Source organism: Telopea speciosissima, chromosome 11, assembly GCF_018873765.1.
Source record: "Telopea speciosissima isolate NSW1024214 ecotype Mountain lineage chromosome 11, Tspe_v1, whole genome shotgun sequence".
Classification (NCBI taxonomy): domain Eukaryota; kingdom Viridiplantae; phylum Streptophyta; class Magnoliopsida; order Proteales; family Proteaceae; genus Telopea; species Telopea speciosissima.
In genome coordinates, this window is record NC_057926.1 from 33,999,395 (window position 1) to 34,143,573 (window position 144,179).

The 144,179-nt window shown below is 40.1% G+C and overlaps 2 protein-coding genes across 2 annotated transcripts; both read left to right on the forward strand.

Annotated features, from left to right (window-relative positions):
- Window positions 1-7,738: 7,738 nt before the first annotated feature.
- Window positions 7,739-116,737, forward strand: LOC122646039 (tubulin-folding cofactor D). The gene is made up of 17 exons (XM_043839493.1): window positions 7,739-8,008; window positions 10,126-10,673; window positions 24,053-24,155; window positions 26,737-26,913; window positions 41,773-41,964; window positions 48,153-48,269; window positions 48,440-48,544; window positions 64,859-65,029; window positions 65,163-65,378; window positions 66,480-66,678; window positions 67,038-67,243; window positions 67,337-67,561; window positions 67,654-68,217; window positions 68,298-68,564; window positions 91,874-91,918; window positions 98,210-98,395; window positions 116,351-116,737. Exons 1-17 carry the CDS (start codon window positions 7,805-7,807, stop codon window positions 116,636-116,638), a joined length of 3,813 nt encoding a protein of 1,270 aa, XP_043695428.1. The 5' UTR covers window positions 7,739-7,804; the 3' UTR covers window positions 116,639-116,737.
- A 15,156-nt stretch (window positions 116,738-131,893) lies between these two features.
- LOC122646710 (RING-H2 finger protein ATL52-like) lies at window positions 131,894-133,391 on the forward strand. The gene has a single exon (XM_043840310.1). It carries the CDS (start codon window positions 131,988-131,990, stop codon window positions 133,113-133,115), a length of 1,128 nt encoding a protein of 375 aa, XP_043696245.1. The 5' UTR covers window positions 131,894-131,987; the 3' UTR covers window positions 133,116-133,391.
- Window positions 133,392-144,179: the final 10,788 nt, after the last annotated feature.

The window sequence follows — 144,179 nt, forward strand, 5'->3', positions numbered from 1 at the left end:
ATTGATATGGACGTATTGGTATTTTCAAAGACCCATACGGTCTCCGACTCCAACACCTATAACCTTGCATAGGACTAATAAAGACCAATTTAGTTGATGCCACCAATCTCCCCAATTATCCCTCATGGATTAGCAAATAACAAATTCGAGTTCAGTCATGAATTAGGACTAGGACTGATTTGATCTTGAGTCTTGAGTTTTAAATATGGGTGGAGGTTTGGACTTTTCAATGGGGGGGGGGGGAGAGAGGAGAGAGGAGACACAGTGCTGGGTGTACCCAGCCTTTACCCTTAAATTATTGATAGATAATACATTAATTTTAATTTTACCAAAACACACTCATGATGCTTGTTCTTCCTTCAAACTTTAAATGCGGCATCGGCATACCCAACATCGCAAGGTTCCAATTTCCAAAGTTGATGAATGGTACTCGGCATAGAGAGGGGGTGAATCTGTGCTTATTAAAATTGTCGCAAACTCCAATTATCACAACCAACACAATCGTATGGTCACCAACCAATCACTACAAAGTAGCTTCGTCTACCTATGAACCACACCCACTCTGCAAGGAAGCACTTCAAAATAATATATCAAACCACAACACAAGCCTATACTTGGTTCGACATAATGGCCTACATCTACGGAGCAATACCCCTTCATGGGTTTCGTGCTTTGCTCAGCACTCCACTATTAAAAACCTTATTACACAGGATCAACAGGTTCCATATGACATAGGAACCACAAGAAACAATCCCAAACACCTAACTATATCAGCACAGTAGACTTTAAAACCTAAAAATGAGTTTAGGGTTGTCAATCCAAATTCCCAACACTCAAAATATATGAATCTCACTCCCCAACAAGACTCAATGATAAGAATGGAAACTTGAATGAAAAAACTACCTCAAGAATGAAGTAGAACTATAACCACCATCAATGCATGCCTTCTAGACATCAATAGCAGCATGTGGCATGTCCTGGAAGCCTCTGACACGGATCCCAATGCATCAATCTACTCAAAACGTCTTCTTCCCTGAGAAAATTCAAAAATCACAGAAGCATCAAACCCTAAATCTGACTCCACCACTGCGTAGAGGACGTCAAAATAAGTGGGTTAGCGTCACAACACGAATACCAAAATTCGACTCTTAAATAGCCCAAAGTTTGAGACGAAGATTGAGTCAATCTGGGCCATTAGATCATATTGCATGGACGGTCCAGATTAAAAGGAGATTCTATCTTCCATCTTCCGCTTTACACGGGAGTGGAGCACATATAAACCAATGGATCCTCATCTTTAATATGAGATTAAAACAGAACCATCAGATTAGATTCTTGATCCACCAATGAGAAATCATCACTTAAGTGTACCAGTTATGCATGTGCTTAATTGTGAAAGACTGGTTTGATATCTTTCATCATAGCCATCGATCAAATCTCAGATCAATCAATCAGAGCTGAAATGATAACATGCAACGCTCATACACCATATGATACTCCATCAGCCAATCATAACATATGATTTGAAACCCAATTTAAGAACTAATCTCAACCATTCACCTTGTAGGTTTTTTGGGAAAACGAAAGCTCATCAATGGCTTGTACATATGTCAAAAAAATTAAAACTTTATGCTTCGACTCCTTGCCACATGGACTTCACATTCATACGGTTGAAATTCTTATGTGATGCTCCAAGAAATTCACTAAAATTCTATAGAGTATGCATTCCAGAGAACAAAGTTAAAAATCCTTTAAAAAAAAATACTAAGTGTGGTAACCCCTATCACTTGTTCGACAAAAGGCCCACGAAGGTTGGTGTTGCTGGGCTGGCTGGGCTGGTGCTATGTAGCTACCTGGGTAACATGGCTGCCATGGTTGGTGCCATGGCTCCTATCATGAGCATTCAGCCTTGCTGACCTAATGGGCTGCCTAGGTGGCCATGCCACCTCACACCCCTGACACGTGGTACCCCAGGTGGGGTCCACACTCTCTCCTCTTTCTCTCTCTTCAAAAGTAACTTAGGCTTGCTGTCCAGCTTCATTGACAGTGATCTTGAAGCACTCTTCTAGCCTTTACACACATCAACCTGTAGCTCGAATGACTGTGTAGTTTGTTTACCCTTCTAGAGAAAAACATTGTAAACCTCTTGGCTCAAAGCACTTGCTTTTTCTCTCTTATATGCATACTTTTCAAGAGTCTCAAAAGGGCTTTGCAGTTGCTGCTTCTGAATTTCAGCTTTACTTTCAATTGAACATGTCTTTTTTACAAATAATCACTGTTTGGCTCAAGTAACATTTGGAACACATCACAAACATGAATTTGAACATGCGTAGCCACTTGAAAGATTTGTGGGTCTCACGAATCATCAAACCAACCTCTAAACAAAAAAAAAAAACACTGTTTTGACATGAATTTTGAAAATTCTTGAACTTGAAACTTGAGGAGGCAATATAGCTCAAGTTTGACCTTGAATTTGCTTGGAACATATCCAATAAACTGAAATAAGAGCCATCAAGAACTCAAACCACCAGAAATCTCTCTATATTAAAATTCATCTCTCATACCAAGTCATTACCTCTTTAACCCTGTACATGCTTTCCATGAACTGTACACAAAACCTCCAGATCTCTAAGAGCAAAGTTGTTAGACTTCAAATACAATATTTTTGATATTATGAGCATGTTCAAACAACTAAACAAGGTGGCCTATACTCACACACTCATGCAATGGGGAAATATATTATGCAAACATGAAAAATAAGCATAAAAGAAACTACAATGCTATTGTGTGCTACCAAGACATACCTCAAGGAGTCATGTCATCCTAAGCAGGATTGTCAAGAGTTAGAAACCCCTTGGAGACCTATGGGCATTGTCCATGTGCATCACCTGGCTTGCAAGAAGAGTCAGACACCCAATGTTTTTGCCTTTTTAATTTACAGCTTTATTTGTTCTTTCCCTTTTATTTTATTAGTAATGCTTATATGAGAAAATGTTGAATGCTCACGCATGCCATGGAATTTTGCTGCCCCTTTCATTTTCTAGGTCATGCTTTCTGTCTTCTCATTAGAAGCTCACATGCCATTGGATTTTACTGCCTTTTCATTTTCTAGATAATGCTTTTTGTCTTCTCATCGAAAGCTCACACGTCATGGGGACTTACTTTATTTATTAGCTTTGAGGCTCACATGGTGTTCTTTATTACCAACTTGCAGACAAGCTTACCACATTCCTTACACCATTGTTGTCCACCAAGTTGCCAACAATGACAACAATGCCATTAAATCAACAAAAGTATTTGAATTTTGAATTGCTGTTACACCAGCTCAGCATGGCTTTAACCGCCAAACTAAACCACTAGCAAGAAGGTGGTTATTCGTTCTGGTTTGGCTCTCAATGGTTTAAATTTTGACTAATCTTTTAAATTCCTCTTAATTGGGTTAAAGGATGGTCTTACTTCTCATAGTTTGGTAAAACTACTACAAAAGAAATGATTTCCTTAAGTACATGTATTTGTTGGTACTTATGGATAGCACATAATGATGCAGTTTTGGGAAGAGGTTCTTGGACACCTGAAGATGTGTTATAGGTATCAAATTCTGCTTTCAATGAGTATACAATTGTATTAACATCTAAAATAGGAAATCAAGGAAAACTTAATAATGAAGAGCTTGTTGCCTTTACTATATTTCAAGGGGCACCTTGCACTAATATTGATGGAGTCACTTCTCTAGTTTTATGGATTCCGCCTCCCCTAGACCACATCAAATTTAACTGTGATGCTAGTATAGTACCCGGATCAAACAATGGGGGTATCGGCTATACTGGTCTCAATTCCCAAGGGCATGCATGGTAGCTGTCTCTAGCCCTTCACAGTTTCTGGATCTAGCAGTAGGTGAAGTGGTTTGTATATATCCAAGTAGCTATGTTAGAGGCCATCTCAGAAGACTATGGATGTGCTATTTTTAAAAATGATAACAAGGGTGTTATCTCTCTTTTGCAAGATGGTACTGCAGCAGTGCCTTTGTGCTTGAAGCCTATCCTTGACGACATCATACATTGGTCTTCTTATTTTGTATCTTGTGCTTTTAGCTTTGTTCCAAGGGAGAGTAACAACATTGCTGACTCTCAGGCCAAGAGGGCTCTGTCTATATCATGTAGGATAGTTTGGCCCAACTCCAATCCATGGATATAGGAGATTTGTCTTTCTCCCTTGTGTGTAATCTACGCATTATACGAATAAATTTCCCCATCCCATCAATGTAGGGGGCTTGGGGGTGTTTACACCCAAAAAAAAAAGCCATTGTTGGAAAATCAGGTTTTGATTCGGCCGAGTCACCCGAGTCAAGTCAAAAAAGGACAAAACCTGGTCAAAAGTTATGTAGACTCGGCTAGTATAAAAAAGGGTTTTTTTTCACATACCCCCCTGAGGTTTGATGTAATTATGGAAAAATTCCTCAGTTTTCAAAAATGCTACATGCCCCTCTTGAGGTTTTTAACAGTTAACGTATTCCCCCATTCCGTTAGTCTAGGTCTAACAGTGTTAAAATCAAGGGGTGAACTAACAAAAATGCCCCTACAAGAAAAAAAAACAGCAACTCATCTTCCCCAAATCGATTTGGGGAAGATGAGTTGTAGGTATCCTTGTAGGGAACAATGAGTGTGTTAACTCCCTTCAGACGATGAGAGAATGGTTGGATAGTTCGAGAATAATTAGAGAATTCCGATTTTGAAGGAGAAGTTTCAGAATTCAATCAAACAGAAACTAAATTCAATCCACTAGTCAGATCTTCCCCAAATTTGGATCGAATTCTCCCCCAGGGTATCTTTAATGATCCCTGTTGAAGACTGTTGAGATTGGCTCCCCTATCTCGACAATCTTCAACAATCCCCAATAATTATCCTAATCTAATGGCTAGATTAGAAGTAATCAGGAATTATTTTTTTTGGAATCAAGAATTTGCAGGTATGAACGATGATTAAGTAGCACACAAATAACAGATTAGACAGCCACCAAATCTGGTTGAGTATAGGTCCAGGGTAGGGCTTTGATTCCCCAAAGTTCAGGTGGAATCGGGTTAATGGATTAGGTTTAATAACAAATCACTAGGTGCTGAAAATAGATTATAAAACAGAGCAGCCGCTGGTTGGATAAATCAGAAATCAAAACTTTGATTTGATCTTACCTGTTGATTGGAATCTGATATGGAATGAAAGAATAGTTTGACACTCTTGAAATCTGAGATCAAATACACCCAACAACTATAGCTATTGACCCTAAAACACTAGCTAAACGTGGCTCTTGGACTTGGAAGAGTATAGTGTTAGTCCTTCCAGACCTAAAGAAATTGTATGCTCTCGGATTGGTAATGGAAAGGAGACCCACTGTTGGTTTGATCCTTAGATACCATTAGAACCTGGTTATACTTTTCCCTCAATCAGCTTTTTTAATTCAAACTTTGTGAATGTCAAAGATTTGATCTCTGATGGTAATTGGAATCGGCATGCTCTTTCTTCTTGTTTTCCTAATCATGTTATTAACAATATTTTGAGGCTCAATATTTCAGAATCTAATTATCTTTGGAGATGTTCTCTTTCCAATTCAGGGGTGTTTTCCATTCAACAAGCGGCCAAGTTCATTTCTTCATCTAATCCACCCAACCCCATGATTACCAAATGTTGGTGTTTTTTTTGGAAAATTAAGATTCACCCAAGATTTAAAATGTCTTTTTGGTGTGTCTTACATGCAGGACTTCTTGTTAAAGCTAATATCTCGAAATGGATGTCCGTTGAATCTACTTGTGTTCTCTGTGGGTCTTGTGATGAATCGATTTGGTATCTATTCCTGTCATGTGATTGGACTAAGCGCATCTGGGCATCTGGTCCTCTAGGATTGAGAACCGAGCATCTATCCAGCCCTTCAATGACACATTTGTGTGCCTCTCTCCTTTGCTCAAAAAGCTTTGATAAACAATCTTTGATCTGGTTTTCCTCAGTGTTTATTAACACTTGTTATTTCATCTGGTCTGTAAGGAACAAAGTTGTTAAGGGTTTGGCCAAGGTTGATCCCATGCTGGTTTTGAAAGATGTATTTTAGTGGATTTCTGATCTGCAACTTCAACCCCCCTCTTATCCTATACATGCATCCTCACCATGCACACATTCTTTCCATGAATTGAATCGTGTTTCGACCCCTGGCTTACAATTCCCTGGCTTAATTTGCGCATGCACTTATGACCCTGAACTAAGATTATCCGATTGGGCTTTCTCCATTTTGCTAGATGGCCAGAAAGTTCTAACATCTATAGGTCGTCTACCAACTAATGATGAGAAGGAGGCAGAACTTCACAGGCTGCTGCAAAGGATGGAGAGATGCTGTGAAGGCGAATGTTAACATCAAAGAAGTGTGGTGCTACAATAGGGATCTCTGGTCTCTTTTTTATCCAAGTGACAAAATGTGCTTACCTTGGAATTTACTTAAAAACTATTTCACTCTAGTTGATGAAACTACAAATTTCTCTAGTGTTAGTTTCAAATGGTGTAGTAACAACACCTTCCACGATACGATCTTGGATTTAGCTAGAACTAGGATCTCTAGTAATTGCACTACTCCATACCACAGTGATGTGCATATTTCTCTTTAATATAAGGTTTTATTCTCATTAAAAAAAAAAAAAAAACCTATAGCTATTATTGATCAAAATTCAAACTTAGAATATGATTGGCAGCAGAATGAAGAAAAAAGAAGAAAAGAGAAGCAGAACCGTACATTTTATTTATAATAACTGAAACAAAAATCCTAGAATTACAACTAAAAACCAAAATCCATTTGGTTTTTTGCAGAATTTTCACTAATTTGGTTTTGACTCAATTTGTATTCGTTTTGGTTCCTATTTCAAGCGTTTAGGAATATTTTTTTAGATCTTCAACAACAATGGTGAAGATCAATGGTCTTCCCTACAATGGTGTTTCCTTCTTTGATACCTGCAACTCATCTTCCCCAAATCGATTTGGGGAAGATGAGTTGCAGGCTTTTTATTATTATTTTTCTTGTAAGGGCATTTTTATTAGTTCACTCTTTGATTTTAACATTGTTAGACCTTAAGTTAACGGAATAGGGGAATATGATAACTGGTAAGAACCTTGGGAGGATACATACCATTACATGCAGCATTTTTCAAAATTGAAGGATTTTTCCATAATTACGTCAAAAACCTTAGGACCCTGAAAAACAATAACTGGACTCGGTCCGAGTTTTTTAGAGTAACAAGAGACTCGGTGTTTCTTTCCGACCCACATTGAACTAACCGATCGGGTTGAACCTCGTTGTTTGTCTTTCACCGTCATCGTCTCAAAATGTGGTGATTTGTTCTTCGTGGGTTCTGTTCTTTTGAAGGTTTCGGCGTCTTTCTTACAATTTTTCTTTCTAGTTTCAATTAATAGATATCCATCACCCCTCTGCTTTCGAACATCTAGGTTTGGAGGATTTTGAACAGTTCCACTCCTTATATGAGTTTCAGCCATCATTATCTGCAACTTTTCGAATTTATTCTCTGCCTTCTCTTTCTGCAAATTCAAATCAATCTTGAAAGAGTCGTTTAATTCAGTTTTCATAATCCAAGTCAAATCTGTGGTGAATAAAGTTAGTTTTAGTTTATCTAAAACTCCCTGCCAAGCTAGAAGTTCCGCCTCCTTCTGGTTGCAGAGTGATATATTTTACTAATCAAGTTAGCATTTTCACAAAAAAGGCAGGTGGGTGGAGCAAAACCATTAGGCGAGAAAGATTCACTCGTGAGATCTACCAAATGTTGGCTCAAGAACAAGAGACCCCAAAAAATGATGTTTCAGAGGTGATACCAAATGAGGAAGACGATGAGCACGACTCTAAGGAGTGTGTGCTTCAAAGGTATTTTCTCCAAGAATGGGAACGACTTAAGTCTCTCCTTGATGACATTGTCATCAGTGGCTGCGTCTCCGATCCCTCCGCTGTCAACAGGATCCGTTCCATTGTAATCTCTCTCTCTCTCTCTCTCTCTCTCTCTCTCTCTCTCTCTCTCTATTCTCTTCTCTTGTCTTCTATTGGTTTTAGATCATAAACTCATAGGATTACCAGAAATAAAGTTATTGATAATTCATTGGGTGGGAGAGAGAGAATGCTGTAGAATGTTTATTTATATAAAGTTTATATATATCTTCTCCCTCCCCTACTTTTCAAACATGAAACTTTATAATGGGGCTTCAAAGTGAATGTTGTCAAATTCAGTTTCCACAGCCACTAACACTTTGTCTCGAATTCAGGTTGAAGGTTATGCGATTCTCTCTAGTCTATACTCTTTACAGTTGAGGATGGCTATGTTTTTTAATTTAGTGCATAAATAAGTTCTAGCTCTGTTTGTTACCATATATATGCAAGTAGAATAAATAGATCCAGAAACTATTCCAGTTATAAAAAGCCTTGAGAGATGGATGCTTTTGAAATTAAGATGGTTCTGTTTAAAAAATAAGGTCTTCGAAGGAAGAAGAGGGAAAGGAACAATAGAAACTATTGGAACTTCGCTCTTGGGTCTGTTACTTGGAGCAGTTGGATGGAATTGAAAGAGGGGACTGTGGGTTGTCCTGCAGAATCTGCCAGTATGGAGTAGGAAAGAAATAGAAATGGTATAGTTATATCATTAAACAAGGTAACATTTGTTAGGGGAAAGGAATCCCAGGCCATTTTGATCAAATTTAGGAGCCAAAATATCAGAATATCCCAACTCTATGGGAGAAGAAAAAGTGATTGTCTTAATAAATCAAGGGTTGGGGCTTGAGGAAGAGATGAGAAAGCCTTGCTAGATTTCCACAAGGCTCTCTATATGTCTGATAGGTTCAATAGGCCAGACTTGGCATTGCTTGGTCTTTGAAATAAGTCCTAGTCCAGCAAGGAGCTTGGAGAGGGAATTTGAGACATAATAATTTGGAAGCAGTGAAAGACTATTGAGGGAGAAAATCACTGGGACCAGATGATTTCAATATTTCCTCTTAAAAGGAATCAGGGTGTGTTGAAGAGAGATCCAATGAAAGTCTTAGGCAGCTTTGTTATACAGGCTGATGGATTGTTCCTCACATAATACTTTCTTATCTCTTTTAAGAAAGAAGGAAGAGGCTGATGAAATTATTGACCTTAGGTCTTTTAGTGTAATTCTTGTGGCTGAAGTCTTAGCTAACAGGCTACAGGAGGTTTATAGGAGTGTATTGGGCCTTATCAGGGAGATTCATCTCAGGAGGCAGTTCTTGGATGGCTTTTAATTTCTTATAAATGAATGTGATATGGTTTAAGGGAAAGAGGGGAAGCTTTTATTTGTAAATCAGATTTAGAGTGGGCATTTGATCACATAGAATGGAGTGTTCTTGAGGAGGCAATGCAAGGGGGTGGGTATTGGTCAGAGGTAGAGAAAATTGGTGAATGCTAATGTTTATCTTCTATTTCTTTATCCATTTTATTAAATGGGGTACCTGGTTAAACATTTCACAGTAGGAGAGGTATATATTGCTTATTTTGAGAGAGAAAGAGAGAGAGAGGTTGTCCTGCAAAGCAATGAAGCCCTATGCCCCCCTATCTATTCATTCAGCACCAAAGGCAATTAATGTTCAGTTAAGAAGCCAAGGCTTTTGCTCCTATGGTGTTCTCCCTTCTTCTTTTGATAAAATTCTTTTACTTATTAGGAAAGTGTAAGTGGGTTTGTGGCTTCTAACTTTCTTACTGTAATGGCTCAGGTTGGACTGTAATTTTCTCTTTGCTTGACGAATCTGTAAATGGGGGAGAAAAAGAAGATACATTTTTCCTTGTTGGACTTCTCCATGGAAGAGGACAGCAAGCGAATAACAATATTTTACTAGTTTATAGTTGCATTTGCTGGAATTTTTTTTGTACCAAGTTTTTTAGTTTATTAGATTACTGCTTTTAGTTAAAAAGTGAAAACAGCTTGGCACTTTTTTTGAAATAACCTTATTTGATATTGTTGGCATGTACTAGTACCATTGCTTGCTGACAAATTACTGATGTCTTGTTCACTTCTATTGTTATTTTCTTTTATAGTACATAGTTCTTATCCTGAAATTATTCCTTCTTGTCTTTATTATGCAGCTGGAGAAGTACCAAGAACAGGGTCAATTGCTAGAGCCTTACTTGGAGAGCATTATTTTGCCACTTATGTCCATTGTCCGCTTAAAAACAATTGAGTTGGGGGTGATCTCTGATGACATTCTTGACATAATTAAGCCTTTGTGCATTATTATTTATTCTCTTGTTACGGTTTGTGGATACAAGGCTGTTATCAAGTTCTTTCCACATCAGGTCTCTGATTTAGAACTTGCTGTCTCTCTTTTAGAGAAGTGCCACCACAAAACAACAGCAACATCATTGCGGCAAGAAAGTACGGGAGAGATGGAGGCAAAATGTGTCATACTTCTGTGGCTTTCTATCCTTGTTTTGGTGCCTTTTGATATCTCCAGTGTGGATACTAGTATGGCAAACAGTAACTTTGTTGGTGGGACAGAGCTGTCTCCTTTGGTATTAAGAATATTAGAGTTCTCTAAGGATTACCTTTCAAATGCTGGTCCTATGCGTTCCATAGCTGGGCTGTTGCTCTCGAAGCTCTTGACACGTCCAGACATGCCAAAGGCCTTTACTAGGTTTCCCTTTCTATGCATCCATACATACTCAGTGATTAAATCATGTTACATGCTTGTATGAAGTTCTCATCATACATTCGTATCTATGTTTCATTTTATTCTTCTCTTGTTTGCGTTTTCAATGCTTGGGGATATGAAATCTGTAATACCTCTGGATAATGATCAGAGACTTTATTTGATAGCATTCTATCTGTGTTTTTTCAAATTTTATCATTGGGAGAGATTAGGTGAATAACATCAGAACAAGGCACCAAATTGTGAAAAAATTGGCATGTTAGAGAATAGAGACTCCTGTCCTATTGATGCATCAGGGACTAGGTCTTAGTTTATCCTCTCAAGAGCTAGCTGTTTAACTGGAGCTGTATCTTCAATTTTAGTTGAGCCTTCTAAGTTGTAGCTTGGATTTACATCAGTCTTTTGGGGAATATGAGTTGTGTAACAAGAACACTTATTTGAGAATCAGAACCGAGAAAGAGGAGAAGAAGAGGTGAGGAGAAGAAGAAGATGGTGAAGAGAAGAGAACTGTCAAATATGACAGTTTCCCTCACCTTGTAACTATTTATACTCAATTGTTACATTAAAGGGGGGAACTCCTAATCATACTAGGACTAACTACTAATCAGATTAGGGCTCCAAATTACAATAGGAAAATAGAAAAAGAATTTAGCACTAAACTAGAAAACTAGAACTAGAGACTCCAACTAGGACTATGAAAATATAACTTAACACAAAATAGGAGAGACTCCTAAGGACCAAGGAGGAGGGGAATCTCAAGTTGGAAACAGATTACAAAGCGGTTCATGTCTGTCCAACCAAGGTAGAGCAACTGGACCAGTACCTGTACTTGCGTTGTGCCTGTGATCCTAACTGGGGCTGGATAGTTCCTATCTAGCCTTACATCACCCCAAGATCATGGAAAGTCCCAAGCCGCTTCGAGCTGAAAATGTCCGAAGAGACTGCAGTCCAAAGCACATGTCTCCCCTACCTTGGGGCCTTCTACTGATAAGGGGCTAGCCATCCCACACAGTTGAGAACAGAAGGGAGGAAGAAGCTGAAGGGGGCCAATCACCATGAGAGATGATGTCTGCTACCCTAGAATGCTTAGACAGCCTGAACTATTTATGGCTATGACACTAACAGAGTGAAGGAGAACATCCACAGGGTGCCAATGATCAAGATGGATTGAGGTGGAGGAACCATCATCAATTTGAGTGGAGATGGCCCCAAGGATAGTAGGTCGAAGCTTCAAAATCTTACGGCAGACCCAAGAAGCATCAGACATGGCGAGAGGAGTCTAAATGGAATCAGAAGGGAAGGCCCGAGTAGATCCAATCAACCCAAATATTTTCTTCTTAGTCACAAGCTTCTAGATCAACTTGATAATACCAACAGAGTTGACTTCTTTGATTCTTCTCAATCCAAGACCTCCATCCTCCTAAGGGAGGCAAATGATGGCCCAACTAATAGGATGAAGAAACTTGGAGCTATCCGATCCTTTCCAAAGGAAGGCTGCCGTTAGAGACTCCATCTCTTTGATGGTAGTTTGAGGCAATCCAAAAATACTGGACCAATAGATGTAGGATGACTTAAGGACTGATCTAATCAACACCACACAGCCAGCATAGGAGAGAAGCTTGCCTTTCCAAAGCTGGAGTTTCTTCCTAATGTGATTAAGCATAGGAGTGCAATGATGAGCAGACAGTCTAGCCGGAATCAAAGGCAAACCCAAGTACTTGACCGGAAGTTGACCAATCAGTAGGTTTAAAAGAAGAGATTCTGACCGATTTAGTGTGGCCCATAGGGTCATTGCCCTGAGGCTATTGCTGGTGGTTGCATCCTTGCTTTGAGAGGACTCTTAGAAGATATTTGTGGGCCCATAGCTAGATTACGTGGAGGAGAATATGAGCTGATGTTGAAATCTTTCAAGATCCTTATCTACGTATTGTTTTCGTTACTTTCTATTTCTTTGTAATGACACTAGCTAGTTCGGAGTTTCTATTTTCTTTACTTTCTATTTCATGTTGGGAGAAGATCTTTTGTTATTTCGCAGCCTATGGCTTGCGCATGACAGTTTCCATTTGGTAATATTGTTGCTTTATGATAAATAAAGAGAATGGAGAACATTCCCACATTTTTTAAAGTTGAAAATGGTCTTCTGAATGGAGCAGCAACTTGTGGTGAATCAAGGTGCAACCCTAGGTGGTTATTCCTAGGTTGGGTGGTGGTGAAGCCTCCGTAGGTCGGTGGTCAAAACCAGGTCAACCCTTGTCTTCTTTTTCTTCTATTTCATTCCTCTTTGTTCAGCGAATCTCTTCTTTTATTGCTTATTCAGCTAACTGTACTGCCCTTCAACATCCTCATCAGTCCTGATATTTTTCCAGTCCAGTTAGTGCATGCGAGTAGGTTATTTATACAGCAACATATTTCGATTTTCAGTCTTTAATTCCAAAAATTCTAACCATCCGGTTGATGTGAGATTTGATATGCTGATCCTTCCCTCCTCTAGTTTCTTCAATTCTAATCTGATGTTCATTGGATTGTTCGATTGGAAGATATATCAGTTTCTCTTGGTTACTATTTTATGTTATTGTTTGTTTCTCTTAATCCCCCCATTGGATTAATCTGCAATTTTGAGCATTTATTCAGCATAATAGGACCTTCATTTGATTGGGATTCCAGTCTCACCCATTGGTTTAAATTAGAGTTGTCTGTCATTCTATATTCTGTCCACTTATCCTGTTTGTTGGTACACTGTGATTCTGTCCTTGTGAGTTTGTGTTCTAATATTTCTATCTTCATTACCCTAGAACACATCAAGATGTTTCTTTGAGGTTGACAGCTTCCACTGCGGGCTGGGGTGTGGTAGAACTGTAGAAGAGCTTTTGACTATTGATTACCGCAACTCCATGACCATGTACTGAAACAATATCAAACACTGGAAACCAGTGTTAGCAATGCAAGAGAAGAAAAAAGAAGTGTCCAACCATGAGCCCTATGATGTTTTATGTATCATAATAACTTCAGCTAATGACAAGGATACCCCTGACTACTAAACAGTACATAACAGATTCTTAAGCCCAGAATTATATATCCAAAATGCCCCCCTGCGGTAGGACTAACATGATAACAATACTCTTAACACTCCCCTCAAGCTGGAGCATATATGTCACCCATGCCCAGCTTGGAACAACCTTTTAAAGCAAGACTAATTAGAGGCTTGGTAAACAAATCACCCAACTGATTTGCAGAAAACGAACGAAGTATTAATCAACTTCCTCATTACTACATCCCTCACAACGTGACAATCAACTACAATATGTTGGTCCTTTAATGAAACAATGGGATGCTGGCAATATAGATAGCAGCTGGATTATCACATGACATCTTCATAGGTTTAGTAATCTGTAACCCCAACTCTTGAAGCAATGATTTCAACCACAGTAGTTCGGCTGCTGTATGAGCCATGACACTTTAGTACTGGACTTGGCCATAGTTGTTTGTTTCTTGCTTCTCCATGTGACAAGATTGCCACCAATGGACGTGTAGTACCTGTTGTAGACCTTCTATCACCATTTGCGCTAGCACAGTCTGTATCAGAGTATCCAACCAAATCAATATGCTGATGAGGTCGGTAAATGAGCCCCTTTCCTGGAGCATACTTAAGATACTTTAATATTCGACATGCTGCCTCCTAGTGAGTGTTCTTATGCGACTCCATAACATAGTTGTCTTGGTGTCGCCATATCGACGCCATGGCTTCATATCGCTGGAGAAGTGGGCATATTGACCATTGATATGGATGATGTAAGAATATCGACCGATATGGCCTCCATGTCGTCGCCATGGCGCCGCCATGGACGCCATACCACGACATATGGCCATATTGGGCGACATGGTTGTTTCAAATTATAAAACTTAATTTTTTAACAAAAATTTTTTAACCATATTTTATTTTAATGCTTTTTCCTTAACATAAAAAAAATTAAAAAAACATCAAATAGAAAACACTAATATACTATTGACTAATACACAATCACATATTCACATCAGCAATTTCTTTTTTTATTTAGATGGGTTGTTTATTAGTTTTATTCACTCAATATAAATTACGTTCTTGTAATTGTTTTTTTGTTTTGTTACTTTTGTAGTCACTTTCATATGAATCACATCTCAACTCTCATGGTTTTTCAACTTTATTATCAGCAAGACTATTGCTACCAATTATTTGATAATCTATGATTTCATATACACTAATGGATATTACACTTTCATGAATTAAACCACAGTAGAGTAGTAGTACACTTCCATGATAATTTTTGATGTTATTGGGTATATATTATAGCATACTAAATGACATTAAAAATTGAAAAAATAAAAAATAAAACATGGTCGATATGATTGCCATGGCAACGCCATGGCGGGCGACATATCGATATATCGACATGACACCCCTCCACCGACTTGGATTGTCGTGACGATGTGACAACTATGCTCCATAAGCTGACTAATAACTCCAACAACAAAAGATATATCGAGTTTTAGTAACAATACCTTCAGCTCTTTGAATCTCTCTCAAGTCTGCGCATTAACCTCTTGAAATTGCAAATCTTTCTTTCCGGGTTCTTTGAGCATGTCTAAGCCACTCTTCTCAGTTTGACTGGGTTTTCCTCGGGTCCTTTCCCATGAAATACCTTGGCCTTCCCCTTAGTCCTGCCAGGCTGACTGGTCATCATTGCACCCCTATGCTAGATCTTATCCGTAAGAGGCTCCAGCTTTGGAAGGGCAAACTCCTTTCCTATGCGGGTAGGATTGTTTTGATCAAATCTGTTCTTCTATCCTCTTACATCTACTGGTGTGGTATCTATGGCCTTCCAAAATCCACAATCAAAGCTATGGAATCTCTCTTTTGTGCTTTCTTATGGAAAGGCCAAGAGTCCTCCAAATTCCTCCACCCGATTAGCTAGGCAGCACTGTCGCCCCAAATTTGAAGGAGGCCTCGGCATTTGTCGAATTCGCGATTATAATATTGCAAGCCTCCTCAAGCTAAACTAGAAAATCTCTTCTAAGCAGGACTCAATTTGGGTTAATCTCCTCCTACCTCGTAAAATAGGCTTCCATCTGGACTGTCCCTTAGCCTACGGACCCTTCCTGGGTCTGGCGCCAAATCCTTCTCCTCCGCCCCTTAGCCCTTAGTGCCACTTCCTCTGTGGTCGTAGATGGTTCCTCTACCTCCCTCTGGCTTGATCCTTTGCATCCCGTTGGAGTCCTTTACAACATCTTAGGTGCCCGAGGGGTCTACTCTATTGGCATCCCCAAATTTTGCCCCTCATCAATAATCTCCTATGGTTCTTGGTCCCCCCTATCCCTTCCCCCCCGGTCTCACTCAGGTCTGGGCCTCTCTCCCCCCCTCTCCCCATCCCCCTTATTCGGACAAAGTAATCTGGCTCCCCTCCCATAATGGTATTTTTACTCCCGCTCAGCTTGGGATTTTGTTAGACCCCATAGCCCGTCTATCCCTTGGCGTAATCTTGTTTGGTTCAAAGGCCACATCTCTAGATACTCATTCAATGTTTGGAGAACCCTAAACCTTTGCCTCCCCACCCAATCTTTCCTTATTCTTCGCCACGTCTCTGTCTCCCCCTCCTGTATCCTTTACTGGAATGGTATTGAGGACGTCGGTCACATTTTCTTTTCTTGCCCCCTAGCCTCCTCTATTTGAAAAAAAGCTTTGCAGTCCATTTGGCCCCGAAGCAGACGTCCCCTTCCCTTTGCCCGGGAGTGGCTTTGGCTTGATATTTCCTTTTCTGGTAGCTCTATTTGTGATACTGTTGGCAAGCTTGTATTCGGGGCTTTTATCTCTCATATATGGATGGAGCGGAATCTTCGTAGGTAGACTTCCAACTCCCGGGCCATTGACCTTATTTGGAAAGCCATCTTTTTCGATCTTAGCTCTAGAATTCATATGCTTCCCCATGGATCTCTTTTAGATTCTCCAAGGAACAATCACATTGTTGTTACCTGGGGTTTAGATTCTTCTCTCTGCTAGGCGCTCTTGGCTTGTGGCTTGTGGTTTGTATAGCTCCCCCCTCTCTTTCTCCCTGTGTATTTCCCCCCCCCCTTTTTTTTTTTCCTCCCCTCCCTTCGGGGTTTTGGTAATGAATTATTTATTCATGAGGAAAAAAAAATGGTATATGAGTTTTCCTAATCTCCTGTATTGGTGTTTGTCTTTAAATTCCTCACCATTGTTTGTCCAAAACTTCTGTATGGATCCATAGATGTATTAACTGGTTTAGAAGAAAGCATACCAATCTCAGACAAAAAGGTCTACACATATTTTCTCTATGATGGACTAATCCCTTTTTTACTTCGAAGCACTTCAATTCCAAGAAAATACCTGAGGGCACCCAAGCTTTCATCTGAAAATGCTGCTATAGATAAGTTCATCTCTATAATACCAGATAGATCATCCCTAGATATGATAATATCATCGACATACACAACCAATACAATTACCCTAGGATCACAATGATGAACAAACATAGAATGATTAGAATAACATAGTGAGAACCTGAACTGAGTAACAATCAAACTAACTTATCTAACTAGGCTCTAGGGGACTGTTTTGGGCCATACACCACCTTGTATAACGTACAAACTCTTTGAGCATTCTCTCCTTAAGAAACATACCCTGGAGGTTGCTCTATATTCATCTCCTCATGTAAATGACCATATAAGAAAGTATTTTTGATATCCAATTGATATATTGTTCAATCATAATTCATCGCTAAAGAAATGAGCACACGAACTGAATTGAGCCGAGCAACAAGAGAAGTCTCAAAGTAATCCACACCATAGGTCTGAGTATAACCCTTCGTAACCAAACAGGCTTTCAGCCATTCAAAAGAGCCGTTCGTATCATAGTTGTCAAGGCGGCAAGGCGACCCAAGGTGGTGGAGGGGTGTCTAAACGCTTAGGTGGCAAGGCGGGCAGCCTAGACGACTAAGGCGCCCAAGTGTTATTTTTTATTTTCCCTCTTTTCTAACATTATTTATTATGCTACAACATGTACCTTATATCATCAAAAACTAGCATTAAGCCACATCAAGTCATAAAAATCAACAGTAAGTCACATCAAGTCATCAAAAATCAATATTAAGCCACAACAAGTCATAAAAAATCAACATATAAATAGTAGACAGTTGAAGTGAAGAAGCAACCTATTGGAAGTTTGAAACAATCATAACATACATTTGGTTTATATGTTCTTGGAATTGGTCATTTTCAGGTATACCTAGTCTCACATTTGATTTATACTGTTCTTAGAAAATATGAACTTATCAATAAGTAATTAACGTACTCTCGATTTAGAGAAATGTTCTTGTTCTCTAAGAAATTTGATTGATCAAATGATTTTATTTTTACATGAGACTTTTTGTATTAGGTAGAGCATAAAGCCACCTTTCCAACAAATCCAAGATTGCTTAAATCTGATTTATATCGAAGGAGCTATGTTCCGGTCAAACCTTATTTGGTTTGCTCAAATGCTGTCAAAATCGCTCTGAATGAAAATATTTGTTTATATATCAAAACAAATGAATATTTTAGCGCACTTTTGGTTTTTAGCAATGTTTTACCATATTAAGATTTATAGAATTTTTAGATTTTAGAAAAACCCCAGCATTAGAAAGTTGAAAATTTCACCTACCGCCAAAACCCCAGTTTTTGTTCTTGAATTGGGGGTTGACTTTTTATCCTTTAAGAATTTTATTTTTTAACTATATTTATTAGATTCAAATAGGGGGTATTTGCTCATGTATGAATAATATCTTAAGTAAATGAAATAACAAATATAAAATCATTTACTTGAATGATATTTGATATTTGGCATATATAAGTAACTGAACATGGTTTGACATCAATTAAACCAGTTCAAGGTGCTCTACAATAAGGCGGCAGCTGCCTAGGCACCTAGAAAACCGCCTGGAAGCCTAGGCCGCTCCTTGACAACTATGTTTACTAACAGATAAAAGACTTAAAGGTAATTTAGGAACATGAATTGGAGAGAAGGTCATGGAGGATGTTGGAGAAATAGTTCCATGATCAACTACCTGAGTAGAGGATCCATCGGTAAGGATAACATTAGAAGAGGTTTGTACTTGATTCATTGAAGAAAACAAACTCGACTTACCAGTCATATGTCACGAAGCACCCGAATCAATTAGCCATTAGGTAGAGGATGGATAAAAAGCAGAGTTACCTTTATAGGCTAAAGTGGCTGTAGAGGTGGAGGTAGAGGCAACTCCAAGTTGTTGGATGCGTTTGATTAGCATGTTGTAATCATCACGAAACACAATAGATGAAGAACCAGATGTAGAACTCTGTCTCACATCACCAATGGATTTCTCAGCAGAAGAGTCGGTCATGGCTGTATTGGCTAGTTTATTCGCCCATTCAGGTTTTCCATGTTTGGCCCAACAGATATCCACAGTATGATTTGGTTTGCCACAATAAGTGCATTGGTGGGAAGATTGGTCAAATGTGTTGATAGCTATACCTCGTCCACCAGTACCTCGGCCGTGGCCTCTGACTTGGCCACGACCACATCCTCGATCACGATTGGCAACAAAGGCTGAGTTGTCCTTAGGAGTAGTATCAATTTTGGATGGATTAGCTGACGATTATACGAGAATATACCTCATTGAGAGAAGGAACTTTCTCCCCTGTGAGCAGTTGACCCTTCACAGATTGATAGTTAGGATGTAGTCCAGCTAGGAATTTTGCAACATGGAACTCAGCTCTGTGCATAGTTTTCAAGGCGTCGCCTAGGCGTCCAGGCGGATTTGTAGGGGCTTAGGCGACTGTGGCCTTATTGTAGGGTTCCTTGCACTGGTATCGGACCAGGTTCTGGCACATATTTATTCCAAATATCATTTAAGTAAATGTTTTTATATTTGTATTTCATTTCCTTTTGATATTATTCATAAATAAGCAAATACCCCCCATTTGAATCCAATAAAAATAGTTAAAAAATAAAATTCCAAAAGGATAAAAAGTCAACACCCCAGTTCAAGGACAAAAATTGGATTTTTGATGAAATTTTCAACTTTCTAATGCTGAGTTTTTTCTCAATTCTAAAAATTCCATAAATCTTAATATGGTAAAACATTGCTAGAAACCCAAAATGCAGTAAAATATTCATTTGTTTTGGTATTTTAAATAAATATTTTCATCCAAAGCGATTTTGACAGCATTTGCGCATACCAAATAAGGTTTGACCGGAACACAACTCCTTCAATATAAATCATATTTAAGCAATCTTGGATTTGTTGGAAAGCTGGTTTTGTGTTCTACCTAATACAAAAAGTCTTATGTAAAAATAAAATCATTCGATCAGTCAAACTTCTTAGAGAATAAGAACATTTCTCTAAATCGAGAGCAGTTTAATTAATTATTGATAAGGTCATATTTTCTAAGAACAGAAGAAACCAAATTGTTTTAATTGTTTAAAACTTCCAATAGTTTGCTTCTTCAGTTATGTTGTTTTCTAGTTCTATGTTAATTTTTTGATGACTTTATGTGGCTTAATATTGATTTTTGATTACTTGGATGTGACTTAATGTTGATTTTTGATGACTTGATGTTGCTTAATATTGATTTTTGATGACTTGATGTGGCTTAATGTTGATTTTTGATGATATAAGGTACATACTGTAGCATACTAAATAATGTTAAAAAAGAGGGGAAATAAAAAATAACACTTGAGTGCCTTGACCGCCTAGGCAACCTTGTCGCCTAAGCGATTAGACATCCCTCCACCGCCTTAGGTCGCCTTGCCGCCTTGACAACTATGGCTCTTTGTTGTTTCAACTGATCCAGATTGGTAGTGAGTGGCTGATGTATCTGGAGTTCTTTAACCATTCCTTTATAACTGACAAAGTGTTCACTTAAAGATTTATCTCCCTGTTGGAAATTGAAAAGCTTCTCATAGAGATCATACATGTGGGAGATATTTCTTTCTTGAGAGAAACTTTTATGCAATCATTCCAGACATCCTTAGCAAGAGTATGAAACATCACATTGGATGCAATAGCAGGTTCAACACTGTTCCATAACCATATCTTGATAATAGAATGCTCACACATCCACTCATCATGGGCTTTGACTATGGAAGTGTCCTTAGGACCAGCAATAGGAGGATCATCTGTAATGTATTTCAGTTTTCCCTTGGCATGAATGTAAGCTTTCACTACGTGGGCCCATAAAAGATAATTCGAAACTCCAGAGAGTTTTATAGTAGTGATCTGAACTTGGACGTTGTCCGTTGGTGGTTTAGGATCAGGCATAAGGACTGATCAATTAGAAGTAGTAGCAGCAGTAATATATCAATCGGCTCTTGAATAGAACCAGATTAGGGTTCGAAAACAACCCAAAATCAGTAGTCGCACAATCGGCCGCAATCAAATTAGGGTTTAAACAACCCAAAACCAGTAGTAGTACAATCAGCAGTAGCAATATTAGGGTTTAAGAACCCAAATCAGTTGTGGTAATGTTAGGGTTTAAGAACCCAAATCAGCAGCAGTAACACAATCGACAGTGGGGAAGATTAGGGTTTAAGAGCCCAAACCTCAACAAGTATCAATTTTAGGGTTTACCAAACTCAAAAGTCAGCAAACTAGGTAGCCTAGTGCTGTTCTGGAAGAGAGGAAACAGATTCCAAAAGCTCTCTCCAGGATATTGAATTGATTGAAGAATGGAGAAATAAAACCCTAACTAGGGTACTGTAGAAATAATAACAGAAATACCTTGAATCGATAAGATCTTCAGTCTTCAATAATGATCCACTGATTGGATCATGAATAAGGATAACAATAGTCTTCAAGAAAGAATCGCAGCTTTAAATTGATGAACTCCAATCGATCTTGTACTTTAGATAAGTAGTAGAACCCTAGTTTTCTACTGAAAACTTCATCTAGGGTTTAATTTGTAGCAATATGCAGCATAGGGTGCTGCACCCCTTTTAAAAAAAACTTGAAAAGACAACAGCAGATCCGGGTGTTGGGTTGACACCAAATCAAGGTCGAAGAACCTTACAAAGAGGGCCAACAGTGCCGTAAATTCTTAAGAGAACCTGATGGTCAGATTCAAATTAAAAACAAATCAAATCTGTCAAAAAATCTCCAAAAGCAGAGTATCGCCTATGGTGATTTCCTACAGTATACTTCAGCAACAGAAAAGATTGAATCAGCTTCAAATTGGAATTGAAGAAGCTTACCAGTGGGGCCAATAATGCCCTAAAAACTCAGATAAAAGTGACAGCCAGATTAAGAATATCAAGAAATCTTGTTTCAGCCAACAAAACCCATAAACAGGCTACCGCCAGAATAGAAAACCGGTTAACTTGATGTGTTTTGATTTTTGTAGATAACTTCATGAAATCTCTTTTGCAGGAAATCTCCTTCATGTAGATAGCAAATACGAAGGAAACCGTAGTTTTTCATTAATATTTACTAGGTCTTCATAATAAAAATTGCAGTAATGGGGCCTCCCTTCTCCCTCCCCCCTACCTCGTAAGAGGTGCTTTCCTTGTATTCTTTCATTGTTTCCCCCTCGGGGGTTTCTCCTTTGGTAATGAATAGCTATTCACCCAAAAAAAAAATTGCAGTAATAGCTGGCTGCACACCACAAGAGAAAACCCCAAATAGAGTCTCTCAGAGCAAAGAAAGAGAAGATGGCAAACACTGATTAAACCTGCTCTGATACCAGGGAACAATATCAAACACAGGAAACAGTGTTAGCAATGTAGGAGAAGAAGAGAGCTCTGCAATCTTGAGGAGAAAACCAACTCATGGTTTAGACAATGTGTTCAATCGTTAGCCCTATGATGTATTTACATCATAATAGCTTCAGCTAATGTCTAAGTATATCCCTGACTACTAAACAGGACATAACACACTCTTAAACCCAGAATTATATACCCAAATACTCCCTGTGGTAGGACTAACATAATAACAATACTCTTAACATGTACCTATATTGGTTTGATGCTGATGGATTTGGCATGTTCTTGCAAAAAATCTTCTGATCAACCTGTCTATGGTTCCGTAACAACTGGACATACATCCTGTGGGTGGGACAGGGATATTGTGCAAGGTTATGCTAACCAGCGTTTTCTGAGATTTTTATTCCTTTTTTGTATCTTCTTTTAATTAGCTTGGCTATAATCTTGGGGAGTGGTTCTCCTTTTTATATGTGAAACTTTATACTGGTTAATATCAGTGCCAAAAAGATCTCAAATGGTCTCTGGATCTCAAATTTTTGCTTCTAGTTTTATGGATGCTCCTGTAATTGGACAGACAGGTGGCAAGGTCCTGTAGTGGGTGAGGTTGACAATGATTCCATGGGAGTGCAGAGGCCCAGTATTGACCTATCTTGAATACAATTTTCACTTAATGCTTATGCCTGTGTGAAGGCTCTAAGAAGGTGTGTAATTTTGGAAAACAGCTTGAGTTTATTGCTCATTCGTAGCAGATAAAGTTGTACAATCCATATGATTGCAGTTATTTTTTTTTTTTGTTTCCATAGGATCTCATATGTTAATACTTTATTATTTTTTTCTTTGGCTGCTGATACCATTCACCATGGTTAGCGAACTTTGTAATTCATGAATTGCCACGTGTCAGGCAATTGATAAGATATTGGGTGGTCATTGTTAATTTTATTACCCATATATTGCTCAAATTTCAACCCAAATGACCATGCTATATGGGTCAAAAGCGTATCCAAAGTTATGCAAATTACATATACCACCAACCTCTATTATTGAATAAGGTTGTTGGGCATGATGAAAAATGGATGTGCGCTAGCTTGCTTTCTATAGTTTTCGTTGCTTCAGAGTTTTCTCTTGAGCACTCTGGCAAAGCGGAAGGGCGAACACTGATCCTCCCTAGAATGGCTCCGACATAGAACAAAGGGACGAATGAGCTTCTCACAGATGATAATCTAATCAGATGATTGAAGAATTATAAGAAAAAACCCACAACAAATGGATAATCAGAATCATTACTTCATTCAGTTTTTTTTTTTAAATAATATTTTCTATAATTTTGAACCATGTTTCAAGTCCTATTTATTACATACTCATATAAAGATGAAACTTGTTGGGTGAGATGGTGACGGGTCTTTATAACATGGACCCACCTAGATCCCCCATTTCCTGCCACATGGCAACTGGTGACTTTACACAGCTCGCCAACCTACTTGAATGTTAACTTAGCTCTTTTCTTTTCAGGTGTTTCATTTTCTGATGCTTGAAATTGTTACTTGTTCATATTTCCTCTCAAACTTACATGTTTCTTTCTGTGGGCTTTTTATTTCCCCAGCTTTATTGAATGGGCACACGGAATTTTATCGTCCGTCACAGATGATACCGTTGACCATTTCCGATTACTTGGTGTTGTTGGAGCATTGGCAGCCATTTTCAAGGTGATATTTGATTATATTCCTATATTATGATTGCGGGAGTGTGCATTGCAGGTCCTTATGAATACATGAATACTGATGCTAGCTTTTTGAGTTTGGGGTTCTATGATTCATCATGCAAACCTGAATTACGAGTTCTCACTTTAGAATAAGATGTTGTAAGACATGATTGAATTATAAGACAAGATCACTGAAACTCATGAGCTCCTCTGAACTGAAGAAGGACCTCACCTTACATCTCTTTTTTTATGCATAAGCTGCCATTATTTAAAACCATAGTTCAAAAACTTGTATTTTGGTCAGACCGAAATGGCCAAAATTAGCGAAATTTCAACCAAAGCAGTGCATTTTTTCTGAGTTTTGCTTGGCCATTTCGGGGGCAAACAGCTGAAATGACTGAAGTTTTCAAACAAAATGACCAAAATGATCGAAATTTCGATGAAACGGAGCATTTTTGTGACCGGAGTTAGCTAAATTTCGAGAAATTAGTCAGATTCCGATCGAAATTAGCGAACTTGGCCAAATTTCAGCCGAAATTATGCTGCTTCTGGGTTTCTCCTCCTGTTTTGTCTTGGGCATGTCGAAACTAGTGAAATTTCTCCTAGATTTTGGCGAAATTTTGAACTATGTTTAAAACTGGATATAGACCTAACCCTGGTGATGGGAAATTGAAGTCTCAAAAGGCAAGAAGAAGAATAAGAATTAAATCTATAAACCTACTATAATGTATTGCAGGCCATATTTTTAGCTTTTTATGCTTGTGGGGCCAAGTTGGTGTAGTTTTTGGGATTGATGTTTGTATCATTAGGTACAGTTTGTTGAGTAGTATGTGTGCCTATTTTACTTTCTTTTTTCTTTTTAACATATGTTAGGTAAATTAGAAGCTATGTTCAGTAGAAACTCAAAAGTGGTTTTGTATAGTATTATAATTAATTATAAGAGGGTTTATAGGCCTTTGGCTTAACTGTTTTCTGGGGCTACTATCTTATGGGTCTTCTAGTGGGCAATAAAATTTACACCTTATGATGACATAAAATCCCCTACTTACTGCTAATCAGGGGCAATAACGTAACTAAATGAAAACCAAATTGGACCACAAGCTTGCAGTACACGTTTACTCGACTTGATCCCTGACCTTCTACCCTTGCATTGATTTGTCCCCTTCTAGTTTCCTTTATCAAAAAATGACCCAAACTAGGCCAATCAAACTTATTGACACTTCAATTTTTTGACCTGCTGCCTCCCATGCTCTGTTTTGTGTGAAAACAGAGGACAAATTTGATTTACATTTCTGGTTTTAGTGAGTACTTGCTTTTTATATTTTGGGTTAAGACCTGCTATTTTTTACCCGGCAACAACTATATATAGGCCTGTGCCCCAAGCAGTAATTTATCAATGGAAGTAGTGGTATTTCTGTCAAGCTTTATACTATTGCTATATGGATTCTTCATACTATCGCTTTGTGGATTCGATGCTCCCTTTGAAGGTGGATTCCTAGGTGTTATCTCTTCTTCTACTTATTCTCTTCACTTTCTATTTGCTTTTCATTGTTACAACAGTCTACTCCAACCACGAAGCCATCCCGTTTTCACCATTGAATCTCCATCAAACTACCGCCAAATTTCTACCATGGCCTGACCTGCCCCATCAGCCCTAACCTTCACCATTTCACCCACCATCCAAACCCCAACCATTTTCAGGTTCTTCATGATGTACCCCTTTTTAGCAATTAGAATAATCATCAGCTTCACAAAATACAAGGTTATAAGTCATAACCTTAATCTGTCCTAATTGGCTGCCGCTGTCCTACTATCCCACTAACATCCAACCTTAATGTTCGATTTATTTTTTACACTTGTTCTGATAGATTACTTTTTACACCTTTCTGTATCTTACACTTCCATAGCCAATGTGATATGCATGTCCCTGATAAGGAGCTTGACAGAGAGGAGCGTGACTTATATTATGAGTTGTCCATTAAGGCATATTTCCAGGTTTATGAGTGCTTTTTCTGTGCAAGAAGGCTTTTTTGCTTAGTGCCTTCCTTGAGGAATGCTTTTAGGCACCTGCCCTACATATCTCCGAGAGCATTGTTATGAAGTTGGCCTTGAATTAACTTCTAGAGGCCTCTGAGTAATCTTGCAGGACAACTTTCTGGTTGGGTCATTTGGCTGAACCTAGCCTTTTAAAGAGGAAGTAAAAAATTGTATCCCTTTGGTCAATCCATCTCTTCAGCCTTGTGTAAAAGACTTCTACTTTAGGAATCAGAAGCTGTTGACTGTTGAGTCTAGACAACATACACAACCCTCTTTATGATTACTAACTTGTCTTTATTATCTTTAAGATTTTAAATTTTAATCAAACTGTCCTTTGTTAGCACACTTTAGCTATGAGCCAAAATGACCAGTTCCCAGAACTATGGTATACCTCGGCTGTTCCTATATGCCATGTAAATCATGTAAATAGCTATTTTTCTCTTCTCCTTTATTACTTATGGAATTTGGAGACTGTTAATTATTACTCACACCTCTAGCACCTTTTTAATTGTCTTATTTATCTTTTGCTTGAACTTTTTCTATTGCAGGCTGGTGGTCGAAAATTTTTGCTTGATCTGGTTCCTATGGTTTGGAATGACACCTCGATCTTGATTAAATCCAATGCTGCAACTCGAAGTCCTTTACTTCGCAAGTTTCTGGTGAAATTAACTCAGCGGATTGGTCTTACTTGCCTCCCTCATCGTTCTCCATCATGGCGCTATGTGGTCAGTTAATTCTTCATTATTTGGCTAAATTTAAAGACATGGCTAGATGTCTTGTTTCTTGTATGTTTCTTATAGTATCATCATTGGTGTAGGACAGGTTTGGGAAACCTAGAAAATTATCCTATCTGAAAGGTAGGAAGGGTGGGAAGGGTGTCTAATTTATATATCTCAGTAGGATTTCTTTTGATTAGGGGTATGGATGTAAATATGTCTAAGACACAAAGATATAAATGCAATAACTGTAAAAATATGGATGAAAATGGAAATTTAAAATCATGAGGGCATAATTATTTATAATTGAAGGTTTAACATCAGTATGTTCAAGAAAGAAGGCAAAAATAAGGGTCCGATCTTCTTGATTGCTGTAAATAATAAGGAGAAAAGAGAGAAGAGAAGAGAAAGGAGATGGCTGTAACCTTGGGAGTCACAACCTTATGTTGAGACTCCCACTTCATTCAATATATAATAAGACATAACTCTATTAAGGGCATAAAAGGAAATACATCATAAATAATAAAATTACTGTTCATGAATACTGTTCACATGAACAATTGAACATTACCCATGAATACGGTTCATGACACTGTTCACGTGAACAGTGCTGCGAACCCCTTAATTGATAACTTCTAACACTCCCTCTCAAGCTTAAGTATAGATGTTAATCTTCAGCTTGTTACAAATATAATCAATTCTACCATTCCTAAGAGACTTAGTAAAAACATTTGCTAGTTGTTCTCTTGTGCGAACATGACTTGTAGAGATAATTCCTTGCTGTGGCTTTTCTCGAACAAAGTGGCAATCGACCTCAATATGTTTTGTTCTCTTGTGGAAAACTGGATTTGATGCAAATATGCAATATGCATACTTGAATAGAAGCCTGGTTATCACAATAGGAGGCCATGGTAGTGGAGGAGGTAGATAAAATGGGTGGGCCCCTAACTTTTCGAAGGTGGCGTTGGTACACAATAAGAGGCCGTGGTAGTGGAGGAGGTGGCGGTGGTGGTGGAGAAACCTGTGAAACTGGAGAAACAGAAGACTGAACAATATATAAAGGAAGATCACCATCCAACTCCGAAACAACAAAAGAAGAATCAGTACAAGGGGTGGACTCAAAGAAGGAAACATCAACTATGACAAAATATTTCTGCAACTCAAACGAATAACAACGATAACCCTTTTGGGTATAAGAATAACCAACAAAGCGGCATTTAAGAGCTTTGGGATCCAACTTGGAAACACCCGGACGATGATCACGAATAAAACAAACACTACCATAGACACGTGGTGGTAAAGAAAATAAAGGTTCAGAAGGAAATAACAAAGAATAAGGAATACCACCGCGTAAGACAAAAGAAGGCATGCGGTTAATTAGATAACACAGTCAAAACAACATCAACCCAATAAGGTTTGGTCACCTTGATCTCAAACAAAATAGACCGTGTGACCTCCATTAAATGTCTATTCTTTCTTTCAGCCACACCACCATTCTGTTGTGGAGTGTCAACATAGGAAGACTGGTAAATAATGCCATGCTGAACCATAAAAGCAGTAAAGGGAGTAGAAAAGTACTCAGTAGCATTTATCACTACGAAGAATGTGTAAAGGAGTATGAAATTGAGTTTGAACCTCATTCACAAATGCACAAAAAATAGAGAACAATTTTGAATAATTTTTCATTTAATAAATCCAGGTAACTCTGAAATAGTCATCAACAAAGGTACCAAAATAACGAAAACCTAACTTAGAAACTACTGGACAAGGACCCCATACATTTGAATGAACTAAAGAAAAAGGTTGGTTAGACCGTTTGCTGACTCTAGGGGGATAACTTACACGATGAAGTTTCCCAAACTAACATGACTCACAATTTAAACTGGAAATAGACCGAAAATGAGAATAAAATCTTTAAACTATCTAATGAAGGATGACCCAAACGGCAATAAACTTGGTGAGGGGGCACCACACTCGAACACGCCATAGATGAAGTGCCTTAAAGTAGATACAACCCCCCAGATTCTCGACTTCTACCAATCGTCTTCTTCGTCGTAAAATCCTAAAAGACACAAGAATCATAGAAAGGTTATGGAACAATTATAAGTTTTAGTAAACTTATTAATGGACAAAAGATTAAAAGGGAACTCAGGTAGATAAAAAACAGAAGACGGGGATAAAGAAGGGGTGACATGAACAGAGCCTGTGCTAGTACTTTAGCCAAAGACCATCAATAAAGTAACATTAGAGGATGACATATGGAAATAAGAGAATATACCTGAGACCCTAGTCATATGATCTGATGCACCTGAATCGATGATCTAGGGGTGAGAAGAAGTCGAAAGACATGCAGTGGCATTACCTTTTTGAACAAATGTAGCAGTCGAAGGATGGGAGGACTGAGAAATCTGAAACTGGATAAAACGTGCATAATCTTCATCAGACATCTTCACTGTCTTACCCTCATACTGTGCAGATGATAAAGCGGAGGAATCAGTAGTGGCAGTAGAATTGGCAAACTGTTGCTGAGATGGTTTGCCATGAAGTTTCCAACAAAAGCGTTGGATATGTTTTGGGCGACCACAATGATGACAAGTGTTAGCAGAACCGTGAGTTAGAAAGAGAGAATTAGAGAATAGAATGTGTTAGATTCATTGATAGGTAAGCCCCTCTATTTATAATAGAAGGGAAAGTTACAAAGGGGCTGAAATAGACATAATTACCCCTAACTAGTTGACTCTATAAGAGCAGCAACTTAATCCTAATATCATAAGAATAAATCTACCCCAAAAGGACCAGAATACCCCCACGGTCTAGATTACATATTCCAACACTCCCCCTCAAGCTGGATTATACATATAAGTAAAGAAGGAGGATCCAGCTTGGTTATGGAAATGATCAACCCAACTGTAGGTCCTCATTTAGGCACTGTAAATCCTCAAATAGGCAGGCAACAACCAAATATCTTCAATAGTTTAATATTTCAATCTCCCCCTTACGGCAAACTCAACCTAATAACAAAGGATACCCAATGGCAATGGTGGAAACATCGATCTTCTATGTTTTGCACCAAGTGTTCCTGCAAGTTCTGCTTCTGCAATGTCAGCAGATGTACTGTACATAATCTCTCCCTCACGTGTAGTAGTACACGTGGACATAACAGAGATGATGTAAGAGGTAGTGCAACTGTATAATCTTCCAGAATTTCCAAAGATGCTCTGGGAGCGGAAAAAGAAGAAATGGCAAAGTAGAGTTAACCATATACTTCCAAGGTGGTGATTGGGAAGTGCCAAAAGTATGGTATGGGAGATGGGTATTGTAAGTAGCAGTGAGATAAAGAATCATGGAGAATAACCAATGCAGCATATAAATTGTCAACCATCTTCAAACGATCAAACAAACTCCTGAGATGGAAACTCCTGCAGGGTTGAAACACCTAACTCCAATATTCAGATCTGATTTAAAGTAAAAAACAGATCGGATTTGAAGCAAGGAAAGGCTCCAACGGCTTGATCAATCTTCAAACAAGGAAGAACAAGTGTGCAAAACTCCAATTTATAAACTCCAATATGCTAATTAGAGCTGATGAAGATATCTGGGCAGAATTGATGTAATAAGCTTCAATAAAAAACTTGGATCAGATCTGAATTAGTGAACAATGCTAGGATCAAGCTCCCAAAGTCAGCTGGATATGAACCAGTAGAAAAGCTTCACACAACTGAATAGGTTCGTAGTTGCAACCAATAACCAGGGAACACACTGTGTAATCCCAAATAAACTGATCTCCAGGGTAGTAGATTTGACTCTTCAACAATGTGAAAGAAATTCGATCTCCAATAGTAAGATACTCAGTCTCAAGAACAGGGCAGCAGTAGTCCTCATAAAGGCAGTAGTAACATGTCAACCAGTCATGCTACAGAAGCCAATCAATAGAACCAGCAAGGTATGTAGTAAAGCTCAATAGAACCAGCAAGTATAAGATAATAACTCAGCAGATCCAATAGTAAGTGATGCAGCCAGTCACATAGGAACTGGAAAAAATAGGTTGATAGTGGGTGAAATCCAGCCATAAGAGTGAAACCTGATTTTTTTTCAAAATAACTCCATGAATGATGCTGAAACATGGGTCAAATACTCCTCTGATATGTATAAGACTCTCCTCAAAAAATTAGCTTGATAGGACAGCCCAAACCCTAAAATCGATTTTAGTTAGGGTTTTGGAAAACCCTGAAATTGAGATCGATATAGGGAAAGGGGGGGCTGTAATTGCTAATGTAGACTTGCAATGGAGGCTGATTAGTACTGCTTGAATGGGACCTCCAATGCGAACAACCAATCTCTAGTTGGAATGAGACTTGATCTTCAAGAGGGAGAGACACCAAAAAATTGCAAAAAATTAGGGCAGCAACTATTGCAGTAAATAGACCTTCTTCAAGCCATGAATTGATGAAGTAGAGTGTCTCTTTTAATGTTAGAACCACCTCCAAAGCACTACAGCAGCAGCAAACATCCCTATCCCAAAAATCGATTTGTATCAGGGTTTTGGAAAACCTTGAGAAGTAGAGATCGATTGGGGTAGGGGTCTTCAAAAAAGCTTGGAAAGGTGCAATATTGAGGTCGATTGGTCCTTGTAATAGAAGTAATCAGTCCTCCAAAAATCAGCAAAAGCTAAAACCTGTAACCTTAAAATCGATTGGAGTCAGGGTTTTGTCAGGGTTTTTAGCAGGTAACCAAATTAGAAGGTTAAGGAAGCTTTGTTGTAAACACTAATCCAGCCAGCAGAAAGGGTCCAAACTCAGGTCGAGTAGGGCTTGTATAGGGAGTAACCCTTGCAAGAAATCCCAACCTGATCTGATGGTGTGATTGTGAAAACCAGGGGTTGATCCAAAATTAGAAGGTGGAGAACCAAAAATAGAAGGTTATTGGTTTGGCCAGATCTAGCCATTGGAAAGGAGTGAAAGTGGGGTTGATGGATGCTGGTTAAGGTTGCAGATGAAGCTCCAACAATGAAAAATTAGCCTTCAATAGTGGTAGAGATTTGATCTTCAAAAAAATCTGGAAAACTCCAATATCACAGAGATGGTTCCAGCAACCATTGATCTGAAAAAAAGGTAATGAAAATAGGTAGGATGGAGGGGGAAGGGCAGCAACTAAATCATTGGTTTAGGTTTACCTCATTAGTGCTGCCCTCTTACAAGGATGAGAGACAAAAAACAGAAGGAGAAGCCGAGAAAGGGAGAAAGGAGGGAGAAGTCGATTGAAGAAGAAAAGGGTTTTTTTTTCCTTTCCTTCTAACCTAGATCAGAATTGGCTCTGATACCATGTTAGCAGAACCGTGAGTTAGAAAGAGAGAATTATAGAATAGAATGTGTTAGATTCATTGATACAAAGGGACTGAAATAGACATAATTACCCCTAACTAGTTGACTCTATAAGAGCAGCAACTTAATCCTAATATCATAAGAATAAATCTACCCCAAAAGGACCAGAATACCCCCACGGTCTGGATTACATATTCCAACAAGTCTTCACCGAACATGAAGAATTAGAAGTAGCCTGTGTACCAGAAGTAGGAGCTTTACCATAACCAGCCCCACCACCACGACCACCACTACCTAATGCAAAAGTTGACCTCGAACCAGTGAGAAACCAGTGAGAGATCGATTGCAGCCAGGATCAACACGACAAGGATCTATTAATGGTGTGCAACAGCAGCAAACCTTAAAGATGATTGGGAATTGAATTTGGTCTTCAAAGGGTATCTTCACAGTAGGTTATTGCAGTCACAGAAACAGCACAGCAGTATATATTGAACAGGGAAGGGAGAAGAAGAGAAGATAGAAGAAGATGGGGGTAGGGGGATGGGCTATCTCACCCCTGGGTCTCTCACACACAGCTATCCCAGCTGTTGAACAGGGGTTTTACCCCCATAATTGAGTGCAAGAATGCGTCAAAACTTCATTCATTAATTCTGTCTCAATCAATTACAATAGCTGCCTTTATATGGACTGAGGCTAGGCAACAAAAATAGAAAGTATAACTTAGCAACTTGTTGGAAAATAGAAACTAATGAAAATAGTAACTAATGAAAATTCAATCTGAATGAAATTAGAAACAACTAAAGGCTTTATAACTCAGCCTTCTAAACATGCAAAGATAACCAAATTAGAAACTACCTAATATAAATCGAAAATCGAAACTAAACTATGGCAGCATTAGGATAGAATCTTCCAGCGCTTGATAGGCCCACAAGTTCGTCTAAAAATCAATCCCAAACAAGACAAATATTGGTTGTTTTTTTTTTTTTAATCTTCATATTTTGATCTACATCACTACCACCATTACCTGTCCCACTATTGGGCCCACTATTAGGTGTAAAAGATGCCAAAGCTGAATTGTCAACAAGGGTGGAATCACGATAATTTTCACAAGATACTCGTAGAACTCATGAAAAAGTGTCTGAAGGCGTGGCTACCTTATCACCATCGAGAATCTGTGAACGAACCGAATCAAAATCCTTCCCAAGACCACCCAAAAAATCCCAAGACTGCAAGCTGCTCTCGCTGATTTTGCATCTGTTGCACATCAGAAGTGATAGGAAGTTGAGAATTCAGCTCCTCGTACATCCTCATGAAGTCAGCAAAATACTGGGTCAAAGGACGACCCTTTCGATCAGCCCTATAAAACTCATGAGACAACTCTTAGATACGAGAAAGGTTGTTCTGTCTTGAATACAGAACATTCAAGTATTCCCATAGCTCCTTAACAGTATCAATATAGGTCACCAAGTCAATAATCTGATTCTCCATGGAATTCAGCATCTGGCCCAAAATACATGCATCAACTGTGTCCCATGACGCATCATTAGTAGGCTTAGTCTTTGTGTGATCCTGTTGATCACGACCAATCAATACCAACCTAACAATTTTCTTCCATTTTTGAAAGCTGGAAATCCCTTAAAGTTTCTTCTCTGTGATTCTATGAGAGGATAAGGATATAACCTCAGTCACTACACTCTTTGCTTCAGCCATTGATGCAAAGAAATCAGCAAGCAATCAAGCACAAGAACCAAAGAACCTTGCAAAAAATTGATCTCAAAGAACCTTGCTCCAGAAAAATTGATCCAAAACCCTGACAAGTAGGATCGATCGGTTTGAAGTTTATCAAAAAAAAAAGAAAAAAAAGGTAGGATCTATCCACAAAGAGACTGATCCAACACACTGATCATTCTCAAAAAGTAGCCCTTCAACAAAGATCAATTGATCTCTCCAAACCCTGACAAAATCGATCCACAAAAACCTTGGCAAAAAATCGATTTCTTCAAAACCCTGACAAAATCGATTTCTTTAAAACCCTGACAAATTGATTCTTCAAAAGACTTGAACTTCTGATTTCAATCTTCACTCCATAGATCAGCAACCACCATTGATGCGACCTAGTTCTTAAGGCTGGTGATGAACTAGTCTCTAAGAGTAACCAAACAGCAGCATAGGTTGCTGCGCCCCTTCAAAAGAAATCGAGAGAAACCTCAAAGCAGAATTTGTGATGATTGTAATAGTCCCTAAGGTTCAATCTCTGATACCATGTAAATAATAAGATGAAGGAGAAAAGAGAGAAGAAGAGAAGAGAAAGGAGATGACTGTAACCTTGGGAGTTACAACCTTTTGTTGGGACTCCCACTTCATTCAATTTATATATTAAGACATAACCCTATAAAAGGCATAAAAGGAAATACATCATAAATTATAAAATTAGTGTTCACGTGAACAGTACCCATGAATACTGTTCACTACACTTTCATGTGAACAGTGCTGTGAACCCCTTAATCGATAACTTCTAACAGTTGCTAATGTTGCAAAGTTCATAGATAAAACTCCAATTTGAGACAAGCGGGAAACAGAGGTTATCTCCAATTTCATCTTCTTCATCTTCCTCTTCCCTCTTTTCCTTCTGGTCTCAGGGACCAAGCACCTCGATATTCAAGCCAATTTGCTTCGACAACTATGGTAGTTAGATCCAAATATATGCTGATTGGCAAACACTTATCTAGGAGACTTGACTGATTTGTTTGCTTGTGTTCTGCTTATTGGCTTATTTTTGGGTTTCTTTTTCTGTGTCTTCTTTGATCCTTTTTTAACATATTTCATTATCTTAAAGAAAATTTTTTCTATCAATAAAGAAAAAATGAAAAAAATAGATAGTACTCTCAACACTTTCTTTCAGCTTCTCATGAACACCAAGGGATAGGGGTAACATGACTGTTAAACCTGGTCTCTTCCTCTCATTTGACCTTCGATTCCCTAGTGGCCTTACCACTTCTCTTGAGAGGGCTACATTGTTGAATTGTCACGTGCAGAGGCACCCATTGGAGTGCAAAAGAAAAGCAAATCCAGGTCATGTTACTCCTGTACTCTTAGTTGTTTATGGGCCTTATGGCTCATCTCCTTTCTTCTGTCCTTTTCTGGCATACCAGTGTGAGGTGTTACTACTTAGTAGCAAGCCAGAGGTCTGAGTTGTTCCTCAATTCTGATTGATGCATGGCTGTGAGGTTTGTTTGTGGTCCTTGTTTGTAGGGGCTTCTTTGATCTCTAATTTTCATTCCTGTCTCTCATTTGAAACAACAATAGGAGGTAACTGAAGTTGGTGATTAGTTGGATCTTTTTGTGGGGATTGATGAGCATTGGCGTTGGATTGTATGGGCCAGAATACTGTGGGGGTGTTCTGGACTTTTTCCCTTTCATTATTTATGTTTTATGTTCTATGCTGTTATGTACTGCCTATGTCAGCTATGTTAGGGGCAGTTTTGTCCTCGTAATCTCTACTTCATTATTATAAATAATGGCTTGGGGTCAGTCTTGATCATTCAAGCATTATTCCTAAATCTGTTTTGTTAACATGGCATCAGAGCCAAAATCTCTCTGATACCCTCCCATCGTTTTTTCCTTCCCTTCTCCTTCTCTCGATTTTTTTTCTCCCCTTTCTCTTTGGTTCCCATCCCTCTCCAAGGGCAGCACTGAAGAGGTGATCATATGATCTAGTTGCTGCCCTCCTCCCCACCTCTTTTTCCTTTTTTTCCATGTCATAAATTCTGCTCGATAGCTGCTGGTCCTCTCTCTGCGTTTTTGGAGTTTTCCAGAATTTTTTGAAGATCAGGCCAATACCACTGTTGAAGGCTGATTTTCCTCTGTTGGAGCTTCATCTGCAAACTTGACCAGCTTCTATCCAGCCTCTACCAGTTCTTTGAAGACCCCTACTCCCAATCGATCTCCTTTTTCAAGGTTTTCCAAAACCCTAACATCTATCGATTTTTGGGATTAGGGCTGCTTGTTGCTGCTATATTTTTTGGAGGAGTTTCTACCACCAAGGGCATCATCTACCAGTTCCTGGCCAGCCTACATCCAGCTCTAATGAAGTTTTTTTTGGATCCAACTCTCCACATCGATCTCAACTTTCAGGGTTTTTTTTCAAAACCCTAACAACATTGATCTTTGGGATAGGGTTCTCCATTGCTGCTGATATTTTTGGAGGTGTTTTCCCCATCCAGGAGGACCACTCGACCTTGCTTTCAGCCCTTAGCTTGGAGTATTTGTTGGGTTTATCTTCCCAACAGCCCCTCTCTGCGATTTAGGTTTCTCTGCTGCAACTATGGGTGACTCTGTTACTTCCACTGCTACTTCTGATTATGATGGCCTTGGCAAATCAGAATACCATAGTTTTCCTCCTAATCCCATCAAACTGGATGGCGCAAACTACCTACTGTGGTCTCGGTCTGCCTCCTTTGCCATTGCTGGCCGTGGCCTTACTGGCCAAATTGATGGCACTAGTACTATGCCGATTGCACCTGGTCCTCCTCAAACTCGATGGCTTGCCAACAATGGGGTTCTCATGTCATACTTGATTGGTTCTATGGCTTCTGACCTTGCACATGGGTTTCTTCTCCTTGATACAACTTCTTAGATTTGGTCAGCTTGCAAGGAAAGATATGGGCAGCTTGGCAATGACGCTCAGGTTTATGAACTCAGAAAGAAGGTCCTTTATACTACTTAGGGAGACTTGTCGGTCTCTAAATACTATGCTACTCTCGCAGCCTCTGGCAACAGTTGGACCACTTTTTTGATTACCACCCTACTACAGTTGCTGACATTGCTGCCTATAAAAAACATGTGGACAAGATCAGGGTCTATGACTTCTTAGCCGGGTTGAATGCTGAGTATGACCAGATTCTTGTTCAAGTGTTGGGCCATTCACCTTTTCCCTGACTTGAACAGTCCTATGCCTTGCTCTCCGCTGAAGAAAACCAACAGCCTGCTATGATACACCCTCCTATTATTGACAAATCAGCCCTACAGAGTACAGACTGCTACCCTAGCTCCAACTGCACCTGTTGGAAATCTCTCTCTTAGTAGTTCTACTACAGGCACTGTTATTTGTAAGCATTGTTACAAACCTTACCACACCAAGGACAAATGTTGGAAACTTTATGGGAAACCAGCTGACTTCGAAGCTAAACAGGCTGCCAAGAAGAAACCAAAAAACAAAGCAAACTACTCTGAAATTGTTACTACAGCCCCAACTACAAACATTGGTTTGTCCCAGGATGATCTACAAGCATTCCTACTTGTGCTAAGGACTTCCGCTGCTGCTGCCTCTACTACATCCGTTGCTACTGCCAATTCCTCTGCTTCTTCAGGTTCAAACTTTGCCCGGTCAGGTATTCTATTTGGTAGTCATTGTGCTTCTGTAGCTTCCCATCCTTGGATCATAGATTCTGGAGCTGCAGATCACATGACTGGTTCCTCTAGCCTATTCCATAGATATTCTCCCGCTTCTGGGAAAGACAAGGTTAAAGTGGCTGATGGTTCCCTTTCTTCCATATCTGGAAAAGGAATCATCAACTGCACTTCCTTCCTGCCTTTGTCTTCTGTTTTGCATATTCCTAATTTTACTACTAATCTTCTTTCCATTAGTAGTATTACTCGTGATGTTAATTGCAAAGTAACTTTTTTTCCTTCCCATTATGTTTTTCAGGATCTGACATCTGGGAAGACGATTGGATTGGGTAAAGTGCAAGGTAGATTGTACCTTCTTGATGATGGCCGTCTCTCTCCACCACCATTACCTTCTCCATTACACCAGAACTCCTTGGTCTCTTTTGAACTTTACCAATGACACTCTAGATTAGGTCACCCCCCATTAGGAATTCTAGCACATTTATTTCTTGCTTTAGTCACCAAATGTAGTAAGGATGACTTTTTTTTTGAGGCTTGTGTTCTGGCCAAACAGACACGTTCTACTTATTCTTTATCAAATAAAAGGAGTTCTTCTTGTTTTCATTTGGTACATTCTGATGTTTGGGTGCCTAATCGTAAATCCTCTCTTTTTGGTCGTCGTTGGTTTGTTTCCTTTATTGATTGTCATTCTCGACACACATGGGTTTGTCTTATACATACAAGAAATCAAATTTTTCATGTTTTCAGCACTTTCATAAAATGATCCAAACTCAGTTCCAGGGTACTCACAAAATTTTGAGAAGCAACAATGGAACCGAGTACAAGGCATCCCAATTTCAAAAATATTTTGCTGATAATGGAATTCTTCACCAGACTAGTTGATACCCCGGCCCAAAATGGTGTGGCTGAAAGGAAGAACCGGCACTTATTGGAAGTGGCTAGAGCATTGATGTTTGCTCGACATGTTCATCCCAATATTGGGGTGATGCTGTCCTAACTGCGGATTATCTTATTAATTGATTACCTTCCCGGGTAATTGATTCTCGTAGTCCTGCTGATATTTTACTTGGGAATTCTTCCTTTGTGATTCCACTCAAAGTGTTTGGTTGTGTCTGTTATGCTAGAGATACAAGACCTCATGGCAAACTTGAACCCCATGGGTTATGCTGTATTTTTTTGGGTTATTCCGCAACCCAAAAAGGCTATAAGTGTTATCATCCTCCTCCCCGTTGTACACTTGTACTATGGTCAGTATGGATGTTATTTTTCATGAAACCCTTTCATATTATTCTTCACCACCTCTTCAGGGGGAGAGTTCTAGTGAAGATGTAGTTCCTTCTCTTAAGGTTCCCCTTCTTTTACCTACTATGCCTGCTGTCCAGCCCCCTATGGCTACTGTCCAGCCTCCTACGGCTGCTGTCCAGCCTTCTATGGCTACTACTCAGCCTTTTATGGCTGTTGCCCAGCCCCCAATGACTACTGCCCCTTCACCAGAAGGGAATCCTTTACAGGGGGAGACCATGGAAACAAATGATGGTGATGTTCCTATTTAGGGGGAGTTGACTCCAGTACAGAAAACCATTAGTAAATTTCAAAAGAGAATTGACGACTCCAACGTTATCACCTATAAAAATAGATGTTCCAGCAAAGGGCAGCTTCAATCCACTGAGAGCACCAATACCTATCTAGTTGCCGACTCAGGATCCAGACTCTTATTCTTCCGGTATGCCTTCTTCCTCCGACGTACCTATTTCTTATTGCAATGGTACTAGGACTTGCACTCTGCATCCCATATCTCGTTTCATTTCTTATAGTTCTCTTTCTCCTTCTTTTCGTTTATTTATATCTTCTCTTTCTTCTGTTTCCATTCCTAAAAATTGGCAAAAAGCATCTACAGATGCAAAGTGGAAGGCAGCAATGTTGGAAGAAATGAGAGCATTAAGAAAAAAATAATACGTGGGATCTTGTGGCTCTTCCTCCAGGGAAAAAACCAGTGGGATGTAAATGGGTGTTTGTGGTCAAACAGAAGGCAGATGGAACAGTGGATCGATACAAGGCACATTTGATTGCAAAGGGCTTTACTCAGACCTATGGAGTTGACTACCAGGAGACCTTCGCACCAGTATCAAAACTCAATACTGTAAGAGTATTGTTATCTTGTGCGTGAATCTTGGATGGGATCTTCAGCAGTTGGATGTGGAGAATGCCTTCCTCCATAGAGAACTAGAGGAAGTGGTATATATAGATATTCCACCAGGCTTCTCTGATGGTACTACCACAGGCAAGGTTTGTAAATTGAAGAGGGCTCTCTATGGGTTGAAGCAGTCACTTAGAGCTTGGTTCGGTAGATTTCACATGGCTATGTTTTTGTGGGATACAAACAAAGCAATGCTGATCATACTTTGTTCATCAAACGAGTTGGTGATAAGGTAACTATCCTCATAGTCTATGTTGATGATATTACAGTGACCAGCAATGATGGTAATGAGATCAACAAATTGAAGCTCTTCCTTGGTCGTGAGTTTGAAATAAAGGATCTGGGAACTCTAAAATATTTTCTAAGGATAGAGGTTGCTCGATCTTCAAAGGGCATCTTTCTTTCTCAAAGAAAATATATCTTAGATCTATTGTCTGAGATTGGAATGTTAGGGTGTCATCCTTCAGATACTCCCGTTGAAGCTACTTCTAGACTTAGGAAGAAAGAAGGTGAACCTGTTGCAAAGGTCGTTATTAGCGATTAGTAGGCAAGTTGATCTACCTCTCCCATACACGACCAGACATAGCCATTGCCGTGAGTTTGGTAAGCCAGTTTATGCATGATCTTTATTCCTCTCACATGGATGCAGTTCTTCGCATCTTGCGATACTTGAAGTTTGCTCTAGGAAAAGAGATACTTTTATCTCCTAGTGGTCATCTAAGAGTTAAAGCTTATACTGATGCTGATTAGGCTTGCTCTACTGATAGAAAATCCATTTCTGGCTATTGTTCATTGGTGGGTGGCAACCTTGTCACATGGCATAGCAAGAAGCAGAATGTTGTGGCAAGGTCTAGTGCTGAAGCTGAATTCCGTGCCATGGCACAAGGAATCTGTGAACTTTTGTGGCTTAGAGGATTGTTGCAGGATATTGGTGTTGCTGCCACCTTCCGATGATGCTACATTGCGATAATAAAGCATCCATTAGCATCCTTCATAATCTTGTCTAGCATGATCGTACTAAGCATGTGGAGGTCGACCGACATTTCATCAAGGAGAAGCTCGAAGCCGGACTCATCTGTGTTCCATTTGTGAATTCTGCTGATCAGTTAGCCGATGTGTTCAAGAAAAGGAATTAAGTGGCAAAGTGTTTCACCCTATTTTAGTCAAGTTGAGCATGCATGACATATATGCACCAATTTGAGGGGGAGTGTTGGATTGTATTGGCTAGAATACCGTGGGGGTATTCTGGACTTTTTCCCTTTCATTATTTATGTTTTATGTTCTATTATGTTATGTACTGCCTATGTCGGCTATGTTAGGGGCAGTTTTGTCCTTGTAATCTCTACTTCATTATTATAAATAAAGGCTTGGGGTTAGTCTTGATCATTCAAGCATTATTCCTAAATCTCTTTTGTTAACAATATGTTTCACATTTAAGAGGTTAGGTATTCTATATATCACGACTATCAACTACTCAAGGACTTCACAAATTTTCTTTTGGAGTTGCTTCAGCTATCATTAATATTTGTCTGTAACTGTTGGAAGTTTTTCTACTGCTGATTAAAACTTAAAATATAAATTATGTTGATTCTTTCTCTGCTTGATTTCCTAATTCTATCTTAATTATATTATGCTATGGGTGTCTAGACTTTGTCTCTATTTATCATTGATGATCATATGTATGGGCAGTCTATGCTAATTATATTGAGAAATGTTTTTTCAGGCTTCCCCTTTGTGTATCTTCAATGGTCTGTTGTTTGTATTAGTTTGCCTGGGGCTTCTTTTTTCATCTTTTTCTTTGAGTTAGAAAGTATGCATATAATGAATTCAGCTAGATGTTGGTATAGAGATGTTCAGACTTCAGAGTTGAGAATACTAAACCAGTATAGCTTCTGATGGCATTCTCTTGTTGAGTTGTTGAACCATTTACTTTTCATGCAGGGGAAAAGCAGTTCATTGGGAGAGAATATTTCAGAAATTGTTACTGACAAACATGATCGATGCAGCCATGATCCGAATGTGAACTCCTGGAATTCAGAACAAAATGCAAGGTGCACACAAGAAGACAATATGGATGTTCCAGAAATTGTAGAGGAGATTATTGAGCTGCTATTGTCAGGATTGAGAGATTCAGTATGTAGAACAGATTCAACTCCATAGTTTCTGTGTTTGTACAATCAGATAAAATTAAAAATGTGGTTGAAACTTTGGATTCTTCCAATATTTAGGGACTGTGAGATACTTGCTTATGTACTAGAGTGAATAATTAACTGGTAGTAGGTAACACTTGTAGTTTAACTTCCTGGGCTTCTAAGATTGTTCTGGGTCTTTGGAGATTAGTGAAAATCTTACACTGTGAATTTGACTTGTCTGTACTTGGTCCATTCAAATACATTGCAAGTTCGTGACCCATGGGTAATGGAAGGCGTTATTCATGGATCTTTTGTACTTGGGACATGTGTGAATATTTTTTGCCTTCACTTTGTTTTAATCATGGATCTTGTTCTGGATTTTTGGAGATTAGTGAACATCTTAAACTGATATTTTTTTCCTTCAGTTTGTTGTGTGATTACTGTGACAAAATAAACAAGATAAAACTGCAAGAGAAATCAAGAAGAAGAAGAGAGAGAAGCGAATCGATGGAAGAAGAAGAGATGGAGGAGAAGACTATTGGATGAGAGAAAAAGAGTGTGTAAACTTTCCCACCGGTAGCCACTTTATTTATAATCACTTATGTACTGCTTAGTCTATGTATATCTTCTCACAACTTAAAATAGTAACATATAAAGACAAAATGCCCCTATGGTAGACAATAACTAATAAACAACCACACTTAATAAGCACTAATAGCCAGCAATTTTACCCCAGTAGTCTTAACACTCCTCTTCAAGTTGGAGCATCTCTCTCTCTATATATATATCCAGCTTGAAAAACCAGAACATAAATAACCAGCAGGACCAGATTGAAATAAATATATCAGAGATAGAGGAGAAAGCAGAATCTTGTGGTTGCAGTTCCAGATTGATCATAAACAGATCAGCCACTATCATCAGCACCAGAGAGAAATCTTGTTAAGAAGAAATCCAGATAACATTATAAGTGGAAGAAAATATCAGCCGCATGCCAGGAAATTACAGACAGTAACAACAGTAAAAGCCCATAAAATTGCAGAAGTCGAAGATGAATCAATCATTGCTGTTGGCCACAAATCTGAAATCTCGAAGATCTTCAGACAAACAATCGGGATTAATCTTCAACAGGAAGATCTCGAGGCAGGAAAAATTCTTTAGTGAGAAGAAATCCACAATAACAATCTTGGATAAGAAGACAAGCAACTATCTCCAACAAGGAGATGAGCAATAATCTTCATGAGAAAGACACAAATAATCTTCACTAGTAAGAGAAAAAATCTTCATGAAGAAGGCACAAATAATCTCCAACGGGAGACACAGAAGAAGACAGGCAAAATAAATAATCTTCACAAGATGGCAGGTAGATAATGCAATAGGGAGAAATCTCCATTCCATCATAACAATATTCCATTGAATAAATAATCTTCACAAGAAGACAGCCAAATAATGCAATAGGGAGAAAACTCTATTCCATCATAACAATATTCCATTGAATAAATAATCTTCAGTTCTTCACAAGAAGACAGGCAAATAATGCAATAGGGAGAAATCTCCATTCCATCATAACAGTACTCCATTTCCCCCTCACGTGTAGCACTACACGTCGACGAATAATGCAGGGGAGTACTCAAAGGGAATTTGTTTAGTCCCAATATCACCAACATAAATCTGTTAGGTCAGAACAGAATGTAACCAGGAGCAGGAACAGCAATATGGTTTTTGAGTGATGGGAGTTAGATAAATCTGAGCAAATAAAATAAAACCAATAAAATCAACTGCAACATTCATATCTAGAAAGTCAATGGACTAGCAACGAAAGGAAGAGAAATTTTCTTGCTCAGAAATAGAATAAGAAGCAATTTTTATTCTGTTGAAAATCAATTTTACGGCATATGACCTCCCCCTCTCTGCCCTGCGGTAATGATTCCTCTGGCATTATGACCTTCACCACAACGATCATCAAGAACGACCAATATCGATGAACAACAATTCTCTCCAATCCGCAAAGAGAATAGGGTGTTGAGGCTGCTAAAACGGTTAAAGACATACGCTGGTTAACACACACACACACACACTATATATATATATATATACTGTGTGTGTGTGTGTCACAGTAAACTGATAATAAGAAAAATTAAAGATCGATTGCAGCCAGGATCAAAATAAGGAAGAACAAATTGAATTACTGAAACTTTTATTGCTTTTTATTTTATTTTTTTTTTTCTGTTTGCATATGAAACAAGAACATAAAAAGGATAAGAAGAAGAAGAAAAGGGTATAGGATCAGCTCTCTCAGCCTATCATCTTCTCACCCAAGGCCTCTCACCCACGGTCTCTCACCCACGGTCTTTCACCATTGCTGCGTCTCACAGCTTCAACCGTAACTCTTTTCTCTTCAGTCTCTGTTGCTGCGTCTCACAGCTTCAACCGTAACTCTTTTCTCTTCAGTCTCTGTCCTTCTCTGCTCAGCCTTATACTCTTATTTATAATAACCCAATTACAAAGCAACCTAGTCCCAATCTAATTAAGAAACTAAAGAGTCGTAAAAAAGGATAAGGAACACATCAATCACACAACACTCTGGATGCACCTGTCCACTTCATCCATCCTATTTTAATTCTATGTTAAACATCATCCTCTGTATCACCTTCTTTTTTTATGACTTAGCCCAGATACCTAAAATAATCACTTCGCGGAATCTCCTTCTCATCAATTTTCACTACCTCATTATCCGTCCTAGTATAACCAAAGTTACGCGCCATATACTCCATCTTCATTCTACTTGTCTTAATACCTTTTGATTCCAACGTTGATCTCCATAACTCCACCAAAACAATATCATCAGCAAAATGCATACACCAAGGAACCTCATCTTTAATGTCTCTGATTAAATCATCCATGATAAGCACAAAAAAATAAGTGGTTAAAGCTGATCCTTGATGTAGCCTGATTGTAATTGGGAATTCACAACGTTGACCCCCCACAGTTCTTATACATGTCACCATACCATCATACATATCTTTAATTATGTCCACAGATTTACTTGGAACACTTCTCTTCTCTAGTACTTGTCAGATTAACTCTCTAGGGACTTCGTCATAAGTTTTTTCTATGTCAATAAAGAACATATGGAGATCCTTCTTGCAATTTCTAAATCTTTCCACGACTCTCCTAAGTAAGTAAATAGCTTTTGTCGTGGATCTTCCTGGCATAAAACCAAATTGGTTTTCCGTAATAGTAGTTTCTTGTCCTAGATGGGTTTCAATAACCCTCTTCCATACTTTCATAGATGACTCGTTAGTTTTATGCCTCTATAGTTATTGCAATTTGCAACTCTGTATATCACCTCTATTTTTGTAAATTGGAACCATAGTGCTTCTTCATTCATCTGGCATTTTGCTTGTGTTCATAATCTTATTAAACAGCTTGCTTAGCCAAGATAAACCACAAATTCCTAAGCTCTTCCACACTTCTATTGGTACCTCAACTAGGCCTTGTGCCTTGCCTATTTTCATCCTCCTTAAATCTTCTTTTACTTCAAACACCCTAATTTTTCGTATATATCTACGCCATGTGGTGTCTTGATGGGTAATGCAATCTTCTGAAATACTATTACTCGAACTGTCTTCATTTAGTAGTCTTTCCATATCTTCTCAATGTCCTCATCCCTTATTAGTACTTTACCATCTTTACTTTTAATACATCTAACATGGTCGAGATCTCTATTGTTCCTTTCCCCTTCCTTTGTACTCAAATTGTTATAAAGATCTTCATGTTTTTTCTCCCTTGTTTTTCCCACGATCTTCTTAGCTTCATTTCTAGTAAATTTATCTTTGTAGATTCTCTACATCCTTAGTCCTTTGCCATATCATAAAACTAGCTTTCTTGGTCTTAATGGCTGATTGAATCTTATCATTACACCACTGAGTCTCTATAGAGGAATGACGTTTTCCTTTCGATTTGCCTAGGACATCTTTAGCAATCTTCTTAATACAAGTACTCACCTCATTCCACATCATGTTAGTGTCTCCTTCAAAGTCCCACTTTCCTTGTTTGACCACTTCATCAGTAAATGATTTCAAAGTATCTCCTTTTTGGCTGCACCACCTTATCCTAGAGAAAATAAGCATCCATGGGTTTTTTTTTGCCTTAAAGGTCTGGTTTGGGTGCCAAATAAAGTTGAGACAGTGTTTAAGCATTTGTGTTTGGGTCATGGTTTGGATTCCTACTTGAGTTGCATTAGTTGAGTCAGTCTTTAAGCATCTGTTACATTTTTCTTAATGCAAGTTTGGAATTTTGGATGCTGGGTGTTGCTTTGGGTTTCTCTGTATATTCTGCAGCCTACCATTTCAAATAAAATGTTGAGTGGCCCCATTAATGCATTTTCTCATGTAGCATTTTCAAAGAATTTGGAAAATTGGGTTGCTTTCATCAAGAATGTGGGGATTTGTTTATCAATTAATGCTGTCGAGGTGGTGATTTGAGATTGGGAAGCTTCTTGTGGTGAAGTTCAGCAGGGAGGTTTGCTGATTTAGAACTGGATATAGGTATTATTGAGGATTTGGTGTTAGCCAAATGGAGTGCCACTTCCTCTTTTTGAAAGGTTATTCTGGTAAGATTCTGTTGTCTAAACTCTAAAGGTCTTCAGTTGCAACTGCCAATTATTCTATGTCGAAAAAGAAGGGGATTTTGGAGGTTGCTGGGGATTGAAGACCTTTTACCTTCCATTATTGAGAGAACTCTGAGCACTTATTACAGTGGTCGGGATAGAGGTTGCTACTTTGTCGGGTTGCCTCTTATCATCTGCAGGAGGGTGTGGTTTTGCTAAGAAGCCTTTGGCTTTATGTTAGCGGGGTGGAATATGTTTTCTCTTCTTGGGTTAGTGCTTCAGAAAATAAAACATGAAATAAGGAAAAAGTTTGGGCTAATAATGCTTTTTTTTTGGGGGGGGGGGGGGGGTTGTTAGATCATTGTGTTAATTTTTCCAAAAGGGCAGAGATAGGGGGCAGATTGGGGCAAAAGAGATCTATCCAGTTGGTTGTTTCTGGGTTGTGGGGGAGGTTAGACCTTTGAAAAAATTGGAGAGGAGTAAGATAATAAACAAAACTTCTGGTTGTTACGTTGATCTATATCTATGTTGGCCTCTTTTCTTCTCTACTAATTTTTTTGGGGGAGGTGGGGGGTGTGTCATATGGTGTGTTGGTTTCTTAGATTTTGCTAGGAGCTACTGTGTCTCTGGGAGTTTTTGGATGTCGATACCTTCACATTCTTTGCTTTGTTTCCTCTCCTTTCTTACTAATCTTCTTTTCTGTTGTATATCTAGAAATAAAAAGGGGTTACTCTCAATTCTCAAATTGATACTGTGAAGGCTAGAAATCGTAGTGTGAAACTTGGGGTCTTTGGTTCCTTTTTTTTCTCTTGTTTTTGTTTTTTATATTATTCTGCTAGCATTCTCTCATAAGAAGCTAATCATAAGACCACTGGTCAGAAGTTTGTAAGAGTTCCGGTACCTAATTCCGTACTTCCCACTAAATTCCGATCTCCCACACCCAAAAACTGAAAGCTATACACTCCATATATCTGCCACTTCATTTTCCAAAAGCTCATGAATGATGAAACATCATTAAGCCTCTTTCCTATCAACTGGCTGGAGACTCGTGCAATAGAAAATTCTAGTGTATTAAGCAGTAGTATAATTCAAAATCTATTTTTTTAAACCCCAGTTTTATTAACTCGTATTCTAAATTTCAGACATTTCAGCTCTAATTTTGACCTGACACCTAGCCTGAACTAAAGTCAGCAAGCCCAGTTATCAGTCCTCATTAGACCTAAACCTATACTCAATTAGTATATTTTCCCTCAATGATCCTACATTACTACTAGGGGTGATCATTGCATAAATATTTGTGTTCAGGGTCTTTATTGCTTGTTGTCTATCATGTTACTGTACTGTCTCGGCGGTGGGTTTATTCTGTTGATTGTCATGATAGAGTACTATGAGGTTTTCTCTTTGGATTTGAGCTTTTCCTTTTTTTGTTCGTTTTCTCTCTCTTCTCACTTACAAATAAAAAAATGTGGTTGTATTAGTGCTCAACCGTAAGTCAATGAAAACTTCCAGCCTGATGGATTCCTTCCCTTGATTCTTGCTGTTATTTCCCGATTCAAAGACATCATGATTGTTCGGTGCAGGATACTGTTGTCCGCTGGTCTGCAGCAAAAGGTTTAGGTCGTGTAACTGCATGTTTGACATCTGAACTTGCGGATGAAGTCCTATCATCAGTATTGGAGCTTTTCTCTCCAGTTGAGGTTTGATAGCTCCTTCGCGACTACTGTTTATTGTCATATGATGTATTTTGCAATTACTTGATCTAGAGAAATTAAAAATCTGGGAAGTTGGGAACAACCTCTTTTGTTATCTCTATTAAATGTGGCCACAATAATGGTCTTTCATTGATATAGCATATGATTTTTAACAGGGAGATGGTTCATGGCATGGAGGTTGCTTAGCATTAGCTGAATTGGCTCGCAGAGGTTTGCTATTACCTAGTAGTCTTCCTGGAGTTGTTCCATTTATTATAAAGGTAAGTCAGGTGTTTTGCTCTCTAAACTTCAGGTTAATTACAAATTTTTGAAGAATGGCCAAAGCTGAACTTCCTTGTCTTTTATGCAAACATTGACATGATGAGATTTGAGTTAAGCACCATATGTTTAATTTCTCTTGCTAAACTTGTTAGCTTTTATTACCAAAAAGAAAAAGGGTGTACCCAGTGCACTAGGCTCCCGCCACTGCGGGGTCTGAGGAGGGTCATAATTTATGCAGCCTAACCCCTGCTTTTGCGGAGAGGCTGTTTTCAGATTCAAACCCGTGACCACTTGGTCACAATGGAGCAACCTTACCATTGCACCAAGGCCTGCCCTCTAGCTTTTATTACCAAAATAATTACTTTTTTTTCTATTTGCTTTCACTATTTGTAGGATGTGTGTGTTTACCCTCCTTTTGACAACTTCAATATTCATGTTATGTGTAGTTTATGAACTTTTACCAAATGCCGCTTTACTGCTACCTATGCTTATAGATGCTCATGTATAGCTACAATTAGTTGTGTTGCAGTTGTAAGTTTGACAGCCATGAAATTGGAAGACTGTTTGATTGACCCAAAAATGGAACGCAGTGGTAAGCATTAAGACCTGAGTTGGTGCTGATGGCTGGCCAAGGCTAGACACAGCTATTATACTCAATGACACCAGAAGCGAAAGCTCCTTTATTGATCCTTATGGCAGGAAAAAAGACCTTTAAGGAGCTCCTACTGCCTCTTTTGGTTTCCAATCCAACATACTCATATGTCATTCTTCTAGGATCAGATCATGTATATTCTTTTCCCATGTAATGAAATCCATAGTTATCAAGGCGGGAAGGCGATCATGGCGTGGGAGAGGATCTAAAATCAAGGTGACACCAAGGTGGTAAGGTGCCCGCCTAGGCGCCCAAGGCAACCAAGGCAAGCAAGGAGCTTGGACACCGCCATGGCGACGCCTTGATAACTATGATGAAATCTCTTATGAATGAAGAGTTCCTTTTTTGGCTTTCGATTCCAATTCAAGTTTCCCTCTGCCTTTCTCTGTTCCTCCTTTCCTGTGCCTCTATCTCTCCAAAAATGTGATCTAAGTCAGTGATATATGATCTCTGTGTGCATGTGTGTGTGTGTGTGTGTGTGTGTGTGTTTGTTGATGTATACATTTATGCTGCCCTTCCCGAACGGTTCGAGCTTTTAGGTGAAACGGTAGCGAACATGGTATCACAGCAGGGAAGTCATGTGTTCGACCCCTGGGAAGTGCATCAGAAGATTTTTTTTCCCAACATTTCTTCTCTCTAGATGCCATGCGATCTTGGCCACGTACAAAGACCATGTGATCTTGGCCTGCATGTGCAGGGGACTGTTGATGTATATATTTACGCTGCCCTTCCCTAACAGTTCGAGCTTTCAGGTGAAACAGTAGCGAACACTCTCGCTGCCCTAGCATGTGTAAATTCTTAGTGAACGCTTGGAGGCTTAGAAGGGGGTTCAGTGAGGGTGATTGGCCCATATCAAGGGACTTTTCTATATTATAGACATCCTTGATGGAATTCTAATTGCTTGAAAGAGTATGGGTCAGAATATTAGGAGTGCTGGTGTATGTATTATTTGCAAGGGAAAAAGAACGCTGCTTTGTCACGTGGCTACTGCGCCCAGACATAGGAGCACATGAAATTACTGCCCAGCCCCTACTGAAATCAATAATCCCATCCGTGTTAATACCCCTGTGCATGCTCTCATTGGCCCCTGCGCTGGTGCAGAGGCTACACAACCAAGCAGCAATCTCTTGCCCTATTTGCAGTTATGACTTCGAGACAAAAATATATCATCAGATGCAATGGACTTTGTTGGATGATGTGATGGGGCTGATGATGGGTTTTGATTTGAAATGGCAGAATGGATTAAGGCTGTCTTGGAAGCAGTTGCTTTTTTGGTATTAGTGAATGGTGTCCTAGGGAAGGATTTCAAGGCCATAAGAGGACTCTGTCAAGGACTCCACTCTCCCCACTTTGGTATTAGTGAATGGTGTCCTAAGACGTAATCCTTGACCGAGGAATAAAAGAATAATAAAAGGAGATGTCTGCTTAATGACTTGGAAAGGGACAGACTGGATGGATGTGTAGTGCTTTAAATAAGCTAAATCCTTTAGGGAGGGCACACCATATTGGAACTCTACTTGAAGTTTGTGATTGGCAAATACGATATAGGTGAGTTGATATACATAATCGATGGATATTGTATATTGTGATGCAAGAATGGAATGTATGTGATGGCATGTTATCAATAACAGATTGGACAGTACGTTCATGTATTGAGTTGTGATCATAGTTCAAAAACTCGTTTCGTCTCGGTCGAAAAATATTTCGCGTATTTCGGTCAAGTCGAATGAAACCAAGTTCGAATTGAAAAAATGCAATATTTCAAAAATTTCGGTCATCTCCTTTCGGAAATTTCAGAAATCTTGGTAATTTCGGTCATTTCGTTTCAGAAATTTCGGTTATTTTGGGATTTTACATCCACAAATGGCCAAGCAAAACTCATAGAAAAAATACCGTACTTCGATGAAATTTCGGTATCTCGAAAATTTTGGTCACACTGAAACACCGAAACGAAACAAGATTTTAAACTTTGGCTGTGATTACTCATATGAATGAACTGTTATTGTATGAATAAATGCTGTACACTGTGGTAATGCATGTTAAATGAATGAAAGAATGCCTCTTGAAATGCTTGTTTTGCTATAAGATGTAAGTATTGAATTGCATATTCATGCATTGAACCTCATTAGAGATGTATACTGAGTTATCTCATTTAACAGGGGGGAGGAATGAGATACTTCTCAGAGGAATTATGAAGAAGAAGTAATGGATAGTCATGCATTATGCATATGATACAATGTTTGATTAATATGGCATTGTGACATTGAAATTGAATCAATGAGTATGCATATGAAGATATGTTCTTGAGTTGAATAGCATGATTATGTATTGTCACTCACTGGGCTGTTAGCTCATCCTATGTTGTATATCTTATATGCAGATCAAAAGTATGCGGACAAGGGCAAGGGAATTGTCAAGGAAGAACCATAGAAGTTTTTTCTGTTTTACTTTTTGGGATTAAATGTATGTATATATACATGGAATGTCAATGTAAAGGACCAGACAGAAGATGTTACTTACTTTGTTAAGTAAGTTTTTAGTTTGTTGCCATCAGATCTTACTCAGTTTTGTATGGATTGTACATAACCCTAATATAAACAGTAAGTCTTCTGCTTATATTATGATCTGATGTGTTATAGGTATGGATGTTAGATTCCTTTGCTTGTGTGTTGTATGGTTTTACCTTGTGCGGTCTCAGTTATGTCTGGTTAGTTTGGGGTTGCTACATACCATGTACCAAGTACAATGAACAATAATACATAAGTCTCCCAAGTCCCAACTCCCAACAAGTGACTGCCTAGTGATATGAACTATAATGTGGTGGATCGAGACCGCTCCACATCTGATGGAGACAACGTGCGTTGTTCTCTGTCTGCATGACATATGAATGCCACGTCATAGTGTTCGAGAAGGAACGAGAGTATTCCTCCACAACTGCATTGTAAATGGTCTCATCTACATACTGCATGTAACCTATCCTAGGGTATATAGGTCATTGTAATGTGAAGATCAGTCATTGAGCCACTCTCATAAGAGTCCATACGGATGCATGTACGGATGGTGGGTTGGATAGGCGAAGAAACTGTCGACAAAGGACGATCCAGTATGTCCCTATGACTGTGAGTACGTGTCATACTCAAAACCGGAAAGTCGGAAACAGATGAAGAAGATCCATGCTCCCCAATGCCAATGGAATGCCCATATAAATTGTACTCTGAGATGAGGCTCTCTCCGGTAAAAGATGAGGCACGCCAATGCCTACTAACTCTCCTTTCCGCTATACTCATCCCACCCATAGTGCTAGACAAGCTATCAATGTCAATACAGTTAACCTGCCTATTTGCTCCAAACCAGCGACGATTCCCTCTCTTGTAGGACTTGGATGGATGTGCTCTGTGGTCCGTATCCTGTGTGGCATGATCAAACTGGGTCTCCTCAGTGAATCGAACCGGCTCCGACTGGGCTTCCTGCATCTCATCTCCTTGATTATACTGCTCTCACATTCCTTAATATCTATTACCGTCACTACTATCACCCTCATCATCATTGTCGTCACCGTCACCATCATCGTCGTCGTCTCCATCACCTCCATGAGTAGACGTATGCGAGGTTAAGTCAGCTGACTACCTGAGGAAGTGGCGACCAATCAAGGTCCATATCATCATCTACACCAGGTGTTGATTCGAACGATCGGGTTGTGAGTGTATCCGACCCTCTGTAGCCATGTATTCATCCATATTAACACCCATCTCACTGGCTATATGGGGGTCAGGCCTACCCTTAGGTTGATCCATCACCGACTCACCTCTATCCCTAACCCAATCTACTATAAGATCCTCATCATCTGACTCGATTTGGAAACCGTCAGCGAGCTCGATCTAGGAAGTCTCGTTCTCCATACCTAGGCGTATGTGTTGCATCCTCAGCCTCTTATCTTAGTGCACATATACCAACTCAGCTAAGCATTGGGAGCCTAATTGATTGTACGGTTGCACCTCTTTGAGTGGATGAGCGAAAACATACTCCAGTTTTGCTCACAGCCGGAGGCGGGACATTTCTGGGATAGGACCTTGATCGCCACCTTCAAATTTTCTACTGAGCTCCTATACAACACCCACCATTCAGCTGCATTACAACGAGAGCACATGTTATTTGTATTCCACAAGTTTAAATACATATGTAAGAAAGAGAATATACTACTTAATTGCTTATTTGCTTATCAACATCACCACCATTTCGGCCAGCCTCTGCGGTTGGGGATCCAAAACTCCCGGACACATCTCTGAAACTTTTCATCTGTACCCATTTGGAAAAATGTAAATGTTAGGAACCCCATTATAAGTAATTATTTGTTATATTCGTAAAGAACTACAAAACTCAGCTCCTTGTTGCAACTAGCCTGTTGGGTTTTATTTTGCTCCAACTTTGCAACCGGTACCTTCACTGTTTCTATAAGGTCCGTATTCATCCCAAGTGTATGGTTATGTTGATACTTGGGGTTTAGGTAATATGCTGAAAATTGACATATAGATATTGTCAATCTATTACATATTCTATAAAGGTATGAATAACAAAATGTAATGTGAATTAGACACATAAATTGAATACTCACCAGCTTTATGTAGTGATTGCATACGTTGAAGCTCCCAGTGGTCCTTGATAATCTTTAGATATTCTGCGACGTGACAGCATACTGTAGACTCTGTCTTTCATCATGTCCACAACAACATACGATTGTAGCATGGTGGGCTTGAAACCACAATTGAACAGTCTCAGTTTCGAGAAACTGGATCCAAAACTCAGATGCAATAGTTTCCTGTGCTGCCCTACCACTAGTGGAACTTGACTCCCTCCACCCAAACCATTCTTCAGATGCAAACATAGCTCTAAGTCCAGTCTTCTTCGTCTCAAAACTCTTAATGCAATCTAGTTTGTGGCAAATCTGGTGATTCCGGGCCTGACCAAGTCCCCACCACACTTCTCCCTGAGCAGGTTCAGTGCAAACTCGTGGTTGTAAACAAAGGTGCTCACCTGTCTAGCTCTCTCAACAACACTCTGCACCAATTTTAGCTTTCCCATGCCCTTCAGCATCAACTTAATGCAATGGGCTGCACAAGGGGTCTAGAAGAGCCGGTACTTTTTGTTATTCATCAACTTCTAGCCAACCTTCTTGAAGTTACTTCCGTTGTCCGTCACAATCTGGACAACATTCTCCACTCCCACATCCCCAACCACCTCCTTTAACAACTTATAGATATATTTTGCATCTTTTTTCTCCTTAGATGCATGCATCCACAGATTTTAAGAATACTTTCCTCCAATCACACTAAACCATAAAGTTGATGGTGGACTTCCTTGTGGGCCCAGTCCAACCATCGCTTATAATCGTGACCCCATAGCTCTCCCACATTACCCTCAGCTCATCTGTATATTCTTGTAGCTCTTTTTTCTCTTTAGGTAAATACACATTCATCACCTTATATGTGGTGGGCCCCTTGACCCTTGGGCCAGCCTCAACAACTGCATCTAGCATCGGCTGGTAATAGGGCCCCGTAGTAACGTTTGCCAGGATGTTGTAGAATAACAACCACTTAGACACAGCTTCCGCAACCATTCCCTTCACATTACCCAATGCCTCCTTAATTCTGGGCTTCTTGTTGCCTTTTTATCTAAATTTGCCGGGATCCTATTGTAGTATGGGGTCCACTCGTGGTGGGACCACTTGAACTGGAGGTGGAGGTGGAGGTGCCCTAGTACTCTGAGATCTCCTGAAGGGAAAAAAGGCTGCTTACTAAACGGACCAGCTCCTCCTCTGTGTCTGCCCAGCTTATCACGTAAGGTGGACATGCTCCTCGCTTGTGCCTGCCTAAAATCTCTAGCCTCTGCCTCTGTCTCCACATCATCTGGCACATACACAGGGTCATCACTGTCATCATCACTATTATAATCCCTCGTACTATGTCTAGGCAGGTCGCACAAACTGCCTCCTCAAATGCTGCCTTCACCTTCTCCCTCTCTGCCTTGCTCTTCTTCTCTTCCCTCATGCTTTCAGCTATGGCCCTAGAAACCTCCACAGGTACCATAGTGCATGCCATCACATCTGTTGCATTCCTTGCCAAATGTTGTTTCAGTCTTGTGGCCCCACCTGAATTCATCGTCTTTTGCCAATAGTTACATAAACAAGTATGGTATAGCATTTGAAGCCTCATATGTGCTTCAATTGTTGTACCATAAATTTCCCTTATTTTTCTAAACAAAACAGAATATTTTAAATATTTTTCATAATTTTTTAAATTAAAAATAATTATTTAAGTGCTGAAAAAAAATTTTGACACTGTGAAGTCATAGATTGGCCTCCGGTGTGTAACATATATATAATTGAGCCCTATCCTATTTATATTCACCTTATTTTTTTTTCTATTTCTGTTGTAGGAAAATCAATTTTTTTTAATAGAAAAAAAAATTTCGACACTGTGAGGTTGTAGATCGGCCTCCGATGTGTAATAAATAAAAAATCCATACCCATAGAACAAGTATTTTTCATATTTTTTTTTTTCCAAAAAATAGATTTTGGGAACAGTAACTTTACCTGAAATGGTTGATTGTAGCCAAATCTGGAGGAATAGGCAGCAATCGATCTCTTCGTAGTGATCCTAATAGCAAAGAGTGATGATGTCGCCAAACGGTGAAGAAACCAAGTTTTTCCCCTTCTCCAGACCAAAACAGCACCGTCTCTAGCGAGAAAGTTCAAAATCTCGAAATGAGACTCGAGTTAGTGCACTTTTATAGAGTGCTTTGTACAGTTTGCCAATATTTCGGTGAGATATTCGAAAGCACCGAATTATCAACCGAAATATCGGTCGAGATATCTAAAACTGTGTATTTTGTAATTCGTATGGTATTTCGTCTCGACCAGCTCAAGTTTTTCGAGATCTCAGCGAGATTTTGAACCATGCATCTGACCAGCCCCCTTTTGCTATTTTAGAGTGTTGAGTTTACAGGGGTAAATTGTTCTTATTGGCTGTGACACTGTTCATGTGAACAGTGTGGTCTATGATACTGTTCACGTGAACAGTATCGTGGGATACAGGGGTAGTTCTGTCCTGTGTACTTTGTTTATTTAATGGTTCCAAAATATATATATATATATATATGAGTAAATTACTCCCCCTTCCCCTTGATTATGCTCAAATGACAAACCCCTACCCTGGGTATTGCGTAATGACTCTCCCCTCCCCTGCATTAACAAGATTCTATCAACCGTGCCCATTCCGTTAAAAATGGCTGTTAAGTGATGACATCACCTTAAATATATTCATTTAAACCCACAAATACCCTTATGATTGTGATATCCCAAGATTACCCTCCCTAATGCCCTTCTTCTTCTTCTTCTTCTTCTACCTACAACACCATTTGCCCCCAACCCAGATGAACTATACGAATAAGAAACCAGAAAACAAAATGATTTGAACAATCAAACAGCACCAACTGGTTTCCACCGAAGTTTTTGTTTTTTACATCGACACCATACTTGATCGCCACGCCTGTAAGGGTATCAAATTTAGAAACATGATGTTCAATATAATTAACGCCACCGTCGGAGAAGAAGATGACACAGGGAACAAAAGCAAATTATTGGACATTGTCGTCTGATTGTCCTCCCTGCTGTCACACATTCGATCTAACACAAACTGGTGATTTCCATTTCCACTGCCCTCACTTTTATCTAACTACATCCTAATAATTTTCCTCAATCCAAGAAAACTGTAAATCCTTCCAATCCTAAAGAACTCTCATCATACCCTCACCTGTAACCCTTCGAAAACCAAGGATTCTCAAAAGACCCACAAAATTTTCTCTTGTTTTGCACAGATCAGGAAATGCCGCACCAAAATCTTAACAGGATTCACAAAAAAAAAAAAAAAACCCACTGGTAAAATCGCAGGAAATGAGGAATTCACAGTTATTCGTAATCTTTTGGTATGACAAATCATGAGGAAAGGGATTAAAAGAACGAAAACCCATAAAAGACCAGAGATGGAGCGAAATGGGTTTCTTAGATCTCGGCGCACCGTTATCAGATTTGGATTTAGTCTTGTGTTCCAGTGTAGAATTCTGCTTTGACGATTCTTCCTCTGTTCCAGCCTTTAGGATGCTATTAGGAGGGTCGTTGGCATTTTCTGCATCCAGCAATAGCCTATTTTGCCGCTGTACATGGTGGTTTTGGGTTTTGAAATCGGGTTGACAAAGGGACAAAGGGATTATTCAGGTTGTTTTTACCGACAACGATGGCCTGCATTTGGATCACCGTCAATAGGCCATCTTTTGCCAGGACTGCTCTGATTCATCAAGGGCGATACCGGTCCAAGCCGAGATGGGAGTTGCAGGTCCAAGCTGAGATGGGAATTGCAGATCCAAGCTGATATGAGTTGCAGGTCCAAGAGATTTGAGTTGCAGGCGCTTTCAACTTCTCATCTTCGAGTTTCTCTTTTCCAATGGTTGAAGACGATAGGGAAAGGAGAAAGAAGTAGAATGTTTTAAGAAACTAGGGTAATATGGTCTTTTTGTAAGACTTAACTGTCAGAGGGTAAAATGGTCTCTTTCTAACACTTAACTTTCAAAGGGTAATATGGTCTTTTTCTAACACTTAACAGCCATTTTTAACGGAATGGGTATGGTTGATAGAATCTTGTTAATGCAGGGGGGGAGAGTCATTACGCAATACCCAGGGGAGGGGTTTGTCATTTGAGCATAATCGAGGGGAGGGGGAGTAATTTACTCTCTCTCTCTCTCTCTATATATATATATATATATATATATATATATATATGAGGGAGCAGTCCTGCGGCAAGTTATTCTATTCTTGCTGCAAGCTGTCCTCTCCTCTTTGGACAGCTTTGCTTCTCCTTCTCTCAATCTCTTCTCTTCTCTTCTCTTTCTCTCTCTAATCTGGTTACAAGGTTTTTGATATTGTAACATGGTATCAGAGGAATCTTGTAATCAGATCTGAGAATTTCTTTAATCATTATTTGCTGGTTCCTCTTTTTTCGATTCTCCCTGTGGTGTGCAGTCACCATATATATATATATATATATATATATGAGGGAGCAGTCCTGCGGCAAGTTATTCTATTCTTGCCCCAAGCTGTCCTCTCCTCTTTGGACAGCTTTGCTTCTCCTCTCTTTCTCTTCTCTTCTCTCTCTCTCTCTCTCTCTAATCTGGTTACAAGGTTTTTGATATTGTAACATGGTATCAGAGGAATCTTGTAATCAGATCTGAGAATTTCTTCAATCATTCTTTGCTGGTTCCTCTTTTTTCGATTCTCCCTGTGGTGTGCAGCCACCTAATGCTGCATCTCTTATGAATTAATCACTCCTTCCTTCATATATGGAGTGTATTGTACCTGGTTTTACTTGAAGATACTGCTGCTGACTGCAATCTACATCGAAGTCTGCTCCAACCTTGATGGATCGATCTCTAGCAAAACCCTGACAAAATCGGTCTCCTCTTTGGCAGCTGTTTTTTTTTTTTTTTTTTTTTTTTTTTGTTTTAATTTTTTTTATGAAGTTTATGGATTCGTGGCTCCTTGCTGCTGAATCTACTTTTGTCTTCTTGGCTTTGCAATTTTATGTCATTGATTTTGGCTACTTTACCAAAACCCTGACAAGTCAATTTCTTCCTAGTTGGTTTTCTGGAATTCCTTTATTGTGGTGGAGCTTTTCCTGTTGATGGTTGTGCTTTCCAGCCTTCTTTTTGGTGTATTTGGACTGCTCCTATTACCTCTTTAATCCAAATCGATTTTTGGATTTGTCATCACATTACTTGCTATCGTATTTTTGGAGTTGCTATTTTTTTTTCTTGTGACATGGCTGAGAACAAGAATACTACTGACAATGTTAATGTCCAGATTACTTCTTTCAAGCTCAAAGGCAGCTCCAATTACTTGCTTTGGGCTCAAGCTGTTTGAGTTTACATTATGGCTAAGGATAAGCTCTGTTATATTACTTCAAGTCCTGCATCTGATTCTAAGATTATATGAATGGGTCAAGGACAATGCAATTATTCTCATTTGGTTATGGAATAGTATGGAGCCCAATATTGTTGCTGCCAATGTCATGTTTCACACTGTTGCAAAGGGAGTGTGGGATGATTTGAAGGAAACATATTCACCAGAGAAGAGTATGACTTGAATCTATGACCTGTATGAGAAGCTGTTTCAATTTCAGCAATCTGACAAATCTCTATAGGAATACTACAGTACTTTCAAATGTATGGTTGAAGTGCTGAATGTGTTTCAGCCACTTACTACAGACATTGAGAAGCTTAAAGCTGAAAGGAATGAATTTGTCAAAATTTCTTGCTGGTCTGAATTCTAATCTGAAGGCCGTAAAGGGTCACTTGCTTGCTAGTGAATCAGTTCCTACTCTCAATGACACCTATTTCAGGCTTCAGCGCATTGCTTCCCGTTCCAAGGTTGATTCATACACTAAAGAAAATTCTGCCTTCATTGCTGGTCAAGGCTGTGGTTCTGGTGGTTGTAGTTCTGGTGGGCAGCATACTGATCATGCTAATGGACAGTGCTCTTATTGTAGGAAACCCAATCATAACGTTGAAACTTGCTGGGCCAAGTATGGAAAGCCAGAATGGGCCCAACACCATATTTGTCACGGTGTCTAGGTGACGCCTTGACAACTATGCCCAACACTTGGTCAATCATGCAGCTTCTGATGTTGTAACCTTCGGTGACACTAAATCTGGTCCCTCTTCAGGAGATTCTTCCTCCATCCTTTGTGATGAGGTTCATCAATTGATGTGTCGCATACAGAGTCTTGAGAAATCTGATTCTACATCCGCTGGGGTTTTCACTTCCACTGCTACTTTAACTCATGCAGGTACACCTGCTTTCTTGGCCTCCACTTCTACACCCTGGATTATTGATTCAGGGGCTTTTGCCCATATGACTGGTAAGTCATCACTATGTAATTCATTTTCTTCTAGTTCACATTCACCACCTGTAATTCTTGCGAATGACACTTCTACACCAGTTGCTGGTCATGGTACAATTTCTCTTGTCCTGACATCTCTCTCTCTTCGGTGTTGCATGTTCCTAAATTTCCATCAAGTCTTCTTTCTTTTAGTTAGTTGACTAAAGCTCTTAATTGCTTAGTAACTTCTTTTTCTTCTCATTGTCTTTTTTAAGATCTTCACACGAGGAAGACGATTGGTGGAGGGTGTGAGAAAGATGGACTGTACTATCTCTCCTTTGCTGCCCCTTCTGCTTCTGTAGTTGCTACTACTGTTGGTGGAGTTTCTTCTTGCCAGTGGCATTGTTGATTAGGACATTTGTCCTTATCTAGGCTCAAAATTCTGTTTCACCAGTTTAAGTCTTTAGATAGGTTAGAGTTTGAGGGCTGCGAGTTGGGACAACATAACCGTGCTTCTTTTCCCTCTTAACCCATGGCTCATAGTCAGTCTTTCTTTTCTTTAGTTCATTCAGATATTTGGGGTCCTTGTCGGGCAAGTAATAGGTATGGTTTTCGGTATTTTATTACTTTTGTGGACGACCACTCTCTTCTTACTTTGTTGTACTTCTTGAAGGATCGTTTAGAGTTTTTATCTGTATTTCAAAAATTTTATAATGAAATAAAGACTCAATTTAGTGTGCCTATCAAAATTTTTCGTTTTGATAATGCTTTGGAATTTGTTCAAAATAAGATCTCTTCTTTTTGTGCTACTCATGGGATGATTCATCAAACTAGCTGTTTCTATACTCCACAGCAAAATGGAGTAGCGGAATGGAAAAATAGACATTTAATTGAGGTAGCTCGTGCAACTATGTTTCATATGCAAGTTCCTAAGCATTTTTGGTGTGATGCAGTTCTCACTGCATGTTTCTTGGTTAATCGTATGCCATCCTCTGTGCTTGCCAATAAGTCTCCTTTTTGGTTTTGTTTCCTGGTTTGCCTCCTTTCTACTTACCTCCGCGGGTTTTTGGTTGCGTTTGCTTTGTTTACAATCTTCATCCCTCGAGTGGTAAGTTGGAACCACGGTCTACTTAGTATTTTTTTTGGGTTACTCTCGTACTCAGAAAGGGTACTGGTGTTATGGCCCAATTACCCAAAAACAGTTTGTTAATGCTGATGTCACCTTCTTTGAAGGCACCTCCTATTTCTCTACTCAACACAACTTGTTTGGGGACACATGGGCTACTCCTAAACCTCCACCCATTCCTTCTATTGTTCCTATCCCTACCCTACCACTGCAGGTTTATCAGCGTAAGAAGACATTGGGCTGCCCCGTACAAATATTACTGCTCCACCTCCATCCCTACCTGTACCATTGTTCACCTTTGCTGCGGATCCTAGTCCTCTTGTGCCTGTTGACTTACCCAGTGTTATTGATGACTTACCTATTGCATGCCGTAAAGGTACATGCTCTTGCACTAAAAAATCATTAGTTCTGCAAAACAAATTTGTCCCTTTGTCCCATCTTCCATCTTCGTGTCTTTGTCTTGCTCTCTCCTTGTCCTCTTATACTATTCCCCAAAGTCATACTGAGGCTCGTACAATTCCTGAGTATAAACATGCCATGGATGGGGAAATGGATGCTCTCTTGACCCGTAATACTTGGAGTTGGTGGATTTACCTCCTGGTAAGGACCTGGTGAAGTGTCGGTGGGTTTACACTATTAAGTACCACTTTAATGGTTCTGTTGAGCGGCTGAAAGCCCGTCTGGTTGTCAAAGGGTATACCCAGACCTATGGGGTTGATTACTTTGAGACCTTTTCTCCGGTTGCCCGATTGAATTCCTTACGTCTTCTTATCTCCTTGGATGTTAATTTTGATTAGTCGTTGTTTCAGTTGGACATTAAAAATGCCTTCCTCTATGGTGACTTACTCAAGGAGGTCTACATGGAGCAACCTCAAGGGTATGTTGCTCAGGGGGAGAATGTTGGATGTGTGTGCAGGTTGCATAAAGAAATTTTTTGGCTTAAACATTCTCCTCGGGCCTGGTTTGAGAAGTTTAGTGCAATCGTGACAAAAAATGGCTTCTTTCAGTGTTTTTCAGACCATTTAATGTTTGTTCGTCGCAGAGGAGGGAAGTTTGTTGTCTTAGTTGTGTATGTAGATGATATTATTGTCTCTGTAATGATGATGATGGTATAGCTGAGGTGAAAAGGTATTTACAGCAGCATTTTCAGATCAAAGATTTAGGTCAACTTTACTATTTTCTTGGGATTGAAGTTATTAGAAGTAAGAAGGGAATCAGCCTATCTCAAAGGAAATACTTTTTGGATCTTTTGTCTGACACTGGTATGTTTGCATTAAAGCCAGTGGATATTCCTATGGACCCTCATCAGAATTTTGGGGTGAATGATGGTGAACTTCTCAAGGATGTGCATTCTTACAGAAGCCTAATTAGGAACTTGATATATCTGACTGTCACAAGACCGGACATATCCTTTGTTGTTGGTGTTCTTGGTCAATTCATGCAGTCCCCTTGTAAGGCTCATTGGGATGCTGTTGTTTGGATCCTTCGATACTTGAAGGGTGCTCCTAGTAAATAACTTGTTTATCGTCCCAATAGGCATATGAAGTTGGTGGCATACTCTGATGCAAATTTGGTAGGTTTGGCTAGTGATTGTCGGTCTACTATAGGGTATTGTACCTTTGTTGAAGGTAACCTGGTTACGTGGCATAACAAGAAACAGACCACCATTGCCAGGTCCAGTGCTGAGGCAGATTATAGATGGCTCATACTACTGCTGAGTTGATGTGGATTTGATCTTTACTTCTTGAGATGGGTTTTCCTGTGCCAACACCTATGAAGATGTACTGTGACAACCACGCAGCCATCTACATTGCTAGAAACCCTGTCTTTTACGAGAGAACCAAGCATATTGAAGTGGTGCCAACACCTTGAACGTACTATCTATCTATATATATATATATGAGGGAGCAGTCCTGCGGCAAGTTATTCTATTCTTGCCGCAGGCTGTCCTCTCCTCTTTGGACAGCTTTGTTTCTCCTTCTTCTCTCTTTCTCTTTTCTTCTCTTCTCTCTTTCTCTCTCTCTCTCTCTAATCTGGTTATAAGGTTTTTGATATTGTAACATAGAGTATAGTACACCGGGGCTGGTAGTCTTTCCATACGGCCTATGAATGCAAGGATGACTAGTCTCTCTTGGGACCCCCCGAATAGTCCAATTTTTCCTCCATGGTGATAGTGAGCTGAAAGATCTACTACTTTAATTCCTGTTTCAAAAATAGATAATTTGATATTGTACTGTATAAAGGCAGGTGCAGATCTATGAGTAGGAGATGTTGTGTGAGTATCTATAGAACCTATATTATCGACAGGTTTTCCAAGAACATTGAAAATTCGCCAGTGAGTTTCTCCATCGACTGGAACACTTAGAGGAGCTGCAAAAAAGATCAATACACCAAGCACTACACTTAGATTTATTAGATTGGAGTTGCAAAAAAGATCAATACACCAAGCACTACACTTAGATTTATTAGATTTGTTGCTAAAATATCGGGTATTAAACCCGAAACGGATTGGAGGCAGCCGGCAGGTGTTACCTTTGAGTGGTTACCAGTCCCTTAGACCTAACTTTCATAATATGTACAATTTGCCTTGTGAGTGAGAAAGCTTTTGCTTTCCCAATTACCACAATATAAAGGTTGGTAGCCAAAAGGCTATTGGACTCCACTTAGAATAGGCTTGAATTATTTGGCAGTTCAAAGTTCTGGCAGGTTTGTACATGGTTATTACAGGTGTGGATTTAGCTTTGTGATAGGAGAGTCTGGTGTTTCCACAGCTCTGCTATCTTCTTGATTAAGCCATGGATGAAAGGGATCCCTTCAAGAGTTCATTATTTTAAAGCCTCACAATTAACCCTCCATTACAGAGGGGAATTCCCTATTTGCTATCTGTGTATTTGGAATGCTTAGTTAGTTCCTCATCTTTTATTGACCTGTCCATTTTCTTTAAAAGTGTGGTAGTATCTAGGGGGTCCTATTTGTACTGGCTTGGGGAGAGGAAATGGGGTTTGAGATCTAATCAGCAGCTGAAACATTATTTCTGCAGATCCCTGTGTTCATAAACTTGGCCGAAGCTCTGGTAGTCTGGTGTGTTTTTGCTTGAGAGGAAATTGCAGGACTTTCTAGAATCATTGGTTGCCAGCATACAGTGGCTGATAGAGTTAAGTGGTTAGCTTTTGCATCTCAGGTTGAAGGAATCTGTGGATTTGTCTATTGCTGATATGTGACCTAACTGGTGCTCTTTTTCATGTAGTGTTGTTGGCGTGGTTGGGGCCATGAACATTATGGTGATGGCTTGTGTATTCTTTTGAATGGGGTCATTTGCCTTCTCTTTTAATAAATTTTCTGGACTTATTTTGTGATGTCTCAGTTCTGTTTTTCAGCAATTGTAGAGGGGTTCTTTTGCACTTTGTGCATCTCCATTTGACAAATTATTGTCTCCTAAAGGGGTTGAACTATAACAGTTGTGCACTCCTTTCTTTCCCAATTAAGTTTTTCATATTTATTTTTCTAAATATTTGGACATTTAACACTTGTAAGGTTAAGTAGATAAACATTTTGAGCTTGTTTAATGCTTTCAACCTGACATTGTACTAATGGCAGTTTGTCTAAGCAGGCACTACATTATGATATTCGTAGAGGTCCACATAGCGTTGGATCTCATGTACGTGATGCTGCTGCCTATGTTTGTTGGGCATTTGGCCGTGCATACTATCACTCAGACATGAAAGAAATTTTGGTGCAGCTTGCTCCCCATCTTTTAACCGTGGCCTGTTATGACCGTGAGGTGGACAACTCTTTCATGTCCCTTATTTATCCCACCTCTTTTGTTGTGTGCTAAATTTTTCTCAAAGATTTCATTTCAGTTACTGTCTGGCATCTTTGGGTGAATCACTGAAGTTCATGTGTATGATTCTCAGGTCAATTGTCGAAGAGCAGCTGCAGCTGCTTTTCAGGAAAATGTTGGAAGACAGGGGAGTTATCCACATGGAATTGACATAGTCAATGCGGCAGATTATTTTTCACTTTCCTCACGAGTAAATTCCTATCTTAATGTTGCTGCATGCATTGCTCAGTTTGAGGGGTACCTTTGTCCTTTTGTGGAAGAATTGCTGTTCAACAAAATCTGTCACTGGGTATGCTTCTAATCAAAACTGGTTTATTCCCTTTGTTCTCCCATGTGTTTCTTAGAAAATGGATATATGAGTTTACTTTAGTGTCTTTTGAGCTTCCATAATGGTATTATATGCTTCTGTAATGGAAGGTTTGTGGAAATTTGTGCATTGGTGCGACATGGAATCACATCTGATATATCTGCTCTTACAACGGAAATGAATTCCAGGGACCCCATCTAGATCTTACTGCTCCCTGTTCAGCCATGCCATTCACTGTCCTCGTCTTCCAATATACTTGCAAAGACAAAAAATTTGATCCATGCCCGAAACTGAAACCTCAAACTTTGGTTCCTATGGGTATCTCTATTCTATGGTCCCTGAATTGGATGCCTTTATAAATCTTTATTATGATTTCTGTCATACGATTATTGGCATCCCTTTCTCAGATCTGAATTTTGTCTTTTGAAAACTTGCCATTCAAAGAGGTTAGTTACTGCTGTTTAAGGGGATTTGGCTCGACTTTGTAGTCAAATGGTTGATGTACTTAATGACCATGAAGTTGCATGTCTTAGAACCAATCACCAACCAATGGAAGGAAAATTAAGGTGGGGGGGGGGGGGAAGAGAAGAGCTTGTGAAATTTGCATATATGCTTCATTTCGCCAGGATATCAAGGTTTCCTGAGCTAGAAAGCATGTATTTATTTTAGAATTGTCTTTAGCCAAGAGTGACATATTTCTTCAATCACATTACATCTTTTGCAATTTTTTCTACAATGTTGATTTTAAATTTCCCAACGGGCTTGCTGAATTTACATCATCGGTGTACTAATCCAATGATTGCACATCTGATTTTTGCCATCTCGATTAGAACCAAAAACATCACCTTCGTTTATCTTTTGTCAATAAATAGTTATCATTCAGTGCTCTCTTTGTTCAGTTACATTTATGTTCTTATTTTCTCTGCTAAACATGCTGCTTTGTCAACTCTTACCAATTATAACATGGTTCTTTTTCCAAGTAATTGGTGGAAAATTTTTCATTAGGGAAATGTATATTAGAATAAATGAATTATGTGGGGTGGCACTTTCATGAATATCTAATCTATACATTCTTGAATGTAGGATCGAGGTTTGAGAGAACTTGCTGCAGAGGCCCTTGGTGTTCTTGTAAAATATGACCCTGAATATTTTGCCACAACTGTGCTAGAAAGATTAATTCCCTTTTCTCTTTCAATTGATCTGTGTATGCGTCATGGAGCTACTATTGCTGTGGGGCAACTAGTTTTGGCTGTCCATCAGTGTGATCATGTGCTTTCCACTGGTTAGTATTTTACCTTGTATTGCTATGGTTTATTGGTTCTGGTAAATCATTTATCTCAGGTCTTAAAAAATATCATAAATTGAGCTTACCCTTCCTGTCCAGATTTTGGATTGTGATAGGATGGATTCGAAGCAGATATGCATGTAATGCAACTTTGTATCTGTTTAGTATGGATTTGTTTTGATCTCCGTTGGATAATTCAAAAGTCTAAAATCTCGTCTTCAAAAAAATGCTGTAGTTGGTTTAGTTTTAGTGACCAAGAGAATTCTTTGGCTCATGTAAGCTCCTAGTCCATAGGATGGTTTCACACGCTGTACATGGGCAGTGTATCACAAGCTTGTCTAAATACTGTACTTCAGATAAGCAAAAAGATGTTGCTGGTATTGTTCCTGCTATTGAGAAAGCTCGCCTTTACCGTGGCAAGGGTGGAGAAATCATGCGTTGTGCTGTTTCACAGTTCATCCGTTGTATCTCTCTGAGTCATGTGTTCTTGCCAGAGAAGACAATGAGAAGTTTGCTCAATACTCTTAATGAAAACTTACGGCATCCCAATGCTCAGATACAGGTAGTATCTCCTTTCACTTAGAAACTACCTAATTTTGTTACTTTGCCTTCTTGTATCTTGCATCCTTATTAAATATGTACCTGCTACATACAGAGTGCTGCTGTTGAAGCATTAAAACACTTTGTTCCTGCATATCTTGTCCGGATTGATGATGGAGGTGCTAATGGTATCACATCACAGTACCTGGAACTTCTATCTGATCCTAATGCTGCAGCAAGGCGAGGATCTGCACTGGCTCTGGGTGTCATGCCTTCCGAGTTTTTGGCTACTAGATGGAGGGATGTATTATTAAGGCTTTGTAGCTCTTGCGCAATTGAGGTATGCATGCTATTCTTTCTAGTGGACTTTGAGCTTACCTCCCTCAATGTTTCTTACAGATGTCTGTATTACTATGCAACTGCTTCTTGCAGGATAACCCTGATGATAGAGATGCTGAAGCACGTGTAAATGCTGTCCGAGGACTTGTATCTGTATGTGAAACATTAAGCAAGACAATGAAACCTTCTGTTTCTCTTTCTCCAGAGGATTATAGGGCTCTGTATCTTCTGATCAAGAATGAAGTCATGTGTGCCTTATTTAAAGCCCTTGATGATTATTGTGTAGATAACAGAGGAGATGTGGGTTCATGGGTCCGTGAGGCTGCCATGGATGGTCTTGAAAAATGTACATATATCCTTTGTGAGAGAGAATCTGTGGGCTTCCCAACAAAAATGCCTGGACTTGAAAACACTGTTCTGCCGGAGAGTGAAATTTCTGAAAGTGATCATAGTCATTCGCTTTTTGATGCAAGTCTTGCAACAAGATTAGTTGGAGGCCTTTTAAAACAAGCTGTCGAAAAAATTGATAAAATAAGAGAAACGGCTGGAAAAATTCTTCAAAGGATTTTGTCCAATGAGAGTATTCTTGTCCCCTGCATGCCCTATAGGGAAAAGCTAGAAGAAATTGTTCCTAATGAAGTGGATGTCAAGTGGGGAGTAAGTACATGCCACTCTCACCATTTCCAACTTGCTTTATTAGTTCTTCAACAGAGATGTATTTGTTCTCATTTCTGCAGGTGCCCACTTTCTCGTACCCACGTTTTCTACAATTGCTTCAATTTAGTTGCTACAGCAAATTTTTGATTTCTGGGTTAGTAATCTCTGTTGGGGGATTGCAAGATTCCTTGCGGAAGGCATCTCTCTCGGCCCTGTTAGAATATCTTCAAGATATCCAAAATGATGAAAGTGAAAGAAGATCCAGAGAGTACATGCTTGCTTCTGACCTCCTTTGGGTTCTCCAACATTATAGGAGATGTGACAGGGTCATCATACCTGCTTTGAAGGTAACAACACTTTCATTGCTCTTCACGTATAGCTTACCTTTTCTCCTAAAGAAAAATAATGAAATTTTGACATATTACTTAGGTTCTACTTTTCCTAATTAAACTCCAAGAGCAAATGAGTCGTCATTCAATTCTTTGTTGAGTTTTTGGACTAAACCCACCCTCAATTGAAGATGGCTTTATGTCCACCACTTGTTGTTAAGAGTTAATAAGGGTACTTTAAGTATATACCCATTATGTTGTTATATGTGTTGTAATGTATTTGTTTCTTTTTTTTTTTTCCCTTTTACCTCCCTTGGCTATCTTTTATTAGATTGGGGGTAAGGATCGATATAGAGGAGGGAAGAGTATTCTCTCTTGCATGTTCTACCGCCATCTCCTTTGCGCCTTCTTCTTCTCCCTCTTCTTCGTTCTCACTTGGCCTCTTGCAATCTTTGATTTACAACTCTTGTGGCCTAAAGTAACATGTCAAAACTTTTATGACACATATGATTCATTTGGGTGTCTCCTCCCACTACTTCTTTATGTGGTTATCGTTATTTTGTTTCATTTGTTGATGATTATTCTTGGTCCACTTGGACTTTTTTGATGAAACATAGAGAGTGATGTCTATGATACCTTCAATAATTTTTATCAGATGATTTATGCTAAGTTTGATCTAAAATTAATATTGTTTGTTCTGATAAAGAGGGAAGTACATGTAGGGACTAGGGACCCCAAAACTTTTTTACCGACAATGACATTATCCATCAACTTGCTTGTGTTGGCACACCCCAATAGAATGGAGTGACTGAGAGGAAAAATCATCATTTGTTGGATGTCAATAGGAGTCAACTACCAGACATGTATGTCCCTACGACTTTTGGTCTGATGCCCTTACTGCCTTCTTAATCAATCTCATGCCCACTAAACTTCTGTTTTCCAAATCCCCTTCGGAGACCTTGTCTCCTCAGGTTTCTGCTTTTTCTCTCTTCCCCCAAGGTGTTTGGATGTGTCTGTTATGTCTATTTTAACATGTCTGCTTGGACTAAACTTGACCCTAAGGCCCTCAAATGCATTTTTCTTGGATATTTTCCCTCTACAGTAGGGTATTAATGCTATCACCCCAAAGTCGACTTCTTTCCAAAGATGTCACCTTCTTTGAATCTATAACTTTCGTTACTTCTCATCAGCATACTCTTCAAGGGGATAATAAAAGGAAGTGAATGTTACTCCTCTTGCTCCACCTTTACCCATTCCTCCATTCCTATTTGACGTTGAGAATCACAAGGAAGTTGATGTTATTGATGTTGTTGATCATTCAGGGAGTTCTAAGAATAAGGAGTTACTTGTGTACGAAAGAAATGGAAAAGAAGACTTGCCAAGAGTCTTCTTTGGATCCACATCTTGAGATCCACCTGCCTTAGTCAAGTAACACTCCTTCAAGTTTAGATCTTCCTCTTGCTATTCAAAAGGGTAAGAGAGCTTGCACAAATCCTATAGCCAAGTTTATTTCCTATGATGCTCTTTCCTAAAGGTGTTGCTTTTCTAGTTGCTCTTTCCTCCACTTCCTTTCCCAAGAATGTCATTGAGGCCATGTTTGAGGAAATGATAACACTTGAGAATAACTGTATGTGGAAAATAGTTGATCTTCCCAAGGGGGGGAGTTCCAGTTAGATGTAGATGGGTCTACACAATCAAGTACCGATCAGATGGTGTTGTTGAGAGATATAAGGTCAAGTTGGTGGCCAAAGGTACAACCAAGTGTATGGGATTGATTATCATGAGACATTTACTCATGTGGCTAAACACAACTTGATAAGAGTTCTCTTATAATTGGCGGCCAATAGAGACTGGCCATTGTAGTATTGTACCGGTTGGATGTGAAGAATGCTTTCCTCCAAGAAGAGGAAGTATACATACAAATTCCATCCGACTTCAAGTTTCCTTCAGCTAAAGGGAAATTATGTCTCCTCAAAAGTCACTATATGTCCCAAACAGTCCCCAAAGGCTTGTTTTGAGAGGTTTAGACAGACCATTTTGACTAATGGTATTCCTAGAGTCGAGCTAACCACACTTTATTTACCCGACAAGGTAATGGTACTATCACAATTCACAACCCCTATTGTCTATATGGATGACATTGGGGTGACTAGAAATGTCAGGGTTGAGATAATGAGACTAAAATCCTATTTGGCTCAACAGTTTGAGATTAAAGATCTTGTAATCCTAAAGTATTTCTTAGGGATTGAAGTGTCAAGGTCTAATAAAGGAATAAATATTTGCCACAGGAAGTTTCTGCTAGACTTGCGGAAACAAATAGGAAAGTTGGATTGCAAACCAACAAACTCTCGTATTGATCAAAATCACAATCTTGGAGAAGACTGTGGTTCATCCCTTATTGATGCATGGAAGTACCAAAGACTAGTAGAAAAGCTGATCTACATCTCTTTGACTCGCCCAAGCAATACCTATGCAGTTGGGGTGGTGAGTCAGTTCCTGTATTCCGTCAAGAGTGGGCACTTGGATGTTGTATATCGCATCCTCAGTTACTTGAAAAAGGACTCTTGTCGAATTCTAATTAGCCACTGGAGCAAATATCTCTTGATAGTCAATTTCATGCACTTGACTATATCTTGGTTACCAGCCTAGTTTTGTATCTTTCAATTGTGCCATCTGACTGGTATTGAGTAGACCCATCTGCAATCCAAGGTTCGAAAACTCGGGTCTCGGTGCCAACTCAGACCCTTGAAAAACCGAGTCGAGTCGAGATCTCGTCGAGTTGGTGCACCTTTTTTTTTTTTTCCTACTCAAAGCCTCATCTTGGTGGGTTTTAGACCTGGTTTGGGTCTAAAACTTGGTATTCAGCCTGTTTTAGGCCATTTAAACACAATAGCACTATCAGATTTTGCAAAAGCAAAGTCCAAATAGGAGTTTCACTTGGTGGGAAAGTAGGACAGACATTTATGCTAGAAACTATAGGACAGATACAGGGCAAACACACTTATTTATGCCTAATATCATTTAAGTAAATGAATTTGTATTTCATTTACTTAAGATATTATTCATAAATAAGCAAATAGCCCCCTATTTGAATCCAATAAAAATAGTTAAAAAATCAAATTCCAAAAGGAAAAAAAGGGTCAACCCCCCAGTTCAAAAACAAAAACTGGATTTTCGGCGGTAGGTGTAATTTTCAACTTTCTAATGCTGGGGTTTTTCTCAAATCTAAAAATTCCATAAATCTTAATATGGTAAAACATTACTAAACCAAAAGTGCGGTAAAATATTCATTTGTTTTGATGTCCTAAAAAATATTTTCATTCAGAGTGATTTTGACAGCATTCGCGCACACCGAATTAAGTTTGACCGGTACATGACTCCTTCAATATAAATCAGATTTTAACAATCTTGGACTTGTTGGAAAGCTTTGTTTAAAATCTGATTTATATTGAAGGAGTAATGTACTAGTCAAACTTAATTTGGTGTGCGCGAATGTTGTCAAAATCGCTCTGAATGAAAATATTTTTTTGGACATCAAAACAAATGAATATTTTAGCGCACTTTTGGTTTTTAGCAATGTTTTATCATATTAAGATTTATGGAATTTTTAGATTTGAGAAAAACCCTAGCATTAGAAGTTGAAAATTACACCTACCATCGAAAATCCAGTTTTTGTTCTTGAACTGGGGGGTTGACTTTTTTCCTTTTGGAATTTGATTTTTTAACTTTTTTTATTGGATTCAAATAGGGGGGTATTTGCTTATTGATGAATAATATCTTAAGTAAATGAAATACTATTTCATTTACTTAAATGATATTAGGCAAAAACAAGTGTCTGTCTTGGTTCTTGGCATACATAGGTGTCTGTATACCAAGATTTTCTAGCAAGGTCTCGAGATCTGGTACTCATATAAAGGGACCTAGATGGGCATTTTCCTAGGTCAAACCGAGATCTCGGCGAGATATTGACATTTTGAGACTCGTAGCCAGTCTCCTCTCGGGATTTCGAAAAACTGAGAAACTCGGCGAGATCTCGCGAGTTCTCGAACTATGCTGCAATCTACTAAAACTCTTCCTTCTGGAAGATCAACAAGATCCCTAGTACAATTCTTCTCATGAACCCTCATTTCCTCACACATAACTTCCTTCTCATGACCTCACTAACATTCTTGGGAATAGGAATTGAGGAATGGGCAGCCGAATAAGCAAGACTTGCTGGAGAGGTTGCATCATAGGAAGCAAACTCGGCTATATGGTTAGTACAAACTCTTGTTCCTTTCCGAATAGTAATGGGCTGATCTAACTTAGAAGGGAGAAGAGGAGTTAGCTGACTCAGAAACGGGACGTAAAGGAAGTGTATCTGGACCTGAAGAGGACTGTTGGTAGGTCTTCCTTTCTATACCAGTACCTCCTTCTGCTTCTCGCCTTCCAAAAAGCTGGGTTACCCTTCTATACTGGCTTCCCCTGGTTTTGATGGGGGCACATCAACATCCACATCCATGAGTTTCCCATCATCAAAGAGAAATGGAGGAATAGACTAGGGAAATGAAGAAACAGACAATGGGTGATGATCTACTACCTCTTCATTGTTACACCCACTCTCCCTTTGAAGAAATAGTTTGAGGGAGAGAAAAAAAAGGAAGGACTCATAGAAGGTAACATCACTGGAGACAAGCCTCTTCCTGAAAGAGGGATGGTAACATTTGTAGCCTTTGTGGCAGGAGAGCAGCTAAGAAAGACATTTGAGAGCCTTTGGATCAAGCTTAGTGCGTGCAGATTTGTTAATATGACATAGCACAAACACCCAAACACTTTGGGAGGGAGAGAAAAAACAAAGGTAGTGGGAGACAAGATTTCCAAAGGGGACTTAAAGCTAAGAATAGAGAAGGCATATGATTAATCAGGAAGGTGGCAGCAAGAAGAACATCAGGGCTTAGGGACATGCATGCCAAACAATAAGCTGAAAGGAAAATTAAAATGGGATGGATGAAGTGGAGAGGTATGTCCAAAGTGTTGTGTGATCAATGTATTCCTTTAAAGCTTAAAGGAAATTATATAGGACATTGATGTAAATCGAAGCATGAAGAAGACCAAGACAAAATTTAAAATTCTGGGTTCAGTTGAGACTTACTTGCTTGATAACAGTTTCTTTATCTTCAAATTTTGTGAACTTGTGGGAGCGCTGTTAGTTAACCATGGGGCTCCCATGTTCGACCTTCCTGGGGTGGCACCGCCGCTACCCAAGGACTCTCCCCCTCCCTCCTCCCATCTTCTCCTACCTCCCGCCCCCCTTTGCTGGTCCTTTACCCCTCGGCCTTCGTTTACATTTTGTTCCCCCCACCTTTATCGGTTCCACGAAGGTTGCCCAATACGATTCTATCCTCCTGGTCAATGAAGCCCGCAAATGGGAAACATGCCTTGATGGGCATTTTATTGGTAATCGTCCCCTTGTCCCCATAGTCAGAACCTCCCTTTCCAGGCAATGGAAACTTCTGGGTTCAGTTGAGACTTACTTACTTGATAATGGTTTCTCTATCTTCAAATTTTCTGATGAGCTTGACAAATCTCGTGTTCTCAAAGGTGGTCCATGGAATGTTGGTAGGAAACCAATCTTCCTCAGGCAATGGGATCAATACCTGCAACTCAACAAACTCGACCTCAGCTCTATCCTTCTCTAGGTTTCTCTGCCAGGGCTTCCGCTTCACTTTTGGTATGAGGATGGTCTCAGTGTGGTGGGCTCTGTCCTTGGAAAGCCTCTCTACTCCAATGGAAGAATAAAGAAACAAGATAGGCTTGGCTTCGCTAGAATTTGCATAGAAGTTACTATTGATGTCCCTTTAACGACCTCTATCACCGTTACAAATAACGAAGGATTTTCCTTCCAGCAACTTGTGAACTTCGACTGGTCTCCCCCTCATTGTGCTTCCTGCAAAGTCTTTGGTCACTTCCATGGCAAATGCTAGCCATAGTTGTCAAGGCGTCACCTAGGCGTCCAGGCTCCTTGGTCGCTAGTTGGTGTCGCCTGGAATTTGGACCCTCTTCACCGCCTTGGGTCTCCGAGATGCTATGACAACTATGATGTCAGCCCCTAACTTCTCCTTCCATTTCCCCTACTTCTGAAACCATCCCCAACCCTCTCTCGAACCCCTCGACCCCATCGCTCCTCCAAATTCTCCCACCCCTGTCATCGCCTCCTCTGGTAACCCTATCTTGGGCTCTCATAAGTCTCTTTCATCCCTCTACTCCCTCCCATCGTCTCCTCTCTTGGTGGTGATGATGCCCCCTCTTCTTCCCCCTCTCGAGGTCGTTGCTGGCATCAAACTCATAATTCAACTCGTTGCAGTGTCTCCGCCTCCGGTTCCCCTTCCAGTCTCCCCTTTGATTCTCCTACCTGTCCGTTGGTCTCTAATGGCCTAAGGACCGCTGGTCACAACCGTTTCCTCCCCTCAGAATCTTCACCTGATTTTTCTACTGCTCCTGCCATCCCAGCTCTCCCTTTTAAGGTGCAAGTGCTGACCCCTTCCATCAATGTCGTGTCCTCTCCCAGTCCTGACCCTTTAAGCCTAGGGATTTCCAATTTCCTCAAAGGGCAAAAGAAATCCTTTTTGGCCCCTCATTCCTCCCTCCCCCCTCTCTCTTCTTCCCCTTGCTTAACCCTTTTTGTGGGCCCCCCTGTGGTCCCTACTCCTCTTCCCTTTCCCTCTATGCCCAGGCCCACCTCCCCCTCCTCTTTGGCTGTTCCCACTAGGCTTAATGGGCCTGCTAATTCTTCCCTTTTGGCTCATTGCTCTAACCCTCCTCTCCTTGCCCACCCTCGTTTGGGCCTTAATTCCAAGACTAGATCGCCCCCCCTCCCCTTTGTGTCTTTCGCTGTCGCAACCCCAGCTCCCCTCCTTTCCCTAAGAATCGCCCTTACATAGCCTACTCCCTTCCCTGCCCAGAGAAGGTTTTGCCTTCGAGCTTGGAAATCAGAGATCATGCTTTTTGCCACGAGACTATGGACCCAAGATAGTGTGAGTTCGTCGAGGCTGTTTTGGTTGTCTTTTGCAGTCCAGGAGTTTGCCCTTTCTTTAGCGCATTGTTTTTTGTTGGGGCTTTGCCCTCCTTTTTGCAAGTTCTTGCCATTTTGGTAGAGCTTTGTAATTGGTTCATGCTTGTTTGTATCCTCTCCCCCCCTCCCCTTTCTTTCCTTTGGTAATAAATTTTTTGTTCACCCAAAAAAATATCAAAATTCAAAAAATAAAAAGTCACATTCAAGTGAATAGTGTTGTGGTCCTCAATATCGACAGCTGCCTTAGATGAAATGCTGCCAATATTTGTTAGGATACTATCTATTAGTTTCTACTTCCGTAGTTTCTATTTTCTTGCATTATTATTGAGTGACTTGAGTCAATAGCTAGAGTTTCTATTTTCCAGCAAGTTTTTATTTTTATGTTAGTTTCCTTTTTTCAGTTTTATTGGCAGCCAAGCAATCTCCCCACACTATTGGGAGTTTCTAATTTTGTAACCATTGATAAGTTGATTATAAATAAGTGTATGTGGCTGAGCAGAAAAGGGACATAGATTGGAGAAAAGAGGGCTATGGTTGAAGCTGTGAGAGGCAATAACGGTGAGAGACCGTGGGTGAGAGGCCTTGGGTGAGAGACCCTGGACTGAGAGAGTCCCCTATCCCCCCTTCCGTATCCCCTTCTTATTCCCTATACTTTTACATTCTTCTTTCATATGTTAACAGAAATGAGAAATAAAAAAAAATAAGAATCAGTTATTCAATTTTGTTCTTCCTTATTTTATTCATCCTACTGCAATCGATCTCCCACTGGTTTTTCCCTGGTTCAAGGTCGAGTTTGCATTATTTGGTATCCGAGCCATCGAAGGACAGCAGACGGAGTTGACCGCTGCTGAATTCTACTCCCAACTAAAGGTCGTTCATGCAAGTCTAGTTCAATTTCTTTACCGGACAGTCATATGACCGACTATGATGTATGGTGCAAAATGTTGAGCAGTTAAGAAGCGTCACAAAGAAAAACAAAGTGCAGTGGAGATGAGGATGTTGAGATGAATGTGTGGCAAAACTAGGAAGGATACAGTAAGGGATGACCATATTAGAGCTGAAGTGGGAGTAGCCCCATAGGTGATAAGGTTTGAGAAAGTTGTTTGAGGTGGCATGGCCATGTTCAACGAAGGCCATCGGATGCTCGAATACAGAGGAGTGATTTGATTCAGATGGAAGGAACTAAAGGAGCTAGGGGCAGCCCTAGGAGAAGTGGTGAGGAAAGACATGCATCGCTTAGACCTTGTATCAAGTATGACCTCGAATAGAACATATAGGAGGGCAAGGATCCATGTAGCCGACACCATTTAGTTGTGATAAGGCTGAGTTATTGTTGTTGTTGTAGAACTCTGAAAAAATAGTCATTTAAATCCAGTGGCAATTTTGGAGTTTTGTTTCTCATAAGGTTAGAGAACTTAGTAGAATTGATAACACCACCAAGAACATCCTCGTTTCCGCCAACTCCTGAGATGATACATCTCGAGCACCAAGTGATGTTTTATTTCTCAAAGTCTCTGCTGAAGAAAGCACCAACACACTGGCTGCAAACATTTCTTCTTTTGCATTGCATGGCATTTACTTGAAGCATAATTTTCACAAATGTGAAAAAATAGGGGCAAATCACTCCCCATGGAGACTACAGAGAAATAACTTCTGTGTGAGCGAACTGTTTCACTTATGGCCTCCGGCCATCCTAGCCTGGTGGTCCACGAGGCTGCAATCACTCCCCGTGATTCTGGTGGAGGAGATGGGCGAGTCTCTTTGGTAGGGGTCAAAGTCAGGATGGTCAAGACTCGATTCCATTTTTTGAACTTGACGTGATCAATGGCAAGAAGGTGGCTCGATGCTGTGTTGAGGACCTGGCTGAAGAGAAGGATCGATGGGAATCTGCGTTGGTCGGTTATGTTTTTAGCCCTAGGCCATCCTTCGCTGCCATGACACGATTTGCTCGTGAAAAATGGTCACACCTTGGTGCTGTGGAGGTGTTTGGTTTGGAGAGTGGTATTTTTGTGTTCGACTTCCAGTCTATTGAGTTAAGTAGACAAGCTCTTGATGAAGATCCATGGATTCTTGGCACTCGACCACTAATCCTATGTCCTTGGTTGCCAGACCTGTCGTTAACTAAAAAGGAAGAGACTCAATTGCCTCTATGGGTTAGGCTCTACGTCTCAATCTTCAGTACTGGGGAATTCAAAGTCTTGGCCGGATTGCTAGTGTCCTGGGGAGATCCATCTGTATTGATTGGCGAACTTCACAGAGTGAACGTCTATCATTTGCGCGTTTTTGCGTTCTTATCATGTTGGATCATATGGGTCAGAATACCGTGGGGGGTATTCTGGAGTTTTTATTGTTTTATTCTTGTTTTTATTGTGTTTCTATTATGTGGATTTTAGTCCCACATTGCTTACTTGTAATTGTGTCCTCTATTTTCAATAATATAAATAAAGAGCTTGGGGTGATCATTAATCATCCAAGCATTCATTCCTAATTCTATTCTCTTAACATGATATCAGAGCAGGTTTGAATTAGGGAATTTCCTTCCATTCTCGATTTTCCCCCCTCCTCCCTTTCAATCTCGATCTGTTCTTCCCACCCCCCTCTTCTGTTTTGATCTTCTCTTTCCATCATTCTCCCACTAGGGCAGCACTAATGAGGTGATCAACAGATCCAGTTGTTGCCCCCCTTTTACCCCATCCTATGATACAGTTTTTTGATCGATAGGGACAAGCTCTTGCTGCCTGCGATATTTGCTTCTTCAGTTTTTTTTGGATTGCTTCCACTTCTTGCCAAGGGACCAATCTACCTCATTGAAGACTTAAGAACTGCAGCGGTATTTATTTCTTTGGCTTAGTTCCTATCTCTAACAAGATTGAAGACCTAGATCGATTTCTTTTCATCAAATCAGGGTTTTCCTCAAAACCCTGACAAATATCGATCAAGGAGTTTCAGGTTTCCATTGGGGCTGGGTTTTTGGAGGAGTACTTCAGTCCTATTAGAAGCATACTCAATCCAAGTTTCAGCTCTATCTGATGTTTTTTTGACAGCAATCAGCCCTCCATCGATTTCACCTAAATCAGGGTTTTTTTCAAAACCTTGAAAAGTCGATCTCAAGGTTTTCTCTATCAGATGCTGCTGGTTTTTGAGACATCTCTTCCTATATTAAAAGAGGATTCTCCACCAAATTTCAGCCCTTACCTTGAAGGGATTCTGGGGTTTCTCATCACACCAACTTCTCTGTGATCATGGGTGACTCAGCTAATTCTACTACAACTTCTGTTGGTGATGGCCAAGGCAAATCAGAATTTCATACCTTTCCTACTAATCCAATCAAACTGGATGGATTTAACTACTTGCTTTGGTCTCGCTCTGCTTCCTTTGCCGTTGCTGGCCATGGCCTTACTGATTACATTAATGGCACCACTGTTATGCCAACTGAGACTGGTTATGCTCAAGAAAGATGGCTTGCCAACAATGGTGTTCTCATGTCCTACCTGATTGGTTCTATGACTTCAGATCTGCAACATAATTTTCTTCTCCTTGATACAGCCTCTCAGATTTGGGCTGCTTGCAAGGAAACTTACAGGCTGTTTGGCAATGATGCCCAAGTATATGAACTCAGACAGAAGGTCCTCTGTACTACTCAGGGAGAATTTTCAGTTTCCAAATACTATGCTACTCTGAGCAGTTTGTGGCAACAATTGGACCACTTCTTTAATTTCCTCCCTACTACAGTTGCTAACATTGCTTCATATAAGAAGCATGTGGACAAGATTAGGGTGTATGATTTTTTGGCTGGTTTGAATGTGGAGTGACCAGATTCGTGTTCAAGTATTGGGCCATAAGCCTTTTCCCATACTTGAACAATCCTATGCTTTGGTGTCCTCTGAGGAAAACCGTGGGGCTGCTATGCTGCACCCACCTATTACTGATAGATCAGCCCTCAAGGCTGCTGCCCCGGCTACTCTTGCACCTGTTGGCACTGCTTCTCTTAGTGATTCTACTACAGGGACTGTTGTTTGTGAGCACTGTCACAAACCCGACCACACCAAAGAGAAGTGCTGAAAACTTCATGGGAAACCAGCTGACTTCGAAGCAAAAAGGTCTACCAAGACAAAGACAAAGCCAAAGAAGAAGGCTCATCACACTGAGACTGTTACTACAGCCCCTGCTATGATATTGGTCTATCCCAGGATGACCTACAGGCATTCCTACGTGTGCTAAGGATTTCCGCTGTTGCTGCCTCTACTACATTTGCTGATATTGCCAATCCGCTACTCCTTCAAGTTCACACTTTGCCTGGTCAGGTATTCCATTTGGTGGTCACTGTGCTTCTGTAGCTTCCCATCCTTGGATCATAGATTCTGAAGCTATAGATCACATGACTGGTTCCTCTAGCCTGTTCCATCATTATTCTCCCACTTCTGGGAAAGACAAGGTCAAAGTATTTGATGGTTCCCTTTCCTCCATATCTGGAAAAAGAATCATCAACTGTACTTCTTCTCTTCCTTTGTCCTCTGTTTTACATATTTCTAATTTTACTACTAACCTTCTTTTTATTAGTAGTATTACTCGTGATCTTAATTGCAAAGTAACTTTTTTTGCTTCCTATTGTGTTTTTCAGGATTTGGGCTCTGGGAAGACGATTGGATTGGGTAAAGTACATGGTGGATTGTACCTGCTTGAAGATGGTTGTCCCTCTCCACCACCATTATCTTCTCCGCTACCTCAGAACTCCTTAGTCTCTTCTGAATTTTACCAATAGCACTCTAGATTAGGTCACCATCCATTAGGAATTTTAGCACTTTTATTTCCTAGTTTGGTCACCCCATGTACTAAGGATGACTTCTTTTGTGAGGCTTGTGTTCTGGCCAAACAGACACGATCCACTTATTCTTTATCAAATAAAAGGAGTTCTTCTTGTTTTCAATTGGTGCATTCTGATGTTTGGGGTCCTAGTCGTAAAACATCTCTTTCTGATCACCGATGGTTTGTTTCTTTTATTGACTATCACTCTAGGCACACATGAGTGTATATTTTACAGAAAAAAAAATCAAGTTTTTGAGTGTATTCGGCATTTTCATAAAATGGTCCAAACTTAGTTCCAGGCTACTCTCAAAATATTGAGAAGTGATAATGGAACCGAGTATAAAGAATCTCAATTTCAAAACTATCTAGCTGACCATGGTATTGTTTACCAGACCTGTTGTGTTGATACCCTTGCCCAGAATGGTGTGGTAGAAAGGAAAAACTGCCACTTGTTAGAGGTGGCCAAAGCTTTGATGTTTGCTAGACATGTCCCATCTCAATATTGGGGAGATGCTGTCCTCACTGCTGCCTATCTCATCAATAGGCTACCTTCCTGGGTTCTTGACTCCCGTAGTCCAGCTGAAGTTTTACTGGGGAATTCCTCCTTTGTTGTTACTCCCAAGGTGTTTGGTTGTGTGTGTTATGCTAGAGATGCAAAATCTCCAGGCAAACTTGAACCTAGGGGATTACGTTGTATTTTCTTAGGTTATTCTCCAAACCAGAAGGGTTACAAGTGCTACCACCCTCCTTCCCGCCGTACTTTGGTCAGTATGGATGTTATTTTTCATGAGACCGTTTCCTATTATTCTTTACCACCTCTTCAGGGGGAGAGTTCTAGTGAAGATGTGCTGTCTTTTCAGGTTCCTCCTCTTGAGGTTCCTCCTTTTCTAACCCCTACGGCTGCTGTCCAGCCACCTACAGCTGCTGTCCAGCCTCCTACGGGTGCTGCCCAGCCTCCTTTGACTACTGTCCAGCCCCTATGGGTGCTGCCCAGCCTCCTCTGGCTGTTCCCCCCTCATCCGGAGGGAATCCTTTATAGGGGGAGACCATGGGAAAGAGTGTTGCTGATGTTCTGATTCAGGGGGAGCGGACTCCTGTCCAGAGAACTATTGGTGAGTTTCAGAAGAAGATTGACAACTCCAATATGATCACCTATAAAAAGGGAAGCACCAAAAGGGGGCAGCTTCAATCCACTGTAGCACCGATACCCATCCAGTTGCCGGCTCAAGATCCAGATTCTTCCTCTCCTGGTAAACCCTCTTCCTCTGACCTACCTATTGCTCATCACAAAGGTACTAGGACTTGTACTTTGCATCCCATATCTCGTTTTGTTTCTTATAGTTCTATTTCTCCTTCTTTTCGTGCATTTGTACCTTCTCTTTCTTCTGTTTCCATTCCTAACAATTGGCCATAGTTTAAAATCTCGCGATATCTCGGTATCTCAAGCTGGTCGAGATATCCAAAATATCCGAAATATACCGAAATTTCGCCAAAATATGGTATTTTTTCTACCATATTTCGGTACTCCATCTCGGTGGGTTTTTGGCCATATTAAGACCTGATACTTCATGTACACCCAAGTTAAATAAACACATTTAAACCTTCGTATTGCAAAAAAATGAACTCAAAGTGGTGTTTTGGGTTTGCACCCTTAATTGACAGTATACGGCCGGACCGTGATGTATAAATTGTTAAATATACTTTATTTACAAAATATACCAAAATTTCACGAAATTTCGACAAAATATCACGAAATATACCGAAATTTGGACTTTTTTCATTTCGTATGGTCATCTCGTCTCGGCAATGTTGAGATAGCCAAAATATACCGAAATATCGGCGATATATCGCGAGATTTTGAACCATGGAATTGACAGGAAGCATCTACAGATTGAAAGTGGAAGGCAACAATGTTGGAAGAAATGAGAGCACTACACAAAAATAATACATGGGATCTTGTGGCTCTTCCTCCAGGGAAAAAACCAGTTGGATGTAAATGGGTCTTTGTGGTCAAACAGAAGACAGATGGGACAATGGATCGTTATAAGACACGACTAGTTGCAAAGGGGTTCACTCAAACTTATGGAGTTGACTATCAGGAGGCCTTTGCAACAGTGGCAAAACTCAACACTGTAAGGGTGGTATTATCTTGTGCTGCAAATCTTGGGTGGGATCTTTAGCAATTGGATGTAAAGAATGCCTTCCTCCATGGGGAGCTTGAGGAAGAGGTATATATGGATGTTCCACCAGGTTTTTCTGATGACAGGACCAGGGGCAAGGTTTGTAAATTGAAACGTGCTCTTTATGGTTTGAAGCAGTTACCTAGAGCCTGGTTTGGTAGGTTTCACAAGGCTATGATTTCTGTTGGATATAACCAAAGCAATACTGACACACTTTGTTCATCAACAAGTTGGTGACAAAGTAACATTCTCATAGTCTATGTGGATGATATTGTGGTCACTGGTAATGATAGTGATGTTATCAAGAAATTGAAGCACTTCCTTGGCCGTGAGTTTGAGTAAAGGATCTAGGGACTCTAAAATATTTTCTATGGATAAAAGTTGCTCGATCTTCAAAGGGCATTTTTCTTTCTCAAAGGAAATATATCCTAGATCTATTGTTTGAGACTGGGTTGCTAGATTGTCATCCTTCAGATACTCCTATGGAAGCTTCTATAAGACTTTGGGAGAAAGAGGGTGAACCTGTCGACAAAGGATGTTATCAGCGATTAGTGGGCAAACTAATCTATCTCTCTCACGCACGACCTGACATAGCCATTATTGTAAGTTTGGTGAGCCAGTTTTTACATGATACTTATTCCTCTCACATGGAGGCAGTCCTTCGTATTTTGCGATATTTGAAGTCTGCTTTAGGAAAAGGAATTCTTCTCTCTCCCAATGATCATCTGAAGGTTGAAGCTTATACTAATGCCAATTGGGCTGGCTCTACTGATAAAAATCAATTTCTGGCTATTGTTCTTTTGTAGGTGGAAACCTTGTCACATGGCGTAGTAAGAAGCAGAATGTTGTGGTAAGGTCCAGTGTTGAAGCAGAGTTTCGTGCAATGGGACAAGGAATCTGTGAGCTTTTGTGGCTTAGAGGATTGTTGCAGGATATTGGTGTTGCTGTCCATCTTCCCATTATGCTTTATTGTGATAATAAAGCAGCCATTAGCATTGCTCATAACCCCGTCCAGCATGATCGTACTAAGCATGTTGATGTTGACCGACATTTCATCAAGGAGAAGCTTGAAGCCGGACTCATCTGTGTTCCCTTTGTGAAGTCTGCTTATTAGTTAGCCGATGTGTTCACCAAGGGGCTAAGTGGCATAGTTTTTCTTCCTATCTTAGTCAAGTTGGGCATGCACGACATATATGCTCTAACTTGAGGGGGAGTATTGAATTAGATGAGCTAGAATACCGTGGGGGGTATTCTGGACCTTTTACTGTTTTATTCTTGTTTCTATTATGTTTCTATTATGTTTCTATTATGTGGGTTTTAGTCCCACATTGCTTACTTGTAATTCTGTCCTCTATTTTCAATAATATAAATAAAGAGCTTGGGGTAATCATTAATCATCCAAGCATTCATTCCTAATTCTAATCTCTCAACATATCAAAGCGGAGGATGGGTTACCCGCAAGTATTCCTATAGTCCTAGACGACTTCATGGTGGTGGAACAGAGAGTTCAATATGACTGGGCACCACCGGTTTGTCGCACCTGTAAGGTCTTTGGTCATAATGACCTATCATGCCCTGTGACCCCTTGCATGTCGGATACCGGACTCGACAATTGAGGAGAGCCAATGGCAGAATTCAAATCGGTGTTTTAAGTTCGTAACAGGGGGAAGAGACCGTTGCCGGCGGATTTTAATCCTCGACGCACATCCAAGGTTCTAAAACTCGGATTTCGGTACCAACTCGGTTCTGGGAAAAATTGAGTCGAGTCGAGATCTCGCCGAATTGGTGCATTTTTTTTTTTCTGACTCGAAGCCTCATCTCGGTGGGTTTTAGACCTAGTTTGGGTCAACCTATTTAGGCCATTTAAACACAATGGCACCATCAGATTTTACAAAAACAAAGTCCAAATTTCACTTTGGACCATAGGTTGGTAAGCGTCAAGGGCGACGACGTACTAAAATACCCTACTCTACACATAGTTTAGTAATAGAAAGCAATCAAAACATTCAATTAATGTAAAACAACTTAAATAAGCATTAGAAATGTTAAAGTGTACAATACATCAATCTTTAAACAAATGTTACATAAAATGTGATATGTTAATGTATTTAACCCCAACCATATCCACATAGATTTCCCATGTCATAGTGTTGCTGTAGTTTTACACATAGTTTGCCACAACACTCATATAAGTGTTGTCATCAACATATTCCAACTCCCCTATGCTAGGGTATAGAAGAGGCGGAGGTGGTTGGTTTGAGCAAGGTTTAATATTTCGCGATATCTCGGTATCTCGGGCCTACCGAGATACCTGAAATATCGCGAAATATGACCGAAATATTGTATTTTTCTGCAATATTTCGGGGGTCCATCTCGGGGGGTATATGGCCATATCTAGGCCTGAAACTTCATGGACAGCCTTATTTAAGCTTAATAAACACATTTAAACCATAAAATTGTAAAAATGTGAATTCAAATTGGTGTTTTGGGCTTGCACCCTTGATTGACATACGGTCGCCGACCCTAATGTATAAATAGTTAAATACACATAGATTAGGCAGTTAATATTTAATAATAGTATTTAACTTCATCACATATCAAGTTAAAGCCAATACACATTGATGAGTACCATGATTCTTATAAACTCCATAATATTCAATAACTTGCTTAAAGCCTTAAAGGCAATACACTAAGTGTCAAAGTTAGTAAGTCACAAGACTCGCAACTCACAAGGCACAACTCACAAGTTCATAGATCAATGAAATCACAACTTAAGTTACAAATTACAAGTGCTAAACTGCTAATAGTAGTTGCTGTGCCTCCCTGGATCAATCCCACTCATGCCTCACTGGAGTCGACATCCATTGCTCTCTGTTTGAAGGCCATATGTGGACCACGGTATAGAATCGGAGAAGAAACGAGTGTAGTCATCCATAAGTGTCACGTAAATGGAATCATCAACATACTGTAGGTAACCTATCCTAGGATATAAACTAGGGTTACCAATCGATCCAGTCCGTGAAGAAGATGATCCACTGTGATATGATGTTGGCGCCGGCGCAAGAGGCGATGGCATTGGCTGCATGTATGGCTGGTGAGGTTGTTAGCTAGGTCCGCTAGGGTATGCAAAGATGTTATCTACAAAAGATGATGCAGTATGTCCCTGGGACTGGGACTGGGACTGGTAGTCATAGTCCCCTACCCCACTAAACTGCCCATATGATGATGATCCATATCCATATCCACCGTAAGGTTGTGATGCACCATAATCCGATGCCAATGGAGTGGTATATGCGTCAAAAGATGGGGCACGCCAATGTCCAGTCGGTCCTCCCTCCCTATCACCCATACTCAAACCACTAACAGAGTTAGATAGGTTATCAATGTCCATGTGATCAGGTTGCAACTGTGTTTGTCGACCCCTACGCTTCCTGTTGTATGTATGTAGGGGGCCTCTTGAGGGTGGGGGTGCGGGGGCACGTGCTCCGTGGTCCATATCTTGTGTGGCATGATCAAACTGTGTCTCTCCAGTGAATCGGAGTGGCTCTACAGGTGCCGTATCCTGGGCCTCTTGGCCTACCACATAACGCTCTCGCATGCCGTCAAATTCTTCATGAGCATCACCACCACCAACATCACCACCACCAGCATTACCACCACCAGCATCACCATCACCACCACCATCATCATCATTTGAGGACTTAGACCAGTCTTCATCATCAGCAACATTGCCGCCAGTGGACTGGAATGGTATGGGTGAGGCTTCCCTTGCATGTATCTGACCCTCATCAGCCATATACTCGTCCACATCAGCACCAATCTTAGAAGCTATTATGGGGTCGAGCTTACCTCCCTCATCCAACACTGGCTCACCTCTATCCCTCACCCAATCCACAATAGGGTCCTCATCGTCTGAGTCAACTTGAAAGATGTCAGCTAGATCAATGGTGCCCCTCTGTCCCTCATGTCCCATGCGTATGTGTTGCAGTTTCAGCCTCAAGTTGTAGTGCACATACACCATGTCAGATAAACGTTGAGACCTCAATCTGTTGCGCCTCTTGGAGTGGATGAGTGCAAAGGTACTCCAGTTTCTCTCACAACCAGATGCAGAACATGTTTGGGCAAGGACTTTAATTGCTATTCTTCTTAAGTTTTCAGCCGATTCCCCATACAACACTCACCATTCAGCTGCATTACAAGTTTACAACAAAAAAGACATGTGTCAAATGTTGTTTCAACTTTCAACTTTCAAATTTCAATACATATGTAATTTAAAACTTAAAAGAATTACCAGCATCACCACGTGCTCTGCCTTGTATCGCAGCCTCAGTTCCAAAACTTCCCAATGCATCCCTAAATACCTTGATCTACACCCATGTGGAAAATTAGTAAGTACTTCTTCACTACGTATTTGAAAGCATCAATAAGTTGAGTTTCCAAATGAACTCACCTCATTGTTGCAAATTTCTTGTAGTGCACCATCTGGCTCCAACTTCTTCACTACTTGTTTCACAGCATCAATAAGTTGAGTTTCCAACCCAAGCCTATTGTTATATTGATACTTAGGGTTCCAGTAGTATGCTGAAATATGACATATAGAATAGAGGTATTGTCAAATGCATAGGTAATTAGTAAATAATAATACTATGAATTAGTAAACATAAAACAAATTTACTCACCAGCCTTATGCAGTGGATACATAAGTTGATTCTCCCAGCGAGCATTTATGATATCTAAGAAGTGTTTGCTACTTCGAGGAGCCACACTATAGACACTATCTTTCATCAAGTCTATTGCAGCATATAGGACTGGCATGGTTGGGCCCTTCAGAGCGGAGTCAGCAACATGTAGAACTTTAACTACTGGCTCCAAAACTTTCACCACTTTGCTTAGTTTGGTCCAGAAGTCCTCAGATGACATCATTGCTTGTGCTTCCCTCCCATTTGCAGTCTTGGAACCCTTCCATTCAAACCACTCCTCAGAAGCAAACATGCTTCTCAGCCTGGCCTACTTTGTCTCAATGCTTTTGAGGGCAATATAGTTGGTGGCAAATCTTGTGATGCCAGGCCTAACCAAGTTACCCCTACATTTTTCCCTCAATAGATTGAGTGCATAGGAGTGGTTGTATACAAAGTTGGTGACTTGTCTTGCACTTTCAACCACAGTCTTCACCAACTTTAACTTTCTCATATCTTTTAGCATTAAGTCAATGCAATGGGCTGCACAAGGAGTCCAGAAGAGCCGGTACTTACTATTGTTCATCATCTTCTCACCGGCCAGCTTGAAGTTACTTTCATTGTCCATTACAATCTGGACAACATTCTCAATACCCACATCTTTTTCCACTACTTCCTTTAACAATCTGTAAATATATTTTGCATCATTTATCTCTTTGGATGCATCCACAGATTTTAGGAACACTGTCTTCCCATCACAATAAACCATGAAATTGATGATGGACTTTCTTGTAGGCCCAGTCCATCCATCTGCCATTATAGTCACCCCATATGTCTCCCACATATTCTTCATCTCACTAATGTACTCATCAATCTCACTCTTTTGTTAAAGTAGATAAACATTCATTACCTCATATGGGGTGGGGCCCTTGAATCCTGGGTCAGCCTCTGTAATGGTATCTATCATGGTATCATAATGGGGGCCTTGTACAGTGTTTGCTGGGATGGTATGGTATAGCATCCACTTAGCTATTGATTCTTTAACCAATCCCTTCATCCCCTTCCATGCTCCTTTGATTCTGGGTTGACTGCTTCCTTTCTTCTTATGCAATTTAGGATCAGATGTTGATGGTGGTACTGGTACTGGTAGAGGTGTTGGGGCTGCCCTCACACTTTGTGATCTTTTAAAAGGATTCAAAGTTCTATAACCTCCAGAACTGCCAGCTCCTCTACTACCCCCTACTCTTTGTCTCTGCTGATCATCTTGAAAACTTACTCTACTCCTTGAAACAGTCCGCCTAATATCCCTAGCCTCCTCTGCTGTTTGTATGTCATCAGGTACTGCAATGTCATCATCATCAGAGGAGGAGGAGGAGTCATCATCATCATTGTATCGTCTTCCTCCTCCCATCGAACTCCTCACTATATCCTCAAGTTGTTCTCTTATCCTTTGCTTGTCAGCCTTCCTCTTCTTTCTTCCCCTCAAACTATCACCAATCTCCCTGGTTACTTCAGTAGAGACCATATGACAACCTACAACATCTTTAGATCCTTCAGTCAGATGTTGTTTAAGTCTACTGGACCCACCTCCCATAAATTGCATGTGACAATAGTTACATATAGATTTTCTCTTATCCCCATCAATGGGAGTACCATGTAACCAGGCAATGTCACCCTTATGCTGGCTGGCTGGTCTCTCTTGTTCCCTCTGTTCTCTTTATTCCCTCCGCCCCCTTTGTTGACTACTTTCCCCCACCTTTTGCTTGCCCTTCGCACGTTGTCTATCACGATCCGCCATAATGATACTTGTTTACTGCAATGTAAGTAATACAAATAATTAAAAAGCTTAATGTAGATGCACTTCAATTGACACTTTTAGATTACTAATACACTTGTATAGTTATTTAATATTTTTTCCCTAACCCTTATATTTTTCACATAATTAAAACCAATTTTTTATATATAATGTTAATATAAGTATTGACCTAACACAACAAAACCAAAAATTAGTAAACATAATATACATGTAATGCATCTCAAAACATATAGAAATAACTTTCATATTTTTTCATTATTTTTTAAACTTAAAACTCATATTTTTCCTTATTTATTTCTGTTTTTTTAATTTTTTATATATTTTTCTTAATTTTTGAAAATTAAAATAATTATTTAAGAGCAGAAAAATAAATCCGACACTGTGAAGCCGTAAATCGGCTATTGGTGTCTAACATATATTTAATTCATTACCATCTAAGTCATATTACCCCTAATTATTTCCTATTTTAGTTATAGGAAAATGAATTTTTAAAACCAGAAAAAAAATAAAAAAAATACATATGGGAAAAAAATTTCGACACCGTGAGGCTGTAGATCGGCCTCCGGTGTCTAGCATATATTAATATCATCAACATCCAACAACATTTGTACAAAGTATTTTTAAAAAAAATAGTTTTAGAGAAATAGAATTTACCTTAAATAATGAAAATGGGCTTGGATGATGAGCTTAGATGACCCTCCGACGCCTTCCCGGGGACAAGGAGCTTCAACAATGCTTGGATGAGGCTTGGAAGGGAGGAAGAAGAGCAAAAAATGAGGAAGAAGAGAGAAAAATAGAGTTTCAGCAGCTCTCGGTCGAAATATCGACCAAGAGCTGCGAAATGTGGTATAACATGGCCCCTAGTGTCATACTATTTGTCACTTTTTCAATATCTCGCGATATATCGTGAGATCCACGATATTTCGTCGATATCTCACGATATATCGACGAGATATTGTATTTTTTGGTTTCGGATGTATTTCGTATCTCGGACATGTCGAGATATACGAAATGTGGCGATATATCGCCGAAATTTCACGAGATTTTATACCATGGGTTTGAGGCGTGAGATCCACTACTGCTGTCATATTGAGGCATGTATGGGTATGGCTGGTTTGGGACTGGGAATATGGGCCCAAAACCAGACCCAGTGCTTTGATTGTCAAACTCATGTATTGACTGCCCAAACTGACCATAGCCACTATATTCGGAACTGGTGCTCTTCTAGTCATAATCATAGTCATGATGAGGTTGAGATGAATGCCACGACTGCCGCTCACTAGTAGTATCTATACACATGCTTCCGAAACTTGCAAGCATGGTGTTCATATTCATGTCATCACTCTGAGCCTGTGATTGTTTGCGACCCTTCTTTCTCTTGTACGTAGCATGGGCACCATGGTCTCGATCCTGTGTGGCGTGCGTAAACTGAGACTTACTAGTGTAGATGGGCCATTAAAAGGGTAGATGGGCATTAAAATGGTAGATGGGCCATTAAAAGGGTAGATGGGCATTAAAAGAGTAACTTAGGTGGGCATTAAAATGGTAGATGGGCATTAAAAATGGATCAAACCGAGATATCGACCCAAGATCTCGACAAGATCCGAGATCTCGGTGAGATATGGACAAGATGGCTAATAAAAATGGTTCAAAACAAGATATCGAACCGCGATCCAAGATCTCGGCGAGCTCTCACACTTTTGAAAATCACCTTAAGACTCATCTCATTTTTTCAAAAAACCGAGAAACTCTGCGAGATCGCAAGTTCTCGAACTATACGCACAGCCCCCTCGGCCCAGGTGCCCAGTCACCCACTTGCTCGTCCCCGGCAGTCCTCGGCCATCCCAGTTGGCGGTTTCAATCTCAACAAAGATCGTGTCCAGTCTCCTCGGCCTGACCCGGTGAACGTGGGCAACATCTCACAGCCACCTTTTCGTCCCCATGTAGATGCATCAGTTATGCACATGAATGCTTCTACTTTCCATCATGGGGCTTCCTCATCCGGGTTTAGTGACCCCACCAATTCGGTTACTCCCAGCCTAGTGTGATCACCTCTTCGGATCTGGTTCGGATTGGTGGAAATGGTACCCCAAGGGTCGATGGTTCAAGTTCATTGAAATCTTCAGTTCGGATTATTGTTCAATTGTTGGATGACCATGCTATGCCTCTTGTGCACCCTAAGGTGGGGCCCACTGAGAATAGGTTTGCCGTCTTGCAGGAGCTGGCTTCGACGCCGGATGTGAACCAAGTGGATGGAACCATTGCGTCACCACCATGAGAGAGGGATAGAAGCCTGGGTCAGGGTCGCCCAGCAACAAATCCCACCCCTCCTCGCTCTTAATGATTTAGTTGGGCGCGTGGAATACCAAGGGCATCAACAACCCTGGCAAACGCAGAGCAGTCATGGAATAGGCTAGTATAGATAGTCTCCCAGATGGCCTCATCCCCTTGTTACAGGATGATGCTACTGGGAAGAAATTCTTTTGACTGTAAATTCCTGTACTTTATATTAATATAATCTCTCCTTATTCCAAAAAAAATTCACAAATGTACATGTAAAGTACCTATCTTGTTGTGTTTACTTTGTTTCTTGCTTTGTCCTCTACGGTAAGTTCCATTGTTTTCTGTAAGTTTACTTGGTCACCATTAATTTTCTTTGGTAATGTGGATGCTACAGTTACACAATGTAATGCACTTATTTCTTTGGAGATCATTCTTTCTGTTTTGTGATGTTATCTTCTTTTAGTTTTACAGTATTTGAATCTTCTCTTTTGTAATGATTTTCTGTTGTATTTCAGACCATTGAGATTCTTTTCAGTAAAAAGGTCATCTTGCAGATGGAGGTCAGTTCACATTGTGTGCAATTTTATTTATCTTGATTTTTATTTTGTTGTTAATGCCTAGTTGCTTCATTTCTCTATTTTCTTTTATTTTTAATTTACTTTTCTACTATATATATATATATATGTTAATGATGATAGAGCTTTTAAGAACTTGGAAATAAACTTGCTTGATCTCATGCTGAGCTTATTGTGTTAGCAGAACAATTTAGAATGCAATTGAAATGATCAATGTGATCATCAACCCCTTTTATTTATAACATTGAAAGAATGGACAGAATTACAAATAAACCCACTCATAGTCGACTCTACTAGCTATGGGGTAAAACCCCAAAATACCCTTTCGGGTTACATAACTCAACACTCCCCCTCAAGTTGGTGCATAGATATCACACATGCCCAACATGACCAAATTAGGATGAAACATTTTTCCACTCAATCCTTTAGTGAAGACATCAGCAAGCTGATCACCTAACTTTACAAAAGGTATACAAATCTATCCACTTTCTAACTTCTCCTTGATGAAGTGTTTGTCAATCTCCACGTGTTTGGTACGGTCATGCTGCACTGGATTGTGTGCAATGGTAAGTGCTACTTTGTTGTCACAGTACAACATCATGGGACGATGAACAGAACCACTAAGATCTTGAAGTAAAATCTGAAGCCATACTAACTCACAGATTCCTTGGGCCGTAGCACGGAACTCTGCTTCAACACTAGACCTTGCCACAACATTTTGCTTCTTGCTATGCCATGTGACAAGGTTACCTCCTACAAACGTGCAATAGCCTGAAGTAGATTTCCGATCAGGATTACCACCCCAATTAGCATCAGTGTAGGCCTCAACATGAAGATGATCATGCGGAGACAAGAGAATCCCTTTTCCTGGAGCTGACTTCAAGTAATGGAGAATACAAAGAACAACAGCCATGAGTGGAGTAGGGATCATGCATGAACCGACTGACCAAACTTACTGCAAATGCAATGTCTAGTCTAGTATGGGAGAGGTAGTTCGATTTTCCCATCAATTGTTGATAACGTCCCTTATTAACAGGATCGCCATCATTCTCTTTTAAACGAGTAGTACCTTCCAAAGGAGTATCACAAAGATGGCACCCTAACAAACCAGTCTTTGAGAGGAGGTCCAGAACATACTTCCTTTAGGAGAAAAAAATTCCTTTGGAAGAACAGGCAACTTCAATCCCGATGAAGTACCTTAGCTGTCTTAGATCTTTTATTTCAAATTCTCGTCTCAAGAAAATCTTCAGATGAGAAATCTTATCAGCATCATAATCGGTCACAACTATGTCATCGACATAGACTATAAGAAGAGTAAGAGTAATTTTATCTTCACGACGCTTGATGAACAATGTGATATCAGCATTACTCTGTTTGTACCCGACATAAATGATGGTTTTATGGAACCTGCCAAACCAAGCCCAAGGGGACTGCTTCAGCCCATATAATGCCCACTTCAGTTTGCAAACATTCCTATGAGTTTTGTCTCATGAAAAACCAGAAGGAATCTCCATATAAACTTCCTCTTCAACCTCTCTTTGAAGAAAGGCATTTTTTACGTCAAATTGCTTCAAATCCCATCCCAGATTGACAACATATGACAATAAAACCTGAACAGTGTTCAACTTTGCAACGAGGGCAAAAGTCTCTTGGTATATGATCCCATAGGTTTGTACCGCTTGGCCACAAGTCTTGCCTTGTATCTTTCTACTTACCCATCCATCTTCTGCTTGACTACAAATACCCATTTACAGTCAACTGGTTTCTTGCCCGGAGGAAGAACCACCAACTCATATGTCTCATTTTTGGATAAGGCTTTCATCTCTTCCATCATAGCTACTTTTCACTTTGGATCTGCAATTGCATCCTACCACTTCTGTGGAATAGAAACAGAGGAAATAGAAGACACAAAGGCACGATAGGAAAAAGACAAGGAATCATAGGAAACAACATTGGAGATGGGATGTTGGGTACAAGACCTAATTCCTTTACGAACAACAATAGGTAATTCAAGAGAAAGATCCATACTAGATGGAGTAGCAGGCTCTGGATCAATGTCTGACGATTGGAGAAGAGGTATAGTAGTGGCGGTAGTCTCAATTTGCTTTTTGTGCTTAGGGATCCGGGTATAGACTTTATCAACAGGAATCTGATTCACAGGTCTATGAACCAATTGCTCCCTCTGAACATGAACCGAACTAGAGGCTAGAGGAGATGGCTCCCCCTGAACAGGAACCAGTAGTATAGCAGGCACATCTTCAATACCTGAATCATGCTCCCTCCGAAGAGGTGGCTGTGAATAATACACTAGGGATTCATGGAAGACAATGTCCATAGTGACCAAAGTACGCTGGGTTGGAGGGTAATAACACTTGTATCCATTTTGGGTAGCTGAGTAACCCAACAAAAGATACATCGAATGCCATGAGGATGATGGGTACAAGCATAGCAGACACAGCTAAATATCTTCGGTGGAACAACAAAAGAAGAGGAACCCTGCAGGATGTTTGTAGGTGCACGACCATCAAGAACACGGGTATGCATGTGGTTTATCAAGTAGGCTGCGGTAAGGACAGCATCACTCTAGTATTGAGAAGGAACCTGCCATGCAAACATAATGGCTGAAGCAACTTCCAAGAGATGATGATTCTTTCTTTCAGCCACTCCATTCTAGGCAGGCGTGTCGACACAGCTGGTCTGATGAAGTATCCCATTATTAGTCAAATATGTTTGGAACTGATCCTCCATGTATTCTCTATCATTATCACTATGCAGAATTTTTACAGTCGCATTGAATTGGGTCTAAACCATACGATGAAAGAGCTGAAAACAGCAAAAAACTTCACTCTTATGTTGCATCATGTACACCCAAGTGGTACAAGTATAACAATCAATAAAAGTAACAAACCATCTATAATTAGAAATGGATGCACGATGGGCAAGACCCCACACATCAGTATGAACTAAAACAAATGGAGAAACATTTCTTTTATTCAATGGAAAATAACTAGAACGAGTCTGTTTGGCTAAAACACAAGCCTCACATAAAAACTCATCTAGTTTACAATCTTTCACTGAGGAAATAAAAAAGCTAAATTTCGAAGAGGAGGATGGCCGAACCGACAATGCCATAAGTGGAGATCAGGAAACGAGGTTGAGTGTAACTAAAGAATTGAAAATGAAGCTGGCAGAAGAGAAGTCTGACCCGTGTCAAGCAAGTAGAGACCACCATGTATCTTACCACCCCCAATCGTCATCCCTTTCACCAGATCCTATATGACACAATGAGAAGGAAAAAAAATTAATATGCAGTTTGAATCTTTGGTAAGACTACTAATTGAAAGAAGATTAGTAGAAGAAGAGGGAACGTGCAAAACAGAGGATAAAGTAAGGGTAGGAGAGCAGCAAATGGAACCCTTTCCAGATATAGGAGAAAGGAAACCATTAGCCACCCGAACAATGTCTTTCCCGGAAGAGGTTGAATATTGGTGAAAAATATGGGAGGAACCAATCATGTGGTCAGTAGCACCAGAGTCTATAATCTAGGGACTGGAGACAACAGATGCACAATGACTACCGACTGGAATACCTGAAGCAAAGTGAGAACCAGAAGGGGCAGCAGGTGCAGGTGCTGGAGAAGGTGAAGCTGGAGAGGCCTTTAATATGCGACGGAAAGCTAGAAGTTCACCCGGAGTGAGACCAATGTCTAAAGAAGATGCAACAACAGTAGTTTCAGTGTGATTAGCCTTGGACTTGGACTTCCCATGACCATGTTTCGCCTCAAAGTATCAGGTTACCCATGTAATTTCCAGCAAGTAGCCTTAGTGTGACAGAGTTTGTTGCAGTGTTCACACTTTACAGGCTCCTTGGAGGCAGCATTGCCATTAGGTATGGTAATGGGAGTAGGGCTGGAACCAGCTTGTAAGGCAGATCTCTCAACAGTAGAGATGTGCAACATAGCAGCCCTACAAGTCTCCTTAGTATGAACCAAAGCAAAGGACTGCTCTAATGTAGGGAAAGGAGATCAGCTAAGCACTTGCACACTAATAGGATCATATTCAACATTCAAGCCTGCCAAGAAGTCAGACACGAATTTTGTCCACGTGTTTGCGATAGGCAGCAATACCAGCTGCAGTTGAAGGCCGAAAATCTGAGTAGTGATCCAATTGCTACCATAAACTATTTAGGGCAGCATAGTATTTAGAGACTGACAATTCCTTCTGTGTGGTGTCATGAACCTTTTTTCGAATCTCATACACCTGAGCATCATTCCCTACCTGCCCATAAGTCTCCTTGGCAGCACTCCATATTTGATGGGCTGTATCCAATATAAGTAATTGCTGGAGAGGTCAGGTTGCATACAGTGCAGCAAATAGGACATCACCATAGCATCATTGGAATCTCATCGATCCTGAAGAGGACCAGTGTCGGCTGGCTTTGTATCACTGCTAATAATATGTCGAGTAAGTCCTTGACCAGCAATGGTCCAATAAGTAGATCTGGACCACATTAAGTAGTTTGTTCCATTGAGTTTAATAGGTGCAGCGAATAGTAAATACTCAGTCCTTGTCTTTCCATCAATCCTAGAAGTAGTAGCCAGCAAGGGATCGATGCAGCCAGCCAAAGATGAACCAGAAAAAATAGATCCATATTTGAAGAAATCGATCCAAGGAAGAGAAGACCTGAATTTTGCGAAAAAAAACTCAGTAGATGTGGCTGATTTCAAGGTCAAGTGCTCCTCTGGTATAGATAGAACTCCCCTCAAAAAATCAGCAAGAGGTGACAATCCTAACCCTAAAATTGTTAAGTGTCAGGGTTTTAGAAAACGCTGAAAGTTGAGATCGATGTAGGGTAGGGGGCTTCAATTGTTGATGATGACTTATGATAGATGGTGTCCAAGGCTGCCAAAATGGATCTCCAATATGAACAATCAATCTCCAGTGGTGATCGAGACTTGATCTTCAAGAGGGAAGGAATCTCCGAAAATCGTAGAAGAAAGGGAAGCAGCAGCTACTGCAAACAGGCTCCTTTATATCATTGATTGAAGAGGTAAGAGGGAGGCCAGCAACTAGATCATTTGATCACCTCCTTGTGCTGCCCTTTACTAAGGGTGGAAAACCAGAAAAAAAGGAGAAGAAGAAGAGGCCGAGAGAAAGAGAGAAGAAGATGAAGAGAAGGAGAAACGATGGGGGGGGGGTGTTGTTCTGAAACTTAGATTAGATTATTTAGGCTCTGATGCCATGTTAGCAGAACAATTTAGAATGCAATGCTAGAAATGATCAATGTGATCATCAAGCTCTCTTATTTATAACATTGAAAGAATGGACAGAATTACAAATAAGCCCCCTCATAGCCGACCCTGCTAGCTATGAGTTAAAAACCCCAAAATACCCTTTCGGGTTACATCACTCCACAGATTGCATTGGTAAGTCAACTGGACTCACAATTCACCAGTCAGTATGAAAATGAAAATGAGAGAACTGGCAAACTACATACATGGATAGAAAATTTCTAAGTTACACCCCTATTTCATACTGATAACTTAGAAGTTTGTTGAGGTATAGTGATTGGAAGTTTAAAAGTTGAATGTAACATTTGAAAACTTGAACTGTTCATTTCAAAGACAACTAGGATGAGCTTGTTCATGGGTTTTAATACGTGTACCTTGGATGACACACTGCTTTTGTTCCATTTTGGTACTTTTGAGGTACCAAAGATAAAAATAAAAAGTAAAGGGAGAAAAAACATGCTCATTTTGAAGTCATTCACAGATCTTCATTTGGGGGGGTACCTCTCCAACCTTAAGGCTATACAGTTTGGGCCTTGGGAGATCTAACTGAAATATAGCGTGGATGGCTGAGAAAAGAATAGATAGATAGAAATGACCTATCTTGGAAACGCCTTAAAACAAAATCAAGTGAGAATGATAAGACAGAGATTCACACATTGCACACCATCAATTGGAAGCTTACTAATATTTTGTTCTTCAATTTGATTGGATATTGGTATTGACCTTGAAGCTTTATCCATGAGAGAAGAAACTGACCATTATTCCATATTGTTTGTTGGATAAACAGAAAAGGTGCTTTGTGGGTTCTCACATAACGTGAGTGGTTTAGGATTATATCCTTCGAAACACCCCTCCCCAAAAAAGTGTTATAGCCTAGTTGTGTGATCCTCCAATTACCTTGGAGTTTATGAATGATGCATATATTTAGAAATAGTGTGAGCATTTGCACAATTGCCTGTAGTAACATTTTCAAAATCATGCTGCAGGCTCATACTGCTGAATTCTTTCATGGAGTTTTGGATTCCCTTGCCATTGAGCTGAAGGGATCAAAAGACTTCTCCAAGTTATATGCTGGCATTTCAATTCTTGGATATATAGCTGCTTTGCTGGACCCATTGAACACTCTGGCCTTTCGTCAGCTTCTAATTTTTCTTGGCCATCGATACCCAAAGGTTTGTGCTGCTCGAACGTCCACCCTCCACTAAGTCTTGAATGGATCTTGAATTTTTGCATTATATAGGTTTGCACTCTCTCCTTTATTTCCTCCCTTATAAAAAGAAGATATTTTATTAAAAAAAACATGAAGGTTACAAAGCAGATATATTCATATAATCAAGGTTTAAAGTATTGGGTATTGGGTATCGTATTGGATGGGTGATTTTAAGAGACATCATATTGTACCGGAGTGACACAAAATACACTAAAGATTGTATGGAAATGATCAAGAAACATAAAGAATTACAGGATATATGAAAAGTACAGTTTGGAAGCATAAAACAGTACAAATAAGTAAAATATAAAATATATAAAAAGGAGAACAAAGTACGATGAGACAAGTGCATTCAATTGATTATATATCAAGGATGAGGTTTCTTGCATGTATTAATACCAATTTTTTTTTATGTATCGTATTGGTACCCATAGAGATATGATATGTATCAGTTAGTATCGGTGGATATGTAAGGATGCTTAAAACCTTTTTTTTTGGGTGAATAAATAATTCATTACCAAAGAGGAAAGAAAGAAAAAGAAGTACAACTACCCTCAAATTGGAGGGAAAAAAGGGGAAAAACAAACAGCCAAAGACTCAAACAAGGGAGTCCGAGGCTTGAAGAGAAATAGAAGAAAGACCCCAGGATACAACAATGAGTCTGTTCCTTGGGGAGTCAATACAAATAGAGGGAACAGCCGAACTAAGTTTGGCTTTAATTTCAAAAGAAATGGAATCCCAAATCTGTTGATGAGATCGAGATTTGGTAGTCCATTTCTGAATATTATGTTCCATTCAAATGTGATTGATGACAGCACAAAAAGCCAGCTTCCCAACCACGTCACACAGGGTAGAGCCACCAAAAGTCATATCAATCCAAATCCATTCTCTGTCGAACGGAAGAATCCTGCGATTGCTTGGCCAACATTTTGCAAGGATACCCTTCCAAATGGCGGAGGAGAAAGGGCAAGCAAAGAAGAGATGGTTGGAATCTTCGATTGCATTCCAGCAAAGACCACAACTAGGGGGAACCGAGATGTGCCGATAGCGAAGAAAGGACTGCGTTGGAAGGCAGTTGGAAAAGACTCTCCAAGCTGTAAAACTATGACGAGGGATATGGTGCTTGAACCAAACAAGCTTCCTCCAAGGAGCTAAAGGACCACGAGAACGAATGAGATCCCAAGCAGCTTTGGAACTGAAGGTACCCGAGGAACTCGGCAGCCAAGTAACACAATCACCTCGGTGGAGGGGTCTTCTAACAATGGAAGGCAAGAAACTCCAAATGTTGTTAAGCACCGGGTTGGGAGAATCCCGCGGAGGGGGGGGGGGCGCAGCCATTCGAATCAATAATATCCGCCACTAAAGCATTTCGAGCCAATCCAGAGCCATAGATAGTTCTAGGACTAACCTGATGGAGGAGGATTCCCATAGTGTGCCAAAGGTCAAGCCAAAGGGAGGTGGAGGTCCCATCACCTATATGGGATTGGATAGATCCAAGAACAGACAGACGAGTGGCAAGGATTTCGCGCCAAACCCAAGAAGCATCCGATGTGATAAGATAGTCCAAATAGAATCCGATTTTAGAAGCCCAGAGTAAATCCAATCAACCAAAATACTCCTCTTTCTAGAGGCAATCTTCCAAATCAACTTGATGATACCAGCTGAGTTCACTTCCTTGATTCTTCTGATGCCCAAGCCTCCTTCCTTCAAAGGGAGGCAAACTAAAGCCCAACTGATGGGGTGAAGAAACCTTGAGGAGTCAGAGCCTTTCCAGAGAAAGGAAGTCATAAGGGATTCTAAAGACTTGATGGTGGACTGAGGTAACCCATAAATTTCTGACCAGTAAATATAAGAAGCTTGTAGAACTGATTCGATGAGCACCAACCTTCCCGCATAACAGAGAAGCTTGCCTTTCCAAAGCTGCAACTTTTCCTAATGAGATCCAGTATAGGAGTACAGTGATGGGCAGAGAAACGAGCCAGGATCAAAGGAAGCCCCAAATATTTGTCCGGAAGATGACCAACAGAGAACCCACATTTTTCCACCAGAGCAGCTTTCTCTAATTCTGAGACCCCAGCCAAGAAAAGGAGGGACTTAGATGGATTAATATGAAGGCTCGAGAGCACTTGGAACTGCTGCAAGCAATACATAATAGTCTAAAAGGAAGTAATGGAAGCCTTGGAGAAAATCATGAGATCATCTACGAAAGCTAGATGGGAAAGCTTGAGGGCTTTGCACTTGGGGATGGGAGCAATAAGCTGCTGATCTGTACAAATTTGGATATCTCGAGATAAAACTTCCAGAGCTAAAGTGAAGATGTAGGGAGAGAGGGGGCACCCTTGACGAATACCCATGGAGGAAGCAAAATAGCCTGTAGGACTACCATTAACAAGCACAGAGAACCTGGGGGTGGATATCAATGGATCCAATGAGTGAAGACCGGAGGGAATCCCATCTTAGACAAAACCTTGCCAATAAAGTCCCATCTTAGAGAATCAAAGGCTTTATGAATATCAATCTTCATAAGAGCAGCTGGGGAATGGTTCTTTCTCTCAAAGCCTCTAACAATCTCATTTCAAATGAGGATATTATCTAAGATATTTCTCCCAGGAATGAAGGTAGACTGATTTTCACTAACAAGAAGATCCACAACAGTCTTGAGCCTGAAGGCGAGGACTTTAGCAATGAACTTGTATATAAGGTTGCAGAGGGCAATAGGCCTGAAGTCCGACCTCACTGAAGCTCCCTCCTTCTTGGGAATGAGGCAAAGAAACGTATGGTTCACTCTTTTGATCTGGCTTGGATTACCGAAGAAACTTCTGACAGCTTTAATAAGGTCTTCCTTGATGATCTCCCAAGAAGCTAAAAAGAATCCCATACTAAATCCATCCAGCCCAGGAGCCTGGTTCAGCTTGAGAGAGTGGATAGCAATGCTGATTTCTGCCTCAGTTGGAATGGCCCCAAGAGATTCCAATAGCTTAGAAGGAATGAATTTGTTTGGCAAATTGTTTGGAATCGGGTCAGCATCATCCAAAGTACCATTGAAGAGATCCTTGAAGTGGTTCACAGCCAAACCTTTAATGTCATTCACACTAGTAACTGAGGAACCATCCGAAGCCACAAGCTGTAAAATGGAGTTGTGACTGGATCCTTAACAGTGTCTAGGAAAGTAGAATGAGAGAACCACATGTCATAATATTTAAAGGGTTTAGGGCCAAAAGAAGTGTAAGGCTGGATAGATAAAGAAATAGGACAATGGTCTGAAATTCCAGGGATATCAAAGGTGGCAAAGGAGGAAGGGAAGAAGACAAGCCAAGCTTCACTGACAATATCACGATCAAGTTTATAGTCAATGCGGGAATTTCCAACCCTTTTGTTACTCCAAGAAAAAGTAGGTCCACCAACAGAGATCATCAACCCCCAAATCCTCAGTACAGTCATTGAAAGTAGCCAGAGTCTGAATCCAAATGGTCACCTCCCTGTTTTTCATGACAGAACCTTATCACATTAAAATCACCTCCAAGACCCCAAGGAAGGGGGCCAATTTGATGGGCAATGCTGCGTAGATCATCCCATAAGGAGAGGCGCTGCTCAGGACAATTGGAAGCATGAATAACAGTGAAGTAAAAACTGCATTGGTTGAGGCAGTCCGAGAGGCACAAATGGAGGAATTGGGCAGAGGAGGATAGCAGAGAAATTTATATTTTGAAGGATCCCAAAGGACCCAAATGCGGCCATCAGGGTGGTGAATATAGTTGGTTAGAAGGGACCAACCTGGGATAATGGAATTAGAAATTCTAGCAGCATTGGGCTCCTTAATATGAGTTTCAAGAAGGCAACAAAAAGAAGACTTTGGGAGTCGAATACGAGATCTAACAGCAGCATGTTTACAAGGGGAATTGAGACCCCGAGTATTCCAAATAACACCATGATTCATTTGGATAAGGTTAGGGGGAGCAGCTCCCCAAGGAGCTAAGGGAACCGTAAGAACAGGGGACTTACAGAGATTTTTGCCTAAAGGTGGGGGGCGGGTAAAAGAGAAGAGGAGGGTCCCGGGTCATGATCCAAGTAGTCTCCAACCCGATCCACAGAGGAATGGGCCACAGAAGGGGACAAATATTCAAAAGTGGGGGCCACAGGAATAGAAAGGTTAGGAATAGAAGGCACGTGGGTTACAAGGGGTAAAGATGGAATGCAAGGAACAGGGGTTACCAGGGGTAAAGAGCTAATCAAATGGTTAATAGAAGAGGACGTAGCAGCCACGTTTGCTGAGGGTCCCACAATATGGGGAAGAGGGGAAACTGAAGAGTTAGCATTAAAGGGGAAAGGGGCAGACGGAACCTGGGAGAGAGAAGGCGAATTATCACTCGCAGAAGGAAGGAGGAGTTCAGGACTCTGCTGGGAACCAGACTGCAAAGTCGGAGAGGAGACCGACAAAGTAGCGACAACTCTCGAGGAACCGAGGAGAGATCACCAGGGATGACAGGGTGCCCATCAGGGAGCAGCGTTGCCATTTGTGACTACGAGGTAAAGCAGAGTCACAGATCTTCTCGGGGCAAGGGTCAATCTCTGAACAAGGTTCAGAGGCTAAAGCTGCAAAACGATTGTGCCCAACAGGTAAAGCAGGGGTTCCCAAGATGCTTCGTTGATCCTTCGAAGCATGACGGAGCTGCTGGCGGTGGTTTCTGGTTCGAGTTCTGTTGCGAGATCTTCCTCTGGCCTGAGGTGAAGCTTCAACCGTAGTAATCAGCGAGATCGAATGGTGATCCTCATGAGGAAGAACCTCAAAAACAAGGGCAAGCTCAACTGGAGAGGTGGTATCAGCTTTTGGAGAGCAGAGAGCAGAATCGTGACCAAACAGCTTGCATACCAGACAATTGCGGGGGCTTCCAGTCATAATGGACTTCTTGTTCGAAGGAGAAATCCTCCCCTTCCTTCACAGTGATGAAAGATGGCAGAGGCAAATCTGCAGCAACCTCAAACACAGATGCGAGCAAACGCCAGTCGAGTCTTCCTCAAAGTTCTAACATCAGAGAAAAGGGGTTTTCCCAGAACAGAGCCCACGGTACTCAAGCCCTCAGAACACCAATAATGAAGAGGAAGGCCAGGCAAAGAGATCCAAAGAGGGATAGATGAGGGGTCGACTCGACGAAGCTGAAGATGATGGTGCCATTGACGAAGAAAAATGGGTTTTTTTCCCACTTGCCAGGGACATCCTTCCAGCACTCGAAGTTTATCAAGTTCATCAGAAAACTTGAAAATAAAGAAGCCATTGTCGAGGAGGAAGGTTTCAAAAGTACCGTTAGTTCTCCATTGCTTAGACAGGGACAATTTGACAATGTGGAAAGGGGACCTAGAGCCAAGGAAGTGGCCAACCAAGCAAGACTCCCAGATTTTTGCTTCATCCTCTAGAAAACCAGAGGGGCAGACAGCAACTTTAGAAGAACCAACGACAGAGGGAGCAACAATATGGAGGAGGAGACCTTCAGATGAGGCTGTAGGTGAGCAGGAAGGATTGGCAAAGGAGGTCCATTTGGGAGCAGAGACAGTAGGGGATGCTGGGGCAAAGACAGAAGCAGGGGGTGGAGAGAGTGGGGGACGAGGATCAGTTTCTGGAGAGGCAGTGGTGAGATGACAGGATACAGGAGGTGGAGAAGGGGAGGGAGAAGTAGCAGACATCTCACCAACCGGAGGACAGCCCTTCAGGTCACCGGAGATTCCATCGAACTTCTAAAGAAGCTATTGTCAGAGAAGCTCGATGTAGTAGTTAAATTGGGACTTAAAACCTTGCATATAATGCTACATTAAAAATAACAACGACAACAGATGAAGATTTGGAATGCTCAGATATTTCTTGGGTATTGAAGTTGTTCGGAGTACTAAGGGAGTCAGTCTGTCTCAGAGGAAGTATGTACTTGATATTTTGTCTGAGATGGGGATGTTGGGCTCTAAGCCTGTGGATACGCCTGTGGATCCTGATCTGAAGCTTAGAGCGTGTGATGATAAATAATTTGCAAATAAACATTTGTACAGGTGACTTGTTGGAAGACTTATCCATGAATTAAAGTATCGCAACGTATCATATCATATTGCCAGATACGTATCGGTATCGAGACGTATCGATACGATAAAGGCTGATACATATCTATTTTATTGAAAACATTAGGTAATAGGTATCGATAGTATCGTACTATATGTGCCGATATGGCTCAATACAGTATGATACTAAGTATCGATAGTCAATGATACGTCCATTTAAGGGTTTAAAAAAATTTATCGATATGTATCACATCGCATTGGTCGATATGGCGTGATACTATGCAATACGTATCCAGCACACCATTAAAATGCAAAATGGGCCTCAGTTCGTGAATTAGAGAACAGAACACAGCGCATGGCAGGCTCTTTTTCACCCAAAAAATTGACTTTTAGCCCCTCTTCTTTCAAGTCGGTGAGTTGGGGCTTTGATTCCTTGCTTAAACTTCACTTTGGTTGAATCAGCATTCATAAATCTCGGATTAAATAACTCCACAGTAAAGGTTTAAAACCTCATCCCTTACAATAATTTCAATTGAATCCACTTGTCTCATGATACATAATTCTCCATTTAAGTGTATACTTGATATATGTTATATATTGCTTATTTATCGTGTTTTTTGCTCCAAAAGTGTATTTCCATGTGTATCTTGAGTAGCTCCGATACAATACATCTCTTAAAATCACCCAGCCGATACGATACGCGATGCAGATACTTTAATCCTTGGACTTATCTACCTAACTGTTACGCGTCCTGATATTTCGTTTGTTGTGGGTGCTATTAGTCAATTCATGCTTCATGGAAAGTGCTAAGCAGGCCCACTTGGATGTTGCTTGTCGCATTTTGAGGTATCTTAAAGGTGCTCTCAGGAAATAGCTTGTTTATTGACGTCATGGTCATACTGGTATTGTGGGTTACTTTGATGCTGACTGGGCTGTTGCTGATGGTGATCGTAAACTTACTACTGGGTACTGTAAGTTTGTTGGTAGAAACCTGTTAACATGGAGGAGTAAGAAACAGATACTGTGGCTCGGTCAAGTGTAGAGACTGTATATAGAGCCATGGGACATATTGCAACTGCAATGATGTGGCTGGAGTCTCTTGTTTAGGAGTTGGGATTCTCAGTTACTTAGCCGCCTATGGAGATGTATTTGTTGGAGTTTATGTATTAGGGGTACTTTAGTCCATGTCTTTATTATAAGTCACTAGAGTTGTAATTTTATCTTCTATTTCTTTTTACCTTTTACCTCCCTAGGGAGGCCTTTTTAATTGCCTAAAGTGGTTAGTAATGAAGTAAATAGGCTAACACAATTGATTCTCCCTAAACTCTCTCCTTCTCCTCATCTCTTCTCTTCTTCCTCTTCCCCTTGCTGTAACTCATGTTCTGGTGCTTGAATCTTTCCATTCATAAAAACTAACTTGGGTAGAATAGGCTAAACTTCTCTTAATGTCTTTTTGAGCAGGAGCCAAAGTAGCTCCTAATAGGACTGTTATTATACCTATCAAAGAAATTAGATACATTATATAAGGTATGGCTGTAAAAAGAGGAAGAAGCTCTCTTTGATTGATCAATGTGTGATATTCTGAATCCTCATTACTAATGGAATCGAAACGTGTATCAGAGACATTCCTTCATTGTTTTGAGAGTCGACTAAGTCTTGGCTGTTCTCTTCACCTCTTCTTGGAACCCTAGAAAGGTAGAGGGTTCCATTAGAGGATATACTATGTGAAATTCCTCACATAACTCATTTGGAGCTGTTCCTTTCAAACCAACAGCAATAGAGGATGATTCCCAGCTCACAAAGTACATTTGAAGCCCTAGGAGCTGGACAGAACATTACCGCCAGCTGTAGAGTCTTCTGCTCATCTCTTCACCTATTGGGATGAGGACTGTAGCCTTTGAATCGCCTGAGGGTCCTCTTTCAGACCCCCAACAGCTCAGTTCCTAAGAGGAGCTGATCAAGGAGTATAACTCCAATCAGTGGTGCTCTCCAGGTATCGGCAGATTCTGGTTCTTACCCTTGTGAGTGTTTTGTTAGCTGTAATGAGTGGAATAGCTTCAATTGTTTGCTAATGTCACCTATTTGAGTGCCTTTGGTTATTGTGGAATAGAATCAGAGTTTGAGTGTAGTTTGTGTTTTTCCATCAAGAATGTGCTCTCGGGTACTTGTTAGCTGGGCTACTGTTTGTCGGTTTGTACTCTTTTGTTGGCTGAATTTGTGTGCAAGGTAGTTATCAGGGATTTAATCCCTGTTGTGTGTTGCTGCAACTGTTTGGGGCAGAGTATTTGCCCCCTGTTTGGTGGATTGCTTACTTGTATTTGGGTAGAGTTTACTCCCCATTTGTGCAAGGCACTTTTCTGTGTTTTTTGTTGAGTTGTTTGGGACTATGTCTACCTTATCTAGGAATGTTTCTGAGGTAAGTGGACCAGCTCCAGCTAGCAGTTTAAGTGGTGGTTTCCCTACTATTGCTTCTTTTGATAACCCCAACACCCAAATCTCTGTTGTGAAGTTGGACAATACCAACTACTTGTATTGGTCCCGTTTTGTGAAGATGCCCTTGCAAAGTAGGGGAAAGCTGGGGTATATTATTGGCTCTATTAAGGAGCCTACCACTACTGATCCAGGATACCTAAAGTGGGAGACTGAGAACTCCACAGTTATGACTTGGTTGGTTTTCTCCATGAAGCTTAAGATTAGTAGGAGATTTATGGACAAGGAGATTGCAAAGGAGTTGTGGGATAGTATCACCAGGACCTTTGACCGAGTTGGTGACTATGCAAAGGTGTACCAAATCCCCCAAAAGGTCATCAATATGAAACAGTGTGATAAAAGCATCTCTGACTACTACAACACTATTATCAGCCTGTGGCAGGAGTATGATCACACTACAGGTATCTTCGACTGTCCAACTCTGAAGATGAAGTCAAGGTCTATAAGAATCAAGAAGTTGAAAGGATTTTCTCTCTACTTGGTGGGCTCAATCCAGAGTATGTGACCATTCGTCTGCAGATCCTAGGGAGGTCTCCCTTTCCATCCTTGGATGAAGTATGTAGTTACTTACAAAGTAAGGAAACCAGGAGAGCAACCATGGATAATGCCCCATCAATGGAGAGATCTGCTCTTGTTTCCAGTTCCCACAGAGACTAGAAAAGTGGGGGGGAAAGGCCAAGAGCATGGAGATCACCGTGAGAGATTTAAATGTGATCACTGTGGAAAACTGGGACACACTGAGGACAGGTGTTAGGACCTTCATGGGCAGCCTCCTGGTATGTGTGGTGGTTCATCTGGTGCCCGTGCTAGAAAGAGAGGGGGAGCTAGGGCTCACTCTGTGACATCTAAGACTAAGACATCTAGACCCCAGCCTGTTCCTGATTCCCTCTTACAGGATGATATTGTAGCCTTCCGCCAGTTGATGTCACATCTTGGACACTCCACTACTAGTTCTACCCTGGAGGGTCAACTACTTCTGCCTCTGCTCTGCAGGTCTCATCTGCATCTTCTACTGCTCCCAAGCCTCTGACCACATGACTGGTATGTCCTAGTATTATGATTCCTATTCCATTTGCTCTGGCCAGGACAAGGTAAGGGTTGTTGATGGTTCCCTTTCTTCTGTCTCTAGTAAGGGTAATGTGAGAGTTACTCCTATTTCTCTTGAATCTATCCTTCATGTCCCTAATTTTGCTACTAACCTACTATTAGTGAGTCATCTAACCAAATCCTTGAATTGTTGTGTCACTTTCTTTCCTTCTTATTGTCTTTTTCAGGATTTGGAGAGAAAGGGTTATTGGCAGTCGGACTGAGAAAGGAGGACTCTATCTTCTTGAACCACACCTACCTGGCTCATCTATTGTTGAAGCTTATGTTTGTGGTTGGAGTGACCTTAGTATTTTGGAGTCTGTAATGCTTTGGCATCAACGTTTGGGTCATCCCTCTTTTGTTGTTATGAGGAGACAATTACCCCATTTGTTTACTTCTTTTCCTTCTTATATTTTTCAATGTGAACCATGTATGTTTGCTAAACATTGTCGAACATGTTATCCTTATCGTGGTAATAGATCTATTGCACCTTTTTCTCTTGTTCATACTGATGTTTGGGGGCCTTCTCCTACTACTTCTTTGTCTGGATTTCGTTACTTTGTTTCATTTATGGATGATTATTCTAGGTCTACTTGGACTATTTTGTTGAAACAAAAAAGTGATGTTTATGATGCTTAGGATTTTTATCAACTTATCAGTACTCAGTTTGGTACTCGAATTCAAAATGTTAGGTCTAATAAGGGGGGTGAGTACATGTACAGGGGCCTCCAGTAGTTCTGTAATGATAATTGCATCATCCATCAACTGGTATGGGTTGACACCCCTCAACAAAATGGAGTGGATGAGAGGAAAAACCACCACTTGTTAGAAATCACCAGGAGTCTTCTCTTTGGTATGCATGTGCCTAAGACTTTTTTGGTCTGATGCATTTCTTACTGTTGCCTTTCTTATGAACCAGATGCCATCTCCCCTCTTTGGCTCCAAATCTCCCTTCACACTTCTTTCTCCTCAATCTTCAACCTTCTCCTTGCCTCTAAAGGTCTTTTGTTGTGTTTGTTATGTTCATGTCAACAAATCAGCCCGCACCAAACTTGATCTCAAAGCTCTCAAGTGCATTTTCTTGGGCTACTCTGATTCAACCAAAGAGTATAAATGCTACCACCCTTATTCCCAAAGGAGACTTCTCTCAAAAGATGCCACCTTTTTTGAGTCTATTCCTACTTTTCTTCTCCTCAACATTCTCTTTAGGGGGAGAGCAGTATTAGAAGTGAACAAGATGCTGATGTCACTCCTTTTCTATCTCCCTTGCCTACCTCCACTTCCCCATTCCTATTCAATATTGGAAAATACAAAGAAGTGGATGTTGTTGATGATGTTGATGTTGATGGTGGTATTGATATTGATGCTAGTAGTATTGGTGATGCTAGCAGGAAAAAAGAGCACAAGAGAAGATTTAAAGATGTTGTATTCAAAAGAGGTGAATGTTTGAAGGGAAAAGGAAAGCAACCCTGCCAAAACCCCTCTTTGGATCCACATCCTCAGTCTCATCCTCTCCAATCATGTAACAATTCTCCTTTTGAGTTAGATCTTCCCATTACTATGAGAAAGGGGAAGAGAGCCTGTACTAACCCCATACCCAGTTTGTTTCCTATGACTCTATATCTCCTACAGTTATTGCCTTCTCCACTGCTCTTGAGTCTTCTTCCATTCCCAAAAATGTCACTGAGACCTTAGCTGATCCAAAATGGATACAAGCAATGTCTAAGGAAATGATGGCTCTAGAGAAGAATGGTACTTGGACACTTGTTAATCCTCCCAGGGCGAGAACTCCAGTTAGGTGCAAATGGGTTTATACCATCAAATATAGATCAGATGGTACAGTGGAAAGATATAAAGCTCGACTAGTTGCAAAAGGGTATAGTCAAGTGTATGGCATTGACTACCAAGAGATTTTTGCCCCTGTAGCCAAGCATAACTCAATCATGGTGCTCCTTTCAGTGGCAGCCAATAAAGATTGGCCAATGTACCGATTAGATGTGAAGAATGCATTTCTTCATGGAGACTTAGCAGAAGAAGTGTACATGCAGCCCCCACCTGGCTTTAAGTGTCCCTCAGCTGAAGGGAAAGTGTGTCTTTCGAAGAAAGCTCTTTAAGGCCTCAAGCAGTCTCCTAAGGCTTGGTTTGAGAGATTTAGACAAGCCATCCTGAAGAATGGGTATTCCCAGAGTCAAGCTAACCACACCTTGTTTATCAGGAGAGGAGATGGTACAGTTATAACTCTCATTGTCTATGTTGATGACATTGTAGTCACTGGGAATGATGTTACTGAAATGAACAGATTAAAGTATTATCTGGCTAAACAGTTTAAGATCAAAGACCTTGGACTCTTGAAATACTTCTTGGGTATTGAAGTATCTAGATCATAGTTGTCACGGCGTCACGGCAATCCAAGTCGGTGGTGGGGTGTTTGATGGATATATAACGCCATGGCGATCATGTCGACCATAGCAGAATTGTAATTAAATCCAAAGTTGAATGGCAAACTAGTAGATAAATCAAGATTTATAAGAGCAATGGCAGAATTGTAATTAATCTGAAGTTGTAAAGGAGTGGCAGAACTGTAATTTAATGGAGTTAAAGAGAAAACTGAATGGGCTAAACAGAATAGCAATAGAGAATATAGGGCTTTTATATAAATAATATAAGTTGTCCTTACTTGCAATTTTAAAGACTTAATGTCTTCTTCAACCATGCAGTAACACGATAGAAAGAGAGGCAGAGAGGCGGCGAACTGGAGTAGTTCCAGCAGAGGAAACTCCTTCTTATGAAGATGATTCTCCCTGCAATTTCAGGAACAAAATCGTAGCACCAAGGTCTGCGGATCCCAACGAGAAATAGCCCCAAAATTTTGCTGGCAACTGAATGGTGAGATCTGAAATCAGATCTGGCGGATGTCTTAGTTGCAGGTTACTTCGAAAAATTGAATCTCACAGAAAGAGAGACTTCTGGATATGAAACTTCCAGGTATGGATCGCCTAAGAGAAAAGAACTTATGGATCAAATCTCAAAACTAGTCGATGTTTGTGTAAGGATCCTATGATGGCTTTCCAGAATCTAGTAGTACCGCCCAGAAAGAAAAAACTCAAAAACCAAGGCTAAAATAGGAGATCTAGGGAAACAGGGAATGGGTCTAAGGTTGGGGAAGAAACAAAAAATTAAAGAAGAAGAAATCAAAGAGGGAAAGAGAGACAGGACGCCATGGCGTTGGTCGATATGCACATTTCTCCAGCGCCAAGACGCCGTGACAACTATATTCTTTTCTTTGATCTAGATCTAGATAAAGGAAAGGAATCAATATCTGTTAGAGGAAATTTGTTTTGGATCTTCTGAAGAGACGGGAATGTTGTGGTGTAAACTAGCAACCTCTCCAATTGATCTAAATCATAAGCTTGGTGATGAATGTAATTCTCCTCTCATAGATGCAGGCAAGTATCAAAGATTAGTTGGGAAGTTCATCTATCTCTCCTTGACTCGACTAGATATCTCTTATGCAGTTGGAGTAGTGAGTCAGTTCATGCATGCTCCCAGGAGTGGTCATCTGGATGCGGTGTATCGCATCATTAGGTACTTGAAATCCTACTGAGGAAAAGGTCTTCTATTTACTAGGCATGACCATTTGTAGATCGAAGGCTACACAGATGCTAATTGGGCTGGTTCAGTCTCTGACAGGAGATCTACTTCTGGGTACTGTACTTTTATGGGTAGTAATCTAGTTACCTAGAGGAGTAAGAAACAACCAGTTGTAGTTAGATCTAGTGCAGAGGCAGAGTTTAGAGCCATGGCTCATAGAGTGTGTGAACTTATATGACTGAAGAGACTACTTCAAGACTTGAGTTTTGACACTGAAGGGCCAATGAGATTTTATTGTGACAGCAAAGCTGGTATAAGCATTGCCCATAATCCGGTTCAACATGATCGAACCAAACACATTGAGGTTGATCGACACTTCATCAAAGAGAAGCTGGATTCTGATTGCATTTGTACTCTCTTTATGAAGACAGGTGATCAAGTAGTAGATATCTTCACCAAGGGTCTCATTCCTGGTCTATTTAGTACTTTATTGTGCAAGCTAGGAATGTATGACATTTATTCTCCAGCTTGAGGGGAAGTGTTAGAGTTTATGTATTCCATGTCTTTATTACAAGTCACTAGAGTTGTAATTTTATCTTTTATTTCTTTTTACCTTTTACCTCCCTAGGGAGGCCTTTGTAATTTCCTAAAGTGGTTAGTAATGAAGTAAATAGGTCACCAGTGAAACACAACATTCCAGATATCACGTGGGTGCATAGGTTTGGCTCTAGTGGCGCAGTTTAAGGCTTCTCCCTCATGCGACTGCTGTGGCGGTCCCCCCTCCTAGGGAAGCTCGCCCCCCTGATCCCCATCCCCCTGCGGGTGGGACAGCGTCATTCGCCCCAGTGGTGTCCAAGATTTTGGCGTTGCCATCTGTTAAGGTGGATATTAAAAAACCTTCTTCCTTTTATGGGGATCCCGCAATTTTCTTCTCCAAGGAAGAACTTAAAGCTTCAGAGAGATCTTTTGCGACCTCGCTCGTGGCCAAGTGCAACTATGGGAAGCCTGGCCTCTTCCAAATCAAGGAATATCTTCAGAAGGCGTTGTTCCTGCAAGGAGACGTGATCGTCTCGACCTTGGATCCAAGACATGTCTTGCTTCGGTTTGCAGTACAGGCGGATTTTGTCAAGGTTTGGTTGAAGGCTTAATTGTACATTTAGGGATACCTTTTTCGGTTCATGCGATGGTCTTCTGAGTTCGTCTCTGGCTGGGAGTCTCCGATGGTGCCGCTGTGGATTTCTTTGCCAGGGCTTCCTGTTAATCTCTACCAAGGTAATTTCCTGATTTCGATTGCTAGAGCAATTGGAAAAGTCCTTAGAGTCGATGGAGCAACAGCAAATTGCACAAGGACTGTGGCGGCAAGGGTGTGTGTAGAGGTAGACTTACGTGCCTCGCTGCCTTCAAAAATTTGGATTGGTTGTGGGGCTTCGGGTTTTTATCAGAAAGTAATTTACGAAAGCAGACCTAACTATTATGAAGGGTGTTCGAAGATAGGGCACAAGCTCGAGTCTTGCAGGAAACCTTCTCGAAGGAAGACAGCAAGGGTCTCAGTGGAGGGAGCAGCCATCGACGACATTGACGTTATGCCAGCAGCGGAACCGAAGGGGTCTGAAGTCAGGAATAGGGATGGGGTCTTCATCCCACGAGGAGAAGGCACCTCTCGTGGAGGCGTAGGGATTTCTGGTGATCTTCCTCGCCGGAGGGGAGGGCGGTAGAGGCCAGTCGCTAATCCAGATGCTATGGTGGTTGAAGGCTTGGGCCGATGGAGGGGGCCTGCTCACTAACCCTGCTGTTGCTGGGTTGGCTTCGAAGGATTGTGGACAGGTTTTGGCATGCAAGGAAATTCCCGAGGCAGTAGCGGAGGACTTGTTCCAGATTGTGGAGGAGGGTGAGGTTACACGTGGTGAAGCTGTTGAAGCCAGGGAGGTTGACTGTAGGAGGGCAGTGCAACTTTCTGCGACAGAGATGATTGTACCTCAACAGCAAGTGGAGGTAGGGGTGGTCCCTGACGTTGAAACCGATGAGGCCACGGAGGGTGATGGTGGTTTGGACGACCTGGTTTCGGCTGTGATGGAACCGAGGGCTGCCGGTGCATCTCAGGACCCAGGCAGGGATTTAACTGGGGTGCGATCGCAGCCGGATTGTGATCGGCATCAACCTTATTTTGTTCATGGTGCTCTGCCCCTAGGCTCTAAGGATGATGGCTTCGCCTCGGGCTTGGCTGGCCCTCAACTGGAGCGGTAGGAGTTATTGGAAAGCTTGAGAGCCTTCAATGCTACACTGGAAGGGAGGGTCCGCAATACTCTAGAGAGGCTGGAACCAAGGAGAAGTGCCTCGGTACCTGCTAGGCGTCGTGCTAGAAGCCGGGTGCACCCCAAAGCTGCTTTCATAGGGGCGGCACATGTGTATAACAGGAAGAAAATCAAAAAAGTGAGGCAGGCCAAGGATGGAGCCCAAAGGCGCATGACGAGATCAATGCGATTGATAGCTGCCCCACGTAATAGTTCCTCATGAGTTGTATTTTTTGGAACGCTCGGGGAGTTGGAAATAAGCCAATGATCAGGCAGTTGAAAACTTTAGTGAGTTTGCATAAGGTTGACATTGTAGCTGTGGCTGAACCTAAAGCTCAGGTGACGAAAGCACGTATTGTGCTGCGAAGAATTGGGCTGGATTCTCTACATTTAATGGGCAGAATTTGGGTCTTTTGGAGGGCCTCGCTGAAGGTCACTGTGGCGGAAGAACATGATCAGTTTATCACTGTTGAATGTGAAGACTCCAACGGAGGGGCTTTTCTTCTTACCTTTGTCCATGGACGGTGCTCAGCAGTGGAGCGAAGGGACTTATGGGAGAGGCTCGAGCTGTTCTCTCGGAGAGTCACTCTTCCCTGGGCAATGGGAGGAGACTTCAATGCAATGGTGTCCCCGTTGGAAAAGACGGGTGGAAGACCAGTTTGTTTTCTCTCAGTGGAGGAGTTTGGGTCTTTTGTGAGTAGGGCTGGCCTTGTAGATGCTGGTTATGGTGGTAGCATGTTCACCTGGTCTAATAACCAGTCGGATGCAGGAAGAGTTATGGCCTAGCTGGATCAGTTCCTGGTTAGTATTGATTGGATTACAGCTTTCCCCAGATGCACTGTCTCCCATTTCAGCAGGACTTGTTCAGATCATGCACCCATTGGTCTTTCCTTTTGGCTGCTGGACAGCACCACTTCTCTGCTTTCAAATTTCAGCAGATGTGGCTTAGGCACCCTGATTTTCAGGGCTTTGTTGAGGAACAGTGGGCTTTGCCAGTGTCTAGCTCGCCCCTCTTTATCTTGTTCATGAAACTCAAGCTTCTCTGCAAGGCGCTGCGAAAGTGGAACAAGGAGGTTTATGGCAATATTCATTAGAAGGTTAGGGATGCGGAGGACTCGGTGTGTGGGGCTGAAATTGCTTTTGACCAGCAAGCCTCAGAAGAGTCCAGGGTTGCTTTGCAGACTGCCAGGGAAGGCTTGCAAGAAATGCTGTTGCAGGAGGAAATTTTCTGGAAGCAAAAATCCAGGGTGACTTGGCTAAAGGAGGGGGATCGAAACATCAAAATTTTCCACTCTACGGTTAACATTAGAAGGAGACAGGCCAATATACAGAGAATCAGAGGGGGTGATGGGGTCTGGATTATGGACCCAAAGGGGATTCAAGCAGAGGCGGTGGTGCATTTTTTCAGACATTCTCAGCCTGGGAGCCTGCCGTTGGGAGACCTTCTCAGAATTCTTCGCGAGGACAAGGCAGGTTTGCCTGTCCTAAGAGGATAGTGGTTGAGGTTCTAGGCTTTTGTAAGGGTTGGTAAGGCTGTCTTAAGTGGAGTGTCCTCTTGGAGTCGTGGGTTGGGGTAAGGTGGAACGTCCCCCCCTGTATTCTTTATTATTTTTTCAGATTTCTAATAAAATATTAGGGGCCAGCCCGGGTCCCAGGTAATATTCGGGTTAAAAAAAAAAATGAAGTAAATAGGTATTACGAGTCTCCCTAAACTCTCTCCTCCTACTCTTCTCTTCTCTTCTCTTCTTCCTCTTCCCCTTGCTGTAACTCTTGTTCTAGTGCTTGAATCTTTCCATTCATAAAAACTAACTGTATTGTGATAATCAAGCTGCCATTTTTATGTCAATTATCCGGTTTTCCATGAAAGAACTAAGCATATTTGAGGTCAACTATCATTTTGTGAGGAATGTTGTTATGCAGAAACTGATCTCTACATCGTTTGTCAACACAGACGATCAACTTGGCAATATTCACTAAAGCATATTTTAGGCTTACGTTTCCAGGTGGTTATTCCTAGCTGGGTACGGGAGATATATATATATATATTCCAGCTTGAGGGGGAGTTTTAAAAGATACTCAAGGTTTCCTACTAAAAGTATATGATTGGAATATAATATAAGAGGCATGGCTGGTCCACATTAGTGAGTCCTATCATGCTCCAGGATTCACCGTCTTCTCTCTCTCAGCTCTCTTCTCCTTTCTCTTCTTCTTTCCTTCTTTCTTCCTCCTTGTGAGGACTGAGGACTAGTTGTCGTTTTCTCTGTTGCTACACCTCCCTAACTGGATGATGTCAGTGGCTCCATTATCTGCTAAAACATTGTAGTATTCTCCAATGTCAAATCCATAATAGAGAATGCTGTTTGTTCTTCACTAATTTGCCTAGATACTAAGAGTATTTTGCTGTACTTTTGTTTTTCCAGATACGGAAGGTTGCTGCTGATCAGGTGTACCTCGTGCTCATGCAAAGTGGTAATCTTGTGGCAGAGGACAAAATGGGGAAGGCCCTTGATATCCTTTCTGAAACTTGTTGGGATGGTGACTTAGAGGAAGCAAAGCACCAAAGATTACAATTATATGAAATAGCTGGCTTAGAAACTAAAGTTTTGATGACTAGAAGCAAAGAATCAAACAAAAATGATGACAAAAGAGCTGCCGCAGCTGATGAAAATGCATCATATTCTTCATTAGTTGGCTCATCTGGGTTCTGAAGCCAGTTATTTTTATCTATCATTTCTGCTGGAGTTGGTGTGGGAATCAAAATAATTCTGTTTCTTTCCCTGTTATTTACGAGTTACTCGGGGGCTGTTGCTAAAGTTTTATCTCTTCATTTCTTCACCCCTCCTGTCAATCAGTTTTCCTAACATTATTTTGCGAGGATCCATGTAGCCAATCCCATTTTGTTGGGATAAGGCTGAGTTTAGCGTTATTGTGTGTAGATACATTTCTCTAAATTTGCAATTGCATTCCTTCATCCTTCTTACTTTCAATCAGTTTTCCCAACTTTATTTTGCGAGTATCCATGTAGCGGATCCCATTTTATTGGGATAAGGCTGAGTTTGTTGTAGTTGTGTATAGACACACTTGTCTAAATTTGCAATTGCATTCCTTTATGGAGTGTCCTTAAATAACTTTTACCGCATAGAATTTAGTCTAGTAAAAGTGAAAAATGGTCTACATTTCGCTGCACGGTTGAATACTTGGTGCACAAGTAACTCATTTGAAGTTTTTACAAATGGATGGACAGAAGTTGATCCCACTGGATGCCCCACCTGCATCGCACACCCTAATTGCTTCAAAATTTAGATAGGGTTTTTCCGTATCATATGCTTTACTCTATTGGGGATGATAGTTTTTAGGGCAAGAGATCTCTGATCGCATGGTCTCTACACAAGTGTCTAGGTCAATGGGTGAGTACGCCTTGATATCTACCCAGAGGACAGAGGCGTCATCTCACGGTGCCCTGTGAGAGGGCATAGGAAACACCACCAAGTAGAGTTCGTTTTCCCTAGTTTTTTATTATTATTAAAAACTAAGTAAGAACCCTCCTTATTTTTCTTTCTTAACATGTTCTGATAAGGAGATTCATTTCCGGCCTCGAACCGTTTTATTTCTTATTCTTTTGAAATTCCATATTTAAGTGAAGAGGCTCTTTTGTATGCATGTGTTCTCTGTGGGGGAAAGTGCAAGGCCAACGTGCAATGGCATCTCGGGGGTGGAATTTCTACCATTCATGAGGGGTGGGGAGGTCATTTTGCCCCTCACTGTGTCTGAGCGTAGGGACACATTAAAAAGAAGATAATCATAGGATTGAGTCGGCTTTTGTTGGTTAATGCCTTAATGGTGAACTGCTCTTAGATAAATAGGAATTTTTTGTGTCCTTATCTTACAAATTTTGCATTAATTCAGTTACACAGTTGAATTGGAAAAATAAAACTCCAGATTTAGATTGGAATCTCATTTTATGTTGAAGTATGCTGCCTTCATTATTGCTTCACTTTAAATATCTTCTATTGTCTTGTTGTTCAATACTAATAAATGAGGCACTTGCCCGACCACCTATATATCATACCAACCAAAATAATTGACAATAATATAATGTGGTTATCATTACAAGAAATATAATTTTTGACAACGGTTGTCGAAAATACATTTGCATCGCTAAATATAACGGCGACGGTAGCTTTAACCATCGTCATTTTGTCGGCTAAAGTGACATCGAAGAAAATGACGACTGTAAAATTGTTCCCGACTAGTAAAATCATTTTTAGCGACGGTTTAATAGCTTTTCTTGTAATCGCCAAAATCCGTTCTTGTAGTGTTAGAAAGCAAACATAGATTTCAAATATATTCTCCAACTGTATTTATGAATGTCTTATGTCACTGTATGGACATGGTACCCATTGGTCCATGCATACCAATCGGTAGCTGCCACCTCACTTATGTGGCATAACCAAGAGATCCTAACCATCTTCTGATCAGATCATTAAAACTATATATCTTATGGCCCAGTCCCCATTACCTTGACTTTTCTCTACAATGTCCTTACAAGTGACATGATTCTTCAGACTTAATTACAGTGAATTTCTGAATACTTTTACATGGGTCTGTAATATTTTGTTCTTATCATCAGTTGGGTATTTGTGTTTATTGAGAGAAAGAGATGAAAATATAAGAACCACTTTGTGGGGTCTGCAGTTGTTGCAATATTTTCCCTCTTGCAATCTTGATCTGTTGGATTTGGCTTTGGTCAATGATGAAAAAGTGGGGTTCCATGTGCTATTACTACGGAGGGTGGGGTTTAGTTTTTTTTTTTTTTTTTTTTTTGGTTTTTTGGTTTTTTAAACAAACTTTGGGTTTGGGAATAATAGGGAAGCAAATACGATCAATCTTCAGAGTTCATTAAAGGGTCTGATTCTTATGAGCCGTGAGAATTTTAGGACAGTAGGGGTATGGCAACGTTTTTGTTCCAGAATCTTGTTTTTGATTCAGAAACAGTTTTTTGTGTTTCTATGATTTTAGAATAATTCTGTATCAACAAATATGGTATGGTAAAGTTGAAAAAAAAAATTTGTTTCAACCACTAGGAAAAAAAAAGAAAGAAAGAAACATGTAGTATGGATTCCATTTAAGAGAAAAAAACTTCTATTTTATGGTGGTGGTGGTAGTGAAGGTGGAGATAGAGATAGAGGTGGTGGCGGTGGGGGGATGTGGTGGCAGTGGCAATGGTGGAGTTGGTGGTGATGGTAGAGGTGTTGTGGTGGAGGTGGTATTGGTGGTGGTGATGGTGGTGGAGGTGGAGGTGGAGGTGGAGGTGGAGGTAGTGGTGGCGGCGGAGGCGGAGGTGGTGGTGGCGGTAACGGCGATGGTGACGGTGATGGTGGTAGTGGTAGTGGTGGTGGTAATTCATGAATATCGAGTCTGTATCGTGCACATTTTTGTTTTCAGTTGATGTTTTTATTATTTTGAATTTTTATTTTTATATTTTTCAAAATCGTGCTAAAACCATTTCTATTACCTGATTCGTTTATAAAAAAAAAACACACAAAGGGACCAGACAACACATACAGGATTTGTTTCATTTCTACCCCCAAAAGCAGAAAAAACATTGGAAACTAATTTTTGACAAGTTACCATAGACCCTAGCTGACCCTAGCTGACTAGCTAGCTTAGTCAGTAGGTTCCTTTATTGTTATTGTGGAAAGGTGACAATAAACCTTCCCTAAAAGATTGGGTTTAAAGTCTCAATCCTTCCTATAATTCGTCAAACTCTTTGATTGGAAACATAACCAATACCTTTTTCTAAAGAGAACTGCTTTGATTTGGTCTCAGCAAGCACTGATATATTCTAGGCTAGATTGAGAGGAGAGTAAGCTCTCAGTCTTTTTCCCATTTTCCTTTGTTTCTTGTCTTTAACCCTGACTCTCTCTCTCTCTCTCTCTCTCTCTCCTTTGTTTTCTATGCTATTATACTTGAACTATCCTTAAAAGTTAATGGGAATCTTTTCATTGTCGGTGACAGTTACCCAGTGGTGCACTTTAGCTAGAAACAAGGGTGATTCCTCTGCCCCCACCAACCATAAAACTGAAACCCTAAAGCGGATTTCCTGTCCCCATTTTGCAAATTAAAACACACTAATAATAGTCCCTCTAATAAGCTCATAATTCTACTTCTTCATTCCCTCATTCTTAAAAACAAAAAAAAAATTAAGAACCGAGTTTTTCCTTTCAGCCACTTGGAAAAAGAGAAAACCTCTTAAAACCACAATGATATTTGAGTGTTTGATTGAATTGGGATAAGAGTTTGATAATAATGCTTTAGTTTTTGGTAATAAATTTAAAGGAGAAAGAATGCCATCCGGTGGCACCAGACATGCTATCCATGCACCCTGACATAGGGGTGCGTAAAATGATAGCCGCACCCCTGATCATTTTTGGGATTTCAGGAGGTATGACGATCATTTCATGCACCCTTATGTTAGGGCACATGGACCACGTGCATTGGACAACCGAATGACAATCTCTTTCCCTAAATTTAATAATAAAACTGACGCTCTAAGAATCTATTGATGGGTCACATCATGGTAGATGAAGAGATTCCTTGGTTGGTGGCAAGAGCCTTTTTCCAAATTTTAATACCTTTCAAATCCTAATTTATCACAATATACTTCTGACCGACCCACTCGATGATGTGGGTACTATGAAAGTTATACTTAGACAAAAAATTAGAAAAGTTGAAACACTTGAAACACTAAGTACAAGATTTTGAAGACAATTGCTTGCTCAATTGGTTGGTGCCTCATCAGCCGGTAAGAGTTCAGGATCCCAGAAGGTTATGGGTTTGACTCTCCAATCTTCACCTTGTGGTAATGGGTTAGACTCTCCTATCTTCACCTTTGGATGTAACTTTGTGGTTCTTCTAATAAAAAAATACATGCATTGAGTTACACCTCACAAGTAGAAAAGATAGGAATATGATTTGGCTCATATGAAAGCAACAGAAACAAATGAAGGATTTTCTGATACAATTCGTCCAAAGACTGAGGTCTCAGAGTGGTAGGAAAGGATTTGTTAGGGTATATCTATCCCTCGATGGTCTGGTTTTTTGGGTGTTTTAATTATAATGGTAACAATGTAATGGTACTAATATTTATTTTTTATGAGAAAAAATAATTATATTACTGAGAAACGTTAATAGTTACATCTTGTTCATACTGAACGAAACTACATTTTTCCAAAATTGCCTTGGAGGATAGATTCCTAGTAAAAGAAATGGAGTTAGAGTCATTGTTCACCAAAAACCTAATTCTCGTGAAATTCATAGTAACATTAGACAGCTGAAGGAGAAGAGGAACAACGTTCCAAGGCCAGAATATGCCTTCGGCTGGTGGCAAAGGGAGCAGATGTCAATGCTACTACAACAAGTTTCTTGGATTTTAAGCTTCAGACTTTTAGCATGTTTCAACCCTTGCAAGATACCAAAAATTTCTGTCTCCACTCTATTCTTTGTGGTTAGAAATCCTGCAGTTGTTAAAACAAAATGCATATAGCCCAGCCTGAAAAATTTAGGCTTGGGTTAGATGCTCCTGCGCAAATTAAAACAAGAAAATTAAAGATAGGATTGGAAGCATATATCATATTGGGGAATATAGATATAGAAGTAACAAGTTCGGTGGGTGAAAGGGGGGGGGGGGGTTTGATGTTAAGCTCTGAGAGCCATTTATGTATGGACCGTAATACCATATTTGGATGGCTAATCATTTGACAACCTTGTTCCTGACATGTCAAACATAATAACAAGTAATAATAAAAATTAAAAAAAAAAAAAAACAAATTTAATATTGTTTATCAAGAACTTTAGAAGAGAGGAATAAGGCACAAAGGTGGGTCATAGTAAGACTGGAGAGAAGCTCTATTCTCAATCCAAGCGGGCCTGTAACCCATATATCCTTAGTCCTATCACATGATAAGAATAGATGCCAGGTGGATTCATCACAAGAACCACATAAAACACAGGTAGGCCCGACTGAGATCCATTCCGAGAGAATCACTTTAATTGGAAGTTCTGCATGTAAAACATGCCAAAAGAACAATTTAAATTTCAGATGTAATTTTAACGTCCAAAAAAATGGCCACCATTTTGAAAGGGTGGGCTTGATTGAGAAGGCGATTTAATGTATTTAGTTGCCAAATGAGTAGCAAAAAGACCATCTCGGAGCAAAGAGCACCACCAATGATCCTCCTGTCCTGAAATAAAAAATGCAGGTGATAATATGTTAGATAGAACATTAATATTCCAATAATATTGGGACTTGACTGTAGGAACATTCAAGGGTTTTGTCAAACCCGAATCCGTCCCCATACAGATCTCAAGGACACGATTCAAACCAAATAAAGCAGGGAATGTAAGGCATACCTTTCATCACGTTTATTGATGTAGAAGAGACTAGAATCCAGAACAGTAGCAATCCGTCAGCAGGTGTTTGCGAAATTTCGCGATGGGGATCTTCTGCAGTCTTCTAGTCACTCCCACTTAGTTCTCTCTCTTGTGGAGAAAAGAGAAAAGATTAGAATAGTGACTGCAGGGACCCCATCATTAGTATTTATAATAATATTTCCCAAAACCCTAACCCACTTCCACAATGGGCAGGGCCGGGCCGGTCTGGTCGATCTCAATAAAACAGTAGCAGCCCTTGTATTTCTTGATCCCCATCAATGATCGACCTGATAATTAATTAAGCCCACACTCATCGCATTTTGGGAAAATCCTAACACTAACATCACTAACAAAAGTTAAAGAATGATTCTGATGGATATCAAAGGGAATAGAGAAACCTGGGATTGAGGGGATCCAAGGATCCAACCAAAACCGAGCTTTAATTACACCTCCATTACAAATTGTTGGGAAGACTATTTGTTTAAGCAACGGAATGGTTAAAACAATACTGTTCCACAACCAAGAGCCTCGTTTAATCAAAAGTTTAGGATCAAAGACAGAAGTGTTGGAAAATATTTGGCTTTGATCTTTTGAACTCATAAAGAAGAGTCCTCCATTAGAGGACGCCACCCAAGTTTTAATAACAGAGTTTTGTTGTGTGAAGACATCTTTCGGAGGCCCAAACCCCTAGCCTGAGTTGGGGAATAGATTCGATCCCATCCAATCAGATGCAGTTTCCTATTTTGTCCAAAATCATTATTCCAGAAACAAAGATGTTAAATGGTAATACCAGGATTTGGATCGAGCTATATCAGCTTATCTTTTCATTGAATGAACATGGACAATATATATACAATATACAAGGATCAATCAATCTTGATCTCAGCCTAATCTAATGCTAAGATTGAAGATACACAATCTAACTTTACATATATAGTTACATGGATAGGATGGAAAGTTGGTGGGATGAAGGAGGATGGAAAGTTGGTGAGATGGATAAGGACGGATGAGGTGGAATGTGAAACGATAATACTCCCCCTCAAGTTGGAGCGTGCAGATTGCGTACGCCCAACTTGGATGATAAAAACTTGAACTGATCCTGTCCAAGTGCCTTGGTAAATATATCTGCAAGTTGAAGGCCTGTGGCTATCTTAGTGGGACGGATCAAGCCAGTTTGTAATTTTTCACGAACCAGGTGACAATCAATTTCAATGTGTTTTGTTCATTCATGGAACACCGGATTGGCGGCAATGTGGAGTGCTGCTTGGTTGTCATAGTAGTGGGAGATAGGGAGACTGCAAACAAGGCCAATGTCTCGAAGCAAGGAAGTGAGCCATGTGAGTCACAAGTGGCATTGGCCATGGCATGATACTCTGCTTCCGTTGAGGAGCAGGAGATAGTCTGCTGTTTTTTAGTCTTCCAAGAGACTAAGCTAGATCCCAGAAGTACACAATAAACGGTGGTTTAGCGGCGTGTCATAGGACAACTGGCCCAATCCGAATCACAGTAAGTGCAGGGCTGCAGATCTGAATTAGCTAAAAAATAAACGCCCTGTCTAGGGGTAGATTTCAAGCAACGAAGTAACCGGTGAGCAGCATCGAAATGCGGCTAACGGGGCTGGTGCATAAATTGGCTAAGAATGTTCACTACCTGGACAATATCTGGTCATGTAACAGTGAAGTAAATAAGTCGACCCACTAATCAGCGATAAGGTGTGAAGGATCGGATAATAAAGCACCCGTATCCTCAGTGAGCTTCAGATTCTATTCCATAGGGGTGGAAGCAAGGCGAACCCCAGTATAACCACTGTCTTCGAGAATGTCAAGAACATATCGCCATTGACATCGATAAAGACCTTTTGTAGAACAGGCAACTTCAATGCCTAAGAAGAACTTTAGTGGCCAAGATCCTTGATGTGAAATTGAGCACGAAGCATGTTCTGTATCTGATGGATAAGAGATGAATCTGAACAGGTGATGACAATATCATCGACATACAATAGAACAAATGTAGTGTGGCCAGCCCGCCTTAAGATGAATAAGGACTGATCAGCCGTAGAATGAGTGAACCCATAAGCACATAGAGAGGCTGAAAATTTTGAAAACTATTGTCTTGATGCCTGCTTAAGGCCATATAAAGATTTATGTAGGCGACACACCAAGGTCTCCCCCTTGGGATGATAACCGAGGGGAGGCAACATGTATACCTCTTCATCGAGATTGCCATGTAAGAAGGCATTATTGACGTCCATTTGATGAAGAGGCTAGCCTATGGCTGTGGCTATGGCAAGCAAACCACGGACAGTGACTAATTTTGCCACAGGAGCATAAGTGTCATGGTAATTGACACCCTCAAGTTGAGTGTAACCCTTCGCCACAAGGCGCGCTTTGTAGCGCTCAATAGAACCATCAGATTTTCGCTTTATTTTATAGACCCACTTGGAGCCAATGGAGCTCTACAAGTTTTCTTAGGAAAAAGAAAACAAGACATGAGGTAGGATCGTATAGAGGCTAAGACTAATTGAATCAAAACTTTCCTTCCTGCATAAGAAAGGAAGTTTGATTTTCAACTTGAGAGTTTGTTGTTTACCCTCTTCACAATAAAATCAAGATCCTTGACTTTGGAGCGGGAGTGACAGAGTTTAGTGCCCAGATAAAGAGAATCCCACGACATTGCAGAAATCCCTAGTACGGAACACAACTTCCTTTTTTGGAAAATCCACATTTTTACTAATAAAGATCTCACTCTTATAATAATTGATGTCCTAACCAGAGATGTCAGAGAATAAATCAAGTATAGATTTAATGGTGAGAATGTCCTCTTCAGTTGTCATACAAAAGATAAAAAGTGTCATTTGTGAAGAGGAGATGGGTTATTTCTGGGGCATTGTAGGTTATTTTAATTTCTACAACAACCCTAGATCTCTATAAGCAGCGTGGAGGCGAGATAGGACCTCCATGGCTAAGATGAAAAACTAGGGGCTGAGGGGACACCCTTGTCAAATCTCCTATATTCATTAAAATAGCCCAAAGGACTACCATCAAGTTTGATAGAAAAGGATCTTGAAGAAATCAGGTTGTGAATGAGGGTTGGCCAAGGTTCATTAAACCCCAAATATCTGAACAGGTTACAAACGAGGGTCCATTCCAATTTATCATAAGCCTTGGCCATCTCAATTTTGATGACCACATATCCTAATTTCCCTTTCTTATGATGGAGATAATGGAAAATCTCCTAAGCTAAAATGATATTATTAGCAATCTGTCTTCTGAGAATGAAAGCAGCTTGGAAAGGTGAAATAAAATAATTAAGAAGTCCTTGAGGCGGTTGACCAAAATCTTGGCAATGATCTTAAAGGAGACATTACATAGGCTTATGAGCCTAACGTCTAAGGCTCTAGATGCATTATCCTTTTTAGGGATGACGCAAATGAGAGTATGATTGCATTCGAGGGTAGGGAAAAGGAAGAGAAAAATTCCTGAACAAAGTTACAAACATCGTTACAAATGATGTACCAAAACTTGTGGTAGAAATATGCTTGAAAGCCATCAAACTCTGGGGCCATACAAGATCCTACAGAGAAAGTAGCAAGTTTGATTTCATCAGGGTCCGAGACGAAGGATAGGGTCAAGGTGATATTTGAGTCAATACACCTATCAAAAAGGCATTCAACAAAACTAGAGTCAAGAGGACAAGAGGTTGTGAAGATGTCAAATAGGTGGTCAATAAAGACGTGCAATTCCCCTTAGATCCTCAGTTTTATTACCATAATCATCTAAAATGTAAGATGACGCTTCTTGGGATTGGATTTGGTGATAGTATGGTAATACCTAGTATTTCCGTCCCTATTTTTTATGTAAAGATGACGGGATTTTTTAAGCCAGAAGGTCTTTTCAGCAGCAAAAATCCATTTGATTTTGGATGCAATGTGCATCGATTCTTCAGATTGATCTAAAGGTTCCAGAATTATTTTCCAATCTGGCAAATTGATCAAAATAGTTGGATCTAAGAAGTAAGAAGATCAAAATGCCCAAAAACCGATTTGTTCTAGCTGGAAAGTATTCTACCAAAGGATGAGAGTTTTGAAGGAAGAATACCAAGGGCAAAAGAGTTCCATTGAGTAGAACAAAAACATATGAAGTTAGGATGATGGGTCCATGCATGAGAATGAAATATTTTCTTAAATGAGGTACGATTGGCCCAAGTGGGAAGAAAAATAGAGTTATGATCAGAACCCAATGAAGGGAGTTTGCTGAGAGAAGCCCAAGGAAAATGTGATAACCAGGTTGGGGATGCAAGTGTTCTATCTAGACATTCTTTAACGAGTTTGGGTAGTCTTTGTTTGTTGGACTAAGTAAAATTCAACCCTTGACTTCTGATGTTTTCCAAACACAAACAAAAAAACTTGAAAATCAAAGAAAAGTGAGAGATAGTAAATGAGGAGCAATGGAGGAAGAACCTCCTAATTTATTAGATGGATAGAAAACCTCATTAAAGTCACCAATGATAATAAACCTGCATTGTAGAGAATAGATGAATTGGGATAGTTCAGTCCACACAGCAGTGTACAAATGGGCCCGGGGGGCATACTAATAGTGGTTGCCAAATGTTGGTATTTTGGGCTTTTCTGATGGCCCTCATGTTTGGGAGGGTACGTTAGCCTTGTGACTTGTGAGAGTGTTTTTCAGTGATGTGTCAAAAGTGATAATAAAAAGACTTGATCTAAAATATCAAGGATTTGCCCATGATGTGTTAAAAAGTCACGGCATCTCCAACCTTCAAACCACAAATATGAGAGCTCTCCACCCTACCGTACTAGCTTTAAAAGGTATTCAATAATTTCATGTGCTAAAAAAAACAGTACAGGTGACTATTGTGCTCAGCCATTCCTTCAAAAGGTTGGAGCATTAAGAGCCTCGGTTTTTATTTTTTTATTTTTGAGGTAGAAAGAAGGCTATTCATGTCTTCTTGGGAGCAGGGTTTTATTAATCGGTTGTCGATCCTATATGAGTCTTGATCCGGATCAGCCCATATTGGTCTGGATTGGATAAATTTACCCTTGTTTTCAAAGGAAAAAAAAACAAAAGAAATTTTTTTTTACATTTTTACTACCAACCATCAATATGGGTTCGGTCAGGTATCGATATTGGTTTCTACCGATTTCGATACAAATCGATCAATTTGACCAATCCGATATCGATTCCTCAAACCATGCATAGGACTTGGGAGCTACATGGCACTTACGCAGTGTTCGGAATGTATTCTAAGTTGATTTTGCACTCTCGGATGATAAAAATAATTATTTTCATCGTCTGAGAATGCAAAATCGACCTAGAATGCATACCAAAAACAGCCTTAATTTTTTTTGGTAAGATGGGAGCTACATGACACCTTCTTGCATACCTCTTTAAATCCTTTAACTCCTCTAGGTCCTCACTCTCTGGTTTAGAAACTTCATGTGCTACTGCTGTTATCAATTTGTTGTCTCAAGGTTTTCTCTAGTAATTAAATTCTTATTATTGTCTGTCAAAACAAACACTAAAGAACACGAAGAAAAATGAAAACAGAGCATAAATGACATATAGATTTAACTTGGTTCACATACCAATGTGATTTGCTACGTCAACGGACGAACCTGAAGATGATTCATATATAATGGAAGAAGATTATAATGGAGATCTCTCGAGAGCACCAAAACGACAGCAAGAACTCTCACCCAAAAACCTCAAATCGAAAATCTTCAAATCTCACTTGTTTGACATACTTGCACAACAAGACGGATAAAATATATAAATACTCCTTCAAGCGGGTCGATTTATCGAGTCAGAACATACCACTACCATCACAGACCTCAAAAAAAATCCCACTCGGATCGCCAGAAAAAATATCGAATCAAGTCAATCTTCGAAACAAATATAAGAATTGGAGACATCCATAACCTTGTCTTATTGTGTTCTCAACAAACCGACTTTGGATACATGTAGTCTAGAAGACCCAATGTCCAATAACCAACTGACAAGTGCTGAAGGTGTTGTAATAGATATTGCACGTGGCAAATTTCCCAGTATGACAACTTGTCATCCTACCATTGGTACAAGTCAGTCATCCGGCATCTTATCTCAAGTATTATAGAGTTCGAGGTGTATCAAATGGTTCAACCCCCAAATCGGTTGAAAAGTGATAATTGAGTAGTGATCTCTAAGATTTAGCAATATAATATATCTATTAAGTCTTACCAAAGAAGTAAGGATCAATATGAAATTATGAATTGACAAGGGATAAATTAGTTATCTTCCATTAAATATTTTTTCAAAAATGTACATACCCAATGCAAAACGCTCCCATCTGTGTGGGGTCTAGGTAAGGGTGAAACAGGGTCGGGTTGGATCAGGCTTTTTCAAAAACCCCAACCCAACCCTAAGTCTTCTTAGCTCAGCCAAAGCCCAACCCAGCCCTACATCGGGTTGAGATATCTCAGCCCAGGCCCAACCCAACCCGGCCCTGATTGACCCTATTTGGGCTGGGTTAGGCTGTGTTGTCCTGATTAACCCTTTTTTTGCGATCCTAATTGACCCTTCTTTTTTTTCATTTGGATCGTCTTATACATTAAAAAAATGAAAAACATGTGATTGGGTATTGATTTATTTCATACTCAATTGACTATTAGATTTTTCTTTGAGTTAAAAAACATAGTGGAATCTTAAAATTTTAAATATTTTTATTTAATTGATAATTAGATTTTTTTTATAGTAAATCAATAGATAATTAGATACTAAACAAAACTAGTAATATGCAAACACTAAATTGTAATGCATACTAACATAGGGCCCGGCTCAGCCCGAGGCCCGCTAGCCTAGCCCGGCCCTAACCCCGAGCCTGAAAATTCCAACCCTAACCCGCCTTCAAGGTTGAAAAATCCAGCCCATGACCTGTTCCGGCTCAGGGCGGGTTCGGGTTGACAGGGCCAAACTTACTCCCCTAGGTCTAGGCATGGTTCGTAGTCTCGGGATCGGTCATGGTTGATACCAATTCGGATCGGCCTAAATCGAATCGGATTAGACGAATTTACCTTGTTTTTGTTTTTTTAACAAAAATGGGTTATTATTACCTTTTTATCCTTTGGCTGTAGAATTGGATCGACAGTGACCGATACTGATCTGGCCAATATCGGCCGATCCAATCCAAGATTAGGGACCATAGTCTAAATTGGATCATAATGTAGGCAGTCTTACCCCCCCCCTACTTTATGAAAAAGCTATTCCCAACCATGGTTTTGAGGAATCAGTATCAGATTGGCCCATCCAACCGATTCAAATCGATATCGATACCAATTTCTAGCTGATCTTGTATCGATGTGTCGGTATAGACTAAGGTAAAAATATTTTTTAAAAAATCAAGATTTTTAAAGAAAAATATCACCGATCCAAACCGATACATACTGACCCAAGTCAATATCGAATCAATATCGATAGATACCAGTACCAATACAGATATTGATTACTAAAACCCTGTTCCCAATTCCTAGCAGGTGACAATAGAACCAACTTACCTTTCCATCACCTACTACTACCACCGGGGACTCGTTGGTTGCACTTGGCCTGTCAACACTCACTTAAAAAACTTATAACGCTGAGATGTCCCTCTCATGCATTCATGGCATTAGCGAAAGTGCATCAAACAAAAAAAATACATAAAATTATTTGGAGAAAAAACACTAGTTGGGTCCGTGTGGTGCGCTGTCTACCTCTACCTCTAAATGCAAGGACACAAAAAATGATCACCGCACCAATACATCCTACGAAAATGCAAAAATTTCGAGAGGTAGGACAGTCATTTCACACACTTCTTTATTTAGGTGCAGGACAGCATATCGCACGGGCCCAAATAGTATTCTCTTTCCCACAATATTTATAGCCGACACCTCTTATGCCTATTCAATAAAATAATACCCTCCTCAACCTTTCACTTTATTAACGACAAATCCAAGTTGACTGTTTGACTCTCTCATTTTGGAGGTCGTTCTTGCAATTTCCAATGAATTCAGTGCTTATTATAATTAGAAAGAACTATGACTAGAGAAGGAACTTGTGAAAGTATAGGTGAAGGGAATTAAGATGAAGTGGACAAGTGTTGGTAATTAATTTGCACTTAGAGAGACAGAGAGAGAAAGGTGTACCACAAGTTTTCAGGTAGTTGGAGAGTGACAGAGAAGTTGAGTATCGGTTCTCACACTCAATGACCCATGATTCCATGAATGAAACTTCTCTGACTGATACAATAAAGTAAGGAGCAATAAACCTTTTTTTTTTTTTTTTTTCCTCATTTTTATCTTAATATATACTTGCCAAAAAAAAAAAAATGATATAAATGCACCCAGTTTATATAAAATTCATATATCAAACATAGACAAAGCTGTGTTCTAGTAACTCAAATACTGATTCACAGTTTTCAGCAGCTAAAAAAAAGAAAAAGGGCAGTGTATCTAGTGTACAAGACTCATGCCACTGCAGGGTCTGAGGAGAGTCATAATGTGTAAAGCCTTATCCCTGCATCCACAGAAAAACTTCCAGACTCAAACTTGTGACCTCTTGATCATAGTTTTCAACACCTACCCACTTCAAATGCATTGCCAATACCCTTGGGAATTGATTGGATTTTGGACTAAGTTATCACTACTATGAACTTAGCTTGAGTGGTTCATCAATTGAATATCCTAGATCACACATTCTATCACTAATAAAGAGATACATCTCTCTCTCTCTCTCTCTCTCTCTGATATCTACTTCACTTTATAGGTGTCACCACTCTTAAGCTACCAATGAGTAATTTATCTCTTAGAATATTCTAGAAATGGATTACTAATTTGCAAAATCTTCTTTTGTTGGTTTGATTTTGTAGCTGGCTTGTATAATTAACTATCTTGTGGAGATTATTAAGCTCATTTTAGGCCCTATATAAAAAAAATGGGAGTTTGTATCATGGTATCACCTACAACTAGGTTGTACAATAATATTGTTTTGATTACTTTGAGGAAAACCCAACGAACATTATTTCCTCAGTAATAAACCATCATCTCCAAGAAAGAAAGCAAAAGAAGAGGGGGAAAAAGGTAGAAGAAAAAGAAGACCCATCTCCTCTTTGCTTTGCTTTCCATCTAAGACCTTAGGGTGGTCCCCATTTCCACCCCCTGTTTGCCTCTTCAAGAAACGTCCATGATAAGAACTCTCATCTAACTCCCTCTCTTCTTGTGTTATCCAATTTCAGATTTTCTCCAAAACCCCTAAAGGATTTTACCAATGATTTAAAAGCCAAGCCATCAGATACAAGAACAGCTCTCAGGTACAAAGTTCTCTTTTATTTCTACAATTTTCCTTTTCACCAATCAAGAAGTTGATGAACTTGTATGATTTTATCATCCTTATCTTTCCAAGTAGCTTGAATTTGCTATTACACAATTATAATTTTTTCTTGAGATTCTAAGTTTATTCTTTTTTGAATTTGATTGATGAAGGGAGTGAATTGGGCTGAAATTTTTCTTGTTGATGGATTGTTTGCTCAGTGAAAAGAGAATTATGTAACAAAGTGCAAGTGAAATTAGTATCAGAGAGCCAATATAGATTGCCCATGGGGTTTGTTGACAGCCCACAATCTTGGGTTCCATATGATACCATTAAAGACTGTTCTCAAGGTTTTTGCAGTCAATATTGCCCACAGTGGTGCTACCTCATCCTTCCTCCTCCCCCTCCTTATGAATTTTCAGATGAAGGTGATGGCCCAAACTTCTCCCCTCTAGTTATCGCGATCATCGGAATTTTGGCAAGTGTTTTCCTTCTTGTAAGTTACTATACCCTGATCTCTAAGTATTGTGGTAGGAACACAGATTCAATGAGAAGAAGAGAAAATCAAGATCCAAGTGATGAGTTTGATGAGAACAGGGACACATTAAGCAATACTGAACCATGGCATATCTCTACAAGGGGATTAGATGAGTCCTTGATCAAGTCCATCACACTATGCAAGTATAAGAAGGGTGATGGGTTGGTTGAAGGAACAGATTGCTCAGTCTGTCTCAGTGAATTTCAAGAAAATGAAAGCTTAAGATTGTTACCAAAGTGTAGCCATGCCTTTCACCCTACTTGCATTGATACATGGCTAAAAGCTCACTCTAATTGCCCTTTATGTCGCGCAAATATTGTGTTCGCGAATCCATTGCCACTTCAGTTACTGTCTCCTGTCCATGAAAATTCTCCAGAAGAAGGGTCTTCAACAGAAAGGCGGCGAGAGAATGATACACTAGTTGATGAAGAGTATTCAGAAAGGAGTGGTGGAGAAGAGGATAGACAGGGGAGATCAGATTCTGTTCCGAAAACCCCCTTATGGGGTTCAACTGATTTGGGGGAATTGGAGGAGAGTGATACTATAATTGAGATTAGAGATGAAGGTGTACAACAGATTAGACATTCAGTTTCAATGGATCACTACTCATGTCAAACTCATATTTCCATAGCTGATGTACTTGAAATAAATCAAGATGATGACTCTGAATTGGAGGATCACCAGTTTCAGACACAGGATGTTGTCGGATCATCATCGAAACAATGGCATGGTGCAGAAGATAGCAAATCTAACAGTAGAAGCAGAAGGGTCTTGCATTGTGTTATGAGTCCCACTGCCATGAAGAGATCATTTTCAAGTGGGAGATTGTTTTTTAACAAGCATGGAAGGTTGAGGAATACAACAATTCCAATGTGAAAGAAGTACTTCAAGTGAATGAAAAAAAGGACAGTTACAGTGCAGTAAAATAAGAGATTTCTTTTGATTGCTGAAATCATGAGCTAGAGAAACAAAAAGAATTAGAGGTCTTTGGAGTAGAAACATTAGAATGATAGCTAGAAGTTGTCTCTGATGTGAAAATCTGAGTTTTGTCTTCCTATATTGGAATTTTTTTCTTCTCTGCTTTGTGGGTTTGCTGGCTCAAAGGAGGTTTGGATGAAATGGCTTCCATGGTAAGTGATTTGTCTTTTATTCTGTCACTCACTCACTTTTCCCTACTTCCCCCCCTTATCTACCACTTAAAATGTAATTGTTTCTTGTTAATTAGATACTGGTGGATACCATTTACATCTGAGAAAATAATGATAGAACTAACTGTCTCACTAGATGTGAAGGTGATACTGGTCCTGTTCATGGTTTTTTCTTTACTAGCTGATGAGCTTGTGTTTAGTGTTTGAGTTTTCTAGTCTTTATTTCTCTTCATTTGGTTTTTAGATATTTTTTGTTGGACCAAGTTTTCCTTACCCTCCGGTGTGCATCTGAAGCCCTGCGATGAATGGATTCCCATTCACCGTGACTTAAGGAAAACTTGATCCAAAAAGGAGAGAGTTTTTCATCCACCTACTTCAGATGCAAACGGGAGGGTATTTGGGGCACATAGTAAAACCCTATAAGGGTTTGTGAACCCTAGGATGATGTAGTGAACCTTCATTACATGGTAAAGGAAAACTTTCTCCTTTTTGATTTTCTATTCTGAAATCTAAAAATGAAAAAACAAAACAACATTTATAGGATTGAGGTTGAGCTCCTCTCTAGGGAGCCCAGCGCCAAGGAGTGCCCAAAGGGTCATCTAGCCGTTGACCTGAGTCGCACACATCCCGATGGCTGATTGGGCACGGAACGGGATGCGTGTGGTACAGCCCAGCCCTTGGATGCCCCCTGGGCACTGGCTTAGTTAGTAAATTCGGGAACGGATACGTACGACAATTAAATGGATTAGACGACAATAATATTTTTCAAAAATCCAACATAATAAAATGCATACGACAATAATACGATACACGTTTAATATGTATTTAATACGATCAATCTATAAGTAAAAATATGGGCATATATTCACTATGTATCAAACATTCACCACCTAATAAATAATAATAGCATATACATAAGATATATGCTATTATATCGGTTAGAGATGTAAGATATCGGTGTCAAATCCCCCAAACTCCCGTGAGGGAAGAGTTGGACTGATAGCCCATTGATTGACCCTTTTGTGGACTTTGGATTATGGGCTTTAGCCAACCCGTCATTACTGTATAATCATACAGCAAGGGAAAAAGGCCGACGTTGACATGGCGGGGCTGCTAGAGGTGCATGGGACCTATATGAGTGTCATGGGACCCTCCCTTGACTCAAGGGTATTTTGGATATTTGAACAGTAACAAATTTTCTTTGGTCCACCATTATACCTTTGTACCCAGCTATTATAGTGGACAAGATAAGGATCATAATTTAGGTGTGTAAGTTTGGCCCTGTCGGCCCAAACTCACCCTCGCCCATCCTGAGTCCGAACAGGGATTAGGCTGAGATATTTGGCTTTGAGGGTGGGTCAGGGTTGAAAATTTCTGGCCTGAGTCATGGTCGGGTCGGGCTAGGGTTGTGGTCTCCGGCTAAGCTTGGCTCGGCCCGGCCCGGCCAGACCTTGGTTTAAGTTATACTATAAAATATTTATTTATGTAAATATATACATTATAAACCTTAAACATCACCCACATTTTTTTATATAATATATTATATATGAAGACAATAAGTGATATAATACATTTTATTATAGTGTTATTTTATGGAAAATTGATAATGTTCTCTCTGGCCCATTCAAGCCCATGCATTTCCTTCATCCTCCCCATGATCAGGGCCAATCAGGGGCAGCCCGGCCCGGCTAAGGGTTGGGTCGGGCCTTGGCCCAGCTAAGGGGACTTAGGGTTGGGCTAGGGTTTCATAAAGCCCGTCCCAACCCGATCTTGTTGCAGCCCTAGATCATATTTATTTCAACTTATAATGATTAATGCTAGTTTGCGCAGATGGCAAAGTTTGGTTCACTTATAAAACCAACCTATGATCAAATCCTGATTAGTTTCAAGTGATACAAGTAAACCACCCCTTCCTTTAAAAAAAAAAAGACAAAAATGTAAATTTTATTTGAAATTATTGGTAGAATTAACAAGTAAAAACCTTAGAGCCCGCTTGATAATCTTTTTGTTTATGTGCTGAGAAACAACAAAAACAGTTTTTTCCATTTCTGTGCTGAGAAACAATCTTTGTAGCATTTATTCACCTGTTCTGGAAACGTTTCCAGAACACAACTGAAACACCAATGGTATTTGATAAAACCTGTTTTCAGAAACAGGTTTTTATTTGTTACCAATAATTACAAAATTATCCTACTACTATTTAAATCAAATATTTTTTATATTACAATCAATATTTCTAAAATTTAATGATGCACTTGTCTCTAAGAATGTAATTTAGATAATAAAAATTCATAACGGTATTAAAAGTGGTTGGAGTAGAGTTTGAGCTAGATGCCATTTGATAACCTATCTATTTGCAATTGGAACAGATGGTTAATCAAGAGGAAACTAGTGAATATCAATAACAAGAACTAACACCATTTCCTACTTTTCTAGTGGATAACACATAATCTCTAAATTGTAATAATGTACACAAACACATGGGTGATCCTTGGCTGCAAGTATTACAAAAGCAATCAATTTGCTATAAGACCTCAAACAAAAGGTTGAGAGTTGTCATTTTAAAATTACCTTAACTGACTATGCTTTGAACGGTTGAATAAAAAAAATCTTAATGGATTTGAACCACTATCTCTTGAAATATGCTTATGTGCTCTACCAACTTGAGCTAAAGACCCATCAAATAGAGATGGACTCCAAGTTCAGTTACAACCCCAACACCCCCGCCCCCCCCCAATGTAAAAAAAAATAAAATAAAATTTGGTAACAAATTTCAAACATGTCTTATATTAACTATATAGAAATCAACACTACAAAACCCAAAAAAAAGGTAAAGACCAGAACAGCCTCAGCGCCCCCCCCAACACCCCCAAGGTAAAATAAAGAAAAACCAAAGACCAGAACAGCCCCCTTTCCTAGTTAGATCTGCAGTTTTAAGGCCTGAAACCCAATCTCTCTCTGAACTAGACAACGACCATATGGTCCAATTGCATTTCCCATATTGCTTTGTGCTTCCTTTTATCACAGAGTCTCAGCCAAGAAGGATTATAAAAGAAAAATGAACAGAGTAGCAGGAAAGATAATAGTTTAGTACCAACATTCGAATAAAAAGGAACAGACAAGTGCAAAGAAGCCCAAGACCATAGTTATTTTAATCCAAATTAAATAACTACACTATGCTATAGAATAGTCATTTGAACACGATTTTTTCCCTTATTGGGCCAAGACCTGAATTTTCTTTCTTTCTTATTTGGTGGGGGGGGGGGGGGAGGGAGTGATGGGGCTGATAGGCATCAGTTTAGAACCATAATGCTGTCCCTTTATTACTAAACTAATACTTCAGGCCCTCAATCCCAGCTCTATGATTACAGATTATTTCATTACAGTAACTTAGATCATTAACAGGTCTAATATTGCATGAGCATGGAAATGGTGAGGGGGAAGTTACTTAAATGTACATGGTGAGCCCCATTTTCTCTCAATATTTCACAAAGGGTGGGCTTCTAAGAGCATTTAGAATATAGATTCACCTCATTATAGTAATTCATGTTCAGATTCTAATATAATGTTTTATCAACTTCCACACAATTGAATTGCAGTATTTTCTTCCATAATAGGATTTGGAACAAAATATCAAGAAGAATAGGAAGCAAGCTACTCATACTTAACATACACCTACTTCGATTCACACTTACTTCTAAATACTTCTGTCAAGTACTAAGCAAAAACATTGAAGATATGGGTGAGTTCCCTCATAAGTTTATCTGTGGTTCTCTGAAAAGAAAGAAGCCACTGAATCCTGCTTCAACTCACAAACCGGTTCCAGCCTTTACAATGGACAGAAAACCTTAAGAGGATTAAGGTCTTGGGTTGCAGAATTATGAGATATGAGGGAATATCCAACTAAAGATTACAAGAATAAGCATAACAAAGACAAAAATGTAAATTTTATTTTTAACCCGATACATTATTTTGGAACTTACAAAATGAGAATTGGATCTTCACCGACTTTATCAAATTTTAGGATCGAATTTCCCTCCACCCATAGAGTACGGCTCACCTACTATCCTAGGGTTCACAAACTCCTCCTAAGGTTTTTGTATGTTCCAAAATACCCTCCCGATATCCTTTTCCACCCCACGGTGAAAGGATTAAATTGTATTACATTATTAAAGGTACAAATAAACATGAGCCCTTATTTTATGTATGAGAAAAAGAACGTTGCTTAGTCGCATGGCACCTGCACCAAGACATAGGAGCCCTCAAAATTACTACACAGCCCCTCTTGAAACAAAAAATCCCATCTATGTTGATGCCTGTGTGTGCACTCTCATTGGCCCCGCGTTGGTGCCAAAGCTACATGACCAAGCAACAATCCCTTGCCCTCTATTTATTTATTTATTTTTTGCTCTTTGCTTTCCAATCCCTAAGAGGTGAAGCCATTCCTTCTTGTTTCTTTCTTTTAATTTATGGGAAAAAGATGGCTACCAGGCTACGTGGTGCTTGCACTCAGATAAAAGGAAGGGAAAAATGATAGCCGGCCCCACCTTTGTTAGATGCCTCCACACTGGTGCAAGGGCCACACAACCTATTAGTGATCTCCCCCCTTAATTTATTTCCTCCTCACATGAAATGACCTCTCCATCCTTTTTACGTATGAAATCGTTCCATCGCATCTCATTGGTGCACTCCCCTATGCCACTTGCTTAGAGAAACCTAATTATGATTCACGTCGTATTAACACCTTATTTATCATATAAAAATCAAAATCCACTTGAGCATGTGAAGTTTCCCAATAGCTTAGGAACTGATCCTTAAAATCGATTAGCCCTCCATAGTGGCATAGTGTGACCGAATAATATCTTTAAGTTCCCTAAAGCCTAAAAGTTCTCGCTTAGACACAGGTGGGCAAAATGACCGCCCCACTCCTATGAAATTCAAAAATGCCGCTCCCATGATTTTTTCCTACGCTGTCCAATTGGCCCCATGCATGCAATGGATCACACTCCCCAATAGGGAACCCTTCTCCTACAAGGGAGAAAGAATGTTGTTTGGTTGCGTGGTTGGTGTAGAATCAATGCTACCTTCATTATATCTGTTGGACCGTATAGTTTGGATAGCCATCATTGGATCTATTTGATAATTAAATACTAAAACGAAAATCCAGCAAAAGGAAAACTGGTTTAACAAGTAAACATGGAACCTACATCAAATTTTTTCAGGGAGTACAATTTAAGAAGATTATTACTTGCTGTAAAATCGTCAACTAATGTTCTTGGTAATGGTGTCAATCGGGCAGTTTGGTTCGGATCCAGTTCGATTTTTTCAGTTTCGATGTGAATTTCAGGGGAACCAAAACCGAACCTATAAGGACTTTTTTGTTCGGCTCGTTTTGGTTTTGGTTCGGGTTGGACTCGGGTTCTGTTAGATTTGTGATATTGGTTTCAATTTGATTCGGTTCGGTTTGAAAAATGGGTATAGATTGGTTTTAGGTAGGGATTAGGTAGAGTTTTTAGGGTTCAAGTTGTTTCAGTGTTCGGTTTGGTTCGGGTTTGGTCCTATGATGTAACCTCACCTGGGCTACTTGAACAAATGGATCGGGAGAGTGAGTACTACTCAATTACTTGAACATGACAGATTCGCACCCTGTCAGTAAAATAGTGATAACTTTGTACTCACAAATCGGTTTAGGGTGATTCAAGTTAGAGATGAAAGATAACAGAATGGGCTACGACTTTTATGAAGAAAGTTTCTTCATAAAACGAATGTAAGATTCTTAAAATATCTCATGCAGTGAGTGCACGAATTCTGAAAAATAAAATTAAAACAAAAAAAAAGTAAGGATAGAGATAGAATTGTTATGGGCTGAAACACAACTCTTCTAGGATGTATTTGCTGCTCTAAGGGTCTTGCAACTTTTTTAGGATACAATGAAGGTTTCAATTCAGCTTGATTGAAGTGAAACTCATCTTGGTTTCATAGAGAGCTCATCATGGTTTAAATATCTACTCAATGGAGCAACAATGATTTTCATTCATCAAAACTCAATTTCACTATCCATTACGTGAGAATTGGCCACTATTTATAGGCCTTACAAAGCATATAAAAAGACAATCATACCCTTATAATCCAAGGGTTGAAATCATAACTCGCAAAATAAGAAAATAGATTTTTCTAGAAAAGATGCTTCTAGCTTTGTAGTCTCTTGGGAGTAGCCTTCTTTATAGTATTCAAGGAAGATTCTTGGGAAATGCATGTGAAGAGAATGTACTAAGAGAATACTTGGGCGAAGTGTTGCCACATCATCTTCCACTATGGAAGTTGAAACAATCACCAAGGAGGATGCCACATCATCTTCCATTATGAAGCTTCCCTAAAATCTCCTACCATATCTCAACCGTCGATTTCAATTGAGTTTTAATGGCTGAGATTAAATCTTTATATTTCATAATAAAGATTAAAAAATATTAGTAATGGGCTTGCTTTGCATTATGGGCCAAGTGGGTTTTGTGGACTTAATGCAGATAGAACTCCATAAAGCTTAGTTGTTGAGTTTGGATGCAATTGGACTGAATTGGCTTGGGATTGCATCATTCTCCCATTCTTTAAAAGAATTTGTTCTCGAATTTTTGTTCCACCCCAAAAGTAATTGAGTTCCACCGGGATTGAATAGAAACTTAGGGATTGCACCATGCATGAGACAATTTGCACCAACAGGATTGGCGGCAAAAAAGGTATTACCATTGTGGGAAATTTTGATATTCCAATGCAGTCAGTGAAATTTTCAAGTGGACTTGTGAATTTTAACACTTTCGATTTCCACCATCGAGTCTCTAATGGCTTGGACTAGCAGAAGGTGCAATTTTTATCGTATACGGTTCCCTGACCGGTACGGTTCCCTAGTGCCTCTCACAAGAGGAGGGTGGACCCCACCCGGGTAGACTGTTCTATCAGGTGCCCTGGGTGGGTCCCACCCCCCTCTTGTGAGAGGCACTAGGGAACCGCCCCGGTCAGGGAACCGTAGATGATAACGATTCCCTAGGTGAGATGGGGGTGAAAGCATCTCTAAGAAGCGATCCACATAAACACCATATGTGTCAAGCCCATGATGGGGATAGTCTTAACTCCATGCACTATCCAAGTTGACAATATCATTGCTATTCCATGTATTGCCAAAGAAGAATGCAATCGGGAATGGGGGTAGGAGAACATGCCTTGCAAGAACGAATGATGATGGTGGGGTGATGTCATCAAGGTGGAGAACAGGATCTTCTCTAAGTAGATCTTGCGGAATATCACCACTAACTTCTTGACTTACCTCACCTTTCAAATCAAAATTTGGTTCAAGCAAGTTGAAGTCACCATGTTCATAGGGTTCTTCTTTCGTATATTCATCGTCGAACACTGGTGGTTTACTTAAATCAAGGTTTGATTCAAGTTCCTCAATACAACCATGTGTGTTGTGTACATCTAGGTAGTCATCAAAAAATGGATGCGGATATTCATCGACTAGTTTGTTAGCAACATCAACCGACAATTCATCCTCCATTGATGAATATGGTGAACATACCTTTTTTGAAATCTCCATTAGACGTGGAAGAAAAAAGACTATTCATAATTTCTTGATCTTGCAAGCTAACTTGCGAATTTTTTTGTTGAAGCTTCGAATTTTCTTGGTCTTCTCTTACATAGATGTCCTTCAAGAGGGCTATACGTAGGGTTGCAAAAGGGTCGTGTTGGGCCGAGCTTTCTAAAACCCTAGCCCAACCCTAAGTCCCCTTAGCTGGGCCCAGAGCAGACCCGACCCTGACTCAGGGCCTGAAAAATCCAACCCTGACCCGCCCTCAGGGTCGGGCCGGGCTAACCTTGATTGGCCCTGATCATGGGTAGGAGGAAGGAAATGCATGGGCTGGAATGGGCTAGAGAGAAAATTATCAATTTTACGTAAAATAATAATGGGTTGATGTTCTCTGTGGTGCAATGCAGGCTGCGCCCACTGCCCTGACACATGGGCTGGGTATTTCTACCATTTAGGGGGGCAGGGTAGTCATTTTGCCTACCCCCATATGTCTGGGGGCAGCCTGCGCCCCCAGCACAGAGAACATTTGGCCAATAATAATATAATAAAATGTATTATATCATATACTATCTTCCTATATAATATATCATGTAACAAAATGTGGGTGACATTTAGTTTATAATATATATATTATATCAATATATATATTTTATACTATAACTTAAAACAGTGTTGGGCCGGGCCGGGCTAGACTTAACCTGAGGCCACAACCTTGGCCCGACCCGACCCTGACTCAGGATAAAAAATTTCCAACCCTAACCCGCCCTCAGTGTCAAATATCTCAGCCCAAGCACTGTTCGGGCTTAGGGCGGGTTCGGGCTGATAGGGCCAAACTTGCACTCCCTAGCTATACGGATACCTCTTCTCTTATTGAACATGATAAATAATCCTCTCCTCCTAGTCTCTAATACCAAATGATATAACCTCACCTAGACTATTTGAACAAACGGATTGGGAGAGTGAGTACTACTCAATTATAAACAAGTTGAATAGGATAGATCCGCACCCTGTCAGTAAAATAGTGATTAGCCTTATACTCACATATCGATTTAAGGTGATTCAAGTTGGAGATGAAAGATAATAGAATGGGATAAAACTTTTATGAAAAAAGTTTCTTTAGAAAACGAATGTAAGATTCTCGAAATATCTAATAAAGTGAGTACACGAATTCTGGAAAATAAAATTAAAACAAAAAAAGGAAGGATAGAGATAGAATTGTTATGGGCTGAAACTCAACTCTTTTAGGATGTGTTTGTAGCTCTAAGGATCTTGCAACTCTTCTAGGATGCAAAGAAGGCTTCAATTCAGCTTGATTGAAGTGAAACTCATCTTGGTTTCATAGAGAAGTTATCATGGTTCAAATGTCTACTCAATAGAGCAACAATGATTTTCATTAATCAAAATTTAACTTCACTATCCCTTACATGAGAATTGGCCACTATTTATAGGCCTTACAAAGCACATACAAAGACAATCATACCCTTACAATCCAAGGGTTGAAATCATAACTTGCAAAATAAGAAAATAGATTTTTCTAGAAAAGATGCTTCTGGCTTTGTAATCTTCAAGGAAGACTCTTGAGAAATGCATGTGAAGAGAATGTACCAAGAGATTACTTAGGAGAAGTGTTGCAACATCATCTTCCACTATGGGAGTTGAAACAATCACCAAGGAGGATGCCACATCATCTTCCACTATGATGCTTCCCTAAAATCTCCTACGATATCTCAACCGTCGATTTCAATTGAGCTTTAATGGTTAAGATTAAATCTTTATATTGCATTTGACTAAAAAATATTAGTAATGGGCTTGCTTTGCATTATGGGCCAAGTGGGTTTTGTGAGCTTGATGCAGGTAGAACTCCATAAAGGCTTAGTTGTTGAGCTTGGATGCAATTGGACTGAATCGGCTTGGGGCTGCATCATCCTATCAGTCGGGCTAATTGGCAGCCCGTTAGTTTAGCCCGAACAGAGCCGAAACTAAATGGTGTTCTAACCCGTAAACCAAAGTCGAACCAATAATGTCTTCAATTTGGATCAGGCCCGACTGGGTTGGGCTAGGCCGATTTTACTGGTTCGGTTTAGGTTTTGATACCCTTAGTTCTTGAGATGAACTTTCATTTTCCCTCTAAAGAACACCCATATGTGAGACCCCAAGGGGGCTGATCAGTTGGCAAAGACCAACACCTCAAAAGTAACAGGTCATAAGATCGACTCTCCTTGGGGCCTCCCACCCCTAAAAAATATAAAAAAGCTCCCAATTCCAAAGAAAAGAAAAAAAACCATGTATGATATATCCCTTTCACAATCTCCAATAATCTTCCACTACAAGGAATATGATTTTTATTAAAACGGCGAAAATTAAAACGACAATGTGGAAAATCGCGTAAAATGCAAAATCATTTTTGGTGACGGTTTATGTTTTCAAAATGTATTTTATGTGATGGTTTTTATTGTCACTATAAATGCAATTATTAGACGACGGTAGTATATTTACCATCGGTAAAATATATTTTAGATGAAAATTATTTAATTTCCATTAGCAAAAATATATTTTTAGCGACGACAATACGTTTATCGCGGCCAAAAAAAGTTTTTTTTTTTAAAATTTATAATTTGTATCATAATTCATAGCAAAAATTTTCACCTATAATAATTACATCCATATATAATATTCATTTATTTAGTAAAAAAACTATAAAATGGCAACACCATAATATTCGTTGCATTACACTCCCAATCAATTATCCACCATTGTTGTTAACCAAAACAACAACCAAAAAAGTCCAAAAAAACCTAATTTCTTTCATTACACTTTCAATCAATTATCTACCATTGTTGTTAACCAAAACCAACAAAAAAATATCCAATAATTGCTAGCTATTGTTCTCCATGTATAAGGTATGTTCGCAGTGCATAAACTTGAAAAAACAATAGAATAATTCTGAGAACAATAAGTTCTTGATCTTTTCATTAGTAAAAATCTAACAGAACTTATACTTTATACACAACAACCAAACTGCTACAACAGTATCACTCCATTTAAAGAAGAAATTCACCTTGACTTGCATCTATGGATCATTGGGAGAAGTAGAAAACTACATTGTAGACAACGAAATGAGGAACCCCTGCTTTCACTAAGTGCCACTGGTCATTTAATTTGTTGTCTTAGAAGAAAATTAGAAGACACTTCAGAGGAAAATATTCTTACCTT

Excerpts from the sequence above, each read along its gene's own strand:
- LOC122646039 (XM_043839493.1), top strand. The coding sequence starts at position 7,805 with ATGTTGGCTCAAGAACAAGAGACCCCAAAAAATGATGTTTCAGAGGTG. Across the intron at positions 10,674-24,052 it reads ATGCCAAAGGCCTTTACTAG|CTTTATTGAATGGGCACACG; the intron begins GTTTCCCTTTCT and ends TTATTTCCCCAG. Across the intron at positions 48,545-64,858 it reads TTGTTCCATTTATTATAAAG|GCACTACATTATGATATTCG; the intron begins GTAAGTCAGGTG and ends TTGTCTAAGCAG.
- LOC122646710 (XM_043840310.1), top strand. The coding sequence starts at position 131,988 with ATGGGGTTTGTTGACAGCCCACAATCTTGGGTTCCATATGATACCATT.